At 46.5% G+C, this 122,864-nt stretch overlaps 3 protein-coding genes across 9 annotated transcripts; 2 read left to right on the top strand and 1 right to left on the bottom strand.

Annotated features, from left to right (window-relative positions):
* Positions 1–3,552: 3,552 nt before the first annotated feature.
* NSUN5 (NOP2/Sun RNA methyltransferase 5) lies at positions 3,553–15,132 on the bottom strand. The gene is made up of 10 exons (XM_083172099.1): positions 14,735–15,132; positions 12,860–12,982; positions 10,297–10,468; positions 10,116–10,224; positions 9,470–9,617; positions 9,274–9,389; positions 7,652–7,830; positions 5,953–6,163; positions 5,721–5,867; positions 3,553–3,813 (listed from the first exon to the last, which is right to left on the bottom strand). The coding sequence occupies exons 1-10, from the start codon at positions 14,825–14,827 to the stop codon at positions 3,654–3,656; spliced, it is 1,458 nt and encodes a 485-aa protein (XP_083028225.1). The 5' UTR covers positions 14,828–15,132; the 3' UTR covers positions 3,553–3,653.
* On the top strand, positions 14,946–42,276 carry TRIM50 (tripartite motif containing 50). 5 transcript variants are annotated; one of them, XM_083172093.1, is made up of 8 exons: positions 14,950–15,061; positions 16,354–16,479; positions 19,877–20,297; positions 25,449–25,544; positions 30,225–30,455; positions 35,089–35,111; positions 35,196–35,320; positions 38,114–42,276. In XM_083172093.1, exons 2-8 carry the CDS (start codon positions 16,436–16,438, stop codon positions 38,674–38,676), a joined length of 1,503 nt encoding a protein of 500 aa, XP_083028219.1. In that variant the 5' UTR covers positions 14,950–15,061; positions 16,354–16,435; the 3' UTR covers positions 38,677–42,276. The 5 variants fall into 5 exon arrangements, with proteins under 5 accessions (XP_083028221.1, XP_083028219.1, XP_083028223.1 ...); XM_083172094.1 differs by having other exon boundaries at positions 14,966–15,021; XM_083172095.1 differs by having other exon boundaries at positions 14,946–16,484.
* Positions 42,277–48,146: 5,870 nt separating this feature from the next.
* On the top strand, positions 48,147–101,166 carry FKBP6 (FKBP prolyl isomerase family member 6 (inactive)). 3 transcript variants are annotated; one of them, XM_083172091.1, is made up of 8 exons: positions 48,147–48,364; positions 52,061–52,178; positions 53,456–53,545; positions 53,647–53,849; positions 53,931–54,050; positions 55,285–55,479; positions 55,665–55,774; positions 101,100–101,166. In XM_083172091.1, the coding sequence occupies exons 1-8, from the start codon at positions 48,176–48,178 to the stop codon at positions 101,149–101,151; spliced, it is 1,077 nt and encodes a 358-aa protein (XP_083028217.1). In that variant the 5' UTR covers positions 48,147–48,175; the 3' UTR covers positions 101,152–101,166. The 3 variants fall into 3 exon arrangements, with proteins under 3 accessions (XP_083028217.1, XP_083028218.1, XP_083028216.1); XM_083172090.1 differs by lacking the exon at positions 101,100–101,166 and adding an exon at positions 75,813–77,719 and having other exon boundaries at positions 48,150–48,364; XM_083172092.1 differs by lacking the exons at positions 55,665–55,774; positions 101,100–101,166 and adding an exon at positions 75,813–77,719 and having other exon boundaries at positions 48,148–48,364.
* The last annotated feature ends 21,698 nt before the right edge of the window (positions 101,167–122,864 follow it).

Here is a 122,864-nt window from a genome sequence, read left to right as displayed (position 1 = left end):
CAGAAAACGGACAATCGAAAAGAAGAGTGGTAGGGTTCTGGAGAAGATGGCGCTGAATGAAGAATATGTCTATACTTATCTTTTCATGGAGATCCTTCTAGTTGATGGTACTTTTTACTTGAGGTTTCGTCACCGAAAAGGTGGGTATATGAAAAGATAAGATTTGGAAAATAGATCGATATAATGGTCTATTTTTTCACTGAAGGGTTAATCAAAAGAACATCCAGTGTCAGCAAGGGGGCGTACCTTACTTACAATGGAATGTTGTAAATGACACATATAATGGTATCTTTTAGATGATGGGTGCGTACCCGTACTCACGGCGTATTAGATGATAACACTGCTCAAAAGGTTTCTTTCAGATATCCTCATTCAAAGAAAGAATGTGTGCAATTCTTTTATATTAAAAAATTAATTTTTATAAAAAACACACCAAAATTAAAAATATTTAAAAATGTGTCTTTCACTACTGTGGTGTAATGAGGGAGGTAAGGAGATGGGGTCCTGATCCACGGTGTAGTACCGGTATACACCCAGATGTCAAATAGTGGGATCTTACCTTCTCCCCAACCATCACCTCAAACACTTTCAGATAGAAAGGCACCTTCCTCCTGCCAACGCGTTTCGAGCTGTTGCTCTTTATCAAGGCAAGGACAATGTTGGTAAATGGGGGTTATTCCGACCTGATCGCTGAGCTGCCAATTTGCAGCCCGGACGGTTACTGATCATCTGCACATGTGTATGGCTCGCAGTACACATGCAGAAGGCCAGCCTGCGATAAAATCCAGCAACGTTTTTTATAATCACAAGTTTGACCGGAAGCTGGAGTTTAGAGGTGGGAACCGGATGTTTTGAAAAATGCTGGCATTCCCAGGCTATTTTAAGGAAGCCGTTTGACGTCAGTTCCGACCCAATCAGCCTGTTTCTATCACACCTACCGAGTAGGTTCTGGGTTACGGACAGACCATACACACTGGAAAAATCATTCGATGGTAAGTGAGTTGCGAATGGATTTGCAGCTAGTTGCCAATCGGCAATATTTTTTTTCCCTCTGGCAGGGCAGCGGCTATCTGATCGCAGGGTTCTGCAAAATAGGTGAGAAGCGATCAGGTCTGAATAACCCTCACTGTCTTGAAAGTATTTTGGAGATGTAGGTTTTATTGAACAGGGCAGAGAATGAAAGCGATAGGGCGTGCAGGCTACTAAAACCACCTTCTGGATTTTCTCTGTTTCTGCTTGAGCGGTTTCATTGACAACTACTGTGTATAAATAGATTTTCAGGGCTACCTCTATGAAGGATGTCATACCTCATGGCTAACAAGCACTCTCCTTAATACGAGCATTTTTCATTGACTGACAGACGCATTCATATTTCTGGCATACAGCCTTAAACAACACATTTATGTGTCTGCAGAAATAAATGACTGGTACTATGGGCCTTATTCTAGTTCACTTTTTCTGACAAAATCCTTCTTAGATGGACAAAACCATGTGCACTGCAGGGGGGCAGATGTAAAATGTGCAGAGAGAATTAGATTTGGGTGAGTTATTTTGTTTCTGTACAGGGTAATAAGGTGCGTACACACGGGGCAATATGATCGCTGGCAATATATTGCTCAGCAATCATATTGCTCAGTGTCCCGTTTTCATCTGCAACCAAAGATGGCCACGGATGAAAATGTCACACTCCTGGGAGAAGCGGCAGGGGAAGTCGCGACCAGCGACCATTCAGGGGCTGAAAACAGGAGCGTGCACCAGGCGATTTATCGCTGGTGCACACTCTAATCGCTGGCAATATGGTCACTCAGCGACCATATTGCCAGCAATAAGTGTACCGTGTGTACACAGCTTAAGAAGGATTTTGTCAGAAAGAGTGAACTAGAATAAGGCCCTATGTGCCCCAGTTCTGCCTGCCTGTTGTAAGAGGAAACACGTGTATTTGTCTGCAAACAAAACTATTATCAATTTCTTTCCCTTATATCCTGGGGCCTAATTATGGGCCTATTTCAGAACTGTTCACTTGCAGCAGTCTAGCAAACAGGTCATTACCCCCCGCCAATGCTGCCCGCATCCCCTCGCTGGCATGTGAGGCAATGTCAGAGTACTCATCCCCTCCCATGCGGCCAAAGGGAGAGTAGTCATTCAATGGTCTCCAAGGGGCGGCGTTTCTGCTTGGCGGCTGGAATGGCGCCAAATTTGAAACACCACTCCATCCACTGCCGCTTACATTCCAGCTACAGGAAACAAAAGGCTGATCTTGGTACTGGACACTCGCCACCACATTGCCAGTGCTAGGATCGGACCTTTGATCTAGCACTGCCTGGGGATCCAGCTCTGATGCTGGCGATGCTGCTCCGGTGCTGGGAGCAGGGGAGCTGTCCCAGCACTGGGGCTCCCTCTCTACACTAGTATCACACCTATCTGAGCATTTAAACATAATTATCTCAATTGAAACTCAATATTATCTCAATATTTAGTGTGGTGAGTGCAGCGAGCCACCGAGCCCGAAGCGTGGCAAGCGCAGTGAGCCCCGCGGAATACGAGCCCGAAGCGTGGCGAGCGCAGCGAGGGGACGCGGAATACATGTTAAGTAATCTGCGGGCTCCTATTCCGCATGCGCTCACCACACTTCGGGCTCGGTGGCTCGCTGCTCTTGCCACACTAAATAAAATCAACTCCACGCCAACATGGATAGTGGGGGTATGAAAAAGGTCGCTGCGCTCGCCACGCTTCGGGTTGGCGTTGATCGTGGGGTGGTGTTAACAATGGGGGGGGGAGGCATTTGACCTAATTATTAACCATCATGGTGGGTATACAATGAAAAATCGGGTCTGGGGGGCATTTAACATTGGATCCAATGTAAAATCGGGTCTGAGGTACAATTTAACATTGGGTCCAATGGCAAAATTGGGTCGGTCGCATTATAATGGCATGCAACAGATTTTTTAATTGTAGAGGAACGTCTTAAAAACCCCGAAAATCGGGTCCCATCGCATGCCTTAAGGGATGCGATTAAAAAAATCGGGCGCCCAGATATTACACAAGTACCTTTTTCTTTCACACATGCATAAACATAGAGGCAATCACAAGGTGGTGCCAGACGGGGTCCTGACAGGCATTCACTAGACGTCGGGATCCGACTGTCAAAAACACAGACAGCCGGGTTCCCGACGGCCGTCGGCTATTTTCCCTCATGGGGGTCCACGACCCCCATAGAGGGAGAATAGAATAGGTGGCTTGCGTTGCGAGCCACCATGCCCGCAGCATGGTGAGTCACCGTGCCCGCAAGGGTCTATGCTGCGCTCGCCATGCTGTCTGGGTCCGGCCAGTCAGGATCCCGACGTTGGGATAATGACTGTCGGACCCCTATACCACACCCATCACAAGGTAGCAGACTAGCTTTTGAAGCATTTGCTTCGAGCGGGTTTACTAGTATGTAGATATACTTTAACACGTTACCTTGCCACGATGTGCAGTGGTCACAGGGAAATATATATGTGTGAATCTCTCACAATCTCTGGAAAGTGCGGCTTACACACAAAACATCAGTAGTAGTTTTTCTATGTTTTATAAAATTACCCTTTTTTTTTTTTTTTTACAACAAAATCTCAAAAATGTACAGAGATAATATGCGCAGAGTTACATGTATTACATTAGGACTGCTCTGTCTTGCGTTTCTTCTTTTTCTTACGGGACTTTTTCTTTATGTCGCTCATGCCATCATGAATGAGAGCGTCCACTTTCCTTTTGGGTTTTGTTTGGTCATTTTCTTTTTTTTCATTTGTGGCACTCTGTTCTTCCGACGTCATGCAACTGTGGGCAGAAATACTCTGTGAGGCAGTGGTTCTCAACTTCGGTCCTCGGGATCCCTACACAGTGCACGTTTTCTACCAGTTCTCCACACAGAATCACAGGTGAAACAATTAGCTCCACCTGTGATCTATTAAAATGTGTCAGTAAGTAATGAGTGCACCTGCCGAGTGACCGGGAAAAGGTGCACTGTGTGGGGGTCCTGAGGGCCGCGGTTGAGAACCATTGCTGTAAGGCAAGTGAGGCTACGCAGAAAATCCCTCAATATCAATGGGTTCCAATGTATGGCCAGTAAATAGGTTGACCCCATATTGTCAACAGGTTCAAAAGTTCTAAACGCATATGGTCACACTTTTTTTTTTATACCACATCCAGATCAATAGCATTCAAAAGCCTAAACATGGGGTGGTTCTACCCTTGGAAATCCCCTTACCTATTGTGAGCTTGAATCCCTGGGAAAGGGAGTCTATGAGCGCTACTGCCTGTGGCCATAATGCAAGAACTGCCTCACTTGTCAGTTAATTAATACTTTACTTTCCATAAAGTGCAATATAAACATCCATTCTGTCCTTCACATTCAGCATACCCAGGATGTTCTTTGTGTGTGGCAGCTAATATAGCAAGACCGGTGGGCAACCACATCAGCTGCCACAGGCAGCAGTACACACACACTGACCCTGCAATGCCACACTGATCCGGGACCTCTCTTATCAGCAGGATACCTGCAGGGAACTCCCCTCTTTACTCCCAAAACTTATACCCCTAAAAGACACAGGTCACATGACCACCACTTGTAAAACACTTTATTTTACATTGGAGTTGTATGAAAGAAAAGTCATACAGGAGACAACAGGAATTCTGTTATTTTACGTTACATCTCTTTTTTTTTTGCACATATTTCTGCAGTCTGTGCACTGGGATGGAACAAAAGACATATTGTAACAGCAGGCCTGCCCGGAATCTGAGCAGAAAGCCATGCAGCGCTGCAAATAATTTATACATGCTCTCATGTAAGTAGGAAAATAAAAACTAGAAGATGCCCATACACATTACAATTATTGTATACAATAATCGCATCTCGGTTTTGCGATGAGAGGTGATGTTTTTGCTGCACATGGCGGTAACATACATGGCTGGTGCAGGTGAATGGAGTTCTCCCTAGGTGCCCAGCCACAAATAAAATTGCAGCCGTGCATATGGGTGGGGCGGCGTTTAACTGATTGCTGGGCACCGAATAGACGCAGTCCAGCAATCTGTGCGGAATCGGGCCCAAAGATCAGAAATGCACTGAATATAATGGTCCCTGCTCCCACCCTTGGAATTCAAACCCCGCCCATTATGTAATTAGCCTTTTATATGAAAGATTTTCAGCAAAGTCTTTCATCTCCTGAAAATCTCTTGCTCTTTGGGAAAAATAGCTGTGTGTACGCACTACTTTGGTGAAACATGATCAGAGATTTGGGCAACGGCTTTTGAAATGAAAAACCCTCCTGTGTATGGGCCTTAACACTAAAGATATAAGCCGGGCGACTGAGCTGAAAGCAGCCCAGTGTGTACGGGGCAGCGATGAGCAGTGATGCGCGCTCCCGCATCATCACTGGCCCAGCTGCTAGTATTACCAGCAGATGAGCGAGGGAATGGACGGCTTTCCATAGCATCCCACTACGGAAAGCCATTCACCCTGGGGATGGGGAGAAGAAGGGGAAAAAAAAAAACCCCGCTGAAATGGCCGGGGAATCATGCATAGTGGCAATTAGGATAGCACAATCATCACTGGTGCCTAGTATCTCTATAATATGTAAGGGAGAACTGGCGATGCTGGCAAATGCAGTGTTCCATTCCAGAATGGCACACTTCGGCATATTTGAGCAATTGAATACCCCCAGTGTTTTCCTTTAAGTTAAACCTACCTTTCATCCTCCTTGGTCTTGCGCTGAAAGAGTGCAACAAAAAACCCATTTGTTAAAGTTTCTGAAAAAGAAGCCCGGAGACAACATTCTGATCCAGGGAACGTGTTCAGCCCTCGAATTGGCCACGAAGGAAGAACGTTCACCAATCTGTAACGGACACAGGCAAGAAGATTGCAAACCTCCATATCACAGGATTATTATTGTACCATGAGTAGGTGCCAAGGCCATATACCTGAAGGCAGGGTGTTCATCCAGAATGCTCTTCACCACATCCTCATTTTCCTGCTGGTGTACAGAGCAGGTGGAGTAGACCACATACTGGACAGAGGGGAAGCGGAGGGCGTGGGATACAGCGCGTCTTTGAAAAGCTGACAAGGCCTGCATGCGCTCTCCCTGCTCAGGCTCCACCTTGTCCACGAGGACTTTCATCCGGTCTGGCATGCCTGAGGAGTGCAAGTCAATTGAAATAGACTCTTCACACTGAAATCCCTACATGATATGCACCAATCACACCCTACATCCTCTAGGAGGCAGCCATGTGGTGGGCTGAAAGCAAACCAAGCGCCTCAGCGCAGTGACTAGTTCTTAATGAGAGACTGTGATAACATGACTATTGCCTCAGCCTAAATATGGCAGATTTGTGCCTGAAAACTCTGATTATTAGTAAATAAGGTGCAGATGTACTGAGCCATGGAGAGTAATAAAGTACCAGCCTATCTGCTCCTAACAGCCATTACAGGCTGTGCTGGGGGGAAAAAAAGAAGAAGAGAGAGGCAGGAGCTGATTGGTTACACACTATACACTAAAGGCCCCCATACATTAGGCCGACTTGTCCTTAGGACAAGTCGGACCCAATTTTCCCGTGATCCGACCGGCAGCTCCCCGGGAGGCTCACATACATTTTGCACTTGATAAGCCAATTCTACATGTGATAAATCGCTTGCGATTTATCACATGTATGGGGAGCTGCAGTGGGCGGTGAGGAGCAGGGAGCGGGCGATGATCCTCATCAGGGGGACGCCGGAGCGGGCAGCGGGTCCTGACGCTTTAACTAGCTGACCTGACCAGTCAAATGACTGGTCGTTCTCTGATTGGCTGCGAGCTCTCATCCAAATCAGAGAACGGCCAGTCATTTGACAGGTATTTTAAAAATCTAATACCCGCCAGTCCACCACTGCACTGCTCGTCCCGCAGCGCTGCTGATCACACCGCCCGGCCAGGTCAGCACTCACCAGCTAGTTAAAGAGTCAGGACCGGCTGACCCCACTGCTCCCCCGGTCAGTCTGTATGCATATGCATACAAGGAGGTCGGACGTGATCTTATGTGCTGACCATCCGACCTCCCTGATCCGATGCGCATGGGACCGCGAATCGGATCAGATGTCACACCTGCGATTTTGGGCCGATTTCACCCGGTTATCGGCCCAAAGTACCGAAATCGGATTAAATCGTCCCAAAATCGCATAGTGTATGGGAGCCTTTAGAGTATGATTCTATAAGTGCCCACCCCCAGAACACTGCATCACAGCTGCATTTGCATGGGAACACCCATGAAACGTGGGGCACTCCCATGTCCCAGCGCCTTGCATTTTAGACAGACAATCACCATCCATTTATACTGCATCCCAAGGTGAAGAGAAAGGGCGCAATGTAATGCCACCAGAGTTCGCCGCCAGTTTATGATGCCGGCCAAACTTAAACTTTCTTTTAAAAAGGGCAATCATTTCCAAGGCCACACCATGCCTAGAACTTTATGTGAGGTGTTTCAGCAGCACTCGGTCATATAAGACTCCTGGTGCCTTGGACATTCTCGTATTTAAAACTATGCTTTGTTTCGCCACAATTCATACTTGCACCGGACTGCTTAGATTTGAATATGTATTGGCTGTAGAAAGTCAGTGTTTGCTTAGAAGTCTGAGAACTCTACTCACCAGATCCGCTGCATGATGGGTCCACTAAGATGTGACTGACTTTCTGGTATTTTGGGTCATTTGGGTTGACTGTAAGGAAGTCCTGGTTGGCAAGTTCTTGGCAGGTGACTCCAGCCCGTAGCAGCAGGGTACTCATAGTAGCCAAACGTTTGGTGTCCAGGTCAAAAGCGAATACTTTTCTAGAAATGACAATTAATAAAGTTCCATTTGTGTCCACAGTGTGGAAGAGTGATAGCAGTCTCCATTGCACAACATAACTATAATTGAACGATGTGTGTGCGCACCCATTTATATATAAAAAAAAAAAAAAAAAAAAAAAAAAAAAAAAGGTCTACATTGAATGTTAACCCCTTGAGTGGTGGGTTTTGCTGGGGCAGGACAAACCTACCAGGGCAGGTTTATCCTGCCCCAGCAAAACCCACCACAGAAACCTGGAAGGCGTCCCTCCCTCCTCTCCGGCGTTAGTACGCCGGAGCTTCCCTGCTGTGGCTCTCATTCCTCAGCCGCCCGTCAAATTGAGCAGTGACGTCGGCGGCAGGCTGGGGGATGTTCACGGCTCGGAAGGACTTGGGTGCCTGGGAGCTCCCGAGTCCCCCCGAGCCGCTCCGATACCCGAGCCTGCCGCCGACGTCATGAGTGATGGACGGGCTGGCTGGCAGGCAGGACAGGGGACCTCCGGCGCACCGATCACCGGAGGAAAGGTGTGTGTGTGTGTGTGTGTGTGTGTGTGTGTGTGTGTGTGTGTGTGTGTGTGTGTGTGTGTGTGTGTGTGTGTGTGTGTGTGTGTGTGTGTGGGGGGGGGGGGGGGGGGGGGGGGGGGGGGTGTTGCTCCAGAGGTGCTGCGCCAGTGGTGCACACCTGGACACCACTGGCACACAGAGATTTTCTGGGACAGCCCGCTGCGGCAGCTGAGCCCGGAAAATCTCTGGAAAAAAAGCTATGCAAAACCATCCACAAAGCCGCTCATCTGCTGGTATTACCAGCAGATAAACGGATTTCCCGGCGAGGTTGAGGGAGCGCGCAGCAGCGCTCATCGCTGGGGCATACACACTGGGCGGCTTTGAACTGAAAGCCACTCAAACAGGCTGCTTTGAGCGGCTTTCAGCTCAAAGTTGCCCAGTGTGTATGGACCTTTAATTCGAAGAGGGGTTTAAATCGGACGACCCCTTAAGGGTGCTGTCATAAGGGTCCATGCTATTTCTGTTTTCATGCATAGGTCGTTGGAAAGCTTATGAATTTCTGATTACAAACAGGCCACACACCTGAAAATTTTTTTTTTGTCAAGCCATCTCTCACCCGCTCAGCACATGGCACTGAGCAGCATGTTCTGAGCAGGGGAGAGACGCTGTGCTGCTGCAGCAGCCTCTGCTCTACTCCCACTGCCTGCTCCCTTGGGGCTGCTGCTGACAGCTTCGACTGCTTGCGGCCGCTTGGGGGTCAAGCGCTCAGGAGTTTGGGCGCTCAGCTGTTGAGCCCACTCCCGAGAAATTTCCGACCATACCAGCAAAGGGGTTAAAGGCCTATAAATAAGGGTCCATTAAATGAAAAACATTTTCACATTACAAAAACTTTTTCCCGTCCGCCAGCAGTTCAATCCCATACACATCCTCTGTCATACTCACCCCTTATTCTGTAGTATGGCAGCCAGCTGGCTTGTTTTGTTTCCTGGGGCAGCACAAGCATCAATCACACATGAACCAACAGGAGGATCCAACAGTAACGCAGGGAGACAACTTGCCTGTGGACAGCAAGTATATGAAATGTTTCTGGGGGAAGGTGAGAAAGACAACAGAGGCACATGGCAGAGGTCATGCTTACCTTGTCCTGCAGTATGAGATGACCAGTTGTGTATAAAGAGTCCTTGTGGAAGTCTGTATTGGGAGGAAAAACCAGCAGGTTGGGGACGTGAAGATCTTGTAGAAACCTCTTCCCCGTTTTTTGTCCAAAATCGACCAGCTCTTGAATACTACAGTATGTGAGAAGAGGATTACCAGTCTACTTAAAACACTTTTTTTGTTTTGTTACCCCGGATGTATCGCCAGCTGTGGCGGCTGGCACGCACCGGCATCGTTATCTCTGGGTGTGCGCTGTACTTGGGCAATCCCGCTCCATAGCGCTTCAGCTGCAGTATGATGCACTGGAACAGCGCCCTGTCCGACCACCCGCCTGCCGCGGATGCTGCCGCAGAAGTAGATGGGCATATCTAAACTTTTCTTCAGGGGGGCCAATCGCCCTGTTCATCACCCCCCCCCCCTCCCCCCTGTATCTGTCCCTGGTCACCTAAGATTATGTACTGCTACACAATTCAGTTCTAGAACACTTTTTCAGATACTCTTCTTTAATAACCATTGTTGAATCCACATATTCAAAATGTCCCCAGTGTTTTCCTTGATCCTGGCTGTAAATGGTCACAAATCAAAAGTCCCTGTAATATTATCAACACATCTGCACCACGGTCACTTACCTACGCGCTTTCCCCAGGTAGGTATAACCTTGACGTTTAAAACAAGTCATGACATCAGCCATGGAGGTCTTTAGTGTGTTCACACGCACATAACGTGGCACAACAGGGTCTAGGATCAGAGACACGATCAGTGGGGAGACCATGAAAGGAAAATACATTGCCCAAAGACTCTATGTCATACCATCAGCTACGCCTCCCATAGATGTCACCAGGTCTTTGTTGCTGCTGACCTTCTTCTTAACTTTTAGTTTTGCAAGCTCAGCTTGCAGCCTCGCCCGGTGAGCTAGGACAGTTGCCTTCCATCGGCCCCCACACTGCAGCCCTTTTCCAAACAGCAAGTCATACACCAACACCTGTGGAAGACAGACATACCAGGCTAAGAATTTTATTTGCGACATTACCTTACAATACCTGTAACTACGTATCTGTAGTAGAAGCTGTTGTATATTATTACATTGCAATAGTGTAGCAGATAGAATCACAGCACTAACATTCAATTAAAACCAAAGCCCTATCTGTGTAGAATTTTTATGTGTGCCCCATCTGCTCAGGTTTCCTCCCAAAATCATACTTGTAGACTAATTAAATTCTACATTTTTTATTATTATAAAACATATTGTACACTCCACTGGGGCAGGGAATGTCTAAAATTGCTGTAACTCCCTTATTAATCACTGTTAATGTGCAATTTAAAAGTCAAGAAACAATTCGTGTTCATTCTTGCACCCTGCACCTATGAAAATCCATGCAGTTCCTCTTTCCTGCCTGTGGTGTCTGTCTAATGTGTTGCTTCCAGTACAGTTTGGTCTGTATTTAGATACAGCCACAATGTCATAAAGACACCACAGCAGACAGCGACACCCCAGGCAGGGAGGAGGAACTGCACAGGTTTTGAAAGGTGCAGGGTGCTAAAATGAGCACTATTTATAATCTGGCAGGGAAACGCCACTAGAACCAGTACCGCTGCAGTTGATAATGGATTAAGCATTCAATTTCCAGGTTACTTCAACCTAGATAAATTAACGTTATATCCAATGCTTGCTAATGGGCTAGAAAATTTGGACACACAGATGGTCTGCAGTCATTAGGTCAACATGTAGAATAATCGACAGATAATGTTGACAGTCGATGCCAGGTTAAGGGTTAGAGTTAGCGCTTAAATACTCTGTTGAGTTAACTCAGCCATTTTCTCATCAAGGAAAATAATACCCCTTTACACCAGTGTAAATGCTCCCATACTAAATGTCCCGAGTCGTGAGACCCGGCATTTCCACCCGGTTAGCGAGCAGGGTTTAAACCCGGGTCAATGTGACCCGGGACCAGTGTTCCCTCTAAGCTGTGCGCGTGTGCGCGCGCACACAACTCGACAAACGTGCGCACAGACATTACAACAGAGCGCACAAAGCAGCAGTGGTCCCTTTTTGCAGTTGTAGACTCAATTAATGTGTGTTTCACCCATTAACTACATTGTGTGCTGTGTTTTGAATGTTTAATATAATTTTGAAGTAAAGTTAACACAAATGCTGACCGTAATTTTCCAGTTATATATAAGTGACACACAAAAATTTAAATTTTCTTCCAAAGTTGCACAGCCAAAATCTTTTGCCGCACACAGCCTTCGTAACATTAGAGGGAACATTGCCCGGGACCCGTTCACTGCAATCGAAAAGCCGGCACTGGGAGAGTCATCTCCCAGTGCCGGTTCAGGACCCGCCTCCAGTGGCATCACCCGGGTCGGGATGCTGTTATGAAAGGGGTCACAAGCCATGTCATGGTGTGGCCCAGCTTGTAGGTATCAAAAGGGATATAAAACAAAACAAGCCTTCTTCACACCATACTGTGGGATAAATGTATGAAGCTTGGAGAAGTGGTAACTATCCCCATAAATAACGTTATGTGCAAGGTGATAATGCATTAGACCATCATCTCCTAACATTCAATTTACATATTGGAGCATTATCACATTGCACACAACTCTCTTTATGGGGCTAGATACCACTTCTCCAAGCTTCATACATTTACCCCTGATTTCCAACAGGATTACAGAGTATGGAGTCAGTGCTGGTGGAGTAGCAGGAGTTTGCAGGACCTGCTGGGACAGGGGAAAGTGGAGAGAGAGACAGAGACAGACCCTTGCACAGTATGGAGCATACTGATTGGGGATAGTTAGATAAGGGAGAGCAGGTGACTTTTTTTAGGGCCAATTCTTGCTGTGTGAAGGGGCAAGTGGCCTTTTTTAGACACCACGAAAGATTTGGTGCCTAAAATGGAAGAGATGGTCAAGTAACCTCACAATAAGTGCTACATATAATAAACTCCTCTAAATGTCCAATCAGCAGTAAGTTAAAGTAGGAACCAAACAGAGCAGCACTATAGAAAGAAACGGATTTCGGATAAACAAAGGCAGGTTTCCAAACGTAGTAGAAGGCTTAACAATTATGCAAAGGTTACATTTTTGCAGTGTGTTCCTTTATAGATGTACCCCATTCTCTACACACCGTGGTGCACTTCCAGATTGCAGATGTATCAGGTGACGTGCACTTGGTGCACCACCAAGAAACATGTGCGTCGTGTGGTGCACGGACTGTGTTCTAGAAGGAAGATCCTGTTTACCCAGTTTGAAATTAAAAGCAAATAATTTTTTTCCCCAGTATTTTATTATTGTTCAAACTGAATGGTGGCTATGGGTCACTGGACTGTTTCATTTTCCTTTATTAAATGTTAAAGGAGGCATTATTACTAACCTTAGCCAAGTTTGGAGGCAGCTTTTTCGGTCCTCGAAGCAATTGGGATTTGTTGATGATCTCTTTAAGCAGTAAGGAATAGCGCAGGGTCTCGCATAGGAGAGCATACAGCTGACGTACATTCTAAGAGTAAGAGAAATAAGAATTATGCATCATGTGTAAAACATGCTCAATCAGAGACAATTCTGAAGATGCTTAAATACAAGGGTTACAATACCGTATTGTTGCAGATATAGTTAATAACACACTGGTCAATCTGGCAGGTGCCAGGATCTGTGTTGGATTAGGAGATACACATATATGGATGGAGAGAGCTGCAATCAGATAGTTGCCGTACACTCAGAGTAGTGTTCATTCTAGCACTCTGTATTTTTCATAATCTGTGCAGTTCCTCTTTCCTGCCTGGGGTGACGCGGTCTGCTATGGTATTTTTAGCAGAGTCTTGTCTGATATCACGGAGATCCTTGCAGCCGCCGAGTGACTCCTGGGGTACACAGTGGCTGCGAGTGCATGGGAGAGAAAGAAAGATCATTTGATGGTAAGTAACCATAAAATGATCTACTCTAACTCTCTCTACACATGATATTTGTTAGTGTACATTCTAGCACCCGCTATCTTTGAAAAACCATGCAATTCCTGTTCCCTGCCTGGGGTGTCGCTGTCTGCTGTGGTGTTTCTAACACAGGTCTGGTTTGCATATCAGTGCTGATATACAGACCACACTGTGCTATAAGCACTACAGCAGAAAGCGACACCCCAGGCAGGGAAGAGGAACTGCATGGGTTTTCAAAGATAGCGGGTGCTAGAATGAACACGATTTGTACCGCCTGGAGTGCACATGGTTTTGTCCATTAGAGAAAAAATGTGCCCACATATCGGCATGACAACGCTCACAGCACCTGTCATTTTCCTAACACCAGCTCTGTTATACATGGGGAGCAGCGGAATCAGTTATAAATTTCCAACCAATTAGTTTCTCTCTTTCCAAGGCTGATGAGTATATTAGGAAAGACAAATGGGTTTTTATAACTAACTTTCTGCACATGAAGGGGAGCCGCTATATCCCTACCATGGGTTACCTCCCTTGTGGCAAGTACAAGAAAAATGGGAAATGGTATTAAGCACTCTCTTGTAGGATATAATAGAACTAACTTATGCATCAATATTGGGGATAGATTCTCTCTTGATAGCTCTCAACAGTAGAGACATCAAGAAAGAATCTATCCCCACTATTGATGCATAAGTAAGTTCTATTATATCCTGCAAGAGAGCGCTTAATACCGGGTATGGGTGAAAATCGGACCAGGACAAAACCCCCGGACCGGACATCAAACTGTAGCCTCCGGTCCGGGGGGTGTCCTGTCCGGGGGGGCTGCCTGTCACACCTGTCACCAGGTAGAGGAGGAGAGGGTAGAATAAAGCCTCCCTGTATGGTCCGGGCATGTAGCAAAAATCGGACGGTCCGGACCACATGGGGAGGCTGTAATCACCCTTTCCCCATGTCCCTGGTGATAGCTATCACAGGGACCCCCCGAACAGGACACCTCCCGGACCGGACCCTACAAGCTCCAGACTGCAGATTTAGATGTCCTGTCCGGCGGTCCGGAGTGTAGTCCGGGTCCGGTTTTTACATAGTCCCCTTAATACCATTTCATTTTTTTGGAGGAGTATATTATGATCTGCGGGTGCCCAAGGGGGTGCTGAAAGGAGTATGTATAACCCATAACATAAGCATTGCGGTATGTTGTTTGTCCGATCAGTCCATAAAGGTATCAGGCAATGACTACCACATATCCCCTTTGATAACAATACTGAAGAGATCCTCACCACCAAAGTTGTCAATACGACCGAGAATGCACATTATATACCGATTACCTTAAAGCCACTGTCATATACCAGCGTCTTTACAGCCCCCTCTTTCTTCTCAAGCTTATCCAGGATCCCGGCTGCTGTCTGGTACAGGGACATGATGAGGAGTCCCGGTTCTGCTCACTTTAACACACGTGTCCCCCTTCCCGTACTACGCGGCCATGTTGCTCAGCTGCTGCTGTTCTGTGCACGCTTTACGACGCCAGCTGCAGCAGCTTTCTTTACGGCCGGCATCCACTCCAGTCACTACTGCACGCCCTTTTCCCTCCTGCCCACAGCTGGATTCCTGAAAGGTGGTACAATCCTCCTCCCGGCGCTGCTGTAATCCCCGCTGTGCACCCATGTGGGGTGTGGTGTCTCTGGGGTCACTCTCTGTCCCTATTCCAGCGGTCTATCTATGGTTATTAGGTTACCACCTTTATGTTTTGAGATTCCCGGACAGTGGCCCGCCCATTATCCCAGCCCCGCCCCTTATCACAGCCCCGCCCCTTATCACGGTTTTTTTATTCAATTTTATTTCTGATTTTGCACACTGTAATACCACTTACACGTTACCTGACACACACCGTAATGCCTATTACACATTATGCTACACACTGTGATGCTCATTACACATTATGCCTCACACCGTGATGCCCATTACACATGATGCTACACTGTGATGCCCATTACATGAGGGTTGCCTACCGTCCCGGAATGGGCAGTAGGGTATAGGAAATCGGGTCCCCCTCCCGGCCCCCCCCGGAATGGGGGGCAACACTCCCACAGGGCCCTCGGTATGGGGGGGTCCGTGGGTCAAATTACGTGATTGCGAGTATAATTGCAAGAACGGGCAGCATATCAATCGAAGGTGCTTACACACTGCACTTTTGTTCTGATATGGACCCGTCTGGTCGGATGAATATTAAACAGCACTGGACCTTCGACTGACCAAGTATGGACGGACAAATCCGTTTTGGCCGTTTATCGATCATACAGCAGGAATCGGGACAGCATACACACCTATACAATCGAACAGCCTTTTGTCCCAGATCGAAAGAACGGCCCGACGATTGTATAGATGTTTACCCAGCTTTAGCCCCGCAGTTCAATGCTTGAAATACCGGCATTGCACTGGGGGAGGGGCATGACTAAAATTACACAATGACTCTAGCCAAGCCCCAAACAGGTCAGCCCATCCGTAGCTCCAACCCGTATCACCCCTTTTCTCTCCTGGCGACGGCCCCTTCCCCCTGCCTCACTGATCTGGCTGCAGCCAGAAAGTTGGCAAGTATGCATTACATGGTATACCACACACCATAATGGCTGGTAACTCTAATGCTGTCCCTGTCTGTGTCCATGCTGTCCATGTCCCTGCTGTCCTTCTCCATTACTGTCCCTATGTCTCTTCTGTCCCTGCTGTCACTCTCCCAGTCTCTGTGCCCCTGCTGTCAAACTCAGTCCCTGTTGTCTGTCTGTCCCTCTACATGTCCCTGCTGTCCCTCTCTCTGTCCTTGCTGCCCCTCTCTCTGACCCTGCTGTCCCTCTCCCTGTCCCTATGTCCCCGCTGTCACTTTCTCTGTCCCTGCTGTCACTTTACCTGTCCCTGATACCACTCTATCTGACCCTGCTGTCACTCACCACAGCCTCCTCCGCACCACAGAAAAAGCCAACCACAGCCTTCTCCATACCACCGCCAACCACAGCCTTCTCCTCCATACTGCCACCATGGAACCCAGCCCCCTCCACTTCAAGAGACCCGCTGATCACAGGTAAGGTAAGCTTACCCCGCTGCCTGTATTTCCCTCATCACTCTCTTTATCCCTGCTGTCGCTCTCTGTACCTGCTGTCCCTCTGTCCTTGCTGTCACTCCCTCTGTCCCTGTTGTCACTCTCCCTCTGTCCTTGCTGTCACTCTACCTGTCCCTGCTGTCACTCTCTGTCCTTGTCACCACTCTTTCTGCCCCTGCCATACCTCTCTCTTTGTCCCTGCCATCCCCCTCTCTCTGTCCCTGCCATCCTCCTCTCTGTCCCTGCTGTCACTCTCCCCTTCCCTATGGCCCTGCTGTCACTATTTGTCCCTGCTGTCATTGTCCCTATGTCCCTTCTGTGCCTCTTTTAGTCCCTGCTATAGCTCTCCCTGTCTTTCTTCCCTCCTGTCACTTTCCCTGTCTCTCTGTCCCTGCCATCCATATCTCTGTCCCTGCCCTCCCTATCTCTGTCCCTACTGTCACTCTACCTGTCCCTATGTCCCTGCTGTCCCTCTCCATCCCTGCCAGCACAGTCCTTATGTCCCTTCTGTCCCACTTTCTGTCCCTGCTGTCACTCTCCCTGTCCCTGCTGTCCCTCTCTCTGTCCTTGCCAGCCCTCTCTCCTGTCCCTGCTGTCCTTCTCTATCCCTGCCATCACAGTCCTTATGTCCCTTTTGTCCCTCTTTCTGTCCCTGCTGTCACCCTCCCTGTCCCTGCTGTCCCTCTCTCTGTCCCTGCCGTCCCTCTCTCTGTCCTTGCCGGCCCTCTCTCCTGTCCCTGCTGTCCTTCTCCATCCTTTCTGTCCCTCTCTCTGTCCATGCTGTCACACTCCCTGCTGTCACTCTCCCTGTCTCTTTGTCCCTGCTGTCCCTCTCCCTGCCATCCCTCTCCCTTGTGTCCCTGCCATCCCTTTCCCTGCTGTCCCCGCAAATCCTGTGCCTGCTGTCCCTGCCATCCCTCTCTCTGCTGTCCCTGCCATTGCTCTCTCTGTTCCTGCCATCCCTCACTCTGTCCCTACTGTCACTTTTTTCCATCCATGCTGTCCCTCTCGGTCTCTGCCATCACTGTCCCTATGTCCCTTCTGTCCCTCTCTCTGTCCCTGCTGCAGCTCTACCTGTCTCTCTGTCCCTGCTGTCCCTCTCTGTGTCCCTGCTGTCCCTCTTTCTGCCCCCTATGTCCTTTCTGTCACTCTCTCTCTGTCCCTGCTGTCAGGCTGTCCCTGTCCCTCTTCTGTCCATATGTCCCTGCTGTCACTCTCTGTCCCTGCTGTCTTTCTCCCTGTTGTCCCTCTCCATGTCCATGCTTTATCTCTCCCTGCTGTTCCACTCTCTGCCCCTGCTTTCACTCTCCCTGTCTCTCTGTCCCTGCTGTCCCTCTGTGTTCCTGCTGTCCCTCTCCTTGCTGTCCCTTGCCCTGCTGTCCCGCTCTCTGTCAGTGCTGTCCCCATTCCTGTTCCTGCTGTCCCACTCACTGCTGTCCTGCTCTCTGTCCCTGCTTTCACTGTCCCTGTCTCTCTGTACCTGTTGTCCCTCCCACTGTGTCCCTGCTGTCCCTCTCTGTGCCCCCATGTCCCTGATTTCACGCTGTCCCTCTGTGTCCCTGCTGCCCCTCTTGCTGTCCCTATGTCCCTTCTCTCCCTCTCCCTGCTGTTCCTCTCTCTCCCTCTCCATGTGCCTGCTTTCCCCTTTCCCTGCTGTCCCTCTTCCTATGTCCATCTTCCTTTCCCGTTCTCTGCTGTCCCTCTTTCTGTCGTTATGTCCCTCTCTCTGTCCCTGCTGTGACTATCTCTGTCCCTGCTATCCTTCTCTATATCCCTGCTGTCCCTCTCTCACTCCTTGCTCTCTGTGGCCTTCTCAGTTTCCCTGCTGTCCCTCTCTGTCTCTGTCCCTGCTGTCCCTCTCTCTGTCTCTGCTGTCTCTCTCTCTGTTCCTGCTGTCACTCACTGACACTGGTTGTAGAGATTTCTCATTGGCTGCACTACTGAAACAGGCCACTAGTAATGCGGGTACCAGTTACAGAAAATGTGTTTGACTTCTTGTGCTGTGGTACTGTTAATGTTTGGTTGGTGTTGTCCAATCTAATTGCTTCTTACAGTACCTCCTCACCACTTCTAGTTACACGTACAAACACATCCACTACACCCTCCTCACATGACTAGCAGATAAGGAGGCAGCACACACAGGTATGCTATACATATTTCCACACACCGTGCTGGCTGCTCCTTGATAAAGCTGCAGGTATGTCATATGGTTCTTAAGAATAAGAGTTTTCATTGTACAGAATATGTACAACTATGTGGAAACCTATCCTATATTTCCCGTTATGTTGGGAATATAATTGTGCTTTGGTACAATTCACTTTAGAATTCAATCTTTGCAGAAGTCCGAAATTGACATTATCCAAATGCCATTATCACACAGCTGTTTCTATATACATAATTGCAGTGCTCAGATTACAAGAAAATACCAAAGGGAGAGGGAGAATTTATAACCTACAGGGGCTATGAATGAAAAAGAGTGTAAAACTGGGCATAGAATATATGCAATTATCTGGCTGATCTGAAAAACATTGGTGAAGAATTGTACAGTGTATATGTGCGACTTGTTGGAAAGTATTCTTTAATTGTACATATGAATCATCCAACATGTCCATTTGATGGAATATATTGTAACAAGTCGGACATTTTCCCTACTGGTGAGGAATGGGGAAATGTCTTATGGCCACACATTGAGATATCTCACAGTATATGCCCATGATACCTGCTGTGAATTCGCAAAGGCAAATTCCTTCTCAAATGGACAAAACCAGGTGCACTGCAGGTGGGGCAGATGTAACCTGTGCAGAGAGAATTAGATTTGGGTGGGGTTTTACTTCAAAGTGAGATCAATATTGCAGCATAAAATGTAGTGAGAAGCTGAGTGGGTGAAGCCTTTGACGTGAGTTATGTTTGAATATTTGAGTGAGAATGGGAACCGAGGAAGGACCTGGGAGAGGGAGGCTGCGGAGAAATGAGCCTGAAAATGAAGGTGGAAGAGGGGTAGGCCATAGAGGTATAGAATTGTGTAGCTGTCTAAGTGCCCTTTAAATGACCAAACACATATTTTCATATTTGTAGTAATCTGAGTACAATGTTTTGACATAGTATTGTTTCAGAATTATATATACTGATGTTCTCTGCCGCAGGAAAGGGCATTGCTGTATTGTACACAGTGTGCTGGTGTAAGAACATTCCGTAATGCGCAGATAAGATTCTCAGCCATATGAGTGCTTCCCTAACTTATTGCTGTCATATTATATAAATTTTGGGTCTGGAATCAAAGCCCCTCATACTATATTTGTTTTCCATCAAGTTTTTTTATGGTCATTTTTTCCTTAGCAGTCAGAAAATAACACAGTCTACTTGTGGTGTTCTATTGCAGGTCCGTTTTGAGAGGGATGGCTTTTAATATAAGGTTCCCCATGTTGGAGAACCAGCTGACATGTCCAATCTGTCTAGAGATGTTTAAAGATCCTGCCATGCTGCAGTGTGGACACTCCTACTGTAGGGACTGCTTATGGGGGCTTATGAAAGAATCGGAGATGCAGCTATTGTGCCCTGTGTGCAGGCAGGAAGTGGACTACAGTTCATCACCCCCCAATGTCACACTGAAGCGCCTTATTGAGACCCTACAGATGCTGAGTGAGGAGCAAGCTGGAACCGAGACCTGTCCTAACCACAATAACCCACTGAGCCTGTACTGCGAGCAAGACCAGGAGATTATCTGTGGCCTCTGTGGCACTATCGGGGAACACCGACATCACCAAATCAGGCCACTTACCAGTGTATATAGCAAAATGAAGGTATGTATACATTGCCTGGGCTCATAAAGAAACTTGATATACTGTTGGATGATTAGGAACAGAAAGTAACCATGGTATAACTTACCGACATACGTGATTCCGATGTTCGATTCTCCAACATCAGCAGCCCGACAAGGGGGCGATTGTGTTCAAGCCCCTTGCAGGCTCGCTGCACTCACCACGTTGCGGGCTCGTGGCGAGCTGCACTTGCCACCTATTCTATTCTCTCTCTATGGGTGTCATGGACCCTCCTAAGGGAAAATAGCCTGTGTAAGTTGGGATTCTGACTGTCAGGCTCCTGACAGTTGGGATTCCGATGTCGGAGAAATTACTTTCAGAATCGCGACTGTCGTTGAGTCATCCTGCACCCACTGCACTGCCGGTGGGGCAGATGTAATGTGCAGAGAGATTTACATTTTAAAGGGTTGTATCCAACTGAAATCTAAATTTGCTCCAAACTCATAAAAAAATCATATCCATTGGGTGATATCCAATTATCAGTGTCAGATGGGATCGCATTTTACAATGCGATCCTGGGTGGTAACAATCCGACCAGATTGTGTTGTAAATGTGATCCATGATAAATGGGCCTTTAAGTCAGAAAATTTGCCTCTTTAACTTTTTGATATATTTGAATGATGCAAATGATACATCATGATATGCTTAATTTAAAGTACAGTAAAAACATAGAAATGGGTTCTTTACATTGACAATATATGATACAATATTCAGTGTATAGTTTGCAGGGGCATTCAAATATGAGTGGATTTCAAATAAATTTTCCACGTTCTAACATTTATGAATTCCTATAGCATGAGAGAGAGCTTCTGTAATTCAATTGACAATGCTCCAAGTGGTTAGCACCTCAAAAGTGATATTTCCAAATATTATATTTCCACCAGAAAAGAGTATTACGGCCCCCATACACCTGAAAGACATTGCACCCAATCATACAATCTCAATGGATTGTATGCAGATTGTGTGCACAATCCTACAACGCCGTCCCCGGGAGATTGAAGGATTGGCCCTCTGATCTGAGGTGCTGCACGTCAGATCAGTTGGGATTGGGAGCAGATTGCATGTGCTTTTAAGCACATGCAATTTGTCTTTAGATGGCTCATACAACCAGAGTCATGTGACAATAGTAGCCTATGGCTGCGGGATCGAACTGCCGAGCGGGGCAGTAGTCAGAGGGGTCGGCGGGGGTCAGCGCATAACCACGCATGCCCAGACCCCCCTGGCTTCCGCGTGAGGGCTTCGCAGGGACGGGCTCCTTTCAGCGGTATTGTACAATACCGCAATGCGATGTCCGGCGATGTCACCGCGCCGGCATCGCTCTATGATGATAAATGCGCCCCTAACAGAGAAGAGAGGTGCAGCTTCTGGGCGGCCCGTGGAGGTGAAGATGCTGAGAGCCACAGTAGTTTCCAAGCGGCAGACAGGTGGGCGGCTGAAGAGAGCGGCGGACGTCCTTTTGCACAATTCTGTCACTGCTCTGAAAACAGTTTTCAGTGGATTACTGCATTAGGGCTATTTAATAATGGCATAACACAACGGAAATGAGCAGATTGGTAGTTGCTGGCTACCTTTAAATTAAAAAAAAAAAATACAAAAATGGATGTTTGGTACTCGTATCCTTTTGTTCCTAGTAGGCCAGCCATCTATTTAAATGAAGCTGCAATCATACAATCACGCAGCAGATGGATTGTATGATGGATTGTATGACGGATTGTGAGTACATTGTATGTCCAAAAACAACAAAGGACTTCCGGGGAGTTGAAGGGAAATGGGACACAATCATGATTGTAAGACCGGTCTTTCTGATGTATGGCCACCGTTAGCCGATATCTCTATCTGTGTTGATAACTTAATAATCAACTCCACCCAGTGTTGGACTTGGGCATGAAGGGCCCACCAGGGGAATCAAGTGGTAGGGCCCATGTTTAGGTGTGTGGCAAGTCTCAGTCTCTAGAGGGGGTGTGACCAGCCAATACATTGGATTGGCTAATCATTACAGGGAATGGTCTGGGCTGTGGGCCGTTGTAGGCTTCTCAGCACCATAGACAAAACTTTAACCTATGGCCCCCCAACTTCCCACTGCAAACGATACCCACTTTCCAGCCCTTGAAGTAGAAGTTTCACAGCTGCCACCTGCATTAAGTACAACAAGGGGTACTTGTGTATTATCAGGGCGCCCAATTATCATACGAACGGCACCGTAGGAAAATCGCATCGCATGCGATCGCACCGCACACAAAATCGCATGCGATTTTATAGGGTGTGATGCCATTTCATTTACTTTACAATTCTATGAGATGCAAAGAGATTTAGGCACCCCACCACTATCCATGCCACCCTGAAGCGTGGGGAGCGGCGGCAGAACGCGTCCTCCCGACCTTTTCATACCCCCCACTATCCACGTTGGCGTGGAGTCGATTGTATATAGTGTGGCGAGCGGAGCGAGCCACCGAGCCTGAAGCGTGGCGAGCGGACGCGGATCATATTAAATGTATTCCGCGTCCCCTTGCAGGGCTCGCTGCGCTCGCCACACTTCGGGCTCGGTGGCTCGCTGCGCTCGCCACACTATGTATAGTCAACTCCACGCTGACATGGATAGTGGGGGTATGAAAAGGTCGGGAGGATGCGTTCCGCCGCCGCTCGCCACGCTTCCGGGTGGCATGGATAGTGGGGGTGGGGGGCCTAAATCTCATTGCATCTCATAGAAGTGTATAGTAATTTAAATGGCATCGCACCCTATAAAATGGCATGCGATTGCATGGGATTTTGCGTGCTGTGCGATCGCATGCGATGCGATCGCATCGCACTGGCCGCGGGCAGAGAGCAGTGAATAAATTACATAGGAAAATACCATTGCATCGCACGCAAAAAACGCATGTGATGCGATTTTCTTACGCAGAATCGCCCACTAAGCAATTTGCTTAGTGGGCGCCCTGCTAATACACAAGTACCCAACAAGGATGTCTTCCTCATAGACATCCTTAATTTTGTGATAGGCACCTCCTCAGACCCCAGCGCCCTGTGCAGCTGCCTAATGGTAGAGCTGGCCCTGTCTGGGCCTCCAATAAATATGTACTATAGTCCATGCGAGATAATGTAGCATATTGCACTGTAGAAAATACACCATAGTCCTTTGCAGTATAATGTAACATATGTATAATTAAAGTGTGCAGTCTGGATCCTGATCTTTAGAGCAGGGGTGGGGAACCTTTATTGTGCCAAGGGCCGTTTGTATGGAGAAAAAATCCTTTGGGGGCCATATGTAAAAATGTCTCTTACAAATTATCCTGCTGCAGCCGTCCCAGGCTCCGGTGGCTGTCACTGAATAGGACTGACAGTCTCTGACTGCTGTTAATTAAGAGGAATCTCACGAGACCTACGACTTCTCACGAGAACTCCCCTGTACTTGACTCCCGGCAAAGCCGCTGGGCGGGCCACTCAAACCACCTACGGGGGCCGCATACGGCCGCAGGGCCTGAGGTTCCCCACCCCTGCTTTAGAGGAAGGGGTGGACATCAGACAGTGGGGCACAGCGAGAGTTTCCGCTGTGGGATACTTCCAACCCCGACCCTATTCTACCAGCTCACTGCCTGGGTGTCATCCTTGACTCTGAACTGTACTTTGTTCCCCACATTCATGTTTATGCTTTCATTATTTCTTATTATTGTCTATTGAGTATTTCAACATAAAGTTCATAGAAATGATATTCCCAATGGGAGTATGGATTCTTCTTGTATGGGGTAGTGATTTTACTTCTTGTGGGTTCACCCTTGGTGTTAACAGCAAATGGAGATGCTTACAGCAGGCTTACATTCATAATTATGGTATTAAACATATCAAGGTATCTTTTATGTGCTCACTTGTATGCTTACATCAGTCTCGCAGTATGTCCTCCTATAATGGTTTCTTTTGGCGAAATGATGGTTAAAAATATCGATATTTATTAAGATATGTATTAAACATATAGGTACAGCCTCCTTACAAATACAAAAAAAACACTACACTGAATTTTTTGTTTATTGCTTTTTACGTATGAACTGTCTGCAAGAAACCTGATGTGATATACCCTACAATTGGTTCCATATAGCACAGTATACGTAAATATTATTATCATTTTATTATTACTATTAGGATTGCACAAAAAGTTTTTTCTTGTATTAACTCGTGATGAGGGCTCTCTATTACTACAATTTCTATTTCCGACCATCCCTGCTAACAGCGTCAGCAAGGAACACCCTCTACGCGTTTCGTCACAATAGGACTTCGTCAGGAGGCAAAACACGTAGAGGGTGTTCCTTGCTGACTTGATGCTGTTGTGACGCTGAAGCCGTCTTCCGTCCATCTGTTCCAGCTGCCCCGGGCTTGCTGTTTGCACGCTGCCAATGTGTTTTTCGTTTGGCGTTTACAACGTTGCCATCCGGGTGATAACAGTATATAGACCTGCTGGTTATTTGCTGGTGCCTGCTGTTTTAAACTTCTGTGTACGTGAGCTTGATTATTTATAGTAAATTACTTTTTACATTGTGCTCATTGTGCGCTTCTCCTGTTTGTTTTCTACACATGCATCTCTTCTATGTGCACAGGTGAGTCCTAATCTGGAGTGAAGCTGCACTACACAAATTCCCTGATCTATTGGAATGGATCGTTTTAAGTACAATTGGGACTTTGCGCATATTATTTGGACTGTCTTGTGTGTGTGTGTATATATATATATATATATATATATATATATATATATATATATATATATATGTACATACACCCACACAAATTGTATTTTTATTTAGGAGAGGCCACACAAACATGAACTCCCAGGTATATTTAGTGACAACATAGCGACTACAAATCATTTTTCACTAAAGGTACTATACATATTAGAACATTATAAGAGCGCATTAGCTATTTTTGTTTCTGTATCCATATCTCACGTAACTGACATAATCAGCTGATATGACGTACTCAGGGGAACAAAGCTGTTCTTAGCTTGTACCACGTGTGACATGTTTTTCAAGTGTTGGTTCAAAACAATTCTGGCAGTGTTCATGGCCTTATGTTCTGGTTATTAGAATTCTTTTTGGTTGTAGCTTTTTTGTTTTATGAAGATTTTCTTTTCTTTCCCATACTGCTTCACAGGAAGATGTGTCCGCACTGATGACTGAACTGCAGAGAGAGAGAAGAGTTCTGGAGGAGCAGATAAACAAACTCACCAATAACAAGAACCGTATCATAGTGAGTGGGGCAGTAACTTATGATGCACAATATTCTAGCATGCTTGGATTGATTCTCTCATTTCTGAACAAGTACATTGTAGTGGTGAAATTCATCCTATAAAATGAGTTGGATACAATATCCAATTGGCCAGGATCCCGACAGTGAGAAGTCCGGCAGTCACAGTGCTGATGAATTGCGGTGTTTTAACCGTAGCCTACCCACCCCACCCCCTTTATACGGTCCGACCCTATGTGCGGACCCTACAGATTGAACCTGCTGCATTCTATTGATTCGTAGGTGTGTGCCAGCCGTGAAGCACTGCTGGCATACACCTTTGTGCAGGGACGGGTGCCACGGGGAGGACAGCAGTGGAGCGGGTGCCAGGTAGCGGCTGGGTGGGTGACGGGCAGTGATAATTTGCGGGGGAGTGCTGGGCAGCTGGCAGCGGTGGTGCCAGAAGTGGCAGCCAAATTGAAAAAAAATTTTGTTCAAAAGAAAAAAAAAAAATTTTAAGTTCGGCAGCTGCTTCCCCCCGCTGCCAGCAGCCCGGCACTCGCCCTGCAAATCACCGCTGCCCAGTTCTCCTGCTCCCTGCCACTGCTGCAGCTCCCTAGGAGTTTACATTCGATAAATCGCATGCAATTTATCACATGTAAACATTTTTAGCGCATGTAAAAGTGCCAAATCGTAAATGAGCCTCCTGGGGAGCTGCCGGGGAGCTCTGGGGGAATTTGGTCTGACTTGTCCTTAGGACAAGTTGGACTAGTGTATGGGGGCCTTTACCCTGACCACCCCATCCCACAGCCTAACCTTAAAACTAACCCTTATACTCACAGGCCCCTATTCTGGTTCACTCAAAGTGAGATCTATATTGCAGTGTAAAAATAAAGCAGCCAGTATTTGCCCTGCACAGAAACAAAATAACTCACCCAAATCTAATTCTCTCTGCACAAGTAACATCTGCCCCTCCTGCAGTGCACATGGTTTTGTCCATTTGAGAAGGAATTTGCCTTTGCGAGTGAACCAGAATAAGGACCACTGTCCGCATCTGTCAGAATTGTAACCATCGGCATCCCGCTACTGCAATCGGACTGTCAGGGTGCTGACCTCTGCATTCCCTGGGTACAGTCCCTATGAAACGCATACAGTATATACCTCATACATAGTGTAATATTCGCTATTACATCTGCAGCAAGAAAATAAGCTGTTTTACTTGCGTTTGTATGTAATTACATTTCATTGGCCATAATTAAACATTCCCAGATCAGAGCCATCTGTAGCGTGATCAAATTGTCACCAAATTTGGTAGAGACTAATTAGGGCATTCTGAGAAAATCCATTCAAGCTACTGTATAAATTGCAATTTTGTCTTTTTGATCAGATTTGAATATATACTGTATACACTACACGGGTTGAAAGAGAAATTTTACAGAGAAATTTGAATTTGGCGCCAAGAAAAATAAGTAAATAATAAATCAATAAATAAATAAATCAGGTATTTTCATTCTTTGCACATAATTTGTATTCCTTGTTCCTCAGTGTATATATTTGATATCTATGTGAACATATCAGAGCAGGCAGGTTGATTGGGAAACTTGTTTTTACCAACATTATCAGTTGCTAACAATAGGCTGCACAGTGCCGATGCCAATGGGCACGGGTTTCACCTGAAATGGAACATTTCACAATTTCCTGTTGTGTACAGAAATGCCGGGTGTTTGTGAGCAGAGTGTGAGCTCATTGTGTACTGAACGACAATGGCATTCCCACACAGAGTGATTAGGCACAGTCACACTGAGGCTGGCGTCCTTGAGGCTTGTCCTTCAAAATGTTGCCGATAAGCCAGCTCTGGCACAGGGACAATGGTCCTACACACCCCCTGGTCACACCTTTAGAGGCATACATAGTCACAGAAACACACACTCACACTCACGCAAACATACTAAGGGTGCCCATACACTAGTGGGATATGGGCACTATTCAGCCAACTACGACTCATTAAATCGCATGTGCTTTTAGCTCAGGGTTGCCTACTTTTGAAAAATAATTTCAGGGAGAAAAGTAAAAGCCAAGGGGCGGGCCTTGCGTCACCAGGGGGCAGGCCTTGCGTCGACAGGGGGAGGGCCTAGCATCACCAGGGGGCGGGCCTACAGTACGTTTGATAAGCATGCAGACAGATTTGGGAATGAAATATAGTTGTGTATTAATTTGGTCCGCAACCAATCAGAAAAATATATTTGTTGATCGCCTGCACTGTAGTCCTCAAAGGGTCACATGGTTCTGTGATGTGCCCTATGCCCCTATATGAATGGCATAACATATGAGTGACAAAACATATGAATGACAAAACATGTAACATACTTTCTGGAGGAGGGAGGAGAACAGACCCGAGGGAGAGGATATTAATGCAGCAACTTTGCTGCTTGCCGGGCACTGTTTTCTTTAAGGCAAGGGTTAAGGGGATATCTGCTGTCCTGGCTAGTGAACTGTGATACACAGAAGCCAGAGCAGGGAACTCACACTAGAAACCTAGATGAAAGTGTCCAATTACCTTACTTCTGCAGTCTCCGTGTGCTGCCTGAAAGCACGGAGCCGCCTGTCACTGTGTGCTGCTGCTGCTGTAAAAGGCATCACTACTAGTAGCTGTACACTGCCTGAAAGACGGAAGTGGAAGCCGCTGTCACCCGTTGCTGATAGGGAGGGACGGCTTCACTTGCACACTGTACTGTGTGCCCGGCCGTACGTGGAGATCAGGGAGGTCTCCACTCTCCTAACTAAAGCAGCAGCTGCGGGAGAAAGGGTCCGTCTTCCGGGAGTCCGTGAGATATCCCATGATTCCGGGAGTCTCACGGACATTCCGGGAGAGTCGGCAGCCCTGTTTTAGCTTGGATCTGGCAGCCTTGGCTGGGATAGCATACAATGCATTGTATGCAAAAGGTCTGCATATGGTGTACTGCAGTGGTGTCAAACTCATGCCCTCCAGCTGTTGTGGAACTACACGTCCCAGCATGCCCTGTCACAGTTTTACCAATCCATTATATAAAATGTGTGGCAGGGCATGCTGGGACGTGCAATTCCACAACAGCTGGAGGGCCATGAGTTTGACACCACTGGTGTATTGTATGCGATCCTGCCGATAAGTTCAAGGGAGATCGTATGTCAATTCTGCCCTTGGAGAAGTCGCATAAGTGTATGGGGCCTTTACTCACAAAATCTCTTTTTCTCTTCCCCACTCTCTCCGAAGTAGACAAAATAGGTGATAGGCAACAGAGAAGGAAGCAGATCAATGACTGGGGTAGTAAGCCAGCTGATATTTACAAGCCATTGTAAGTAATAAGAGAATATTTTAACCCAGCAACACAGAACCCTCATCAGCAATGGCCGCCATGTATACGAGGTCAGCGGAACTGTGCATAAAAATCAGATAGTTGTATCTGATTTTCTTATAATGGAAGACAGAATGTTAAAGCCCCCATACACATGTGCGAGGGGTGAAAGTCACATGCAATCCCCCTTGAACCGCCCCAAACCTGTCCTATACCATATGCGTTCCTTTTGCATACAATGTGCTGTATGTGACCCCAGCAAGTGCTGCAGGATCCTCCTGGATCTGATAAATGTTAACATGCAGCACGTGCGACAAAGGGAATGCCGGCACTCCTCCGCTACTCTGACATGCTGTAGTGGCACCCGGTACCTTCCCAAGCAAGTTCGTGTATGTAGAAGGGGGCAGGCGGATGACTTGAAATGAAGTAGATCAGACTGGTTCACATCAATGTTTCGAGATTTATTCTCGTCATCAAATATCGAAACATTGCATACACAGGATGAAGGGGGGGCATACACTGGGTGACAGAGGAAGAGACAGTAAGAGAGAGGGACAGTGGCACACATACACTGGGACTCGGTGACAGAGGGGCATACACATGGGGCGACACAAGGGCATACAGATGGGGCGACAGCTACTTACACAGAGTGACAGAGCATGGGACAGTAAGAGAGAGGGACAGTGACACGTATGCACTCGGTGACAGAGGGACATACACACAGGCACACTGAGTGGTTTTCGCCCGTCTAAGTGATTTTCCCGGGGGTGGTAGACGACTTTCCATAGCAGGAAGCTATGGAAAGCCGTCCACCTCGTTGCTCAACGGGTGGTAATACCAGAGAAACACAGAGCTGTGAGTTCTATAGAAATCTGTTTCATATCTTTATAGGCTTAATAATAAGCCTATAAATAATCAATTATTTTTGATTCTTCTCTCGCATGAAACCAAACCACATATAGATGGAGCGCTCATAGTCTTTGCAGGGGCCTGCGGTGGATTCGCCAGCCCCCGCCAGCCGCCGGAAGGGGATGCGCGCGCACGAGACGCACACGCATACCCTTCAACCGGAGCTTCCCTCAGGTCCCCGCCGCCTAGTTGCCGTCCCCCACCCCTGCCCGTCGATGGGAAACTGGGAAGCGTGTGCGTGTGGGTATGCTCGCGTGTCCCAGTCAGATGTAGCGTCCGCTCGCCAGTGAGGGTGGTCTGGTGAGCCCCGGTGCTGGATGAACGGCGCTACCACTGTATTAAGGGAATCAAAACAGCATCAAACTGAAAAATATTTGTAAACTCTGATAATCAGGAAAGAATAATTAGCTGCAATATGTCCACATATGTCAATGAATTCACTGTCATCTCCGCTGCTTTGCAGAATGAATCAGATGTGTTTCAACGTTTAATCTGCAAGGAGTTCCGCGAGCTCCAGAGATACATTGCAGAAGAGGAGTCTCGCTTCCTGAAGTTAGTGTCCAGGAAAGCTGCTGAGCTCATCAACTCTATTGAGATCCAGCTGGAGCAGAAAAACGAGATCCTGAGCACCGTGCAGGAAAAAGAGCTGCAGCTCGAGATCCTAGGAAATGAGAATCATCTGCTCTTCATCCGGGTGAGACTTCTCTCTTCACTTAAGGGTTTAAGAGGCCTATTTATCATTTAATATTTGCGGCTTATTCCCTTATAACACAAAGGGGGATAGCCACAAATTTTCAAGTATCGCCCAAATGTAACTAGAAGGGACCAAAGCAGGAATCTCCTATACCTGCTGCGATCCCTCCAGTCCCACACGTAACGGCATCCCCTATAGGTCTTTATGAGGGATGCGATTGTACTTTGTATTCCAGATATCGGGTCCCACAGTTACCGCCAATCTGAGATGGCAGTAGCCCATTGTAGCCAATGGGCTACATACTGCAGCACCGGCCGGGCAGTGTCGTCAGCAGGATCAGCCAAGAGTCAGCTCTGGTGGTCCATATGCAGCCTCCTCCCTGCAGAACAGATCGTAGGGATGGGCTCCTTTTACATACCACCGATAGGATGGCATATTGCCATGTGATCCTGGGCGGTAAGATTGCTGCAGTCCTGTGAGACTATTTTAGCATTAGGCAGGGGCAGATTGGGCATAGCCCTTAGTGGGAAGATTCTTGGTAGGCCGGTGCACCTCGGAGGCCATTTGTCTGCCAGTGACTTTAAAAAAAAAAAGAAAGAAAGATGTAGACCTTCCCAGAGCAGTGTCCCCGTCCCTTTCCTGTTTCCCACACAAACAACCTTTGTTGGATCACAGATCAGAGTACCCAATGTTTTATCCATTGTAACATCTGTTAAATGGACAAGAGTGGGCGCTATCTGTGGGTGGGGAGACAATATTTGGGGTGTTTCTGGGCGCCACTGGTGGAGGGGTGGGGATATTTGTAAGATACAAACAGGAGGGTCCTGACTCTAGATTTCAGTTCGACCCTGCAATGCTATCATCCCCAGCATCCTCTGTCCCCTAAATTACTCAGTCTGGGGGTCCCGGAAGCAATCTGTTCTTGGATTGTGGACAGATAGGAAACAGGTGGTGAAAGCGGGGGAATTCACCTCATATGTGTGGTCCATCAGCACTGATGCCCTTCAGGGCTGTGACCTCTCTCTCCCCTGCTTTTCTCCCTATACACCAACTATTGTACCTCAGAGGCGCAATCAGTAAGAATCATAACATTTGTAGACGACACCACTGTCATCGGCCTCATCAAGAGTAGGGATAAGTCAGCATACAGACAGGAAGTGGACCAGTTGGCCCAATGGTGCAGCTGTAACAACCTGCAGCTCAATCCACTCAAAACTGTTGTGATGGTAGTGGACTTCAGGAAGAAGTCAGCTGGTGTTTCTCCACTAATGATTACCGACTGGTGTCGCAAGTGGACTCTTTCACAAGTTCCTGGGGACCACAAGTACCCGGGACCTTAAATGGGGGCCCAACACCGATGCCATCTTTGGGAAGGCACAGCAGAGGTTGTTCTTCTTAAGGCAACTTAGGAAGTTCAACGTTCCACAGCAGCTTCTGCTCCTCTTGTACTCAGCGATTGTTGAGTCTGTACAGTGCTCCTCGATACTTTATAAAAGTGTCCCCTGACTGTGGCATTACCTTACTGACTGATGGAGCCCGATGCTGGTTGCAAAAATATGGGGGTTCCCAATATTTTCTGTCCCTTGTATTTTTGGAACCAGGATTGGTCTAAGAGCCCGGTGCTGTTTTTTTTTTTTCAATTTTATTTTTATTATGTTTTCACCTTACATCAAATATGCAAAATGCATAATTACATAAAGATTAAAACATTGTCAAGCATCAAATTACAGATTAGAATTGTGCATACATTTGTCATGACATGTTAACATGTACACATGGCAGTGTTAATAAATTATATCCATGACAATTGCGTCACAGAAATCGGTGTCTTGTAACAACAGGTTTGCTATCGTAATTAAACAATTAGAAAATAAAGTACTGGAAATAAATAATTATTGTTTGTGAAGGGAGCACAGCTCCAGGGACCCACCAATATATTCCAATATTTCTGTCCCCTACTTTAAGTTTCTAGTAGAATTGGGAACTCCTAAAACTAAACTTGTCTCAAAATATTCTGTGTTTTGGAAGTTTTTTTAAATTCTGAGCCGGTGCTGTTTTAAAAATACGAAATACAGGGAACCCCTACATGACTTTATCCGCACATATTTGGAAGCACCGGTTTAAAGAGTCCAGAGCTGGTTATGCTTAGGAGGGGGGACCCCCACCCTGATTTGTTTGTTTCATAACCGTGTTTCCCCGATAATAAGACACTGTCTTATTGTTTTTTTTCAGTCCAAAAAATACCTTATTTTCGGGGTAGGGCTTATTTTAGCCCCTCAGTCCTGCTTTTATCCACATCATGCCCCTTAATCACCTTATACTTTAATCACAACTGCCGCTTTCCTTCTGCGTTTTTCAGCCACTCAGCCTTTCCGCCGCCGTCGCTCAGTCACTCCGCTCCCGCCTGTGTACAGACACCGCTCAGTCCTTGAGGTGCGCAGTGACGTCACATGTGCAATGCATCCCTGGGACCGCTAATGCCAGCAGGGGCTTCAGTGGTACCAGAACTGCTACCATAGCAGGCAGAGAAAAGTTTTGGTTAAGTCCTGCGCCGTGAGTGGGTTGACTTCACTAATCCGTTAATAATAACAAAAATTTATCAAGATCAAAGTCCCCGTTATTGCCGCTGTTCTATAAGGGGTAGCTCAGTTCCCCCAAATTGGTACCAGAAGAAACAAAAAGAATGGAACTGCGCAATAAAGGGGAATACATGCAATTTATTTATGCACTAATAAAAAATACACAATTTCAAAATACAATTATAAGAATTAGTAAAACAGGGGGGGGGGGGTTATATAAAATTGTTAGCACAACCGGTCGTGTCTGATTAGTATGTATTTAAAACCAAATACAGTTTGCTTCCCTTGAATTAGTCACAGTCAGATTAGTGTATTAGTTGGTTAGAATGCTGGTTTTTTTAAACAGTCTTGTTTCATGGATTAGTGGAATAACTGTCCAGGTTTTTATGTCTGGCCAGACAATTTTTGTATTTGGGGTACCTTACAGCTGCCACCTGTAGTTCCTCCGGTCTCCCAGTGGATGGTGCTGAATCACCTTTCTTGTTCCCACTTTATCTGGAGTCACCTTCGTGCTGTTGGTCTGATGATAGGCTTGTATGGTTCTCCCCTTTGGTGCAAAGAAAAAGAATTATGGATAACCCAACGCGTTTCCCCGCCTCCGGTGACGGTCTCAGCGGCTTTTTCAAGGGAAATATAAGGAAAATAGCAAGTAACTGTTTATGTGTCTCACCCCATATTTATACCTCAGGATGGTCTGAGCGGCGTGGCTTAGCGCTGTCTGGCCGTTTCCGGCTATGCAGCGACTTCCCTTCGTTTGTAGCTTTGTTTCCGGTCCCCTGACGTCCCAGGCCACTCCCCCGCCCGTCCAGCCAGCCTGCCCGGCGTCCATCCTCCCAGCAAGTGAGGCAAGTGAGAGGGATTGCCGCTTGGGCAGCGGCAAACCAGGCGGGCCGGATAAAAGTCCTCAGCGGGCCGCATCTGGCCCGCGGGCCGTAGTTTGAGGACCCCTGCACTAATCTTATAATTGTATTTTGAAATTGTGTATTTTTTATTAGTGCATAAATAAATTGCATGTATTCCCCTTTATTGCGCAGTTCCATTCTTTTTGTTTCTTCTGCTACCATAGCAGCAGCATCCATTTCCTGCGGGGGGGGGGGGTCCTGGAAGTTCAGCACAGGGACTGGGCAAAATGGGGATTTAGCTAGGGCTTATTTTCAGGGTAGGGCTTATTTTGGACCGTTGTCCAGAAATAAGGGTAGGGCTTATTATCGGGGAAACAGGGTATAAACCTTTTCTTAATTTTCGCATATAGAAGAATCACACAGATCTCACTGATCCATTATTTATTTATTATTATTTATTAACAGTTTCGTGTATAGTGCACACATATTCCGCAGTGCTTTACAGAGTACAGTTTTAACATTCACATCAGTCCCTGCCCCAGTGGAGCTTACAATCTATGTTCCCTACCACATGTACATACGCACACGGACATTCTAGGATTAATTTGTTAGGAGCCATTTAGCCTACCAGTATATTTTTGGATTGTGGGAGGAAACCTGAGTACCCGGAGGAAACCCACGCAAGTACGGGGAGAATATACAAACTCTGCACAGTTAGAGTCATGGTGGGAATCATACCCATGACCTCAGTGCTGTGAGGCAGTAATGCTAACCATTACACCATCCGTACTGCCCCACTGCATGCTTATGTAAATGCAAATCATAAAAGGTGGTCTATTTGCCAATAATATGTTTAGCTGAAGTAATGGCTAACTTTGCCTACAAATGATTGTAAATTCTCCAATATACTGTGCCTATGGTAAAGTCCTGCTGAGTTTGGCCAATGGTCTATTGTTTCGTATTTCAGCTGTTATTTTTCATTTGTAAATGAACAAAATTGGCCAAATTTTGACTTTTGTAAATTTATGGATGTGCGTTTCCTGGTCGGAAATGGCTACAAATGGGACACTCGTACCCATTCCATCTTAGTAAGTTTCCCTATGAAAGTCAGCAGGAGCCATGTACAGCACTCTTTAAATGAAAATGAACAATGGTTTTCTTTATTTTAAAATGTTTTTTAAACATTGCTCAATTTTTTTTTTCTGTTGACAGAACTACACTGATATAACTTCCAGGTAAGGGCCACACATTGGTAATATGTACATCCTGATGTCATTAGTAGGTGATTATTTACAATACTGCAACCTTTTCTCCTGCAGCTGTCAGCCACCACTACCACGCTCTGCGGACACATCTTACAGCGCCGTCTTCTTTAAGCCTGGATTCCGGCAGGATGACATCAAGCTCACAGTCTGGAAAAGGCTGCAGCGGAGGATTCTGCCCAGTGAGAAACCTGCTATGTTACACATCTACAAAACTGTCACATTTGGGCAATTACATTTTGCAGTATGCTGAACACATTGGTTCTGATTCTGATTCGCTGCAATGTGGCTGTGTGCGTAATGCTGCGGAATATAGATTTACTACAGTACCCATAGGTGTGCGCAGCCCATTTTATTAGGGGGTGCATCATTGGAGGGGTGTGTCTCATCATCTACTGGGTGTGCCTGTCACCGCCTACTTGGCATCAATGCAACCTTAATATAGGGAATTATATTAAATAGAGTGTACAGTGTTGGCTGGCACTCATGCAGATGATTGGTAATGGCAAAAGCTGTAAGCCTGGGCGCTCACTAACCCCTGGAAGCTGCCCTCAAATCAGCATATACTGTAGATTGGATTTCCTGTTTAGTGAATAGCTGAGAGCATTATGCCAGCCTACTTCACCCAACCCCCAGCATGGCACATACCCAGCCTCCTTCCACAAGCCCCATAATGGCACATTATACCACCAGCCTCCTTTCACCCCCCAGGATTGCACAAAACCAGCCTCAGCCTGGCACATACCCCCATCCCCCTAGCAAGGCAAATATCCAGCCTCCTTCATACCCCTGCATTGCATATAGAGCAGGCATACATGCCCATCAGACAACAGTTACAGTAACCAGTGAGCTACATGCGGGAAGCCACTGACCTGCCCAGACAGCGCTATCTCTTTAAAGCCGGTCAGACAGCTCTCCTCCACCAGCACAGGTAGTGCAGAACAGAGGGCTTGGGGGAGAGAGAGAGAGCGGGCGGTGTAATGATGTATACTCAGCATGATGTCACTGCATCACCCCGCAAGCACAAGGTCCCGCACTTCTAAGTAGGCGGGGGCTGACATGGAGTCGAGGCAGCGCATGTCCGTCCACCACAGCAGCAACTCCCGGGCGCTGCGCTACGGGTTGGAGATCGTCGTGCGGGCAGGATACTGGCAGTGGCAGTTAAGTAATGCAGCCTGACTGCCGCTGGCCACCGAGTGCTGCTGATACGGGTCAGGAATTATTTTTGCGTGCAATCGTGTGGGGGGTGCTGGCAGTCATTAGGAGGTGCCTGTGCACCCCCGGCACCCCCTGTGCGCACGCCTGTGACAGTACCTTATGCTAAAGATGGTTTACATAGAGCTGATGCTAGGATCTTTGCCACTTCAAGCAAAAAGTCTGTCTGCCCACTGTGGGCACCTCTGCACCAACAAAAGACAAAAAAACTGCGACTTGCTAAAGTCGACCAGGTTCCCATCGATGCTTACCATCCGTCAATCTCCCGTCACTGTCTATCTAAACGCAGACAACCAAGTATAGGCGTCTAACTAGAGGCCTCTAGTGGTCGACCATGGTATTGTTGATCTAAACCTGCGGTATACATTAGATCAGGCATGTCCAAACTATGGCCCTCCAGCTGTTGTGAAACTACACACCCCAGCATGCCTTGCCATAGTTTTAGCATTCCCTAATAGCAAAACTGTGGCAAGGAATGATGGGACTTGTAGTTTCACAACAGCTGGAGGGCCATAGTTTGGACATGCCTGCATTAGATGGTCATCTCATGATTATTTTCTATGACTGCTGCACACATAAAAATCTGCATGCAAAGCCCTACATTTTTGGTAGCATTCCAGAAGGGGTATGGGTCATTAGGTCAACAGTCAAAAGGTCAACACATGAAAAAGGTTGGCATGCATTAGGCCAACAAGGTCAAAAGGTCGACACAAGTTAAAAGTTGACATGGGTTTGTCAAGTTTTTTTGTGTCTATAGGCCCCCATACATTAGGACAAGTCGGACCCAATTCGCCTGTGAGCCGCCCGGCAGCTACCCGGGAGGCTCACATGCAATTTGGCACTTGATGAGCCAATTCAGATGTGATAAATCACTTGCGATTTATCACATGTACGAGGAGCTGCAGCGGGCGGTGATCCTCATCAGGGGGACGCCAGAGCGGGCAGCAGGTCCTGACGCTTTAACTAGCTGGCGGCGGCGAGAGCTCTCAGCCAATCAGAGAACGGTCAGTCATTTCAGAGGTGTTTTAAAAATCTAATACCCACCAGTCCGCCACTGCACTGCCCGTCCCCGCTGCTGATGTCTGTTAACACACACCGCCCGGCCAGGTCAGCACTCACCGCCACTGGCGCCGCCAGCTAGTTAAAGCATCAGGACCCGCTGCCCGCTCTGGCATCCCCCTTATGAGCGCTGCTGCTCCCCCGGTCAGTCTGGAGGTCGGACGTGATCTTATGTGCTGAGCGTCCGTGATCTGATCCGATGCGCACGGGACCGCGCATCGGGTCAGATGTCACACATCTGCGATTTTGGGGCGATTTCACCCGGTTATCGGCCCAAAGTGCCGAAATCGGATCAAATCATCCCAAAATCGCATAGTGTATGGGAGCCTTATGTCTACATACTGTAGGTCGACATTGAAACCGATTAAGTGTACCACGTCCCCTTGCATGGCATGCGCTTGGCACACTATTATATTCTTCCTCTATGCCCACTGAGATGTTAAAATAGGAACAAATCAGTTTAAAAAAAAATCATGAAAAACTTACCAATCGTGTCACCGATAGCGGTCGACCTTTTGACTGTCTACCTAGACACTGTCTAATGACCTCATACCTTCCAGAAGAGGGATTCTTCATAGTATTGCAGAATCATAGTCCAACCAATGTTGTTTTATGATAGCCCAATGTTGTTTTCTGGTATACCTATTAGATCATTCTGCTTTTTAATACTTTCATTTACCATTTTCTTTTCATTTCTTTAGAACCAGAGATTTTGAAACTAGACCCCCTCACTGCACATCCTCTGCTGGAGTTGTCCAAGGGAGATACCATGGTGCAGTGCCGGTCACCTGCAAACCGTCGTGGCAGCAATCCAGAAGGCTTTGAAAATAGCAGTTGTGTACTGGCCACACGTGGATTTTCCACAGGCAAACATTACTGGGAAGTGGTTGTCGGTACCAAACAAAAGTGGAGAATCGGTGTGGTCAAGGGCACAGTAAGTCGCAAGGGCAAGATGGTCCGGGCACCTGAGGCAGGAGCATGGCTCATTGGGCTTAAAGAAGGACGTTTCTATGAAGCTTTCACATCTCCAAGTGTCTCCCTGCCCATCCATTCCCGCCCACAGCGTATTGGTATCTTCCTTAATTATGAGAAAGGAGAACTGACATTCTATAATGCAGACAGCTCTGATGAGCTGGTACCTTTGTATACATTCTATGCTGAGTTCCAAGGAAAGCTTTACCCAGTTCTAGACGTATGCTGGCAAGAAAGGGGAACCAATCCCCAACCTCTTATATTGCCCATTACGGCAGCCAATGACAAGTGATTGTTTTGCCAAATGATTCAAAACAATTCCCCTTACTTATTTTCACATTTGTAATTTACAAAGCAGGCAGCACTTTATTTATCCTGTAGAGTTCAACTGTTATCCATGTGTTAAAATGGGCATATACTAATTATATGTTTTTTTTTTACCTAACAACTGTATCCAGCTGGTGTAACCATCCACAAATGAAGCTGCTCTGATTCAGGTAGCCTGTCCTACGGGTCTGATACGGGTGTATTCCACTTTGTGGAATACTAAAGCCCCATACACACTAGAGCAGGGATGGGGAACCTTCGCCTTCCAGCTATTGTTGAACTACACATCCCAGCATGCCCTTCAACAGTTTTAGCATGGACAAATAGCAAAACTGTAGCAGGGCATGCTGGGATGTGTAGTTCAACAACAGCTGGAGGGCCCAAGGTTCCCCATCCCTGCACTAGAGGATATAGTAAAACATAGCACTCAGAAAGGGCTTTTCTGAGTGATATCTGTCACTATATCTTCGTGTGTGTACACTTAATATCATTAATGATACATGCTTCAGCGCATCCTTATTGACCCCTGACATCTTCTGAACATGCAGGTCAATATGACTATGTAGGCAACTACCTGCTTGTTCAGTGGGTCTCGGTGACGCCTTGGGGGGCCATACCGATGGGGGAAATAGCGGCGGGGCCCTATTCAATGCTGTCTTCCCCGACAGCATTGAACAGGAAACGATTTCACAAGCAGTCGGGCTCGTTCTGCCGAGAACGGCCGGGAATTGTCGAGCCGCAGCTCCCAGACTTCCGTCCACTTCTAGCGCCGTGCCCCCTTCACGGCGCCTGGCAGTAGAGACATTGATACCCACCTGCAAAATCTCAGTGGAGCTGGCCGAGAATGCCTACATTGAGTACCCCCCCTAGTGTGTATGGGGCTTTAAGCTGGATAGGCACATTACTAGCCGATAGTTTGTTATAGACTTGCAAGGAACTGATGACTGTGTGGTCAATAATAGATCCTGTACAATTATATATAGACTACAGAGGCAGAACTCTGGGAGGCAATGGAGTCATCTGCCTCCGGGCTCCTGCTCCCAAGGGGGCACCTCTCTTCCCCCTGGAAGTTTAAATCAGTTATTTAAAAGCCAACGATATTGCTTCTGTGGCTGAGTTCTGAAATATATATGTTTTCTCTATGTCTCTATCTATCTATCTAAACAGAAATATATATTTTATATAAGGTTATATAGGGTTGTAAGTGTGTGTGTGTGTGGGGGGCACCAATATGTATCTTGCCTCCGGGCAACTGGAACGAACTTACGCCACTGATAGACTATACAATTGATTGATAATGCAACTGGATAAGAAAAAGTTGGTTGCACTGGTGCACTGGTGTACTGGTGTGTAGTTATAACATCAATGCAATAATCATCTTTCTGCTCTCCAATGTGACACAATCACCGTCTCTCCTTTTTAACTTACATTATGATTGTTTCTGATCAGATTTTAAAAAAATCTAATTACAAAGTTGTGCTTAAATTGTATATTAGAATAATGCAACAGTTCCTTTGGAAACGTGGCTGTTCATGTGTGGCAAGCTTTGCAGCATTGTATTTCCTATATGTCTAGTTACAAATGCAAGCTCCTGGCTGCTCCTGGCTCCTCTGCTGGTTTCTGGTATTTGCTTTGGTCCTGTTCCCCCTTTCTGTTCTCAAGTTTGTACATGCATACAGGCCACTGGAATTCAGATCCCCATGGTCTTAGCGGATTCTCTTAACTCCTCCCTCTAACTTTTTGTAAATAATCTTTCCCTATTAGCCTGTGTATGTATTGCCCAAACCTTGATGGCTTCTGATCTTCCTCTTCTTTGCTCATGAATGGCTTTACTCAATTATTGTCAGAAGCGAAAATGTTCCCCTAACATTGACAAAGACTAAGACCTTTGGTAATCACCTCACCAACTTTAGTTCTCTTAGGTTGTGCATATATATATATATATATATATATATATATATATATATATATATATATATATATCTATCCTGTTGTAACATGGTTTGTGTTTTTACTCTTAGCATTGTTTTCCAATAGCACTCTCTTACTCATGATATGGATAACTCGGATAGCTCCATGTGTACAGATAATGGGCATGATTTAGACTTGACCACAAGTTCCGTGGCTGCATGCATAGTCCCAGTTCTTGGGAATTTGCAACTGCAAAAGGTCCATTATGTGCATGCTCTGGGGAGGCCAGAGTTCCTAGAAACAAGGGCTTGTCATCTTATGGGGAGGACATGCAGACTTACCGGCCTTGCAGCCCCCGCTCCTGTGGGTCGGCTTAGTAAGCTCGAGCTTACTTGGCTGGTGTTATGTGACCAATGCATGCAATGGCCCGTATTCAATGCGGCCGGCGAGTGGGTTAAACGGCGGGGATCAACGAAAACAATCGATCCTCGATGTTTAACCCCTGTGGCGGCCGCTCCGCCTATATTACATTCCAGGGGAATCCTCACTGTCACAAGACAGTGAGGATTCCCCGAAACAGCGAGACTCGTGTCTAATGCTGGGATCCCGCTGCATTTAACCGCGAGTCTCGCTGTTTCCCCCTTGCTCCAAAAAACAGAGCGAGGGGGAATCGGTGTATGCAGGGGGTCAGTTGAATACTGACCCTGCCAGCTGTGACAGCTCACCCGCAGCATTGAATACACCTCAATGTTGTGACCAATGCATGCAATGTTGGATCCCAGCTTGCAACAAAAGTTGCAGTGCTGGGATTGCAGTTACACACAGGAGGTGTCTCTTCTACTTAGACATGTCCTCCATGTCCCTCTTTCAGATTGGATAGAAATACAATGCTGCTCCCGTCCATCTCTAATGGTGTGTACACACGGTAGATGTGCCTTAAGATCCTATCCACGATCTGACCAGATAGGATCGTGGATAGGATCTTAAGGCACATCCGATTTGCATCCTATCTTGACTATATAGTGCAGATCTGCACTATATAGACAAGTCAGCCAATACTTTCTGGCTTCCGATACGTGAACGCGCATCGGGATCAGATCGGGATCGCAAGGGTTAAAACCCTTGCGATCTGCATCCGATGTTGATCCGATGCCGATCCGATGTTGACTATATCGTCAACAACGGAAAGGAAATCGGACCGTGTGTACACAGCATTACTCATCCATCATGTTCTTTTTTCTTATGGTACTAATGAATGCATCTGCTATACTTTGTGTACTGTACTCCATCTCGGACTGGATAATAAAGGCCGGCTCAGGGAAATGCAGTGGTAGAGGACCATGCTTAGGGACATGGCCAGGCTCCAGAGGGGTCGTGGCTAGCCGAAACTAAGGCTTATCTATGATTGCATGTATGGTCTGGGCCCCTTTATAAATATATTTCATGATAAGTTACTAGATGAATGCACTGTAGCAAATACACCATAGTCCTCTGCTGTATAATGTAACATATGTGTAATGTATAATTCAAGAGCACAATATGGAAGCCTATCCCTAGAAGAGGGGATAGGCCCTCAGGCAGTGGGGCCAACCGGCACTGATTGTACTTCTGTGTATTGGTGTTTTGTTTCTGCTAAAACTTCAATAAAAACACTTGCCTCTACATTCTGAAGCTTCACTGGACAGGTCACCTATCAATATGGAGGAGGTGTCTACACTGACTGAGCATCGCGTAAAACTCAGAATGATGACATTAGAACAAATAGTAGGTTTTGTTTCTCGTCTACATTTCTTGTATAAAAGGATAAACACTTTCGGGGGTTAATGGGGGTAACATACTGGATAAGATGGCCAACTCTGGTCTGAATGTCCTGAAGCAAGAGCTGGGAATGCCCATCCCAGCGAATTAATTCTGGACCTCATTCAGCAAGACTTGTATGTCACCAATTATCTATTTTCCGAATGGAAACTGAAAAAAGTTGAGAGAGACCAAGCTGTCCAGTTGGTACCTCAACTTTTCGAACATAGCCTGTAAAATGACAGTTAGGAGCTGATTGGCTGGTACTTTATCTCTCTCTACTATATCGCCAATGCTTAGTACATATGCCCCCTGTTATATATTTTAGCCTTCACTATTACAATAGGAATATCCTGATGTAACTCATGTCACTGACTTTAGGTTGGTACCGGGATCCCACAAAACACAGAATAAAAAAAAAAAAAAAAAAAAGATGTATACATGACCGATATTTATATGATGCTCTTGGAGTGAACACGCTGCATATTATATTATATATTATAGATGGTGCACATGGGACCTCTCCTCTTGAAATGACTATGATGTATGCCCTATTCTCACGAATCCAAACCGCTCCGACAGTGGTTCGGCCAGGGCTCGGCCAGTCAAACTTAAATCCCCGTCATGAGCTGAACGCCATCTCCCCAGCCTCGGATACTCAGGAGACTTGGAACTAGGGTGACCAACTCATCCCTTTAATCTGGGACACATATTAATTACACAGGTTCTGTGGCTGGCTTTCACCTGGTTTTAAACTGCCACAGAACCTGTGTAATTAATATGTGTCCCGGATTAAAGGGATGAGTTAGTCACCCTACTTGGAACCCATATAAGACGCCGAGGCCACGGCTCTGCACAATTACATTGGATCCACCAGTCTGAGAGCACGCTCCGCTGCATAAAAGTGATTTTGTTATTATAGATACTGCTGTGCCTGTGACTGCTAAAAGAAAACCCCACTGTGCCTGATGCACACTGCTGACTGGCCATTTAACCCCACTCACATTGCTGACTGGCCATTTAACCACACTCACACTGCTGGCTGGCCATTTAACCCCACTCACACTGCTGGCTGGCCATTTAACCCCACTTACACTGCTGGCTGGCCATTTTACCACACTCACACTGCTGGCTGGCCATGTAACCACACTGCATACTGTACATTGTCACTGTTGGCTGGCTATTTACATACCCTCCAACATGACCCATTGCATTCGGTACACAATGCTCTGTTCCTGGACTTCCCTCTTAATGTATGAGTGCCGTCACCTGAGTTGAAACACCCTTCTTGTCAATTACCTAGTTCCACACAGGTGATGGCAATCATACATTAAGAGGGAAGTCCAGGAGCAGAGCATTGTGTACCGAATGCAATGGGTCATGTTGGAGGGTATGCATTTAACCACACTGCGCACACTGTACTGTCACTGCTGTCTGTTCCCCCAACTGTGTAAACCGTATTGTGACTGCCGGACGTACCCCAGCTTTGTATATGGTATTGTGAATGCCGGCCGTATCCCAACTGTGTATATGGTATTGTGACTGCCAGCCATATCCCAACTGTGTATATGGTATTGTGACTGCTGGCCATATCCCAACTGTGTATATGGTATTGTGACTGCCGTCCGTATCCCAACTGTGTATACGGTATTGGGACTGCCTTCTGTATCCCAACTGTGTATACGGTATTATGACTGCCGGCCAGATCCCAACTGTGTATATGGTATTGGGACTGCCTTCTGTATCCCAACTGTGTATACGGTATTATGACTGCCGGCCAGATCCCAACTGTGTATATGGTATTGTGACTGCTGGCCGTATCCCAACTGTGTATATGGTATTGTGACTGCCGGCCAGATTCCAACTGTGTATATGGTATTGTGACTGCCGGCCGTATCCCAACTGTGTATATGGTATTGTGACTGCCGGCCGTATCCCAACTGTGTATATGGTATTGTGACTGCCGGCTGTATCCCAACTGTGTATATGGTATTGTGACTGCCGTCTGTATCCCAACTGTGTATATGGTATTGTGACTGCCGGCCAGATCCCAACTGTGTATATGGTATTGTGACTGCCGGCCGTATCCCAACTGTGTATATGGTATTGTGACTGCCGACCATATCCCAACTGTGTATATGGTATTGTGACTGCTGGCCGTATCCCAACTGTGTATATGGTATTGTGAATGCCGTCTGTATCTCTACTGTGTATACGCTATTATGACTGCCGGCTGTACCCAAACTGCATATGGTAATGTAACTGATAACTGTACACCATCGGGTTTTTTTTCAATAAAAAATAAAAAAAAAATTCTGTCTGTACCCCGACTGTGTATACTGAAGGGTTACTGTGACTGCTGTCTGTACCCCCACTGTGTACACTTTACTGTGACTGCTGTCTGTACCCCCGCTGTTTACACAGTACTGTGACTGCCAGCTGTACCCCAAATGTTAATACTGTACTGTGACTGCTGTCTGTACCCCCCACTGTGTATATGTTACTGTGACTGCTGTCTGTACCCCATCGGTTACTAAATTCAAAAAGAAATGAAAGTTAGAAAAAAGCCTGATTCAGGTTTGCTCAGTAAGCACCTGAGACACCGCCCCGCCGCCGATTCCCCTCAAACACACAAACACACATCTGCTCGCATGCCTCCGCCGCAGGAGAAATCATTAGATGTTCCCCCTACCGTCTAATGATTTCTCCTTCCTTAGCAAATAGAAGTCAGTGAAAACTGACTTTTATTTGCATATGTCTGACCATAGACGTTTTCATTGGGACGCCGGGCGTTCCCATGGTCGAGCCCCATTCCCACCGCCATCAAAGGGTCACCTAAGCCATTCGCAAGGGGAAGCTGCACATGCACATAATAAACCACGCACATGCATGGTCCCTAAAACATCAGGGTGGGGCCGAACTCGCTGTATAGCGGATGAATCAGAATGACCCTGTGTATACGTTGCTGTGACTGCCGGAGATATAATTGCCAGCTTGTTTTGTGGGGGTCCAAACAAACCAATCATTTCAGCCACAAGAGTGGCAGTGTCTGTCGCTGAACTGACTGGTTTGTTTTACTGTGCATGTCCTGTTTATACAACATAAATGTGACAATTCCATCTTGCACCTCTTTTCTTTGCATAATGCACGGATTGGAGCATTGCTTCATAGTTTATTAGACTGCCACCCTGTGTATATCTAAACAATATTGCTGTGAGGTGGTCCAAATTGACTGAAAATTAGTGGAAATTAATGTAATCGAGGTAGATAATACCACAGGAACAAAAACAGTCCAATAAATCAGAGATTTTAGCTGTTTGTATGACTTTAAAAAAAAATACAGATCCAAAACCAGCAGAGATGCACATCTCTAGCACACACTCAATTTAGGTAACAGGCCGATATCCTATTATGTGCAATCAACGCTGCCCCTGACTGGCGAATATGAGCTCCTGCGGCGATTGCCGCAGGGAGCCTGAGGACGGTGCCAGGCAGAGAGATGGTAGTCTCTCTGCCTAGCCCAGACCTTTGTGGGGGGTTAGGTGGGCTTCCCGGGTGCCAGGCAGCACAGGCTGCCCCCCCCCCCCCCCCCGGGGGTGCCAGCAGGGGGGCGTTTATTCACTACACAAGATCGTAATGATCGTGCAGTGAATATATGAATATGTAATGAGCGGCTCGGCTCCGGCGCCCCCTGCTGGCTGCTGTGTAAAAAAAAAAAAAAAAATTATTTTTAAAATTAAATATATTTTCATGTGCTTACAGCACATGAATAAAAATAGCATGCCCCTCCTCAGAATAAAATTCCTGATTTTTTGACACCAAATGTAAAAAACAAAACACTTTATTTTAAAAGTTCACATTCCACTTCACCATAAAAAGATAGCGATTGCTACTCGGTGAATCATGGTGAAAAAAACCTTCAAATGTATTCGCCATCTGCTCATTGAATAGGGTGATTCACCGTTTTTGTCAAAAATTCGCCAAACAGCACAAATTCGCCATAAAAACCTGGCGAATCAGGCTCATTGAATACCGCCCCAAGTCTTAAGGCATACCTCCCAACATGACCCTCTCCAGGAGGGACACCATGCTCTGTTTATGGCCTTCACTCTTGCCATCACCTGTTTTATACAAGTTTATGATGCAAGAAAGGTATTTCAACACAGGTGTTTGCAATCATAAATTAAGAGGGAAGTCCAGAAACAGAGCAGGAGAGGGTCATGTTGGGAGGTATGTTAAGGCTCCGTGGGTGCACCATCACCCACACCCATTGCCTGTGCTTCTGGCTTACAATGTGCATGGAAAGCCACCCTACAGCCAGTAGATGTGGCAGTAGTGCCCCTGCAACGTCCACCTCATAGTTGTCTACCCTCCTGAGACTCCCTGACATAGCAGCAATCTCCCTCTCTCCCTCATTAGTCTAGCAATCTCCCTCATGTCACCTAGCCCACATTACACTGTTACATTTTTTGGGAAAAAAGGAATGAGAGAGATACATTTACATTGAATCATCTGCACCTTTTCCCAGCACTTTAGCAAGTATAGTAGCTCTTACGGTACTTATGTAGTATCTGGACGCCCGATTTTTTGATTCTATGCCTTAACTTAAAGCATACAATCAGATGCGAGGCGATGCGATGGACCCGATTTTCCATAGGATTCATTGTAAAAATGGTCTTGTTCATTTACCTACTATCCAAGTGGGCATGGAGTTGGATATAAACCTGTGGCGAGCGAAGCGAGCCACCGAGCCCGAAGCGTGGCGAGCGGACGTGGATTATTTTGGTGACATGGAATACATTTTAAATAATCTGCGTCCGCTCGCCACAGGTTTATATCCAACTCCATGCCAACTTGGATAGTAGGGAAATGAACAAGACCATTTTTACAATGAATCCTATGGAAAATCGGGTCCATCGCATCGCATCTGATTGTATGCCTTAAGTTAAGGCATACAATCAAAAAATCGGGCGTCCAGATACTACATAAGTACCGCTCTTACTAACTGCTCTGGGGCTCATCTACATTTGGCTATAAGTCATTTTAAAAGATTCCTCTCAGATGTAGCAGTACACACCCACGATTCTAGGCGCAACGTGTGGCACGCGCACTCTCTCCATATATGGAACTAGACACGCCCTTTGGGTGGAGCATGACACGCCCCCTCAATGGTGCGCTGTGCAAAAGTCTACTACCAACTATAATCTCCCTGAAACTAGTTTTCAAAAGTAGGCAAGTATGGTCCACCTATTGTCTAGTACAGCAGCCCAGGCCTCAGACTCCAGAGACTGATGTAGTATCAGGGTGCTGGCAACCTGTCCGGGTCAGGCATCACATGTTAAGTAGACAGGGCAGCAGCCAGCACTGGGACTGGGAGCACTCATTACAGTTGTGTGTACTTAGCATGGGTCCTGTGCCTGAGGCACCCACACCATGATTGATTAGCCCCAATAGCGAATCCATTAGCTTGCAGTAATATATAGCTACTGGAAATTATTTCAGCATTCTTGCTAAATCACAGTATACTTTTTACTGTGAATAACTTTGCCAGGTCACATATTTATTAATTAGCTATGTCTGTGAGGATAAGAACGTGCAGTGGGACTGGACACCATAACCATAATTCCAAAATCGGGGGGGACGACGACACACGCGCCGCGGCCACAGAGACCGTGATAATAATGCAAATTAAACCTTTCTCATGCCATGCATAGCATACGTCTCGCCTCGCGCCAACGCCTAGCCTCAGTCACGTGATGCCAATCTCTTCCACTCAGGGGCCGGGCTCAACCTCCGCTCAACCCCAAGCGAGTAGTACTGTGCACATTAATCACCGGCGGTCAGGTGACGGAGACAACAAGAGCCCCGGTCGAATCCTGTGTGACAGCCGGCGTCCTGCAAACACAGCGCCGCTTACAATGGACCGCCTCCGCTGCGATGTCGGGGTAAGCGCAGGTGCCAGCCGGCAGCCGCCCACACAGCCGGTGCCATGCAGCCGCACGTACTGTCAGGGCTTTGTTTGTACAGTTATTTGGGTTGGTGCAGCTGTCCCAGATCTGCCACCTACCATGTGGGTGGCTATAGTAATATATGAATGATCATATTCGATTAATCTATATTAGGCCTGTCCAACCTGTGGTTATCTGGCAATTGTGAAACTACATATGCCAGCATGCCCTGCCACACTTTTAATGGTCTCTCATAACAATACTGTGACAGGGCATGCTGGGACTTGTGGTTTCGCAGCAGCTGGTGAGCCACAGGTTGGCAGGCCCCATGCTCTCTGTATCATGAACAGTGGAACCCATGGCTTTCCCAAACTTGTATCTGCTAAACTGTAGCCTAGTTCCCTGGGCTAGGTGCTGCAGCTGCCTGTTTTTGTCTGTTATCCCTATCTGTTTACCTGCTCTGTATGGCTGCATTTCAGGCTTCTCTCTGGTTATTGCCTGGCTAGTGAAGTAACCTTTTATTTTCCTAAAGGCTACTAGATCAGTGGTCAGGGAACTCGGTCCTCATTACCCCACACAGTGCATGTTTTGCTGGTAACCCAGCAGGTGCACAGGTGTACTAATTACTCAGACACATTTTATAAGGTCCGCAGGTGGAGTTAATTATTTCGCTTGTGATTCTGGCCCTTATTCTGATCGGTGCGGCCGGAGCCGATTATGCGGCCAGGACCGTGCGTGCGAAACCCCGCCTTCCATACGGATCGCCAACTCCGTCCGTATGCGGTAAAAAGCTGTCCGAACGGACCGCACGTGTATTTTTCACGGAATACGCCTCCTCCATCTAAGGGAACCTCCCCCATCATTCGATGGTCGCAGACCATCGAATGCAGGACCGAGTGCTCCACCAGCACCCGCAACAGCAGACCACACGGACATTTTTCCGTGCAAAAGCAGGGATCTGGGTGGGCAGCTGACATCTGGTGATGTCATATATCCGCCCCCTACACGTGCGTCACGGCCGCATTACCATACGTACGCCCAGCGTTTTCATGGGAACGCCCATGAAACGCGGGGCGTATGCATATGGTAATGAGCCCAAATAGCCCTTCACGCCCCTCTCCACCCCCTGTTCGGAGTGTTCACATATCATGCGGGATTTGGCCGTACACCCCGCTCGCACATGCGCAGAGACGCCACTGCACATGCGCAGACACCAAACATCGGGGGGGCCGAACGCACGCGGATATATCCGCACCGATCAGAATAAGGGCCTCTGTGAGGAGACCTGCAAAACATGCACTGCGTGGGGTAATGAGGACCGAGTTCCCTGACCACTGTACTAGACGGTGCAACAAGTGTGTAGACCTGTTACTGAGGGTTGCATCATATTGGGTGTGGTTTAGCAGGTCAGGTTGGGATCATTTGGTCTACAGCATTATGGTCGACAGTCATTAGGTTGACACCATTAGGTCGACATGGGTTTAGGTCGACATTGGAAAAGGTCAACATGGTTCTAGGTCATTAGTTCGACATTGTCTAGGTCGACAGTGAAAAGGTCGACGTGGGGTTTTTCACTGTTTTTTTTACCTGAATGTCAACACAGTCGACATGGACACAGTTTAAAGTGCGCTCGCGATGCATCCGGCACGGTGCCTCGCTACGCCCTGCACACTACTTTATTCTCCCACCACGCCCTAGTGCAGGGGTGGGGAACCTTCTGAGGTCCGAGGGCCATTTTCAATGAGGCATAATGCCTCGGGGGCCATTTATAAAAAAAACAACAACTTACAAATCATCCTGCGGCAGCCGACCCATGCTTCATACAGGCGAAATCTCGCGAGAGGTCGGTAGCTCTCACGAGATTTCGCCTGTATAAGACTCCTTATACAGCCATCAGGAGGGTGGGTGAGCCCTCGGAGGTTCCCCACCACTGCCCTAGTGCAGTGGTTCCCAACCCTGGTCCTCAAGTACCCCCAACAGTGCAGGTTTTCCAGGTCACCCGGCAGGTGCACTCATTATTCAGGCACATTTGAAAAGATCCACAGGTGGAGCTAATTATAGCACTTGTGATTCTGTGTGGAGACCTGCAAAACATGCACTGTTGGGGGTACTTGAGGACCAGGGTTGGGAACCACTGCCCTAGTAGATGGTAGGGCATGAAATACTGCCTCTCGGCACATGTTGGCTCAAAAAACAGTGAAAAACCCCCATGTCGACTTTTTGAGTGTCGAACTAATGACCTTTCGACCTTTTCCCACGTCGACCTAATGACTGTCGACCATAATGCTGTAGACCAAATGGCCGCATCCCAGCAGGTCGACGGGGTCTAGACATGGGGGTAGACACAAGAAAAGGTTGACATGAGCTTTTCATCTTTTTGGGGGGGTCTACACCTGAGCACTTCACCTTTCCCAATCAGAGTCCATGTGGATGGTATGTAAAAACAATAAATTGAAATAAGTTGTGGAAAATTCATGTTGACCATTCAGTCATCCGGATACCCATAAAAATCCTGCGAATATATGTTGCTTTGAGGACTTATTGTAAAGGTCCATACACACTGGGCGACTAGAAAGCAGAAAAAATTGGGGTGTCAGTTACCGAGGCAACTGTAGGGGCACCTGTATGAGTGGCTTCTGCTAGCGGCTGTCAGAAAAAGGGGGTGTCAATCCCTATGGAAAATATACGGAGAAAAGGTGGTAGACTGCGCTCATTGATGACAGACTGAGGTTTTTTCAAAAATATATATAATATTTAATTAAACGAATAGCATGCTGTAATAAACATATAAAATTACAAGGTACAAGGTACACAATATAAAAGAAGGGGAAGGGGGAGGGCAAGAATAATTGAAAATAGCTGCGTCCACTGTTAGAGTGATATCACCTTAGTTAGAGTCCACAGTCCAGTGGGTAACCGTTGAAATGAGGAGCGGATAGATGTATCAAAAGACTGGCCGCGGCGGTACTCGAATGTGGTTTTCTTCCGATTGCAGTAGGGGGTAGCGATCCTCCCAACTTGGATAAGAAATATTGGTTGAGTATCCGCTGTGACCCTGGGTGGGTATTAGACAGGCGGCTTGCCTTCAAGAGGTAAGTGCCTCACTCCAGGTCGATAGGGCCAGTGATGGTAAGCAGATGAAAATCTCCAAACGGTTCTCAGTGGAAATGGGTGACAGTGACAGGCAGCGTTTTGAGGTGGGCAGTTAGGAGCCTGGCCCAACGCGTTTCACTGCACAAAGCAGCTTTTTCAAGGTCCTACGATAGTTGTAAACTATTTGATGGTTAACCATCGATAGTTTTTAGCTATCGATGGTCATCCATTATATTTGACTGAATTGCCCGTGGGCCAATCAGAACATGGGGGTGGGATTTCCGGGTGTCGGGAGCGGGGCTATGCTACGTGTCTAGGCACCTTGAAGAAAAAAGGAACATCGGTTCTCCTTTGTCATTAATGTAGGGAAACCATCTGGTTCTCCCACATCGATGGCAAAAGTATTTGACATCGGCCATAAACCATTGATGATTTCAAATCATCGATGGTCATCCCTACTTAAAACCCAGTGTCTTAGGGAAATGCTAAAGATTAAAAATACACTTAACCCTTATAAATATAGTACACTACAGTAATATATAGCAAGCCGTGTTCATTACTGTGTATGTGGTGTTAGTGTTTTATTTGGTATTCTTTCAGTCTGTGTTCGAGAAACTTGGGCAAACCATGCAGGATGTTTCAGGAGATAGAGGAGTTTTGAAGGAAGTTATCAGGCCCGGAAGTGGAGAAAAGGTCCCACCTGATGCTACAGTAATTGGTAAAAGCTACTGTAGACATTATGTAGAATGGATGGTTTCTATTGTAGTGGTGAAGTACATGACCAAAGATGGGAAAACCTGCCAATCATAGCCCTTTCTCATAACAAATGCCGGGTCTCATCGGGGATTTGGACACACGCCTGTGTCATCAGGGGAGCAGGGGAGGAGGCAGTACTTGGAGCTAATGCTGATTCCTCCCTATAGTGTAAACAGGACCCGGGTCACTCGACCGGGGTTACCAATTTACACTGCCCAGCAACCTGGGTCCGACCTGGGTAAAACCTTTCTTTTAACCCGGGTCGGAATGCCGTGTTGCTTGACCCGGGTTTTTCCTTTTGGTGCCTTCACACAGCACAGAGACTGGACCCGTGTTATTTGTGCGGTATGAAAGGGCTATCAGCTACGGGTGCCGGACGGGGTCCCGACAGGCATTTACTCGACAGCCGGGTTCCCAACGGCCACCTGCTATTTTCCCTCGTGGGGGTTCACGACCCCTATAGAGGGAGAATAGAATAGGTGGCGAGCGTAGTAAGCCACCGTGCCCGCAGCGTGGCGAGCCCGCAAGGGGCTTAGTTGCGCTCACCATACTGTCTGAGTCAGGCCAGTCGGGCTACTGACTGTCAGGATCCCGACTGTCGGACCCCTGTACTGTATTTCTAAAAACGTTTCACTGAACGTAGGTGATGGGTGTGCATCTAGATGATGGGTGTGCATCACCTACATTCAGTGAAACGTTTATAAAAATACAGATGTAGTGACTCTCATTCAGCACTGGGGATCGCCAGAATGCCCCCACTGGTGAATGTCGGCAGAGAGGCGCTCAATCCCAGTTTTTCGGGGACAGAAAACCCTGCCCATCTCCACTTCAGGGAGACGGGCAGGGTTAGGGGGGCTGCTGGCACCGACGGGAGAAAGGTAGGCGGCGGTGGGCTCTGTCGGGAGGGGACATGTGAGCGCACATCCCCTTCCGGGGTCAGGCGGTTGGCAATCCGACTGCTGTGGTGTTTTATAGCACAAGTCTGGTTTGCATATGAGTACTGATATACACACCACACTGTGCTAGAAGCTTTACAGCAGACAGCGACACCCCAGGCAGGGAAGAGGAACGGCATGGGTTTTTAAAGATAGCGGGTGCTAGAATGAACACTAGGCACAAGTGGGTATTTGTTTTTCCTGAGCTACATTTTTGAATGTTGCTAGTTTCACATACGATGATGCAGTCACACTTAAGTCTTGTGAAGCAGAGTTTTTATTTTCAATCCCTGTGTCTCTGCAGTGAAATACTCTGGATATATGGAACATTCCGACAAAGCATTTGACACAAATTACTTTCAACGTAAACCTCGGCTCATGAAGCTCGGTGAAGGTAAGGTCAGGTTTTCTTTGGTAGTTTACAGTGTATTTTAAATGTTTACTTAAGCCAGGCTTAAAGTTTAAGCATATTGTATGTATTTGTGTTCCATACAGATATCACCCTTCTAGGCATGGAGATTAGCTTGCTTACAATGCAACGTGGAGAGCTATCGCGATTCCTCTTTTCTCCAAACTATGCATATGGTGCGCTGGGTTGTCCACCACTCATTCCTCCCTCTGCTACTGTACTTTTTGAAATAGAATTGCTGGATTTTCTAGATACAGCTGAGTCGGATAACTTCTGCAATCTTCCTCGGGTAGGTGGCATAGTGTGAAATTTATTTTTATTTTATGTTCTCTGGAAGAACAGTTGTAATAAGTTCAAATCTTTGTTGCAGTACCACCAGTCAACCTTCCCAGTAGAAAAGGCTTGTAACGTTGCTGCTACAGAGCGACAGTTTGGGAATTACCTCTTCAAACGAAATCTATTTCATGACGCCAAAGATAGATATAAACGGGTAAGTTGCAGTTAAGGGGTAATAATTAGTGTTCATTCTAGCACCCTGCATCTGTCACAACCCTTGCAGTTCCTCTTTGCTTTAGTGCATCTAGCACACTGTGGTCTGTATTTTTGTGCTAGTAGTACAAGTGCACGGTGCCAGAATGATCATCAGCATCTTCAGCGGTGCTGGGCTTCCCTGAACGCACCAGCAGGGACATGCAGGCAGTTCTAGTAGGGCACTGCTAAAACAGCCTAGTGCAAACACTACCATAGCAAAATGGAAATGCTGTGCTTTACACTGCAACTTAAGGGTAGCTCCCTAACTGCAAAAGCAGGCGCCGGGCCAACATGCTTTGGGTCACAGTAGCTGCGTGCCACAACCGCCTCCTGCCCCGGAAATGCCCTGGGCATGCCTGCAATGTCCGGTCCATCCCCTGCAAATGACGCATCAATAGCCCATAGACTGCGCTTTCATTTTCTGGAATGCAACTGCAGTTTCAGGGCTCACGAATGCACTGATAAGCAAACATCGCCTAATAATGATTTTTTATATCAGCGATTACTGCTGAATTAGCCCGTTTCTCATAGATGGCCCCTTTTCCCTCACTTAATCATACTTTCCTTACTTATAGCCCTTTCAGACATGCAAAAAATCCCAGGATTTTTCACGTGCAGGTGCATCATCCCGGGACTAGTGTATGTCTGAAAGGCTATTCCCGGGATTTTAGTTGACTAATATCCCGTGTCCAGCGCACCTGCAATTGACCTGGGATTTAAAAAAAAAAAAAACAGGGATTATATCGGGTGGTATGTCTGAAAGGGGTATTATGCAGTGGCTTCTCTGTCTTTCTTACAGTGTCTCTGAACCCGCTTGCTATGCTATGAAACAAGGGTACAGGTTGAACCAGGGTTCATTTAGTGCTTATGGTGACCTGTATATGTATAAATGTTTATTAATCACCTGCCTGGCATGGTCACATCAGTTGCAACCACACCGGCAATTGCATTATCGGATGATCATGGTGCAGTGTGTACCCAGTAATAGTCTGTGTCCAGCTATAGCATCATTGAGGGACTTAAAAATGTGCGAAAGATTCCCCCTTTCTCCGAGTTTCCACGTTCCACCATTTCCTTTTTCTTCATTTTTACTCTTTCATATTTATGTACATTATTGGCTTTCATCGCTTGCCTATTTGGGCTGAATATCTAAAAATTAATTTTCAGTTGTGCACTTTGCCCCCTACAAATAGGCTTCCACCTGTCTGACCCGTGAAGCTGCATCAGAGGAAGAGAACAGACAGCTTGAGGCTGCTCGCTTGCTTGTATACGTGAATTTAGGGCTCACATACCTAAAGCTGGAAAGTCCTTCCCGGGCTATAATCTGGTGTGAGAAAGCTTTGGCAATAGACAGCGAGAATGTTAAAGCCCTTTTTCGCTGTGGACAGGTAAACCTTTCTTTTTAATTGCTGTGATTTCTGCAAAATAATGGGGAATATGTTTTTTTATTTTATTTTTTGCAAAAATGTGGTAAATAATAAAGCCTGTTTCCGATACAATCTGGTGCCCCAGAATTGTTATTGCGCACTTTGATGGAAAAAAATTGGTTTGGTTTTCTCTGTCACTGCCTCAGGCTTGTCTGGAGATGAAAGAGTATGAAAAAGCACAAAACTTCTTGTTGAGGGCTCAGAAGTTGCAGCCATTCAACGTGGATATTAACAATGCACTGAAGAGATTGTCCAGGTATTTCCATTCTATTATTCTATTCACTATTGCTTTACAGAGCACATGTGTACAAATATGATAGGAGCCTACACATAAGATGTACAGGTTTGTATGAAAGGACTGTATCTGACATAATGGGCCGATAGAAAGCCAACTGATTAATGCCATGTAATACAGTAGGAGTAGTATTCCAACATCTGCCAGAGGTGGTGCTGTTGTCCATATGGCTTAACCAGCTTCCCTCCTTGTACACACTACTGACCCAGAATAACAGGGGCAGGAGGACCACAGCACTGTGGTGGGGTGGCTGGATGTTGAGCAGACTAGAGTTGTGGCTTCCCAATACTGAGGCCTACATGAGATCTATATACAGCAGCATGTAGCAACTAGTGGCAATAACACCATGGAAATATAGAGATTAAAAATTCCCATAATAAGAGTTGTGATTTGAATTTATTTTTTGGTCAGGAATAAAAAGTGTCTGGCAAGTCACAGGCCTGTAGCCGTCCTGTTCAACTTTTTTTTTTTTTTTTTTTTTATTATATATATTTTTTATTATTATTAGTCCCTGGAGTCTGACATACCTGCTAAGAATTGACGATTAGGCGAGTAGTATGCTCGGTGAATAATGTTGAGGAACATTTCTTGGTAACGTGCTGCTGGTATGCATTTGCAGTAGGTGATGTAAGATTTCAGTAGTGTGTCTCATGTAATTGTTGGAAAGTTAGGTAGCCATTGTGACATGCCAGATTTGAGTTTGGAGTGGTCTATCTGGGAATTAAAGATTCTATAGTGAATAGAAATGGCTTTTTTGGTAGGTGGAGAGGCTCGCAACACTCCATCTAAAACATTTGGCTAAATCGGAGTCTGACAAATGTTTTAGTTTTAATACTTCACTTACATAGTGTTGCATTTGGAGAAATGCTATTGGGAAGTTCCTGAGGACGGTAAAGGATTGGCATGCTGTTGAAAATGTCATAGGTTTGCCAGTTGCATAATCTATGAGATTATTAATATTTTTAATTCCCTCTTTATCTTCTTTCCATGAGCATCCCAGAGGCTAGTCATGCACAGAACAAATTATTCATGCATATAGTTCTTGCGACTAGAACCTGTATTGCTAGTCATTGGAGATCTGCAGAACTGCCAACTTTAGCTGAGATAATTAGTAAAATATGGTATGTTCACTCAATGGTGTATATAACTAGCATTTTAAATGGTTCTTCTGCAAAATTCATTAGAGTCTGGAACCCATGGAGTTCATATTTCAATAATCCTCAAGCTTTTCATAAATTATTAAAAAAAAAATTTTTTATTCTCCTCTTCTCATAATCAACAGCCGGGTTGGTTTCCTTTCCATTCCTTTTCTTTTCTTAGATTATTTTTAGTTAAAAACTCAATGAGTTGTCTATCTGAAATGATAGAAGACAGTATGTATTTAAAGAATAAGCCAGTGGTTCCCAAACTTTTTTGCATCACGGCACACTAGATTATCAGAATATTTGTCACGGCACCCCTAAATGCAAAGTTTGCTTCCGAGAATTTCATAAAACAATATTAAATTAAATAAGTTGTGCTTATATTTCATCCTTAGATCCAGTTATGTGGTGAGGGACAGAATTCACTTCTGTTTATCCACATATTTAAAAACTGGAAGCCACAAGCTCTGGTTTTGCCTATTACATTGACCATAAATAATTTGAATCGGTTCTGGACCTCCAAACCGAGGAACCCCTGCAAGTGCTCTGAGGCACCCCAGGGAGCCTAGGCGCACAGTTTGGGAACCACTGGAATAAGCTTTTAACTTCCGAAATGCTCTACATATATCTTGATGTAATATTTATCAGAGTGTTCTTAAAATGTTTCTATTGAATATAAGCTTATAAGAAAATTGTAATGCATACTTTATATGTATTCTATGATTTCTCATTAATAAAATTTATATAACCGATAAATAATGTAAAGGGATAATCCGCCTCCCCATGCTGGAAACCTTGGTTGCCCCAAAAGGTCAAAAGCAAACTTCTATGGGGGTGTAGTGAATATTCTCGTCAAAGAATATGCCACAGGCGGTAGATTGTAAAATGTATTGAAAAGTTCCAGCAGTGACAGGACCAGGTCTGTTTTCAACATTTTATAATAGGTTCTCTGAACCCATCTGGTCCCGGGGCTTTATTAGAATGTAATCCAGAGATCACATCTCTAATTTCCTCCTCGGTAATATCTCCCTCCAAGAGATCCCGTTGAGTTTGCGTTCGTTTTGGACTGTAGAGGTCAGAGTATGTGTGTAGAATATCTGATGTCGAAGTCAATGTTTCAGTGTTAGAGTCGTTGTGTAATACATTTATATAAGATCTACATTTCCAGGGTTTCGACATAGTGGCTAGTAGTTTACCTTTTTTGTTTCCCCAACGATAGTATTTGTGTGTTGTGTAGGCCAGGTGTCTTTGAGCTTGGGCTGTTAACCCCTTCCTGACAGAGCCAGTTTTTGCGTTCCTGACAGAGCCCTTTTTTTCAAATCTGACATGTATCACTTAAGTGGGGATAACTTTTTTTTGCTTTTACTTATCCCAGTGATTTTGAGATTGTTTTCTCGTGACACATTGTACTTCAAGTTAGTGGTAAATTTTCGTCGATACAGTCTGTTTTTTGTGTGAAAAATACCAAAATGTCGTAAAAAAATGGAAAATTTAGCAATTTGCAAAATGTTAAATTTTCTGCTTGTGAGACAAATAATCATACCACTCAAAATAGTTAATAACTAACATAGACCATATGTCTACTTTACGTTTCCATCATTATTTCAACTTCCTTTTAATTTTTTTGGACACTAGGAGGCTTACAATATGAATAGCAAATTCTCAAATTTTCAAGAAAATTTCAAACACTGATTTTTTTAGGGACCAGTTCAGTTCTGATGTGACTTTGAGGGACTTGTATGTGAGACACCCCCATAAATGATACCATTTCAAAAACTGCACCCCTCACAGTATTCAAAACAGCATTTTGGAAGTTTGTTAACCCTTTAGGTGTTTCACAGGAATTAAAACAAAGTGTAGGTGAAATTTCAAAATTTCATTTTTTTTGCAGATTTGCAATTTTAATACATTTTTTTAAGGAACACAGTACATTTTACTAGAGAAATGTGACTAAAAATTGATTCCCCCAATTCTTTTGTTTTCATAAATATCCTATATGTGGCCCTAGTGTGCACGTTGACCAAACCACAGGCTTCATAATAGAAGGAGCACCTACTTGATTTTGGAGCCTCCTTTTTATGAGATTATTTTTTAGGCACCATGTAGGTTTCTAGGCACCATAAGATGCTAAAAGTTAGGAACCCCCCCACAAGTGACCCCATTTTGCAAACTACACCCCTCAGGGAATTCATCTAGGGGTATAGTGTACATTTCAAACCCCCAGGGGTTTCACCAATTGTGGTACAACTGGGCAGTGAAAATGAAAAATTAATTAATTTTTTTACACAAAAATGCAGTTCTGGCTCCAAATTTGTCATTTTCACAAGGAATGAAGGAGAAAAAGCACCCCAAAATCTGTGCCCCAATTTCTCCCGAGTACGGCAATGCCTCACATGTGACCAAAAAATATCAATAGTGTGCATGGCAGGACTCAGAAGGAAAGGAGTGATTTTTGGATTTTGCAGCTCAGATTCTGGTGGAATTTTGGTGGGTGCTATGTCGCATTACCAAGACCCCCCAAGCACCAATACAGTGGAACCCCCCCACAAGTGACCCCATTTTGCAAACTACACCCCTCAGGGAATTCATCTAGGGGTATAGTGTACATTTCAAACCCCCAGGGGTTTCACCAATTTTGATACAACTGGGCAGTGAAAATGAAAAATTACATTTTTTTTTTACACAAAAATGCAGTTCTGGCTCAAAATTTTTCATTTTCAGAAGGTATGAAGGAGAAAAAGCACCCCAAAATCTGTGCCCCAATTTCTCCCGAGTACGGCAATGCCTCATGTGTGACCAAAAAGTGGCAGGACTCAGAAGGGAAGGAGTGATATTTGGATTTTGCAGCACAAATTCTGGTGGAATGTTGGTGGGTGCTATGTCGCATTAGCAAGACCCCCAAAGCACCAATACAGTGGAACCACCCCACAAGTGACCCCATTTTGCAAACTACACCCCTCAGGGAATTCATCTAGGGGTATAGTGTACATTTCAAACCCCCAGGGGTTTCACCAATTTTGATACAACTGGGCAGTGAAAATGAAAAATTACATTTTTTCACACAAAAATGCAGTTCTGGCTCAATTTTTCATTTTCATAAGGTATGAAGGAGAAAAAGCACCCCAAAATCTGTGCCCCAATTTCTCCCGAGTATGGCAATGCCTCATATGTGACCAAAAAATACCAGTTGGGTGCATGGCAGGACTCAGAAGGGAAGGAGTGATTTTTGGATTTTGCGGCTCAGATTCTGGTGGAATGAATGGTGGGTGCTATGTGGCATTAGCAAGACCCCCGAAGCACGGTGAAATTATGAACCTAATAATCCATAGATGTGTGGTATAATTTAAAACACTCCTTTATACATAGGCCGGGTTTGTCGGGGCAAGTGTCACACTGGAAAATAGTTTGCTTTCTTATTCCCTTTTTATAGCAAACTTTGCACCTTTTTTGTGTCCTGCCCTTTTTTCCAGTGGAGGGGATTTCATCAGGAAAATGCTGCCCTGGTACAATACGGGGGCCAGTACTAGAAGTACTGGGGCCCTCTGCCTGCTGGTTCCCAAATATTAGGCCCTTTATGACTTCCTCTTGAAAGTGCATAAATGTCCCCCTCTGGCCGGTAGAACGGAATAGCACGTAAGCGTTATACAGTGCCATCTGGATGATATACACGGCCAGCTTCTTGTACCAGATTTTTGTTTTCCGCAGGGCACTGTACGGCTTCAGTACCTGATCTGAAAGATCCACTCCGCCCATGTACCTATTGTAATCCAGGATACAATTAGGTTTTGAGGTGTGGGTACTGGTACCTCGTACAGGGACGGAGGTGGTACTGTCTCCGTGAATTGTTGTCAGTATAAGGACATCCCTCTTGTCCTTATATTTGACCAACAACATATTTTCGGTGCATATTCCCCTGCTTTCACCCCTTCTCATTACTTGGGCAATGTGCGTTTTTGGGAGGCCTCATTGGTTCTTGCGCACAGTACCGCAAGCTGCTGTACCTCTTGAACCAAGGGCCTTAAACAGGGGGATGCTAGTGTAAAAGTTATCCACATAGAGGTGATAAACTTTATCCAGGAAGGGGTGCACTAAATCCCAGACAATTTTTCCACTAACACCTACGAGGGAGGGGGGGCATTCTGGCGGTTCAATTCTTGAATCCTTCCCTTCATATACCCTAAACCTGTGGGTGTACCCTGAGGTGCTTTCACACAGCTTATACATTTTTATGCCATACCTTGCCCTCTTACTGGGAAGGTACTGGCGGAATTTAACCCTTCCTTTAAAATGTATAAGGGACTCGTCTATGCAAATGAATTTATCTGGGATGTACATCTCTTCAAATTTGGCACTGAAATGATCAATGACCGGCCTGACTTTGAATAGCCGGTCAAAGGTGGGATCATCTCTGGGTGGGCACTGTGCATTATCGTTGTAATGCAAAAATTTAAGGATCGTCTCAAATCAAGCCCGGGGCATGGCCATACGGTAAAATGGGGTGCTGTACAGAACATGTGTACTCCAATATTGCCTAATTTCTGGCTTTTTTACTATGCCCATATGAAACACCAGACCCCAAAACGTCATCATCTCTACTGCATCTACAGGGGTCCACCTAGCAAATGATGACGTGGGGTTTTGAGCAATGAACTGCTGGGCATATAAATTAGTTTGGTCCACCATTAAATTTATAAAATCATCAGAGAAAAATAATTTGAAAGTCAATTTCTCTGAGACCTGTGGAATCAAATTGGATTCCTGGCATGGCCAAAAACTCAGGAACCTGGGGCTCAAAATTGTCTGGTGGTGGGGACCATACGAGATCAATTATTGGGGGGGGTCTCAGCTGCTCTACGGGGGCGTCTTTGAGGGGGTCCCTCATCACCAGAGGAGGAAGAGGAGCTTAAGGCGAATCCTTCAAATTCCCCGCTTGCATCACTGGCTGTGTCAGAGTCAGAAGCAAGCATGGCATATGCCTCCTCCGCTGAATACATTCTTTGGGATGACATTTGGGATGACATTTGGGATGCCATTTTTATTTTTGTGTTACTGGTAGTGAAATGTTTCAACACGTGTATAGTGTAGGGGGGGGTACAAACTTTATTTCAACCCGGGGGGTATGTAGTGTGTAGTGTGTATGTAGTGCAGAAAAAAAAAATACTTTATACAAAAAAAAAAAATTGAAGGGGTAAAAAAAAAAAAAAAGGTCCTGCGCCAAAAATTGAGCACAGATGTTGGTCAGTAACGTCCGTCACTGAACAGCGCTCAAAGGCAACAGGAATTTGATCAAAAAAAAAAAAAAAAATAGATCAACCCTGTGCCGAAAAAGCTGATCAGTGATGTACGTCACTGATCAGCGCACAGTGGCCACAGGACACCCAAAAAATCACAGTGTGTGTAAAAAAAAAAAATTAAAAAAAGACCCCACAGCACCCACAAAAAAAAAAAAAGGTGATCAGTGATGCGACACTGATTACCAGTGAGGGGCAGCAGGTGCACAACCTTTGGTGCAACTGACAGTGCAACTGACAGGTATATATATAAAAAAAAAAACCTCTGCACCCCCAAAAAGTTGCTGATCACCTCAGATATAGTGATCAGCACAAAAGGCGGGGGCAGCAGACACAAAATTTAGCACTCTCTATCACTCTCTGTCACTATCTCTCTCTATCTCTCTATCTCTCACTATCTATCACTCTATGACACTGCAGCAGCAGCACTGCCAGTTATGTATATGAAAAATAACCCCTGCACCCTCAAAAAGTTGCTGGGGGTGCACAAAAGGGGGGCAGCAGACACAAAATATAGCAGTCTCTATCACTCTCTGTCACTATCTCTCTATCTCTCACTATCTATCACTCTATGACACTGCAGCAGGTATATATATATATATATATATATATATATATATATATATATATATATATATATATATATATATAACCTGCGCCCCCAAAAAGTTGCTGATCAGTTAATTTATACTGATCAGCACAAAAGGGGGGGCAGCAGTCAGTTATATAAAAAATATATAGCACAATCTGTCACTATCTCTCTCTCTCTCTATCTCTCTCTATCTCTCTCTATAACTATATCACACTGCAGCAGCACAAAATATAGCACTCTCTGACACTATCTCTCTCTATCTCTCTCTATCTCTCTCTATCCTAACGCTATTACACTGCAGCAGCACAAGTTCACAACACAGGAAGTCACAAGTAGTAACAGGATCCAGGAAGCATCCAGCACACTACAAGCAGTGATGAAGCAGTGATCAGGTAAGTATTTTGCTCGGTTCAGGTCAGTAAATGGCGGCAGCTGGGCACGGTGACCGCACTGCACGCTATTCCAGACCGGAATGGCGTCTGCAGTGCAGTCACCGTTAGTTTAAATCCCCCTCCTTGGCTGTGATTGGTCCGTCGGTCCGACGAACCAATCACGGCCTTTGGGGGCGGGCGGGGTGAGGTGGGGTGACACCAGTGTCACCCTTACACCCCGCGGTGATTGGTGCTGTACTTTACAGCACCAATCACCTCCGATCGCGTGTCACCGACGAACGTTATTCGCCGGTGACACAGAAAACGCTGTGAATGGCTGTTCAGTGCAGCCAATCACAGCGATCGCCGACGGGGGGGCGGCATCGCAGCCCCCCCCTGGGCATGCAGGGACATGTCTGCTGTCAGGGACAGCAGACATGTTGAAACTGTCACCGCGTCTATAGACGCGGTGACAGTTACAAGTACTTCCCGACCATGACGTAAATGTACGTCAAATGTCGGGAAGGGGTTAAAGTGTCTAATAAACTTTTATCTTGTATGTAAGTAGTCAAGTTAGTCTCCAGTGGAGTTGTAAAGCGTCCCGCTGTTTGCCATTGCCTCCCTGAGTTTGTTGTATTCGGCTGTAGCAAGCTTGCGCATACGGGAGATGTAGCTTATTGCATGTCCCCTCATGTCCAACTTTTGAAGCCTCCTAGAAGAGTATTGGATTGTCCCAGTGAGTTATGTTGTCATCAACATAATTTGCCCATAACTGAGTCATGAATTGTTTAAAATCTTCTGAGGTTGAGAGAAAATCTGGAAAATGCCAAAAGCGGCCCTGCGGTCTGTCAGTATCCCTATGTAATGTCACCCACATCGGCGCGTAGTCAGATATGACAATATCTCCCAAATCTGTGCTTCGTAACTTATCCAGTAGCGAGTGTGAGAGGAGTATATAATCAATTCTGGACATAGAGCCTTCAACCCCCCCCCCAGCACTAAGGGATAATGTGTGCAACTAGGCAAAATTTGGGAGAGGTGAGTGATTTGGGAGAGGTGAGTGAAGAATGGGCGAGTGTGTATTTAGAACCATCTATGTCAACATCCAGTGGGTCTCCTGCAAAAAGGTTACCACTGGGCATTTCCTACGGATGTGGGTAAGTATTTTTTTTTTCCTTTTTAATAGGTGTATTCAGTCCACCCACATTCCATGACAATATGGAGAGGGAATTAAGGGGTGTGGGGTCATTTTGGTTGGTGTTAATTCTTGCCATTTGTTAATCGTAGAAGAGTGGGTTTGTGTCTTTGAGTATGAGGGAAGGAAAGAGAAATTATAGCGCATATCAGGGCCTCTCTAATTATTATGTCTACATGCCATGTCATGCATCCATGTGTCAATATTCGGTTGTGTACTTTAACAATTACAAATAGAAATCTAATGAAGCAAAGTGATATAATTTTTTTTAGTTAACAAATAAAGAAAGTGTGGGATCTTACAAAATCCCACAGGAAACGACTTAGGGTCCACTCTTTGTAAAGAGGGGACGCTCCGTCTGTTGAACCAAAAAACAACAAATAACCACAAAATATGCATGTGCAAAATAAACATATACAGAATAGAGGTATGATGTGATTTAATGTGGTCCCATTAAGGGAATACACGCTTATCATTGTATATAAGGCATATTTAAATCCTTGTGTTGACCCGGCACCAAATTCAATAATTAACATTAATCCTTACCATTCAGCCACTGTGCGATATATCTAACTATCTGCTGGTAACCAACATCCCCAGAGGGAGAGATAGCAGGTCACCAGCGGACATGGATTATGGTTACTCTGCATCCCATAGCTATAGAACAGCCATTGGAGCCATTGGAGTAACACATTCATCTCTAGTCTCTTGAATTCGAGCTAATTAAACCTCCAAAGAATTAGAAGAACTATAGGTAGTGGCTTAGATCAGGTGCGGGCCAGAAACCAAATCGGAAAGCACAACTTTAAGCATTTTAATCCCTGGAATTTACATTGGAGTGACTAGGTGAAGGCGGGTTGCTTCTAATGAAATGTTATTTAGCCGCCTGAGGATCTGTGTAAAAGGTGGATCTACCATTTTCAATTACCCGAAGCTTAGCCGGGTAAAGTAGTGCAAATTTAATGTTCCTGCCGATAAGGAATCTGCAGACCTCCGAAAAAGCTTTTCATTTTTGTGAGACCAGGACTGAGAAATCCTGAAATATCATTATGCGTTGTCCCTCAATTTTCAGTTCAGGGATGGCCCCGTAAGCTTTCAACACCATCTCCTTATCTCTATAATCTAGGAACTTCACTATTGCTGGTCTAGGACGGTTATCTCTATCCCTGCGTGTGATTCCTGGTCTGTGGGCCCTTTCTATGGGTAGGCAAGTGTCATCTTCCAGTATTCCCAGAGCCTTGGGAATAAGAACCCCAATTTAGCGTTGCAGTTGGGTATCGGAAAATGATTCAGGGATTCCAATGCAACAGAGATTACTCCTTCTATTTCTATTTTCTAGATCATCCAATTTATCGGTCATAGTTTGTAAGGTTTGGGATTTGGCCAATAATTCTTGTTGTAATGCATGAATAGCATCTTCAGAATCACTTGATCACTGCTCTAGGGTATTAATTCTAGACTTATTAGAATAAATTTTCGCTAGCGATGTGTCAAGTCTAGCATGGAGATCTTCAAAATTTTTGTCAATGAGAGGCATTAGCATATTTATGACCTCTAGCATTTTCCGCAGGGGAGGGGAAGACAATGTTATGTGTAAATTCAAGAGCAGTGTCACCTTCCTTATTGGAAGAGGTGCAAGGTGGGGATGGTGGGTTAGCCATACCCTGTTTTTGTTATTAGATTTTGTGTTAGTTGAAGGCATAGTCGTACAGTTAGAGGTAGGCCTTTCTAAAAATTTGTTCATACCAAAAAAAGCTTGGTATGGAGTGGCAGACACAAGCGAGTCTGTTATGATCTAGATTAAAAATGAGTGGAGCAACACAGTTATGCGAAACACATCCAAAACCTCTAATTATAAGGACATGGTTACATTGTTAGTTTACAAAATAAATAAAAACCCACAAAATACATGTAAGAGTGTTGATTAATACCCTTGCGACTGCAATAAAGCAATAAGAATGCACAGTATAATCTAAAGAAGGGTAGATCAGTGAAGTTAGCGGATCTTTAGAACTACAAGTAGCAAGGGGTGCTATATAAGTGTTTTATCTTGGTATGAGTATCTATGGCATATGTATAAGGCCCGTTAGATTATCAAAAACACCTCTACAACATAATTCCAGCAACTAGAGTGATCTGTGGGAAAATCAATACGCAGTTGTTTTTTATATCGGATTTCTAAAAGATGAAGTCAGGTGTAGCACCCTAAGTAATTTAGGACCGGCTACACAAACTGCCCACTGCAGTAATGGTTATATGGTAATATAATATAAGTGTGCTAAAAATAGTGGTTTTGAGTAGCCTGTGCACTGAAGAGTATCTTAACTACCCCAACTTTATGTATTAAAGCCACAAGCAAAAGCGAGAATACAAATAAGAAATATGTGGTATACCATACCATAGAGTGAAAATCAATTAACACCTTGGTTGGGGGGGCATACCTGCTGCTCCAGCGAGGGGTGGGGGGTGGGCATAGCCGCTGCTCCAGCGAGGGAGGTGTGTGTGTGGGCATAGCCACTGCTCCAGCGAAGTGGGGGGGGGGTGTGGGAATAGCCGCTGCTCCAGCGAGGGGAGTGGGTACGGGCAGACCCATCACTCTGGGGGGGGGGGCATACCCACTGCTCCAGGGGGGTGGTGCAGGCATACCCGCAGATCGGGGGGGGGGGGTGTGTGAGTGAGTGCAGACACGCTGATCTGGTGGGGGGGGGGGTGGGTTTGCGTGGGTGCAGGACTGCTGTTGGGGCGGGCAGATCCTCTCATGGGGAGGAGGGGTTGTGTGGGCAGATCCTTTCGGGGGGGAAGGGGATGCGGGCAGACCCTCTCGTGCGGGGGGGGGGGGCGGCTTGCGGGCAGATCCTCTTGCGGGGTGGGTGTGGCTTTGGGGGTGCGGGAAGACCCACCGCTCATCTACACCAGTTGGCTCTGGTGAATAATGGTGGGCGTGTGCTGTAGCCCTGGCTGTGGGCGGGGTTTTCAAAGGGGGTGGTGTGTATAACGCTGGTCTATCCCTAGGGGGGCGGGTTTGTGTGTAACGCTGGGTGGGGGTGTCCTAAGGCAGAAACATTGTGTGTATAACGCTGTCAATCACTCTTGTAACCCCACCCAGCATTATACACACAGGGGATGAGACCGCAGCACAAGCACAGCTGTGCCCAAGCCCTCAGCATGACGGGCTCCGCCCACCCCGAGTATTGCTCGCGGTGGGGGCTTGGCTGAAGTTTTTCAGCCACATCATCCACCCTCGACCCTTGGGTCAGGGATATTGTTTCACACGGTTACAAGCTGGAGTTCCAAAGTCCGCCTCCTTACAGGTACTTCAGGTCAGGATTACCGGCAGCTGCGGAAGATCGATCGCAGGCTTCTCAGACAAGCTGTGGAAAAATTGGTCCTGTCTCAGGTAATTGTACCAGTCCCGCCTCTAGAAAGAGAACAGGAAAACTTTTCCAACCTGTTTGTAGTACCGAAGCCAGATGGCTTGGTCAGACCGATCCTCAAGATGCTGAACCCTTATTTTCGGGTGTTCAAATTCCGGACGGAATCCTTGAGAGCGGTTATTGCAGGGTTGCAGGAAAACTAGTACCTGACATCCATCGATGTGAAGGATGCCTATCTCCACATACCGGTGTGGGGACCACACCAGGCTTACCTACGGTTTGCTATTCTGGACGAACAGTTCCAGGCCTTACCATTTGCCCTGTCTAATGCCCCGTGAGCCTTCACCAAGGTTATGACGTAGATGATGTTCCTTCTACGGATGCAGGGCATAAACATAATCCCATACCTGGACAACCTGCTCATAAAGGCAGAGTTGGTACAAAAAATTGCTGGAAGCAATTGCTACCACCAGGAAGGTGTTGACAGAACACGGATGGATTTTAAACATGCCCAAATCCTCCCTGGTCCTGTCTCAGTAGCTCCAATTCCTGGGGATGATTCTGGATACGGTGGAAAGGAGGGTATTTCTCCCAGAGGACAAGATGCTGGCTCTGCAACAATTATTGGTGGAAGTAATTACTCCAGTACAGGTGTCAGTACACCAATGTGTCCGTCTGATGGGCAAGATGGTGGCCTCTTTCGAGGCACTCCCGTTTGGGAGGTTCCACTCGAGTGTTCCAGCTGGACCTACTGAGAAAGTGGTCCGGTCACTCCTTCATATGCACAGGTTCATACATCTGTCTGCTCAGACAAAGCAGTCTTTACAGTGGTGGCTCCATCCTCCAAATCTCCTTGCGGGTTGGAGGTTCAGGATCCAGGATTGGACCATATTGATGACCGATGCCAGTCTACAGGGCTGGGGCGTAGTGACTCGGGGTGAGATTTAATAGGATGAAAGAATCAGAAAGTGAGAGATTTGGTAAGAAATATCCAGCTTTTTTAAAAGCGGCAACCATCTACACTGCAAAACCATTTTTATTTTGCTGTGCAAATGTTTGCCGCTTTAAAAAAACTGGAGATTTTTTACCAAATCTCTCACTTTCTGAATCTCTCATCCTATTAAATCTCACCCAGGGTGTCCAATTCCAAGGGAAGTGGACATTCTTGGAGACTTCGCTGCACATCAACGTCTTGGAGCTTCGAGTGGTGTACAACGCATTACTACAGGCTCAGTTCCTCCTGAAGGATCGGGCTATTCAGGTCCAATCGGACAATGCAACTACGGTTGCACATATCAACTGGCAGGGAGGAACCAAGAGCAGGACTTGCATGAGAGAAGTAACCAAGATTCTCTCCTGGGCAGAGCTACATGCAGTAGTGATAAATGCTATCTTCATTCCCGGGGTGGACAACTGGGAAGCGGACTTCCTCAGTCTGAACAAGCTTCACCCCGGGGAATAGGGACTGCATCCCCCCAAGTCTTTGCTGGACATTGTAGATCTCTGGGGGCGACCACAGATAGACCTAATGGCCTCCAGGGTCAACAAGAAGTTAACCAGATATTGCTCAAGGACAAGATATCCTCAAGCCGAAGCAGTGGACGCCTTGACCACAGGTTGGTCATACGATCTGGTATACCTATTCCCGCCACTTCCATTGTTAGGAAGAGTCTTAAATAGGATTCAAAGTCAAAGAGTGGAGGCAATCCTGATAGCTCCGGATTGGCCTCGAAGGGCGTGGTACGCAAGTCTGCTAAGCATGTTAGTAGAAGATCCAAGGCATCTACCTCTCAGAAGTGATCTTCTGGTTCAAGGCCCATTCGTCTACCAGGACTTAGGGCGGCTTCGTTTAATTGCCTGGAAGTTGAGCGGCAGTACCTAGCTCATAAGGGGTTTATCACTTCGGTCATTAATACCATGACCCAGGCCAAGAAGGCGGTGACTGCGTCTAACTCTCATATGATTTGGAGGAAATATGTAGCGTGGTGTGAAAAGCTGGATTTTCCACCTGCAGATTTCAAGCTGGACCATTTCCTGCAGTCCGGGCTTGGACGTAGGCCTTCGTTTGGGGTCCCTCAAAGTGTAGATCTCATCCGTTTCCATCCTCTGTATTGCCAGAGGTCCAGAACTTTTTACAATGTTTTTTTGCATATTCAGCCGCCATTTGTGTCGCCGATGGCTCCATGGGACTTGGAGGTGGTCCTGACCTTTCTTCAATATTCATGGTTTGAACCGATTGACACAACGGAATTAAAATTCCTCACTTGGAATACCGTAATGTTGCTGGCCCTGGCCTCGGCTAGAAGGGTTTCAGAGCTGAGTGCTCTTTCCTGCAAAAGTCCTTTCCTGATTTTTCATCAGGATAGGGCGGAACTCAGGACAAATCAGCGATTTTTACCTAAGGTGCTGTCAGCGTTCCATGTGAACCAACCCATTGTGGTGCCTTCCAGTTTGGGACATCAGGAGATTCCTGAATCCCCGGATGTGGTCAGGTCTCTTAAGGCTTATGTTAAGAGGACTGCTCGGGTCTGTAAGACCGAGTGTCTGTTTGTCCTTTTATGATGCTCAAATGAAGGGCTGCCCGGCTTCGAAGCAATCCATCGCCAGGTGGATCAAATCCACCATACAACAGGCCTAGGGGGCAGCGCATTTGGAATTACCAGCACCTGTGAGAGCTCATATCACAAGAGCGGTGAGCGTATCCTGGGCGGCTGCTCGGGGTTTTTCAGCTTTGCAGCTCTGTAGAGCTGCCACTTTGTCAAATTTTATAAACTTGACGCTTTGGCCAAGGAGGATACCCAGTTTGGGCAGGCGGTGTTGCAACAGTCTACATGTATTGAGACCTCAGTATCCCATATGAATGTTAGTGAAAATAGGATTTTAATACCTACCGGTAAATCCTTGTGTTTTGTTACAAATACAATGACAAGTTAACTTATATTAGTTACGAATGTTGCTGTGATTGTTGTGGTGTGCTGGTGTGAATCTCACCACTTTACTTAATATGCGTAATCCTACCTCACATACGTTCATCCTTCCTTCGGGCACCGTTTCTTACCTGACTAGACTAGAATATTTATGTGCCTGTCTCCTGTCGGATGACCTCTATTCCCCAATGTATTGAGACCTCAGTATCTCATATGAACTACGTGAAAAGGATTTAACGGTAATATTTTTTATTAACGGCATACAGGACGCTGTTTGAAGCTAGCGTTTGGGTGTGGTAACTGGCTGTTGTCTGGGAGTGTCATGGGAAAGCTCACTACACTTTATGCCGCACCCCGTGATGCCCATTACAGATTCGCACCCCCTGATGCCACTTAAACATAATTTCCTTACACCTTGCCCAAATTAGTGTTTCTTACAGAATTCCCATATTAGTACAGGAGAGAAGAGGGTAGCCATCAGAAATTGTGGGACCCTGGAAAGGCAAATAGGCAGGCCCCACCCAAGTGCTCCACACAGACACACACACCCATATATTGATTCATGTTGGAGGTGGGGGGGGGAGGTAGGAAATGGTGTGTGTGTGTGAGAGAGAATAAAGATATGGATTAGAAGGAAACGGTAGAGCAATACAAGGAATAGTTGAGAGAGAAAGCAGTAATAGGGGGAGATCAGAAAGTAAAAGTTGGCATAGCAGGATATGGGTGATCGAGAGGATGAATAGGGCGAGAAATGGGAGAGAGAAAGATAGAGAATGAATAAGGAGAAATGTGCCCCCTGCAAACTATAAAATTGCTCTCTCCCATACTTTACAAAGAGACAACAGGTGCCCAAGATGTACGCTGAAAAATGGATGAATAATGCCCGTAGCAATAGTCCTTTTTTTTAAAAAACACATTATGTGCCCAGTAGCTGCAGTGTCATAATATGACCTTTTGGTGCCCTGTACCAGAAAAATTAATTGGTGCCCACACATACACACAGACTCTAAAAACAAGGCCAAGGTGGGGTAAAAGGGGTAGGATGCTACCATTTTCAACGCAGAAGAGCCATGCAAAAAGAAGCCACAGGTGGCGTGTGTTTCTATGCCACAAGTTTCCAAGTTATAATTTATTTTTTGTTCCAAAGCGAGAGCTGTTGCTTTATTGCATGGCCACATACAATGGTTACTACCTGTGATGGGAGGCTTACTGATCCCTTTTTGAGAAGGATCCCCGATGTCAGGTAACAGGACCTGTCCAATACTATCCTAAGCTGATGTTATGTCCTTCTGTCCACCCTCTGCTTTAAAAATCACGACTTGGAGGAAATGTGATGCGTACAGTATCCCAGCGGTGGGGTTGCTTATGTTCACAATACCGCCACTGGCATTCCAACATCAATAAGGAACCTAAGACCTTCATTTCGACTGGCGAGATGCCGAATGTAAGTGTGCGGGCTGATTAAGTCCCGGGGGGGGGGTATGGTTAGGAGGGAGGCCAGGGAGAGGGTAAGTATATTTACATAAGGAGTTACGGTACTCTTTACTTAGAAGGGCGCCCATCTCGGGCATTGAATGCACTAAAAAATCAGGTGCGATGCGACCGACGAGATGCCCGAGATTTCCCATAGGGAACAATGTTAAATGTCTCAATTGACCCGATTTTCCTGTTCAATGCCTCAATTGACCCAATTTTTCCATAGGAAACAATGTTAAATGGGCCACAGAGGCCAAATAGGCACCCTGAAGTGAATAATGGCCACCCGAATTGTTAACGCCACCCCACGATCAACGTCAACCCGAAGCGTGGCGAGCGCAGCGGTACGCGTCCTACGACCTTTTCATACCCCCACTATCCACGTCGGCGTGGAGTTGAGAATAGAAAGTGTGGCGAGCGCAGCGAGCCACCGAGCCCGAAGCGTGGCGAGGGGACGCGGATACCTTCACAGGTATCCGCGTCCCCTCGTGGGCTTCACAGCTGTCCGCGGGGCTCGCTGCGCTCGCCACGCTTCGGGCTCGGTGGCTCGCTGCGCTCGCCACACTTTCTATTCTCAACTCCACGCCGACGTGGATAGTGGGGGTATGAAAAGGTCGTAGGACGCGTACCGCCGCCCCTCGCGGGCTCGCTGCGCTCGCCACGCATCGGGTTGACGTTGATCGTGGGGTGGCGTTAACAATTCGGGTGGCCATTATACACTTCAGGGTGCCTATTTGGCCTCTGTGGCCCATTTAACATTGTTTCCTATGGAAAAATCGGGTCAATTGAGGCATTGAACAGGAAAATTGGGTCAATTGAGACATTTAACATTGTTCCCTATGGGAAATCTCGGGCATCTCGTCGGTTGATCGCACCCGATTTTTTAGTGCATTCAATGCCCGAGATGCCCGAGATTTTTTACTAACGATGCCCACGATCAAAATCGTGGGCGCCCTTCTAAGTAAAGAGTACCGGAGTTACTTTTTACAGTTATTTAATCCTTTCATTTGTGTTGCACTAAAGAACAGGATGCTTTTACCTGCTTTTTTTGTAGGTCTTTTTATTTCATAAAGTCTTTCTTCTTTTTTTTTCTTTTTTTTTTTTTAACCCTTTGAGTGCCGACATCTCTGTGAGATGTTCAAAATATCCAGTAAACATGCCAGCGTCACTCACTTTTAAATTCAAATAAAAATTGTTGCGTAAAAATGATCATATTTCCTATACAAGATAAACGTTTTACAGGGACTTGTGATGAATTTAAATGTTTGCGTGGTAATTTTCACACCTAGTTTGATAACTTCACTTGGAACTCAAAGGGTTAATTAAAAGACTTTTGTGTTTCTGTCTGTGTTTTACCTCCCTTTTTTTTTTTTTGTGTGTGACCGATTTGGTTTCATTTAAACACTTGGGGGGGGTATGCAATCTGCCACCGCTATTTCCGACATGGAAAATAGTGGCGGCTCCCTATTCAATGCTGTCTTTAGCGACCACATTGAAGCAGGATCACGGCAGAACGGGCCCGTTCTGCCGGTAACGCCCGTGGATTGTCCCAATCCCGGCCGCAGATCGCCAATCCACGGCCACCCCCTTTGCGCCGAGTGGCAGGCGGGAATCCCGCCTGTCGTCCTGCGGTCGATCAAACTGGCCAGGATCACGGCTGTCGCGGGGATCGACAGCCGTGATCCCGAATTGCATACCCCCCTGGATGTACTGGCTCCAAACAAGCCTGCGGTTTCAGAGCAGTCATTCATTTGTGCTTTTTAAGTACTAAAATGTTATCCGTCTACCCGGGTGTAATGGCCACACTGAAGAAATAGCAATTTAACGTCAAAAGAGAATCCTGTTCAGTTGGCAAGGGAAATCTTTTTCCTTACGTGTAAAATTATTTTGAGCACAAAACAAAGAAAATCCACACAGACCAGATAGAGTTGGATATATGGGGTAAATTTACAAAGTGAGAATTCTATTAAAGAAGGGATGTTGCCCTTAGTAACCAATCAGATTATTTATTTAGCACCTTCTAGAAGAAATTCGAATTTGGTTGCTAAATTTAGAATACTTGTTGCTATAGTAAATATCCCATCTTCAATAGAACTACCATCTTATGCAGCCCACACACGCATCGATTTTAGAATGCGTTTTGTACTTTTAAAGTACAAAACGCATCGTGCGTACAATTATCGGGGTGTTTTAGTGCGGCGTGTGCGACGCGATGCTGTGCTATGCGCGTTCCCGGGGGCCGATTTTAGATGTCCAAAAAAGTATGTGCAGCAGGTACTTTTTGGACATTATCGCATAGCATCGGGCTCAGCATTATACAGGCATACGAGCCGATGCTATACGACGGGTTTTTTTTTTTGGGAAATAATTACATACAAATTGTTATCAACAACTTTATTGCAGGTTTAAAACATGTGAACTCGAACAAAATAAAGGTCAGAAAAAGCCAGTGAAAAAATGTGCTTAAATCGCACAGCATCGTATCGCAGACAGCAAAATAACCATCACATCGGGTCATGCTTAATTCTGGCAGTAAAATTGTAAAGAACCATTGTACAGCCAAAAACGCATAGCACTGAAATCGGTGCGTGTGTGGGCACCATTAGTCATTTTACCTCCATGTATTTAAATAGTTAGAACCAAATATTTGACCTATATATTATGCATTAAGTTGATTGAATGGCTCAGTTGGTGGTGCACCCAAGAGTTATATGTTAAGACTTATATAAAAAGGAGAGAAACAAAATACACATATATGGTCTATTTTATACACTGTGGGCCCGATTCTGGTTGATTCTGTAAGCTGCAAAACTCGCAGTCCTGAACTGCCTGCCCTACTAAAAAAAACACCCCCCACCACATCCCCTCGCAACCATGTGAGGGTATGTGTTCTGAAAACACATCCCCTCACATGTCTTGCAGCAGGATAAATCATTCAAGATGGTTGGATGAAGGCAAAGCGTTTGCATACTACACACCATTAAAGTCATTCTCTTGGTCAATGTGGAGAACACTGCACCTCCTTGATCAAGTTTGTTGACTTGTTTGCTATAGCTAAACTGGCTCCAGTTTTCAAATGAATTAAAACAATTTTTTATAAAATTCAATTAATTTTGCCATTTGAAGTACCTTACTAGTCTAGGCCACTTTACTTAACAGAATCAACTTCGTTTTGTTTTTTAACAACTTCCTTATTTCAACAATAACAAGAATTTTTTATAGCGTAGCTGGTAGTCACGTTTGAGACTAATGCTAATGCTTACTAATGCTGGGATGAGACTTATGCATATCTAGAGACAATTGAAAAAATAAGCATGGCCTATTCATGATCAGGAGCACAAAATTAATTGCGATCTACTCTTAAATCCCTGGCAACAGATTGACTGTTTCCCAGTGTTACTTTTGTTGGGTGTTTTACATGGCAAGAACTGGAAAGACTGGGGTTTGGGGAAAAAAGCAGTCATCCAGTGCCCAGTTCCTGTGCCCAGTAATCCAGTGCCCAGAACATGTCTACCATGAGTTGACATGTTCCCCAAGATGGACTCTTGAGAATTGAATTTTGTTCTGCAAATTGGCTTTATGACTCAGTTGTAATTTATCCTTTCTTACTTTTTATCTTTGCTTCCCGCAGTTGTTACAAAGACTACGTGGATAAGCAGAAGGAGATGTGTCTTCGTATGTTTGCCCCACGGTCATCCACAGCCACACAGCAGTGATGCCTATGTCCATTAAGTCACTCTTGATATCAAGAGGCAAAACTCCTAAATGTTCTGATCCTTTTGTGGGTTATGTTGAATCAAGTATTTGCTTACAGTTGAGATACGGTTACAATAGCTATAAAAGTTTGGCCTCCTAGACAATACTTTGTCTAAAAGCCTAAGGAATACTAGTGAGCAAAACTGGTTACATCCTTGGCAAAAAAAAATAAAGTAAAAAATGAGCATGTAATGCTGCTGTATATGCTTTATAAGCATAATAGTGTATGTTAAGAAGTTTGAGACTAAAGATTGCAGTGTGCTTTATGTTTTTGTAATATTGTGGTGAGAAGCCGTTTAATAATAGAGAGCAAGCAAGCTAAGAAGCTTCCAAAGTTTTAAGGCATGTTTGGGTTGGTTCAATATACATGTCAATGTTTTTGCAACGTAGGGCATGCGGGTCATATACTGTAGGAGGACAATATAGACCACGTTGACTAACCTTTGAAGTGCAGGGTTGGTAAATCCTGTCTCAGGCTTCTGTTAAGCTTGCGTTAGACTGGACCACATACAGAAATGTTTGTGGTAAACCCTATTCAGATGTGTTCTTCATTCATTTTGTGTTGATTGCATGTTGACAACCATGTGAATGTAGTTCTATTGTCTTCATTAGATGGTTATAGAGCCAAATGGGCCAGATCCGCAATCCATTTTTTTTTATTTTCTTTTTTAAAGTCTAACATGCAGTAGAGTAATAATTCATAGTTCCCAAATCCAGGACTAACTCCCAGCAGTTTATGTAAGGATTTCTGCCTGTTAAACTGGGTAGAATAACGAATGACCGTGCCATTTAGACGTTCATTTGCATGATTACAGAAATCCTGAAAACATGGGCTGAGTGTGTAGTCTTGTAAACACTGTTTTACAACCATTTAATACTTGCATTTCCTGCCCTGAAAGAAATTAAGAATGGTCTATCAGGCTATATATTATTTTCTTCTTGGAGAGAGACGCAGCTCATATTTGCTGAATTGTTAATAAAAAAAATAAATGATTTGGAGGCGTGCACCCATCAATGATCATATCCATAAAAAAAATAACCAAACTATTTCAAATAATGAAAATGGAGACCATTCATTTGACTGCGTGTCGGTGCCAGAATGCAGACGCCAGTGTGTTTAAAATTTTAGCCGTATAGATATTATAACTGTAAACATTCCGGTATAATATTTAAAGTAGCTTGTTGATAAGTTGAGGACCTGCATTCTGGCATCCACACAGGCCCTGTAGAACAGGGATGGGGAACCTTCGGCCCTCCAGCTGTTGAACTACACATCCCAGAATGCCCTGCAACAGTTTTAGCATGGCCAAATAGCAAAACTGTAGCAGGGCATGCTGGGATGTGTAGTTCAACAACAGCTGGAGGGCTAAAGGTTCCCCATCCCTGCTGTATAAGGAAGGTATCAATCTCATAGAATATGTCAGGGGAAGTTTTTACCCTGAATGGAGTATGGTCCATAATTAAAAATGAGTATTTCTGATGCTGATTGATCGTTATGGATCTCTGAACATTTTTACCGCTAGGCTATGTTTAACTCTTACGCCTTTAAATAAATAGCGCTCATACTCTGCTATGCCCTCAACCTTTTGAATCCGTTTTATGTTTCTTAGAAGATATTCAGTGTTTTTTTTTTCCAGGTAACACAGTGGCTGAAGATCTGAGTACTCACAGGTTGTGTTTTAGTCCACTCTGGCTGTTTTGCATTAATAGCAGTTCTGAGACTTGTTTGTTATACAGTCGTGCTGTATCGTGTTTAATAAACGGTATTAGCTGTGTTCAAAACATTGTGTGATTTTGTTTTCGTGCTCTGCTCTTCTTTTGACTATATCATAGTTTTAAATGCTTTTTTTTTTTTCCTGTCAGATACTTTTTTTTTTTTTAAGAAGGGTTGGTGGGGGATTCACATGCAACCCCTAACCCCCCCCCTCAAAAAAAAAAATTGTATTTTTCCTTAATTTAGTTTACAGAGATGAATATTGGGATGGATGATTTTATAGGCCAGATGTACTAAGCTTGAAAAGTGATAAAATGGAGTGTGATAAACCACCATCCAATCAGCTTCTACCTTCCATGTCACAGGGTGTGTTTAAAAAATGACAGGTAGCGAAGTCGCTTACCTTCTCATAGATAAAAACAACATGCGATCTAAAGATACAAATACAAGTGTGGATGGGCTGATTTAACTCCGTTACGCAAGTCGACTGCCTCTGGGAACATATCTGATCGTTATTTATTTTAAGTGTGCCATTTTAAATGTACAATACTTTGATCCTATTGGATGCACAGGGCAGGTTCAAATTACTGGGAAAGCTTAGAAGTCTCCATCACAGCAGAACCCTGTGCACTCATAGAGGAAAGAGTGACCAGGCTCCATGCTGCTACCTGACACCAACAGCTGGAAAACACCTGCTTACGGTGAGTTTCTGAGCTGGAGGCAGTGCTCATAGTGAGCCAGTAGGCAGTTGTATTTCCATTGAACTGATCCGGAAGCAGGGGCCTATCGAGGGTGGAGCCTGAGCTCCAGGTGCTGGTGGGGACAGAAGGCGCTATCTGTAACAGGCTGGGAGTTGGGACTCAGGGTAGGAGGAGAGGACTTGAAGAGATAGAAGGGGTCACTGCCTGCTTGTTCCATGTCACTGACCTGCAGTGCAGAAAATCCGGTATGCGTGTGAGGGAGCGAGGAGAGGTTTGAAGACTTGTCAGAAGAATCTTCCTAGCTGCCAGGTATCTGCATTCAGTGTATCCTCAGTCCTTTCCTGCTACCCATAGAGACCCAGCCTGTCAATCACATAGAAGCTCCGCCCCTCCAAACAAGTATGAGGAGCTGCTTCCCTCTTGGTGAGAATTGGTTTGTGTGTACTGTATGTGGGATGCGGTAAGAAGCCCATATGCTTCTATGGGGTCCGGCGCTACCCACCGCAGCAGAAACCCAGCATGCAGGTTTTCCTGCATACCAAAATGCAGTAAACACCCCAATAATGGGGTTTTTCCTTATTTTTCCTTTAGTGCATCCTGCCCTAAGTCAATAATAAAGGAATGTTATAAATCTGCTGCTACTGAATATGTTTTATGCAAAAATGTTGGTATAAGGCAAGAGACTAGGGGCCCAGGGGATTTTAGGGAAGTGGGTGTGACGCCAGTTACAGCCTGGATCAGCCTGTCTGTTGCAGACTTGTGGAAGGGTTAAACATAGAAACATAGAATTTGACGGCAGATAAGAACCATTTGGCCCATCTAGTCTGCCCCTTTTTTTACCCTTCAGGTAAACTCAACCCTTTTTAATCCTTATTTCTTTGTAAGGATATTCATATGCCTATCCCAAGCATGTTTAAATTGTTCTACTGTCTTAGCCTCTACCACCTCTGATGGGAGGCTATTCCACTTATCCACTACCCTTTATTTGAAGTAATTCTTTCTAACATTTCCCATGAACCTACCTCCCTCCAGTTTCAGTGCATGTCCTCGTGTTCTATTACTTCTTTTCCTTTGAAGAAAATTTCCCTCCTGTACGACGTTAAATCCCTTGATATATTTGAAGATTTCTATCATGTCCCCCCTTTCCCTTCTCTGCTCCAAACTATACATGTTAAGATCTTTTAGTCTATCCAGGTAAGTTTTGTGATGTAGGCCATGCACCATTTTAGTTGCCCTTCTTTGTACACTCTCCAATGTATTTATATCCTTCTGCAGATATGGTCTCCAGAACTGGACACAGTATTCCAGATGAGGTTGTACCAATGACCTATACAGTGGCATTATTACGTCTTTTTTTCTGCTAGTGATTCCTCTCCCTATGCAACCAAGCATCTGACTAGCCTTCCTCATTGCTTTGTTACATTGCCTCCCTGCCTTTTAAGTCACTTGAAATAGTGACTCCTAGATCTTTCCTCCTCAGTAGTTTCCATTATAGTACCCTTGATACTATATTGAGCCTTTGGGTTTTTGAGTCCCAAGTGCATAATTTAGCATTTTTTAGCATTAAACTGTAGTTGCCATTCTCTTGACCAATTCTCAAGTTTACTTAGATCATCAGTCATTTGATTTACCCCTCCTGGTGTGTCTACTCTGTTGCATATCTTTGTGTCATCTGCAAAAAGGCATACTTTCCCCTCAATACCATTTGCAATGTCACTAACAAAGATATTAAAGAGCTTTGGTCCAAGTACAGATCCCTGGGGTACTCCACTGGTAACATCTCCCTCCATAGAATGCGCTCCATTTACTACAACTGTCTGTTTCCTATCCTGCAACCAGGTTCTTATCCATTTAATTGTTTTATAATCCAATCCCACACTTTCAAGTTTATTTAGCAGCCTGCGATGTGGGACAGTGTCAAATGCGTTACTAAAGTCTAGATATGCCACATCTACAGCCCCCCCTTCATCTAGTATTTTGGTCACGGAGTCAAAAAAGTCAATGAGACTTATTTGGCATGATCTCCCTGCAGTAAAACCATGCTGTTTTGGATCCTGTAAATTGTGTAATTTAAGATATTCCACTATTCTTTCTTTTAATAGAGTTTCCATTAATTTCCCTACTACTGATGTAAGGCTCACTGGTCTGTAATTACTTGCTTCTTCTTTGCTTCCGCTTTTGTGCAGTGGAACTATATTTGCTTTTCTCCAGTCCTCTGGAACTGCACCTGTATCTAGTGACTGGTTGAATAAATCTGTTAATGGCGCTACCAACACATCTTTTAGTTCTTTTAGTATCCTTGGATGCACTCCGTCTGGCCCCATTGATTTATCCACTTTCAGTCTTGAAAGTTCTGTTAGGACTTTCTCCCTAGTAAATGTACTTCCATCTACCTTATTTTTATGAATGTCCTTGAAACTTAACTGTGGTCCCTTCCCTTCTCCTTCTATAGTGAATACGGAGAAAAAGTAATTATTTAGATCTGCAATTTCCTTGTCTCCCTCCACCAAATTCTCAGTGTCTGTCCGCAGTCTTATTATTCCTCCATTTGATTTTCTCCTTTCACTTATATACTTAAAAAAAGTTTTGTTTCCTTTATCTACCGACTGAGCCATTTTCTCCTCAGCTTGTGCCTTGGCACGCCTGATCACTTTCTTAGCCTCTTTGCGTCTGGCAAGATACACTTCTTTGTCATTATTATTTTGAGTCTGCTTGTATGTCCTAAAGGCCATCTTTTTTGCTTTTACACTACAGACATTCCTCACTTAACGACCAGGTTCCGTTCCCACGACCCGGTTGTTAAGCGAATTGGTTGTTAAACGAGCCTATATAAAACCCCTTAAGACTTCTGAGACGCGGGTCGCTAAACAGGCAGGGCAGGTCGTAACTGCGAGAGGGTAGGCGGGCAGGTCGTAAATCAGAGCAGGCGGGGTCGTAAGTCCGAGGAGTCACAGCACGGACGCTAAACGAAGGCCCGGGTCGTAAGTCCGGGTGGTCGGTAAACAGGTAGGTCGTTAAGTGAGGAATGTCTGTAGTTGATACCTCTTTAGTAAACCACACTGGCTTCCTTTTCCTGTTACTTTTCTTAACCCTTTTGATACAAAGGTCCATTGCCTTTAGTATTGCACTTTTTAATTTTTTCCACCTCTCCTGCACTCCTTTCAAGTTCCTCCAATCGGCTAATGAGTCGCTTAAACATCTCCCCATTTTTGCAAAGTCAGCCTTCGTAAAATCCAACACCTTAGTTTTTGTGTGACTGGAGTTGGACCCTGCCTTAATACTAAACCAGGGCTCGACAAAACCCGGGGGCCAGGTTGCCATGGCGACCAGGTTCTGCTTCCTGGCGACCAGATTTGCCAGGAAGCAGAACCCCTGGGCAGAGTGGGGGCTTGAATTATTGACGGCAGCGGGCCCCGCCGTGGGTTATCCAGTTAGAATTAACAGCCAGTGCAGCGTCAGCAGCCGGCACAGTGGTGCACATACGGCAGCCGCTGTATCAGAGCAGGACAGCGGTGCGCCTTTTTCAAACTACAGCAGGAAGAGAGCTGACTGACAGCAGCAATCCTTACACTGAGCACATGTACCGGGCAATCAGACGCCACACAGCAGCAGCCTGCACCACCCGGTGAGACGCCCGCCGCTGATGACACCCGCAGCCAGCGCCACGCTACGTACATGAGTGTCCTGTTCATGAGCCTAGAGCCCCGCTGCGCGTCTCCGTATGCTGCCGCCTGGTACCTAGAACCCACCATCTTCTACGAGCAGAGACACAGCGGCTCCCTGGCACCCTGGCCTGCAAGCCCCCCCCCCCCCCCCGCGACATATCCTCCTTGTCCTGTCAGATCACCACCTGCGCCCAGACCAGCATGGGGATGGGGGATACGCGATGTGGCCGCCGCGTTACTCGGGGAGGGAGGGGGGGTACGGCTGCTGTGATGCGCTCCAGCACTTACCTTCTCCACGGGAGGAGGGAGTATGTGCGTTGCTCCGAGGGGCGATACGGCCGCTGCTGGGGGGGGATAGGAAGGAGGTGTGATGTGGCTGGCACGCTGCTCCAGGGTGGAGGGGATGGTGCGATGCGGCCACTGTATCGCTCCTCATTTGCCTGGTGATGCCAACAAGTCACTGGCTGCTTACCTCCATCCGGGGGTCCCTGCTCACAACTACCGCCCTCCAGTGGCCGGCGCCCTAGGCAAATGCCTAAAGCTGCCTAGTGGCGGCACCGGCCCTGAACCTAGTACTCCATTAGACTAGGCAGAAGAGACTATCCCTGGTCAAGCACATCTCTGGAGCTTTATCGTGCCAAATCTGCAATGGAATCATCGGTTTCTATCCTCTGTCTGGCAATAACAGGACTTTCTGACATGCATAGATCCTTCACAATACAGGCTATTTACATTTAATGGCTTCTTGTGTTTCTACTTTATGGTAATTCAGTTTTGGCTTGAGCACTGCCTGACATGAAATACATTTGATTTCATATACTGATTTGCTTAATGTTTTATTTAACAAAGCATAATTTGTCTATCCAAGCTCTTGATGTGTCATTTATGACTGTAGCAGTTGTCTGAAGCCGTTCTTCACGTTGGCCACTAGGGAGCAGTGTTCACCTTACAGAATGTGAAGAAAATGCATTTGGTGGAGGGGGGAAAATGAAGTCCAGTTTGCTAGTAATGAAAGCCGTCCGGATAAATGCTACCTGATGGATATGGGCCGTAGGGTCTGCAAAATGAAGGTCAACATACATTGGGTCGAGAGGGCTTAGGTTAACATGGTTAACGTTGACAGGGTTGGAAGATCGACACAAGCATTAGGTTGTCAATGGAAAGGAAAGGTCGACAGTCAAAAGGTCAACATGAGTTTTTCACAGACGGTAGCCATGCCAATTTTGGCAGGGTTATATTCTAATCTCACACCCTGCCATAGTGGATGGTAGGCAGAGGCGTAACTACTTTTTTTGCGCCCCCCAGCCGGACATTTCGGGCGCCCCCCCCCCCCCCCCCCCGAAATATTAACCCCCTTCTTACCCGTCCCCATTGCCGCCGGCGCTTCTGCCTCTAACCCGACACGCAGCATTATGGGGGCAGCCATTTTCCGAGTGTCTGTTATTATATTAGCACTGCAGCCGGAGCCGGGGACCGCCCGTCACCCGACACAGATCTGCGTGTCGGGTTAGAGGCAGCGGCGCCGGCGGCAATGGGGTAAGGAGGGGGAGGGCAGGAGTCGGGAGCCGGGACCAGGTGGTAACTATAGTCCCGCAGACCCCCCAGGCGCCCACACCTGCCTAGCGCCTCCCCGCCACCGAGGGGGCTGCGGGACTATAGTTACGCCACTGATGGTAGGGTATGAAATACCGCCTGCCGGCACATATCAGCTCAAAAAACTGTGAAAAACTCATGTTTTCCTTTTGACTGCCGATCTTCTCATTGTCAACCTAATGATTGTGTTGACCTGCCGACCCTGTAAACCTTTGCCATGTCGACCTATATCAGGTGTCGGCCTAAGCCCTGTTACCCTTCAGTGGTCAACCCAATGCATGACGACCCTCGTTGAGTCGACGTAGTAACCATATACCACTGCCTGTAGAAACTGTGTAAATGGAATAAGCCAGGTGAGCTGTTATGACCGGGGCTCTGTCACTGTCCCTGAGCAATGTGGAATCAACGTTTGAAAGTGAAAATATTTACAACTTTCAATTTAACCACAAATGATTTATTTTAAAGGAGGCATTTATAGGACCATGTGTCTGTACATTTAGGGTTAAATGTGCCAAGAATGTTGCCTATAGCAACCAATCAGATGCTACTTCTTATCTATTTAGTACCATCTAGAACAGTGGTCTCCAACCTTTTTTGGGCCGTGAGCTGCGCAAGACAAAATAAACCGCCCGAAGAGCTACTAAAAGCTATTAACATTTTTTTTGCATAATAATCGAAAAATGCCCGACACATTATGCCACAAACCGCATTGCCCCAGATATAATATGCCACACATCGCAATGTCCAATACATGCCTCCCAACACTGGAGACAGAGAAGAAGGAACATGCCGAAGGCATGTGGCCAAAATTAGGGGGCGTGACCTTTTGTCATGGCACTCCTGCGAGGCCACATCCCCCAATTTTTCTGCTATGGGGGCATGGCCAGCAATCTGAGAGCTGCTGGCCATGCCCCCACACTGAATAGATGCTGTGCCAGTTACACAATGCCCCCAATACCCACAGTGATGCCATAAACACAATGCCCCCCCCAGCACTGCCGGATATACAATGGCTGCCTGATTGTGGTGCCATTCTAAATAAATACTCTAGCGGTACTGTGTGCATGAGCCAAAAAAAACATGTAGCCACATGCCATGTGGGGTGCAGCCAATGAAAATGGGGGTGTAATACACACATGCCGAAATAGTGCGAGATATACATATGCTCCCACGGTGCCAGGTATGTCCCCAGAGTGCCGACTATGCTTACACAGTGCCAGAAACAGGTATGCCCCCACTGTGCCAGAAACAGGTATGCCCCCACAGTGCCAGAAACAGGTATACCCCAGAGTGCCAGTTTCCCAGCAGCACAACTCAGCAGAACAACCATTGTTGTTGCTGCTACCAGGGAGAGGAAAGTCCGCTGTCCCCGTGCTGTGCTGTCGCTGTCTGTGTGTGGGAGCTACCCCGCGGTCCAGTGATGAGAACTCCTATGGCTGGTGAGGCCAAGTGAACACCCCTATTACATAGGCGGCGTAGCAGGAGGTCACTTTCTTGTGGCATTGACCTCCCGCCGCCAAGTGAGCACCGCTATTATGTCGGCAGAGCTGCAGGAGGTCAGTTTCTTGCCGCGCCGTCAAGCGAGCTACTGATATTAACCTGGCGAGCTACCCGAGCGGGTTGATGAACGCTGATCTAGAAGATAATAGATAGAATCCGAATGGTTGCTATGGGCAACATCCTATCTTCAATGGAACGTCAATCTTAGTAAATTTATCCCTAAAGCTGTGTACACACAGAGCAATATGATCGCTGCCAATATATTGCTCAGCATTTATATTGCTCAGTGTCCCGTTTTCATCAGCGACCAGAGATGGTCGCTGATGAAAATGTCGCACTGCCGGGAGAAGAGGCAGGGGAAGTCGGTGGTCGGAGGAGCATGCTCCTCCGACCAGCGACCATTAGGGGGCTGAAAACGGGAGAGCACACCCGGCGATTTATCCCCGGTGCACAATCCAATCGCTGGCAATATGGTCGTTCAGGCTTTATTTTATTGATCTTAGGATATATACTGTATTTCAGAAGGCTTTGTATACATTTAAGTGTACACTAGGATGTACACATTTGATTTCACCTCTGAAATCTGCTTTCAAATTATACAAGTTGTATAATGCAGCATACATACCGAAATATTAGAATCTGGTTGCTATGGACAACAATATTCATCTATTTTAGAAGCTTTATTAAAATACTGTAAAAACCGTATGCATCGCTTTGAACAAGCTAGTTATTCAAACAGAGGGGCAGATTTATTAAGCTCGGTGAAGTGATAAAGTGTCTGGTTTTTATCACCGGCCAATCAGCTCCTAACTGTGAAGTTACAGGCTTGGTTTGAAAAATGACAGGTAGGAGCTGATTGGCTGGTGATAAAAACCAGACACATTGGGGCAGATGTATTACGCCTGGCGAAGAGATAAACTGGAGATAAAGTGGAAGGAGATAACGCACCAGCCAATCAGCTGTGTTTGAAATATGACAGTTGAGAGTTGATTGGCTGGTGTGTTTTCTACTTCCCCTTTTTCTCCACTTTATCTCCAGTTTATCTCTTCGCCAAGCTTAATACATCTGCCCCTTTATCACTTCACCGAGCTTAATAAATCTACCCCTCAGTTTCTTCTAGACACCTAAAGAACACAACATGGAACCAATATGGGGGGGAGTAGTAGCTTGGACCATGCCACCTTATCTGTATTCACATGCTGTCAGATTTTGTTGAGCATAACGTGGCTGTACAGTGGTTAGTGCATGGTGGCGGTGTCATAAGTTCTATTATGGCCGGGGCACCATCAAAGCTTCTGCGGGACGAGGGCCTATGCAAATGATTCAAACTAAATTCTTCTAAACAGCTGTGTAATATGAATGGTGCTTTATAAATAACAGTTTATAATAATAGCAGTGTCTGTGATGAGAACAATTATGCTCTGTTTTCACTCGTGTGAAAAGATGACGGACGTTCTGAGTTATGTTTCGCAAACCAACAATCTTCAAACTAAATCTGCTGCAGCGTCTGTCTGTACAGTTTGCAAATAACTGTGGTATCAATCACCATCTAATAATAAATGATCTGTTACTTTGGATGAGCCACAAGGGCCCATAAGCCAATCACAGACATCTAATAAAAGTGTGATGCTTTACTGTAAGCTGTCACTTATGAGAAAATATCCTAAAGAGAGTTAAATGTTCTTAGAAGTAATCCAGTTCAGTCAGTCAGGTCATGTCAGCGTCCCACCGGGGTCTGACTACATCAGCTTACAGTATATGTTACTGCATTGGCCAGTATTCAATGCTCTGGATTCACCGTTTTGTTTTTCAGCGAATCGGGCTGTTTTCATGCTCTGCGGTGAATCTTTTCACTGAAAATCTGATTCACCCTATTCAATGATCACTGTTCGCCGAAAGTGAACAGTGAATGCCGGCCAGTTCTCCGTTTCATGCTCGCTGCAATTCGCTGGGGTATTTCAATGGGGTTTTGACTCAGAGTTGCCGAGAGTGTATTCAATGCTAGGATGGAGAACCGCTTTCACTTTGATTTTTGCCGCCATTCACCGTTTTGCATTCAACATCTTTTTAAGGTGAACTGGAATGTGTTCTTTTAAAATAAATGATTTTTTTTTTGGTGTAAAGAAATCAGTAATTTTATTATGTGAACGGGGCATGCTATTTGGATTCATGTACTTGCAGCACATTAATATATATTACATTTTTTTAAAATTCTTTTACAGATGTCACAGGGGGGCGGGGAGCCGCTCATTAGATATTCACTGCACTGGGTCCCGCTCATTACATATGCACGAGCGGACCAGCGCAGCGTTCCCTCCACCTCCCCGCCTGCCTTGTCTCCTGGGGTGGCAGCTTCTGCTGCCGGTGTCCCCGCCAGCCCTCCTTCTCCCCCACACAGTGTCCGGCGCAGGGAGGGAGGCTTCAATCTCCCTGCCTTCCCCCGCCTCCCTGTGGCATTCGCCGGGGGGGGGGGGGGGGTTAAAATTTGCCGTCGGGGACAGCGAGCCCCATACGCGTTGAATATGGGGAGAGGGAGGGCTGGCTGCGAATCCTCCAGCCCTCCGGATGCCGGCAAATGTGCTGCGAATCCTAAACAGGATTCGCTGCACATAGTGAAAGCCATCATTGAATACTGCCCATTGTATTGCCCATACATTTAACTCAGTGGGGGCAATTCAAGTGGCAGCATTAATTTCTGGTAAACCAATTACAGGGGTAAAAACACAAAGGAGGAAATTTAATAATGTTGGCCAGGTACGAACGAAATCGGCCATATACAGCCTGAAAATTTCTAATGGAGAATACAGCAAATTTACACTGGTGGCTTGTAATAAAAAAAAGGGCTCCCATGTATCGGTAGACCCAACATAGTTTCTCAATCTGTTTGTTGCTATTTCGGTCACTAGCCCGACATCGGGATCCCGACTGGCCGGACTCAGACAGCATGGCGAGTAAAACAAAGCCCCTTGTGGGCTCACTGCACTCGCCATGCTGCAGGCACAGTTCTATTGTCGTGGACCTCCACGAGGAAGAATAGCTGGTGGCCGTCGGGGGCCCGTCTGTCAGTGTTTTAACAGTCGGGATCCCGTCAGGGACCCACATTTGATTCTGTCTTTTCTCATTAAGTTTCTTAAAGAGCTGTGTTTTGTCCATGTAAACATTTTTAGTCACTTTCTATTTTGCATAAATTCAGAGAGTCTGAATTCTGTATAAACTTAAGGACTATTCAATTACAGTCGGAAACTGCCATTTGTTGGAAAACGCCAGTTTACGATTTTTTTCCATCTACCCCAACAATGTGCAACTCTATCCTTTCCCAGGTATGTCTGTCCCCCCCCCCCCCCCTTTTTTTTTTTCTATGTGACTGTGCCATCTGCCTGCTTGGGGTGGGCGCATGACGTAAGTGCCCATCCTGTTTTCACATCTATGCAAGCAGCCTCTGAGTGACTCCTTGGTCACACGGGGGGTGGTGAGAGGTGGCCAGAAGAGGAGTAGGTAACCATCAAAGGATTTCTCCTCTGTGCAGGCGCTAGCGATGGATGTGTACCCATACACATCCGTTGGCATCTCTGCACATGAGTTTGTATGGTTGGGGGGGGCATCTGTTCAGCGGGACAGCGTTAACCTGCACACGAAGCCTAGGGAGCAGGTCTGAGCTGTGTGCATGTCCCCTCCTGTGTGTGTGTTCATCTCCCCTCAATTGTCCATTTTATGGGTGTTTTCCTGCTTCTTTCATGTCCCCTCAGGTGTTAATCTATATGTGTGTGTGTGTTACAGTGTCCACTTCACCTCTGTGCGTGTTCCTTCCTGTGTCCATGTCCCCTTCTGTATTTTTGTCCCATTCAAGTGTTCCTCTGCCCATAAACATGTGCCTCAGTCCCTACCCAAGTGTTTATCTGCCCATAACCATGTGTGCCTCTGTCCCTACCCAAGCGTTCCTCTGCAAATACCAATGTGTTCCTCAGCCTGTACCCATGTGTGTCTCTGTCCCTACCCATATGTGCCTTAGTCCCTACCCATAGGTTCCTCTGCCTGTACCCATGTGTGCCTTTGCCCATACCATGTGTTCCTCAGCATGTACCCATGTATGCCACTGTCCCTTACCAAGTGTTCCTCTGCTCTTAACATGCAGGACTTTCATACGATGTCTCATAAGTGCGCATCTTATGACACATTGTGGGTACACATTATACAATATTGTACTGAACTGAACCAAATTGTTTAAATCATGTACAATATTGATTAATGGGGGTCATATGCGGATTTGCATCCTTGCGAATCAGCCTAACCCCCCCTTGCGAATGGTGGTACGCCGGGCCACCATTCGCAAGGCACGTACTTTGCACTGGCTGCAAATGGATGTTTTACATAAACATCCATTCGCAGCCTGCGGGGTAACACCAACATCATTCGATGGTTGCGACTATCGAATGATGTGGAATGTGCACACATATGTAAGGTTGCTCTGAGTAACCTGCATGTTCAGAAGGAAGTGGGCGGGCAGCTGCCATCCGTTGATATCAGCTTCCCGCCCCCCGCACCTGCATCATCGGGTCATTAGCATGAGAATGCACATGAAATGCTGGGCGTTCCCATATGCTAAGCGGCTCCACCGCCTGCCCAGCGGCCGCCAGGTTGGGTGCGTGCACCCGGTGAACGTTTTATCCTGTTGTGGCCGCACGCACCAAGCACATGCACAATTACAACACATAAGATCTAACTATGGTCCCTTGTGTTCTTCTTGTGGAGCAGTGTGACTCAGGCAAAAGCCTGGTCAGTAATGCTGCTTTCAGACCGCAAAACTGGCTTTGACCCTGTATTTGGAAACGTTTCCAAAAACGGGTCTGCCAGGTAAAACCCCTTTCACACCGCATCTCTTAAACGGTATATTACCGTTTAAGTGCATTTTTTTTGACACTGGCAGACCCGTTTTTGGAAACTTTCCAAAAACAGGGTCAAAGCCAGTCTTTAGCGCGCGCCGCCCCCGCCCCCCCTCCCCCGGGGGTTAACACCCCCAAATCCCCCCCACCCCAGGGCTAACACCCCCCCCCCCCCCCCCCCCCCCCCTGTGCAGCCGGTACCTCCGTTGCGTGATCCGGCACTGCAGTTGGTCGGGGAAGCACTTATGAAAAAAAGCGTCTTTCAGAAAATGGCTGCCCCATAGGAAAACCTGTTTTAAAAAACTGTCTTTCGTATGGGGGCAGCCATTTTCCGAAAGTCACTTTTCTTATAAAAGTGACTTTCGGAAAATGGCTGCCCCCATACGAAAGACAGTTTTTTAAAACAGGTTTTCCTATGGGGCAGCCATTTTCTGAAAGACGCTTTTTTTGCCATAAGTGCTTCCCCGACCATACTTCACTGCCGGGATCCACAACGAAGGTACAGGCTGCACGGCGGGTGTCTACACACACGCCGCGTGGGGGGGTGTCGACACATGCGCGGGGGGGGGGGGGCGGGGGGCGGCTCCAGTGCTGCAAATATTTAATGAGCGCTCATTAAATATTCGCTGCTCTGAATTTAGGACCCAGCTCATTGGCTGGGTCCTAAATACCGTTTCAGACCCGATTTTGATCCCAAAATACCGGGTCTGAAACGGGTAGGACCCTGCATTTTAACCGGTTTGAAAAAAACGGTATTTTCAAACCGGTTAATTGGATCTGCACCTTTCAGACTGCACAGATTACCGTTTTAAAACGGTAAAAAAACGGCAATATACCGTTTACAAAGTGCGGTCTGAAAGGGGCATTAGTAGAGCGATGGTGGGGGAAATTTACTAAGAGCGAATGGGTATGAATGTATTCATTCGTACCCATTCGATCTAAGATACGGCGAGGACCAAGCGACCGCCTGATTTGCAATTAGCTGAATGCGGCTGATCTGCCGTAATTATATATGACCGAGTCAGCCGTATTCGGCTGTTACAAATGGCTATGCCATTCGTATGCGGCCATAGTGTTCTATCTGATCAGCAGATTTACATTTATTCATACTGGTGAATTCGGATATGATTTCACCAGTAAATACGAATGTCAAATAGACCATTGTTTTTTGGTCGTATTTGACTGAAGCCTGCATGGATCAGTCAGATCAAGCCTGCATGGATCAGTCAGATCCGTGCAGGCTTCTCAGTGTAAAATAAAATAAATCATTTTTAAAAAAACTGCGTGGGGTCCCCTGCCAGGCTATAACCAGCCCCATGCTCATTGAGCAGGTCCTTCTTGCAGAAATACAGGGCCGCAAAAAAACTGGGTCCCCGTATTTCTATTACCAGCACCGGTCCCGGTTCCCAAAACACTGGGGACAAACAGAATAGGGGTCCCCCGTATTTTGAAAACCAGCACCGGGTCCAAACAGCCAGCGGGCTAATGCCATGGCAAAAAGAATGAAACCCCTGGCAAGAATCATGTAACCCCTGGCAATGAGCAACATACCTCTGACAATGAGCATGTAGGTAAGCAGCAGTTATATAATATGTAATAGGCATTATTATGTGTAATTGACATTACAGTGTTGGCATTATATGTAATGGGCATTATGGTGTGTGGCATGTTTAATGGGCATTATGGTGTGGCATTATGTGTAATGGGCATTACGGTGTTGGTATTATGTGTACTGGGCAATACAGTGTGGCATTATGTTTATTTGGCATTACGGTGTGTGGCATTATGTTTAATGGGCATTACGGTGTGTAACATTATGTGTAATGGGCATTACAGTGCAAATTTTTGCAAAGTGCCTTTGGCGCGCACTGTCCCCATTTCTGGTGTATGTGTGTGTGTGGGGGGGGGGGGCGATTGTTTAATTCTTGCTGCATACTAGAGGGGAGAGGGTAGGGTGGTGAAACGATGGTGATGGTGGTGGGCCACTTGCTTGTGTTGCCCCCAGGCTGAAAGTTGCCAGCCAGCCCCATATACATACTTACCTATAGGGTCCACCAAAGGTCTGTCCTTTATTAGTTCTTTATTGGGTGGGGGGTCCCCACTCCCCCAGGATCCGGGCCCAGGCTGACCAGCCAGGGGTTAATGCTTTGGCCATGAGAGCTTATATACTGTAAAAAGTCTCCCCCGGCTGTGGCATTAGCCTGCTGGCTGGCTGTTTGGGTACGGTGCTGGTTATTTAAATACAGGGGACTCCTACTCAATATGTCCCCCTGTATTTTGGGAACCAGGATCAGCCCATGTGCTGGTTATAGATATTTACACCCCCCCCCCCCCCCCCCCCCCTATTTCTGCAAAAAAAACCTAGGCTGCTTACAGCTGGGCGGGGAGATTCTCATCTTTTTACACCGGCCAGCATTGCACAGATCTGGCAGATCCGTAAGATGCTGGTGGCTTGTACATATTTGGCACAAAGGAAAATATTTCACAAAAGTGCCTAACTGTAATTGGGGTACTTATATAATATCTGGGCTCCCGTTTTTCTTATGAGACCGCGCCACGCTTCAGGCACGGTGGCTCGCTGCGCTCGCCACACTATATAAAATCAACTCCATGCATAGTTGGATAGTAGGGGTATGAAAAAATGGGGTGCATTTAGCATAGGAGCCCAGATAATACATAAGTACCGTAATTGGTAACCTGTTGACTCCTCCATTTCCATTTTTACTGCAGCCTTGTTTGAAAACTGGAAGGGTGGGGTTAGAAGGAGAACCAATCACATGCCAAATGAAGAGGGTGCAGGTTGTTCTTGCTCTCACCCCCGTGGCTAAGGAGAGAAGCAGTTTAGTAGACTATTGCCTTAGATCAGGCATGTCCACACTGTGGCCCTCCAGCTGTTGTGAAACTACACATCCCAGCATGCCTTACCATAGTTTTAGCATTCCCTAATAGCAAAACTGTGGCAATGCATGGTGGGACTTGTAGTTTCACAACAGCTGGAGGGCCATAGTTTGGACATGCCTTCTTTAGATGGTGGCACAGGTTGCTGCAGGGAGCCGGTCCGGAGTCCAGACCAATAAAGCTGTCACCCAATCCCAGTGGTTTGCAGCATTAAGGTAGATCCATAGTATTCCCTCAAAGAAGGCAAATTTGTACATAGTGGGCCTGATTCAGACCAGCTCGTTAGGGTCCGAATTCGTCCCCGTCCCCGATCTTTGTGCATGCGCAAACCCCAGGAACGAATGGCTTCGGCAAGTTTTACACTCGCAGTCGCCGGGCCGTTCACTCAAGGAGGGGAGGGAAGGGGACCACCCAGTGTTTTATGGTTGGGATGGGCGGCTGATGTCACATGATCTGTGGGCATATTAAAAGTCAGGGTACTGCTTTCCTAGCACGGCGCCCATCGCATTAATCGTGTACATTTTTATATGGCATACAATCTGTGCGATACGTGCGATTTCGGTTTTTAAATCGCATGGATCGTATGAAAAACAGTAGTATAGTAAGGTACGATGTGTGCGATTGGATGACTGCGATGTATGCATTTAAATTGCATGCATCGCACTCATCGTTTACTTTATTCATGTGCGATGTACGCGATGCGTGCGATGATTGTATGTCGTCAATTGTATGGATTGTATGTAGTTTTATATGTACAATGAATGTGATGGGTGCGATGGGTGCGATGCTAAAGTGCATGTACTATGATGTATGTATGCAAAAGTGCATAGCAACATAGCAACCCGAAGCGTGGCGAGGGGCGGCGGTACGCGTCCTCCGACCTTTTCATACCCCCACTATCCTCGTCGGCGTGGAGTTGATTTTATAAAGCGTGGCCAGTGCAGCGAGCCACCGAGCCCGAAGTGTGGCGAGCGCACGCGGATACCTGTGAAGCCCGCGAGGGGACGCGAATACCTGTGAAGGTATCCGCGTCTGCTCACGGGGCTCGCTGCGCTCGCCATGCTTCGGGCTCGGTGGCTCGCTGCGCTCGCCACACTTTAAAAAATTAACTCCATGCCGACGTGGATAGTGGGGGTATGAAAAGGTCGGAGGACGCGTACCGCCGCCCCTCGCCACGCTTTGGATTGCCGTTGATAGTTTGGGGAGGCATTAACTGATTGAAGTGGAGTTGACATTATAAGCACCCAATTTGATGCATAAATCGCGTCCATCGCATACATTGTATGTATGTTTAAGAGTATACAATGCATGCGATTTACAATGCGCATACAATCGTATGCATCGCATGCATCTTATGACATTAAAACAGTACGACCGATGCGATACATGTGATAAAAATGGATACGATGAAAAATCACTGTAGTCGCATGAAACACATAAGATGCATGCGATGCTTGCGATTAAGGACCGATACATACGATGCTTATCGTGGGCGCTGTGCTAGGAAAGCAGTACCAAAGTCCGTCTAGACTGAATTTTATTAGCAAACGGGTGAAAAATCATGCGATGTGAGCGACCACCGAATGCTTTTTCACCCGTGCGGCTGCATGCGAGGGGGTGTGTTAGCATACAAATCCCTTGCATACTAAGGAGAGAATACGAGGGGGGCATTCGGCCAGGCGGCGTTTACCTGTTCGCTAAGCTGCGAACATACGCAGCCTAGTGAACAGGCCTGAATCGGTCCCCTTGTTTGATACCTGCTAAAAATGACTAGCAACTTCATGTACAGCAAATCCCCTTTATGGATAGGGTGTATCTTTATGTCAGTCTCGTTCTATTCACACTTACTGTAGATTCCAGGGATTATGTTCCAGAGCAATTTGATGTTTTGTATGAAAGAACGTCTATGTCTGCTTCAGGCACATAAAGTGTTCCAGCTCCCACTGTCTATGTAACAAAAGATTGGGTTAAGCGCGACAAAGGTTCACTTTGGTGTTGGTAGCTGTCCCCATTGATGTGTCAGCTCGGAACAGACTTCATATACTCTATTTTTTCCCTGCCAGCAGCTACATTTTTGTTCAGCCTGGTATTTGAAGCTTCGTGTGTGGATTGCCTCTCTTGTCTTCTGTATCCCTATGAGTTTTGCCAGCCACAGCTTACAAGCCCAGGTTGTAACTTCAACACCCCCTCCTTTATCTTCCCAGGCAGATTGTTGGTGCTGCTGATTCCTGGCGCCTGTGGGAAGAGAGAGCTGTGAAATCCTAGCACCTCCAGCCCCCTTACTTCCTTCCATCACCCCCCCTGGTTTGTTTTGGCAGGTAACTTCAGGACTATGATTTTACTGGCTCCAGGATTGTGGCCGGTGCGATGAAAAGCTGTTCTGTCCCTGCCTTTGCAGTAAGCCACATGCTGCCCTGTGAACACAGACTGCTCTTCTTGTGCATCCTAAATGGAACCGTTCAGAGAGAAGGGGGGATTTACACCCCCTGATAATGCACTGCCTATTAGGAGAGGGCACAAGGGCATAACTGTAAAATAAACACTGGTGCCTGTATAATGCTGGGTTTGAATTCAGGGCATTGATAGAAAATGGATGGCTTTGGGTAAAGTTTAGCCTATTTTTTTATTTTCTTTAAACCATTTATTTTTCTTTGTAAGAACCGTTCTCTTGTTAAGTTATGAAGATGGAAGCTTAGAGTTGGTTTCTTGCTCAATTACCTTATTGTAGCAATGTTTCAGTCGACGGGACACAATAATAACACATTTACAGTATATTACTACACTGGAAGGATGTGTGTTATGGGAACACAGATTTAGCATTATATATCACCCGGAGTAGCCTGAGAAGAACATGGAAAAAAACATAACCCTAATCCATACTTGCCTACTTTTGAAAACTAGTTTCGGGGAGATTATAGTTGGTAGTAGAATTTTTGGTACTTGTGGAGTATCACGGCTCCCACGATGGCCATCGTATGCCAAAAAATCGCATCGCATTGCATCGCATGCGATCGCATACGATTTTGCACTGAAAAGCATCCAAATGCATTGGAATTAGTATTAAACATGTTCAATGGCCACCAACTGGCATTTTTGAGGCTGAACCACCCCCACTATCAACGCGAACCCGAAGCGTGGCGAGCGCAGCCAACCCTGCGAGGGGCGGCGGTACGCGTCCTATGACTTTTTCATACCCCCACTATCCACGTCGGCGTGGAGTTGAGAATAGAAAGTGTGGCGAGCGCAGCGAGCCACCAAGCCCGAAGCGTGGCTCACGGCCGCGGATACCTTCACAGGTATACGCGTCCCCTCACGGGCTTCACAGGTGTCCGCGGGGCTCGCTGCGCTCGCCACGCTTCGGGCTCGGTGGCTCGCTGCGCTCGCCACACTTTCTATTCTCAACTCCACGCCGACGTGGATAGTGGGGGTATGAAAAAGTCGTAGGACGCGTACCGCCGCCCCTCGCAGGGTTGGCTGCGCTCGCCACGCTTCGGGTTCGCGTTGATAGTGGGGGTGTTCAGCCTCAAAAATGCCATTTGGGGGCCATTGAACATGTTTAATACTAATTCCAATGCATTTGGATGCTTTTCAGTGCAAAATCGTATGCGATCGCATGCGATCGCATACGATTTTGTAAAAAAACGGCCAAAATCGGTCAAAATCGCATCGCATGCCACTATATATGGCATGCGATGGGAGCCGTGATACTCCACAAGTACCGAATTTTTCAAAGTGCCCCATTGAGGGGGCGTGTCATGCTCCACCCAAAGGGTGTGTCTAGTTCCCTATATGGAGAGATTGTGAAAAGAGATTGTGAACATGGTACCTAGAGGCGTGGGTGCGTACTGCTATATCTGACTTCTATCCAAATGTAGCTGAGCCCCAAAGCAGTTAGTAAGAGCTACTATACTTGGTAAAGTGCTGGGAAATGGTGCTGATGATTCAATGTAAATGTATCTGTCTCTCATTCCTTTTTCCCCAAAAAATGTAACAGTGTAATGTGGGCTAGGTGACATGAGGGAGATTGCTAGACTAATGAGGGAGAAAGGAAGATTGCTGCTATTTCAGGGAGTCTCCTGCAGGAGTGTAGGCAGCTATGCCCTAATCCCAATAACACTAAACTGCTGTTCCCAGTTCTATCCTCCGCACTAAGCGCAGGATTTGGTAACATGGACGTGTATTTTTGTTTTGTTTCACTGGGTTTTGTTTCTCCAACTGAACACAAAGGAGCAGTTTTATATTCCATCTCCTCAGCTGGCTCCCAACACATGACACCCGCGCATACCCAGCTGACCCACACCTGCTGCCATCGTGGGTCAAGTGGACCTTTGGCAGCCCATAGAGAGGAGGCTATTTTAGTGTTGTCACCTCTGTAGCACTCAGGTTCTGCTATCCTGCTTACTACAAATGATCTGCAGAAGACAGTATGCACCACACTATGCAGCAGAGGAGAGCTGCAGAGGTAAAGGAATTTTTTAAATGGTAATGCCAGAGGGAGCATGACGTTGGAGATGCACATGTGGCATACGGGACAGTACTTGTCTTCTTCAGGCAGTAGGTTGAAATAGCAACAGATCTTATGTGCGGCACATAATATCTATCGAATTGCAGGAGTGCTCGCATGTGGCTTTTAACCACATGCGATCACTCAAATGCAATCCGTGGGTGGGGGCGGAGGGAACGATTTCGGCGGCGTGGGGTTTGGGGAGAGGGACCGCTGGCGGCATAGGAGAGGACGGGCCGAGGAGTAGCAAAGAGCCAGCAGGCTGCTGGGGTCAGCAGTAGTGGCAGAATTGTTTAAAACACTGGGCAGCCTACTTCTGTCCTCATCCCAGCACCCACACACCTGTGTGTCCTGTCCCCCTCCCAGCACTCACACACCTGTGTTCTCTACCTGGATCCCACACACTGTAGTGCTAGTGGGAGGTCGGGGAGAGCGGTGGCAGCAGAATTGTTTAAAACATTGGGAAGCCCTCTGATTGGCTAAGCTCTCTTCTAGCGCTACGCAACTCCGCTGCCCTCTGCTTGCCCACTTCCAGCAACCGATGGGCCATCTCAAGATGGCATGCAACATCCGGTGCTGAAAGGGGGCAAGTTTTGCACCTTAAGATGCGATCGGATTCGATGGACATCGCACTTCAATGTCCCATCGAAGCTGATTGCATAAGTGTATGGGCAGCATTAGGACACTGTTAACAGCTTGCCCATACAGCAGTGCTGAACAGTGTGGGTAAAAGGACCTACACAGAACAGGGATATGCAAGGTCCATAAAATAAATGCAGACATAGTAAAGACATGTTCTCCCAACTCAAGAGAAGTGTCATGCACCACCTAGCACTACTTATATCATCATTTCCCCTTCTTATCATCATATTCCCCCAATCTGACCCTATATCATGCCAGTGGCGTAACTATAGTCCCGCAGCCCCCGCAGTGGCGGGGAGGTGCTAGGCAGGTGTGGGCGCCTGGGGGGTCTGCGGGACTATAGTTACCACCTGGTCCCAGCTCCCGACTCCTGCCCTCCCCCTCCTTACCCCATTGCCGCCGGCGCCGCTGCCTCTAATCCGACACGCAGATCTGTGTCGGGTGACGGGCGGTCCCTGGCTCCGGCTGCAGTGCTAATATAATAAGAGACACTCGGAAAATGGCAGCCCCCATAATGCTGTATGTGTCTGTTATTATATTAGCACTGCAGCCGGAGCCGGGGACCGCCCGTCACCCGACATAGATCTGCGTGTCGGGTTAGAGGCAGAAGCGCCGGCGGCAATGGGGACGGGTAAGGAGGGGGTTAATATTTCGGGGGGGGGGGGGGGCGCCCAAAATGTCCGGCGGGGGGGGCGCAAAAAAAGTAGTTACGCCTCTGTATCATGCTCCTCCCAATCTCCAAATCTGGATATCCTAATATGTTGTTAACCCATATTAAAGGTATAGTACTATACGGCATAAGATAGCTCTGTCGTTATATGGTTATGGTATAAATCATAGATTGACGCTAGGTCGACAGTCATTAGGTTGACCACTAATGGTCGACAGTCGGTAGGTTGACACCTTTAAATGGTCAACATACTCAAGGTCGACACAAGCAAATGGTTAGCATAGACATGGTCGACACTGAAAAGGTCGACACTAGTTTTGGGGGGGGGGCTTTGGTGCATATGTCGACAAGTGTCAACATAGACACCGTATAAGTGTACTGCTTTGGGCACTGTGCCTTGCTGTGCTCGCCACACTATTCTATTCTCCCTCCATGCCCTAATGGATGGTAAAGAATGAACCAAGTCGGTCTAAACAAGTCAAACATGAAAAACTTGTGTCAACCATTTCTATGTCAATCTTTTGCTTGTGTCGACTTTCTGTCAATGTCAACCTTGAGTATGATGGCCATTTAAAGGTGTTGACCTACCCACTGTGGACCCATTCGTGCTTGACCTAATGACTGACGACCTAGAGTCAATCTATCATGAGTCCGGATACCCATTATATATACTGTACAGTGTGGTAGGAAATTCCATAATTGTCCTAAGTGGAACAGTATAAGGGGCCCATTTACCAATGATTGCATGTGCAATGTGATCTGGGCGTGATAGTGCTGAATGCAGTCATTTCACCCACAGTACTGAATTCACCTCCTATGCTTCTTCAGAAGCGTCATCTTTTTTTTGATAAATGCAGAAAGAATGCCCAGAAAAGAGCAAAGACTACAACACATTGCTGCCGCTTTTGGAAGTTCCTATGCAATGCCATCTTTCTCAATATATCACCAAAAGATGGCGCAGAAGCATAAGGAGCCAATGTGCCGCATAGGAGGCACTGTGGTTGTCATGGGTGCAGGGAGGCACTGTGGTTGTGGTTGTCATGGGTGCAGAGACAGCGGCACTGTGGTTGTGTTTGTCATGTGTACAGGGAGGCACTGTGGTTGTGGTTGTCATGGGTGCAGAGACAGCGGCACTGTGGTTGTGGTTGTCATGGGTGCAGAGAGGCACTGTGATTGTGGTTGTCATGGGTGCAGGGAGGCACTGTGGTTGTCATGTGTACAGGGAGGCACTGTGGTTGTGGTTGTCATGGGTGCAGGGAGGCACTGTGGTTGTGGTTGTCATGTGCGCAGAGAGCGGCACTGTGGTTGTGGTTGTCATGGGTGCAGAGAGGCACTGTGATTGTGGTTGTCATGGGTGCAGGGAGGCACTGTGGTTGTCATGGGTGCACAGGGGCACCATGTTGTGTTTACCATGGGTGCAAGGGGTACAGCGCTTCTAATCAGGTGCTGGCTATCATTTTCTAGAATATACTTGATTAGATAGAATCTGATGGATTGGTTGCTATGGCAACACCTCCACTTGTCCTCTTTAGAAGGGTAAATGATGATTTGAGTGGTTACAGGTTATTCTAGCAAAGCCTGCATTAAACCAGTATACACACAGATATGCTGAGGAAGTGAACATTGACTACAACAGGAGCTCTAGGAGAATGCTGGGTACACACTGGGTACACACTGGTCAATATGTTGTCTAATCTGGCAGATCGATCTGGCATATCGCTCACATAGGGCAGTGTGCATGAGTCGCCGACCATCGAAAGATGTGGGAGGGTCCCAGTGGCATGTGAATGGATGTTTATATAAAACATCCATTCGCAGCCAGTGCAAATGTACGCCCCTTGCAAATGGTGGGCCGGCGTACCACCATTCGCAACGTGGGATCTGGGTTACTCGCAAGGATGCGAATTCGCATCCGAGCTAATTAACTAGAATACCCCCCTTTATGTAAAGGCCACTCGTTTATTAGATGTAGCCTAACTGCATACGTTTTTGTCCCTGAGTAGTACCTTGGCCACAACATTGTCTATGAACATACTAATTTTTCTTTTTTTCCATTGAAATGAATACTGCAATGTTGCTTCTGTTCGTGTACTGTTGTTTCCACTGAAGACTTGTACTGAATGTTGTACTGTATTCATCTCATTTCTAACTGTTATAAATAACACTACTTTAAAAAGAAATAGGACAAACTCCTTCAGAAGAACGGCTCTGTTTTGCTTCAGTTTCTGGGTTGTGTTACGACTCTCAATTATTACTGTTTTTCCGTAGAAGATGATTCATTGCCCCAGCGCTATTTGGTTACAGATTCCTAATGATCACTTGGAGCTAGGGGTCATGAAAGCTGTTTGCTGTGTATTCATTGGCCGTTGTACAGACTTCCTTTTACTCTTTTCAGATTAACATTCGCATTTGAAGGCATTCCTTTCATAGAAGTAATTGGAAGGTGATGTTTTGGGATTTCTGTGGAGACTGGGAATCCGGTAAGTGACCAGACCATTGGCTTATCCATTACAGATTAATAATTGAAGTACAGCCAAAACACATGCATATGTATTTTGATTTAAGTTTGCATAGAGTAGACTTGGCAGGGCGGGCAGTGGTACACAGTGGAATGTTTCCTGAGCAAACACTAATTATTAGGGTGTATGATTAATATAATCAATTTGTTTGTTTACCTTTTATTTCAGCAGAAAACAAACTCTAAACAACCCTTAAACTTTTGGTTTTTCTTCACACTCCGGTTTAGTTTACAGTTGATCCTGGTAATGTTCATCTACATTTCATATATTTGATATAATATAAAGGCCTGTCATATGCCAGGATAACTATCTGCAGGTTTTCAATGAGTATCTATTAATTCCATGTACAACAGGATTTTTCTGTGAATTCTACAACCCATGCAAAGTATTTCCTTCAAGCAGAGTGTAACACACCACAACCAGTGCCAGACTGTGGCATCAATAGTCCACCAGGGTATTTCAGGGGTTGGGGCCTATTTTTATGGGTGTGGCCATTCTGCAGAGGAGGTGTGGCCAGCCACCATATTGGTTTGCCTTGACTGAGTGCATGGGATTGGCCCCTTGGTACATGAAAATCCTGGGTATTGCAGACAATAAATATTTGGACACCTACCAACCAGCAAAATTTCTGTCTCTCACAGACCTGTTACTTCTTCTTTAAGAAGCTCTTCTATTCTCCACTTGTTACCTGTATTAATGGCACCTGTTTGAGTTGGTTATCTGTATAAAATACACCTGTCCACACCCTTAAACAGTCAGACTGCAACCTCTCCACCATGGCCAAAACCAGAGAGCTGTCTAAGGACAGCAGGGACAAAAATGTAATATGCAAGCAGCTTGGTGAGAAGAGATCAACTGTTGGCGCAATTATAAAAAAAATGGAAGAAATACAAGATCACTGACAATCTCCCTTGACATGGGGCTCCATGCAAGATCTCACCTCGTGGGGTATCAATGATCTTGGGGACGGTGAGGAATCAGTCTAGAACTACATGGGGGGGGGACATGGTCAATGAGAGCTGGGACCACAGTCACAAAGGTTACCATTAGTAACATACTACGTCATCATGTATTCAAAACCTGCAGCACCCAAAAGGTCCCCCTGTTTAAGCCAGCACATGTCCAGGCCCGTCTAGGGATAGACATCCCATTGCGATGTGTTTTAATGTTTTTTAATTGACGTTAGCGTTTTTTAACATTTGATGGCGGCAGTAAACATTCGATGGTGTTGTGATGGTTATACTGGGTCCCACCAGAAGGTGACCAAGTTCAGAGGTTTTGCGAATGTGCAAAATACTGCTATTTTGCTATGCACAAATCAAATAAATAGTTTTTTTTTATAAAATTATTTTGATGCGATGGTCAGTTACCATCACATTGAAAGATTCGATGATGGAAGCCCAGCCATCATTTGATGGGAGGCTTCTGATGTCCATCCCAAGGCCTGTCTTAAGTTTGCCAGTGGCCATCTGGATGATCTAGAGGAGGATTGGGAGAATGTCATGTGGTCAGATGAGAGCAAAATAGATCTTTCTGGTATAATCTCCACTCGCCGTATTTGGAGGGAGAAGAATGAGGAGTGTCATCCCAAAAACACCTGTGAAGCATGGGGGTGGAAACATCATGCTTTGGGGCTGCTTTTCTGCAAAGAAGACAGGATGACTGATCCGTATTAAGGAGAGGATGACTGGGGCCATGTATCGTGAGATTTTGGCCAAAAACCTCCTTCCCTCAGTAAGAGCATTGAAGATGGAACATGGCTGGGTCTTCCAGCATGATAATTACAAAGTATTGAGTTAAACTTTTTATTGTCTAAATTTTTATTTTCCGCAAGAATATACAAATAAATTGTTTATAAATTACACAATGTGATTTCCGGGTTTTTTCTACTGATAAAAACAAATTTTGGTACTTGTGAGTTATCTGGGCGCCCGATTTCTAAATCGGGTCGGATTGGGCACATCGCATCGCATCGCATGCGACCATCGGATGTGATGCGATGCGATGACCCGATTTTTCCATAGGAATCAATGTTAAAATGGACTGAGTCCATTTTAACATGGAATTCAATGGGAAAAAGGGGTCCTTTTCATACCCCTACTATCCAAGTGGGCATGGAGTTGGATATAAACCTGTGGCGAGCGTAGCGAGCCACCGAGCCCGAAGCGTGGCGAGCGGACACAGAAAGTAAGGTTTCTTAGAGCTACCTTACATATGCGTGCACCTTCCACATCTTTCGATGGTCGCCGACCTTCGATAGATGTGGGAGGCTCCCAGTGGCATGCGAATGGATGTTTATGTAGATTTTTCCACTAATAGGGTTAGAATTTGCTTTTGCAACCAGAATCCCATAGGCCCATAATCTCTTCCCAGTCACCATATCTCTATGTCCTTCACCTCGATGGAAATGTGTCTCTCCATTGTATACTCTCAACTTTTTATAACCTTCTGCTCACAGCAAACCAGTCAGCCATCTTGAACCATTACAATAAACAAGAGACTGCCTTGGCGAGTCCACCAGATGAGAACACCTGGTCTACAGTAAGAGAAAGGGTCTCAAAATATTTCATATTATCTAGTGAAGGAGGCCTATGAGATTTATCATATATGGCACCTGGTCCTTGCGGGATTAAACAAGATATATGGCACTGCCTTTTACCAGTGTAAGAGGGGCTGTGAAGATGGTGGTAATGTTTTAGACCTCATGGGTCACTAAGCAAGGTACCGGTTTGGGGTCCCCCTTTGCTCCAACATTCCACAGCACTGTATTTTTGCTGTTGATTTTAGGCGGCATCTATAGAGTACATTGACCTTAGTACAGTACCTTCTGTATAAATGCTTAGGAGCATGAACCTCAGCATTGCGTACAAATTCGGCTCTAGGTCTTCTGGAAGTAGACTTCATACCTGTGTCACATGTAAAGTAAATTGACTGCCACATTCATTGGATGAAACATCAAAGGGACTTTGGGCAGCTCTATGTGATGTCATGTGGTAGTCGAACAAGGCTTCCCAGGGAACATTTTAGAGGGCCCGGGTGTCTTTATGGTGCCCCTTGGGATCTGCAGGGTGCTAGGTAGGTGCCCAGGTTGCCTTGTAGAAAATCCACCTCTGGGTGTAGATTCTCACCTTATTAGTATACCCAATGGCAGCAGCATCTATAGATGCTGTTGCCTATAGAAGCCTATGGACTGTCCGCAGAGATAAAATGGGGTCTGTTTCTAGTATGCCCAATGGAAATGCCTTTAATTGTGATGCAATGTGTATCCCAGGTACATTAAAACCTTTTAGACAGCAGAGGAAGTTGTACCCCAATCCTCAAGGAAATGTCCCTGGAGTAATATGCTGGCCAGGTAAGCTGGATGACGAGTTCCTGGGGGGACAGTTGCAGTCCCTCACGCTGGCAAGATGCAGGGCTGGTCCGGTTCCAATGAATTCAATAATGAGAGAGAGAGAGAGACCCTGTGCTGTGCTCCGTGCCATGTGCTCCGTGCTGTGTTCCGTGACCTGCCCTGTGCCCTCACTGCCCTGTGCTCCGTGCACTGTGTTGTAGACTTGTATTGAGTCAGTGACTGTTTATAGGCCTGAGCCCTGTAGTGTGATTTAACTAACTAGGTGCTGCAGTGCTCACACGCAGGGGCTGCTGTGTCCACTGTCCAGGGGCTGTCCTGTGGCCCGTGCCCTGTTGTGATTTATTTAGCCCTAAGCCCTGTGTTGTGATTTATTTAGCCCTGAGCCCTGTGTTGTGTGATTTAACTAACTCAGTGCTGCAGTGCTCACACGCAGGGGCTGCAGTGCTGCTGAGTAGTACACTGTGTACAGGGGCTGCAGTAATACAAGGGGCTGTGTCCAGTGTGACGGCCTATATCCATTGTCCAGTGTCACGAGTCACGACATATATCCTGTGTCCACTGTGACAACATATATCCTGTGTCCAGTGTGACGACATATATCCAGTGTCCAGTGTGACAGATATATCCTGTGTCCAGTGTGACATGTAACCATTGTGTGACGGCATATATCCTGTGTCCAGCGTGACATACATCCATTGTCCAGTGTGTGACAACCTATATCCAGTGTCCAGTGTGTGACGACCTATATCCAGTGTCCAGTGTGACTACATATATCCAGTGTCCAGTGTGACAGGGGCTGTGTCCAGTGTACAGGGGCTGTGTCCAGTGTACAGGGGCTGTGTCCAGTGTACAGGGGCTGTGTCCAGTGTACAGGGGCTGTGTCCAGGGTACAGGGGCTGTGTCCAGGGTACAGGGGTTGTGTCCAGTGTACAGGAGCTGTGTCCAGTGTGACGGCTGTGTCCAGTGTACAGGAGCTGTGTCCTGGGGCGGTGTCCGGAGGCTGTGTCCATTGTCCAGGGTAACGGGCTGTGTCCATTGTCCAGGGGCTGTGTCCAGGGTGATGGGCTGTGTCCAGTGTCCAGGGGCTGTGTCCAGTGTGAAGGCTGTGTCCAGTGTACAGGAGCTGTGTCCAGAGGCTGTGTCCAGTGTGACGGCTGTGTCCAGAGGCTGTGTCCATTGTCCAGGGGCTGTGTCCAGGGTGACGGGCTGTGTCCAGTGTCCAGGGGCTGTGTCTAGGGGCAGTGTCCAGTGTCCAAGGGGCTGTGTCCAGTGTGACAGTCTGTGTCCAGTGTAAAGTAAGAAAAATAAATAAAAGTAATCTCTTATATATTTGGCTACATCTGTCAATCATCTGCGGCTGTAACGCTGGGCGGGGTCACACACCACCCAGCCTGCAGAATCAATCGTAGCCAAATATGTAAGAGAACAGAACCCTGCACTTCACACACCTCTCCCCACCTAACCCCCGCAATAACGCACACCTTAATGCACAAGCACGGTCCCGGTCCCTGTCCCTGTGCCCCGGCTCCTGCGCTCAGGGCAGTCAGTGTCCAACTCTCGCGGGAACACGCTCCGCCCTGCCACCTCCCCGCACTTGGTCCCAGAAGCCTGGCTCGCACAGGACCGCAGCAGCCCTGCCAGGCGCCCACCACCCGCACATGGCAGCAGCAGCTCGCCCACCTCCCGGCCCGCAAGCAGCAGACGCAGACCCGACAACCCCCGCACATGGCCCTAGCATCAACTCGCTCCCCCCCCCGCCCTGCACACAGCAGCAACCCGGCCACACCCCCCCGCACATGAACCGGCAGCTGCCACCACTTACCTCCAGTCGCTGTCGGAGCAGGGGGACTTCCTTCCCCTGGTGACTAGAAGCCGCTGGAGTAACTACAGCCTACCGCAGCCCTGCCCCGGGAACCGCAAAGCTGGGGGCTCCTACAGTTGAAGTGAGTGATAGTGCCGCACATACCTGCAGCTAGATCTGTGCCATGCTCAAGGGGGGGTCCTGCTTACTGTCTGATGCTACAGGTGATATGGGCCAGGTACACAGGTGTACTGTCGCTCACTGACACATTTCCCACGTCACCCGGCAGGTACACAGGTGTACTCACTAACACACTTCCCAGGTACACAGGTGTACTCCCTGACACATTTCCCAGGTCACTGGGCAGCCGCACAGGTGTACTCATTACTCACTGACACTTCCCAGGTCACTGGGCAGCCGCACAGGTGTACTCATTACTCACTGACACACTTCCCAGGTCTCCGGCCAGACACACAGGTGTACTCATTACTCCCTGACACATTTCCCAGGTCACTGGGCAGCCGCACAGGTGTACTCATTACTCACTGACACACTTCCCAGGTCTCCGGCCAGACACACAGGTGTACTCATTACTCACTGACACACGTCCCAGGTCTCCGGCCAGACACACAGGTGTACTCATTACTCACTGACACACTTCCCAGGTCACCGGACAGACACAGGTGTACTCATTACTCACTGACACACTTCCCAGGTCACCGGACAGACACAGGTGTACTCATTACTCACTGACACACTTCCCAGGTCACCGGACAGGCACACAGGTGTACTCATTACTCACTGACACACTTCCCAGGTCACCCGCCAGGTACATAGGTGGACACACTTCACAGGTACACAGGCGTACTCAACGACACTTCCCAGATCACACACACAGGTGTACTCATTATTCACTGACACACTTCCCAGGTCAACGCACACACACACCGGTGTACTCATTACTCACTGACACACTTCCCAGGTCACCGGGCAGACACACAGGTGTACTCATTACTCACTGACACTTCCAAGGTCAACGCACACACAGGTGTACTCATTACTCCCAGACACACTTCCCAGGACACCGCACACACACAGGTATACTCATTACTCCCTGACACATTTCAGAGGTCGGCACAGACACACAGGTGTACTCATTACTCACTGACACACTTACCAGGTCACTGCGCAGACAAACAGGTGTACTCATTACTCACTGACACACTTTCCACGGCACCGCGCAGACACACAGGTGTACTTATTACTCACTGACACACTTCCCAGGTCACCGCACAAACACAGATGTACTCATTACTCACTGACGCTTCCCAGATCACCTCACAGACACACAGGTGTACTCATTACTCACGGACACACTTCCCAGGTCACCGCACACACACAGGTGTACTCATTACTCACTGACACACTTCCCAGGTCACCGCACACACACAGGTGTACTCAAAACTCAGTGACACACTTCCCAGGTCACCGCGCAGACACACAGGTGTACTCATTACTCACTGACACACTTCCCAGGTCACCGCGCACACACAGGTGTACTCATTACTCACTGACACACTTCCCAGGTCACTGCGCAGACACACAGGTGTACTCTTTACTCACTGACACACTTCCCAGGTCACAGCGCAGACACACAGATGTACTCATTACTCACTGACACACTTCCCAGGTCACCGCACACACACAGGTGTACTCATTACTCACTGACACACTTCCCAGATCACCGCACAGACACACAGGTGTACTCATTACTCACTGACACACTTCCCAGGTCACCGCACACACACAGGTGTACTCATTACTCACTGACACACTTCCCAGGTCACCGCACACACACAGGCGTACTCATTACTCACTGACACACTTCCCAGGTCACCGCGCAGACACACAAGTGTACTCTTTACTCACTGACACACTTCCCAGGTCACAGCGCAGCCTGCCCAGCTGCACACTACCCAGCGTAACACCTATATTGTCATCAACCGCCACCCACATATTACAAACCAGCAGCATCACCCTGTCCGGGACCTGCGATCAGAGAAGTCACGCAGGAAACACAGGGCAAATGCAGGAAACTCACAGTCTCGCGGGAACTGCCGCAAGAGCACATTCCGCACAGTGCTGCAGAGTGCGCACGATGCCTGCTGCAGCCACAACCGCCAAGCTCCCACTCCCCTCACAGCCGCTAAGCCGCTTACTACCTCCGCGCTGCCAAAAGTGCCGCTACCATTCCCTCCAGCCGCGACCGCCAAGCTACCACTCCACTCACAGCTGCAAAGCCACCCACTACCACTGTGCTTCCGCTACCCTGACCACTGCATTCAACTCTCCGCCGCCTGCTACCTCAGCACCGGCAAGGACTCCTGGTACCCTCACACCAGCCACTAGCCGGAAACCTGCTGCCTGCGCACCTGACAGGATCTCTTACTATACCACCAATGGATAACAGGTACCATTTTTAAAACAATACACTATTCCACCAATGCCTACACTGTATTCACCATAGCCAGCATCACCCCACTGAAATATCCAATCCAACACACCCCTTCCTGGTACCACCTCCCCCACCCCAAAACAATAACACACACACTCTCTTTGCACCACTATACCACCAACACCTGCACTCTTCACTTAGCCAAAGTATCATACACCACCCCACCAGAATCCCTAACCCAACACACCCCTTCCCGCAAACACCATCCCCCCACCCCATAATTAAACACATTCATCCACAAATAACAAACATAATTCACATTATAATATATTTCTAACTTTAATGGGGCGTAGCCCCTTACGACGGTGTGAAGAGCGCCCGTAGGGCGCGATGAAACACCTAGTAAATAAAATAAAAACACATTTTTGGAGGATGATGGAGGAGTAATAGTGGGAGATCAGCAACCTGATAGAAGTGCTGAAGCTGCTACCACCAGTCATGACAAGGCCGATACCTCTTTGTATTTGCTCTTTGGAGCATTTTTTTTTTTTGGGATAGTTTATTAAACTGCCACCCTGTCTGCCCCTGCAGTGCCGCTCTGCCAGGTTGGAAGTGTAAGGTCCACATGTATGTGATGCCGACTGCTGTCGCTTAGCTTAGTCATCCAGCTACCTCGGTATACCCTTTTGGCCCAACTACAGTAATTGAAAACAATTTTGTAAGCAATGAAGTGATCAAAATTGACTAGAAATGAGTGGAAACTAATGTTATTGAGGTTAATAATACTTTAGGGGCAAAAACAGGCCCAAATTCTGTTATTTTAGCCATTTTTAGCATTTTTTCATAAAAATCCAGATCCAAAACCAAAACCCACAAGGGTGGTTTTGCCAAAACCAATCCAGATCCAAAACACGAAGGGAGATCCAGATCCAAAACCAAAACCCGAAAAAGTGGCCACCGCACATCTCTAATTGATATAGCTCTTATGACATAGAAGGATAAACACCACCAGGCCCTCAGAGAGGACCAGCACTCCCAGCAAGCCTCCCTTTATTGACATGAGTACCCCCTATTGCAACTACTGAGTTCTATCCCAGACTGTTATACTGTATGAGTGTGTAGTTTCACTCGCTGCCAACAGATGGCAGTGTTTCGGATACAAACGGAAACTAGACATATATATATAGATGATATAAATAATCAGATCTCAGTCTCTCACTCCTGTTCCCTGAGCTCTCTGCCTCTCCTATAAATGAATCTTTTTATGTATTAGTTTGTATTTCATGACTGAGTTTTATTTTCCTTGATGTTTCTGTGGAAGAACTTTTCGGGCTCCATCTCCAGACGAAGAAGAGAACACAGTGTACTCTGCACAACATGCACAATGCTTCCTCTTTAGGCGAACTGCAACACAAAGGATTAAGCAATAGGAAATACACTATTAAAACTGTACAGCACTCGTTTTGTCAAACCTGTCTCTGACAAGCAAAGCATAAGAGAGGCATTATGTTTTCCAGGGGAAAAAAATATTCTTACACTTTTCTGTGCCTATACTCAGAAACTACTAATCCACACAGTTGTCAAAGTGCAGCTCTCATGCAAACTACACACAATTCAGACCAATCTCATTTGTGAAGAAGAGCAGAGGCGTAACTCTGGGAGGCAATGGAGTCATCTGCCGCCGGGCTCCTGCTCCCAAGGGGGAACCTCTCCTCCACAGCAAGTTTGAATCCGTTAATTAAAGGCCATTAATATTGTTTCTGTGGCTGACTCCCTCTCCTAATATTTTTGCAAGTGTCACACCCTGTATTAGAACCCATAACCTGTCTTAGGGGAGACAATCCCCTTACGGACTATGCTATTTGGGGGGCATCAATATATATCTTGCCTCCGGGCAACTGGGGCGAACTTACGCCACTGGAACTTAGGACTCATACACTACATGGCTACTCTTCGGGAATGGACCGGAAAATAGGTTGGTGCTCTTGGATCCCACGGACAGTGGGCAAGTCTCTTGGATCATTCCTACCCCCCTGTATATAGTGTATTGTTATATCCCTAGTAACGAAAAAAATCCAGTTAAATTACATCTGTTAGTTGGTTGGAAGAAAAATGATAACTAACAAAGGGTGATAGAAGTGGAGACGATATATATGTTTGAGGTCACACTGAATCCAAAGGAGTTTATTCGAATCTCAAGAGTTGTGATGGAGAAGAGTTGACTGAGACTTGTGATACTCCAACTGGAGTGTATGCAGAGATATACAACTTAAGGTTGAAAACCTGGTTAAAGAAGTGTTCTGAACGCCAAGGTGAATGCGATATTACTATAAGGAGCCAATGGGTAAGTGATAATTGTAGTAGAGAGCTCATAGATAATTATATAGGAGTACTGACCTTCTAGATTAGGATTAATGAAATCATTGAGCACATTATTTTAATCTCTGTAGCGTACTGGGGTGGGGAGGGGGGTTAAAAGAGAATGAAAAGTGCTGAACAGGTTGGGGGGCATATGTTCTATGTCAAGTTACGTAAGTATGTATGCTATGTGTAATACAATTATACTAATCATGTATGTGTGTTTTATTTGAGTATTGGTTCTGTTGTGGGACTACAAGTCCCAGCTGGCCCAAAGATGCTGGGACTTGTGGTTCTCCAGGTCCCTGCTTGTGGGGGAGGCTTGCTGGGTCATGTAGTTCTACTACAAAACCCAATAATTATGTGTAATATTTTTTTTGACCCTTTATTTTTACACAGCCCACCGCCCAGTGGTGCCTAGGATAGGCCACAGAGGTAATGCTTTTGCCGCGGGACTTTAATAAGCATTCCCCAGCTGTGGCATTACCCTGATGGCTGGTTGAGCCCAGTGCTGGTTGCCGAAATATCTGGGGCCCTAATTCTTTTTGTGTGTGCCCCGAATCCTCCCGCCTCAGTATTTTGGGAACCAGGACCGGGCCAAGAGCACGGCGCTGGTTATAGAAATACAGGTGGACCTTATTTTTTATTGCAAGATATGCCTACACTCACCTCACACACTTTCTTAACTCCTACAACTTATTGGACCCACTTCAGTCAGGCTTTCACTCTCAACACTCCACAGGGATAGCTCTGACTAAAGTAGTAAATATTCTGGCCACTGCTAAATCTAAATGCCATTTCTCACTTCTTATTCTTCTAGATATCTCTGCTGCCTACGACATGGTTGACCACTCTCTTCTCATACAAACACTACAATCTCTAGGTCTTCAGAATACAGCCCTTTCCTGGTTGTCATCTTACCTGTCTAATCGCTCTTTCAGTGTTCGCTTCTCTGACTCCCCCTCCTTTTCACTACCTCTGTCAGTTCCGCAAGGCTCAGTCTTAGGTCCTCTGCTTTTTTCAATCTATTCCTCCTCCCTTGGTAAACTAATTGACTCTTTCAGATTTCTGTACGCTGATGATACTAAAATCTATCTATCCTCACTGGATTGTCACCATCAGTATTGCTCCGTGTCTCTGAATGTTTTTCTGCCATTTCATCTTGCATGTCATCTCGCCACCTCAAACTTAACATTTCCAGAACAGAATTAATTATATTCCCACCAGCCAAGAGTAGTTACCAACCTGATATCTCTATCACTGTTGAGAACATAACAATTAATCCTACTCCACAAGCTCGCTGCCTAGGAGTCATCCTCGGTTCTGAACTGTCCTTCATTCCCCACATTCAATCTGTCTTTAAATTGTGTTACATGCATTTAAAAAACATATACAAAATTTGACACTGTAAAAACTCTAATCCATGCACTCATTATCTCACGCATTGATTATTGTAATAGCCTCCTTACCGGTCTTCCTAAGAAAAGACTCTCACCACTACAATCCATTTTGAATACAGCTGCGAAGCTGATCTTCCTGGCTAGACGTTCAACGTCTGCTGATCGGCTCTGTCAGTCCCTCCATTGGTTGCCTCTATTTTACTGTATTCAATATAAAATACTTCTATTCACATACAAGGCTATTAACCTGACTACACTGACATATCTCTTCACTTATCTCAATTACTATCTACGAGCTGGGTCCTCTTCCCTCTATGTCAGTTTGTTACTACCCAGTTTGTTTAATCACTGTTGTTTCCAATTGTAAAGTGCAACCGAATATGCTGCGCTATATAAGAAATGGTAAATAAATAAGATATAAAAGGGTTCACTTTGTGCTGAGTGATTGAAGATATTATAAATAAGAACTGAAGATTGAAAAAGAAGCTCATGATAGAGGGGAGTGGATAGTGAATGAACAATATGGAAGTGTTGTAATTCTAAGTATAATGTCACAGAAAGTAACTTTTATTTTGTTAACAGTGTGGAATTTAATTGAGGGTTGAGAATGAATGACATTGAATCAAGGCAAATAAACAAAAGGAAGTTGTGAGATATTTCTGTGTTTGTTATTTCCCTCTGCAGCTCCATTACAGAACGGCATTCACGTGAGGGGCTTTAGGGCTGTGCAGTGGGGGTCATATACAAAGCATAACGCAAAATACCTTTGTTTTCGTAGCCCGCACAGCACAGATCCAGGTTTGTTGCACAGAACCTAATGTAACATTGAAGTCCAACGTCCTACCCTTTAGCAACACCAATTTTAATTTAATAAAATTTAAACTTTTGCTTCTAAAATACTACTTAGGTTAGCCTTATGATTTAGCTTTTTTTATAGCTTACATACATCATTAGAGTGGCAGAACATATGTTATTACATCCCTAACATATAAACCACCTTATAAGTGGTCCTGATAGAGGAGAAAATCGAAATTTAGCCATCAACTTTGGTTGCTGTAACATCTCCATATTTAACAAGGACGCCAACAAGCCAGTTATGATGGTTTTGCCTTTCTTCTTCCAGAGAATGATGTAACAATGCATTACCTGTTTTCTCTTCATAAAAAGGACAGCATAATGGAAAAGGAACTTACATGTATTTTAACGAACAAAAGTGACTGCATTGTAGGAGGGAATTCAACGATACTCGGAAATATCGGGCAGCTCCTATTCAATCCCGGCTATTTTTCGGCAGGACTCGCAGCTGCAGATTCGGCTCTTTGAAATTTGGTGAAATGCACTGAGCATTTTTCAGCCCAGCAATTTTCCCCATCATCATAAGCCATACACGCTGGGCTAAAACGCCAAGTGGGTATGGACCTTAAGCCTCAGCCTCAACTTTATTTATTTTTTTGCAAAAAAACCCTAAAAACGTGAATATTGTCATATAGAGTTTTTCAAGAAAATTTTGAGCAAACCGAAAAAAATTCTCTGAAAGCTGTGTGAATAACTTCCATGGAACATAAAATTACATGGGACTATGTTTGCCTTACCGTGGGGTCAACTAAATTGAGAAGTTGAAAATGATCGACTTTTTCTCAATATGGATAATTCTGATAACCCTTAGGTAAGGCCAGACTATTTGTTTTGATTATTTTGCCAAGTAAGTAGAACAGTGCGGGGTGTTCTATTCTATAAAGTCCGTCAACAGTTAGTTTATAAATGCCAAAGACATTTGTAGGGCCTGTGATATCCCTTATTTGCATATAACTTCACAGTGTGAACACCTCGGTGAATTAGATACTCGCCGAAGGCGTTCACATAAGGGTTTTGCATATGGGTATATTCGCGCATGCACAGACCCCTCACCATCAAAAACGCGGCCAAATATGGACCAGAACTAAAGGGTCTGAATCGGCCCTACAGTTCCCATACCACTGTATTACACTTTCAAAGAAAGATACACTTTTTTTTATATATATATATAGGTTAGGTGTGTTTATGGCTGCCATAATCAGAGTCCAATATAGGTAGTTATAAGGTCCATACACACTGGGCGATTTTGCCCAGCATTTATGGACAGCGATGATCGCTGTCCTTGCTGGGGGGAAAGCCACTCAGTGCATACACACTGAGTGGCCTTCCCCCCCGCCCGGGGCTGTCGGCGGACGGCCTCGCATAGTCCAGCGCTATGTAAAGCCATCCACAAAGCTGTTCATCTGCTGGTAATACCAGCAGATGAACGGCTTACTCGGCAATGATGCGGGAATGAAGAGCGCATCACTGCTCATCACCGGGCCATACACACTGGGTTTGAGCGACTTTCAGCTCAAAATTGCCCAGTGTGTATGGGCCTTTAGGAGGCAGTTGCTTCGGTCAGAATGTTGACATGGACAGGAGGTGTATTTGTTGATCCATTTTCAGTTTTGACAGTTGATGATTCAAACTTTAAATGAAGAGTTGCGAGTATTCTATATATAAGGATGAACATATTACTTGAAAATAAAAGGCTTGCCACGTACAAGTCGCCTGGAGTGGATATCAGAGAAATGGATCTGGGATTGAATAAATGTGAGGTAGAGTATTTAGCTTCACCCAACATTCATAATAGTTTAATTCACCGCTGATTTTCCCCTTTGGCAAAAAGTTGGGTCTGTGCAATGTGTCTATACCTCACAATGTGTTTGTAATTAATGTTGGCAACTGCTGGCGTGAAGCTGATTATTTTTACAGGGATGGCAAATTGAATTAGCGGAAGGGTAGGACTGAGGCTTGATTATACAAAACGTCAAATTACAGACTACAGCTACGAGTTCTGCGCAGCCTTTGTCTGACCCCTGTGATACAAGCGCAATGCCAGTGATTGGTTAACCAATTATTTTTTTATGGTTTTCAGTAAGTATACCCCAATTACATATCATACACTTAATAAAAAATGCAATCACACCTAGTCAACATTTTTTGGTCTCCAGATGCTTAAACTTATTTAGTCTGTTGAAATATAACCGTGATATGACAGTAATGGCAGCTTCATATTCGTTTAATAACTGAATACTGTTGAAATGAGATACTGAGTCAAACTCATTCTGGTTATGATATGTTCACAATATCTATGAATTCTTGTATCCTCTAACGAGCAGGGCCCTCTTGTCTCATGTGCGTAAATTTGTCCCAATTGCCTGGGTGCCCCCATGAGAGTAGGAGCCCGGTGGCAGATAACTCCATTGCCTCCCAGAGTTCTGACTGGTGGTGGGTTTTTCGGGGACAGGACAAACCTCCCAGGGCTGGTTTGTTCTGCCCAGAAATACTCACCATTTCAGGGGCTGCCGCTTCCCCCTGTGGCTGCCGATGTTACCCTGTGGCTGCTGCTGCTCCCCTGGGCCTCCACTGCTAAGGAATGCCCTTAGCAGCTCAGCCCAGTAAATTGTATGTAACTCTAACTTTATTGTGTACTACATTTTCCCTTTGACAGTATCATATCCCTTGGTTCTCTGCCACCCTGATACTTTCTAATTGCAGCAATGTTTACATACAGTACCTTGTACTTGTCCTATTTTCTCTTGTACTGTAAAGGGCCCTACATACGCAGAGATGTGTGCCAGAGATACATAACGGGAGATTCAGCACAAGAGATTTCACTCTTGTGGCTCATTTCAGACAATGAGCCACATACAGAGAGATTTGTGTCAGAGATTCAAATTGGGAGATTCAGCACGGGAGATTTCAAATCTGTCACAGAAAGTGAAGTAAAACACTGCACTTCATCACAAAAATGTTATTATTACTGAACACATCTAGCACATAACTAATGTCTTCTTTAATAAGTATTCTTTCACCTCCCCCTAAAATTCCCCCCCCCCCCCAAAAAAAAAAAAGTTAATCATTGGTGGTGGCTAGTGGACCCCCCCCCCCCAAAAAAAATGTAAGCGTTGGTGGTGGCTAGTGGACCCCCCCCCCCCCCCCCAAAAAAAAAAATGTAAGCATGGTGGCTAGTGGTTCCCCCCCCCCCCCCCCCCCCCCATATGCAAACTTTTAAACGTTGGTGGTACAGTGGGAACGCACATAAAAAAAATGCTTACCAAGTCCGGGGTCCGGGGTGTAAAATAAAAAAATGGCATGGGGTCCCCCCCCCCAGGCATGACCAGCCCCGGGCTTTTTGAGTGGTCCTGGTTCCCAAAATCCAGAGGACAAAGTGCGTGGGGTCCCCCGGATTTTGGGGACCAGCACCAGGCTCTTGAGCTGGCCCTGGTTTCCAAAATATGGAGGACAAAATGAATAGGGGTCCCCCGTATTTTGGAGACCAGCACCAGGCTCCACTAGCAGGGGGTGTAATGCCATAGCCAGGGGACACGCTTGATGGTGTCCCGTGGCCAAAGCATTACCCACCCTAACTAGTCAGCCCAGGCCGGGAGTTTTTGGGGAGGTGGGGACCCCCCAAATAAGGGGGTCCCCCTCTCCAGGGCACCCCAGGCCTGGGCTGCAGCCCGGGGCTATCCCCTGCACCCCTGGGTGGTGGGTGCAGGGATGATAGCTTGTTTAACAGTAATATTGTCTTTTACAGTAGGACTACAGGTCCCAGCAAGCCTGCCCCACATGCTGGCACTTGGGAGAACCACAGGTATCAGCATGTGGGGCATTAAAGGCCCGTCGGTACCTATAGCCCCCCTGTAAAGGAAATATTAAAATAAAACACAAACACAGATGTTTTAGTATTTTATTAACTGCATCTGGTCTTCACCCAGGGGGGCTCCTGCCCCCCCCCCCAGGGCTTCTGCAGTGGCCCCCTAAGCTCTTTTGCATGGCCGCCACCTTCCAGGGCTTCTGCCTCTTCATCTGTGTTCTTCACCTGGGGGCGGCGGCCTTTTAAGCTCTTTTGCATTGGCCGCGCCTTCCAGGACTTCAGGAGCTCTTCTCTCCTCCTCCGCCGTCGGACTGACTGCCCCTACCCTGTCTCGAGCTGGCTAATATAACCAGCTCTAGGGGGCGGGGCAATGACGCAGCGAGCCGTGATTGGCTGGCCGCTGCCATTTTTAAATCTGAAAATGGCCGCCGCCCCGCTGCCGCATAGAGGAGAGGTGAGGTGGGGGTGGCGATGGGTGCTACTGCTGGTGGGGGAGGGGGATCAGGGGTGGCGGCGGCGGCGGGTTCTGCGGCACGGTCTGCGGCGTCTGCAGTTGCTCGCCCTGCTCATCTGTCCGCAGCCACACATGCGGGAGATGAGCAGGAGCTTTCTGAGCGATTTCTCTGAATTGTACAGCCCGTCCGTTCTGAATCTTGGACAGATTCAGAACGGCGGGGGCGCGCATGTAAATCGCTGTGTGGGCTATATAGACAGCGATTTACATGCATTTTCAGGCATTTTCTGAGCGATTTGTTAGAATCGCTCAGAAAATGCCTGAATATCGAGCTGTGTGAGGGGCCCATAAGTCACTGTTTTCTTTTTTTGCTTATTTGTTTATGTACTCTGTACATAACACTTGTTATTTAGAACATCCATTGGACACACTTGAAATGTTTTTTTTTTTTTTTTATCTTTAAAATATAGAAATGGTATACTTGCATATACTAGGAATTTGTTTTCGGTTTGCTGTGCAGCAGCCAGGTGGGTAACAAGTAAACAGCATAAAGTATAAACAATATAAACAGGTGGGGGAACATGTACAGTCATATAGAAAGTTATTCCGAGGGGACACTGTATTAGATTATGTGCAAAGGGTTATGGCACTACTAGACAGTGAGGTGTTCATGAGTGTCAACAGGTGAACCACTTGAGGTAAGAAACATTTTAGACTTGTGGTGGAAACAGCCCTGTAGTGTCTGCCTGATGGCAGCAGGTTAAACAAGCCATGCAGTTGTTGCCCGCTTTTTTGCTCTGGACAGGTACAGGTCCTGGACAGAGGGAAGGTCTGTCCCGATGATCTTCTCCGCAGTTCTGACTACCTTTTGGAGTCTGCATTTGTCTCTCTCGCTGGCGGAGCCGTACCAGACCAGTATCAAGGAGCACAGTACAGACTCCACAATTGCGGAGTAGAAGAGCAGCAGAAGCTTCTGTGGGATGTTGAACTTCCACAGTTGCCTAAGGAAGAATAGCATCTGCTGTGCTTTTCCAACAATAGTATCAGTGTTGGGCCCCCATTTAAGGTTCCCGGGAGATTGTGGTTTCTAGGAACTTGAAGTCCACTAGCGACACCACACTGTCGGCAATTGTTAGCAGAGGAACACCAACAGCCTTCTTCCTAAAGTCCACTACCATCTCAAAGGTTTTGAGTGGGTTGAGCTCTAGATGGTCGCTGCTGCACCATCAGTCCACTTCTTTTCTGTAGGCTGATTCGTCCCCGTCCATAAGGCCAATGATGTTAGTGTCATTAGCTAATTTGATTATTATTATTACTGATTGCGCCTCTGAGGTGCAGTCGTTGGTGTACAGGAAGAAGAGCAGGAGTGACAGTACATAGCCCTGGGGGGATCCTGTGCTGATGGATCACACTTGGGAGGTGAATTTCCCCGCTTTCATAACTTGTTTTCTATCAGTCAGAAAGTCCACAAACCAAGAACACGTATCTTCAGGGACTCAGGGACAGGACACTTGCATAGGTACCAGGCATATCCAGGTGCTGCAGAATGTAGTCCAGGCCCAGGTTGACTGCATCCTCAACGCATCGATTAGATCGGTAGGTGAACTGGAGGGGGTCTAGCTGGTGGCCAGTCACAGTTTTCCGGTGGTTCAGTACCAGGTGCCCAAATGTTTTCAAGATCTTGTAATAGTGGATTTCTTGGGGATCGGAACAATAGTGGAGCTTTTGAGGCAGGAGGGAACCTTGCGTAGCTCCAGTGATTTGTTGAAGATACTGGTGAATGTGAGGGCAAGTTGACCCGCACATACTCTCAGAGCAGATGGTGACACCACATCAGGACCTGGTGCTTTCCTTGGTTTGGCCCTCTTGAACATCTCCTCCACCTCAACTTGGATGACCTGGAGTGACTGGAGTTGGCTGTCGACATTTGGGGGAGCACAGAGGGAATGATTTGGTTCACAGTGGACTACTTTTTCAAACCTGCAATAAAAGTTGTTCAGCTCAACAGCTAGGTCTTGGTACATGGTGGTGGGTTTGGGTGTTTTCTTGTAGCTGGTTATAGATTGCATTCCTTTCCATACAGATACAGGGTCATTAGTGGACAGGTCATTTGTCAGCTTGTCAGAAAACCGCTTTTTTGCTAGCCTGATGTCTTTTGTTAGGGAGTTCCTGGCTCGGTTGTATTGTGCTCTGTCACCGCTGCTGTAGGCCTCCTCTTTCGCTCGGCGGAGTTGTCTGAGCTTGGTTTTGAACTTGTTGTTGAAGATGCGGTAGGTCTTGGTGGGTATACACATGTCCATACAGCTTAGTGTCCTCATAGCTTATGTAGGATGTGATGGTGTCAGTCATGCTCTATGTACCATGATGGTATGGTCCTTTACATATCTGTGCCAGAGACACCGTCTGTCATACTGGTCCATGCCTATTAGGAAAGGAAAAAATGTGTTACACTTGGTTATAGGTCTTCAGAAAGAGGAGACTCTTGTTCTCCCTCTGGTAATGCCATATACAGTTGGCTGCATTAAAAAAGGTGCAAAATAGAACAAACTATGTAAACATTTTGTATCATCCAGTTTTAACTTTCCCAATAGGTATGGTGAGGTGTGACAGAGGGTGCTTCGGACACAGATATTCAAAGGCTCAGGCACGCATGGTGCAAGGTGCAAATGCAATGGGCCCGGTGTGTAATGCAAGGGTCGCTTGATGGCCTAGAGTCTCCAATAACAGAGGTCCGGGGTCGGAGGTGGGTCTGTGTCGGCACTGCGTTGCTGTAAAAAAAAAATTACTAATCATATTTATTTACTTTTTGATTTCATTTCCTTACCAGCGTTAAAGAGTGGTAAGCCATCGCAGAGGAGTTTGACCAACATTGGAACTTCCCGAATTGTGAAGGAGCCATTGACCGAAAACATGTCTGCATAACCCAGCCTGTCAACAGCCTGTCAACAGTGGTTCCTTCTACTACTATTATAAGGGCTATTTTAGTGTTGTACTGATAGAATAGAATAGAATAGAATCAACTTTATTGGCCATGTGTGCTTGCGCACAGTAGGAATTTTTTGCGGATTACAGTGCAGCATCAGCAGGGATGAAGGGGGGGGGGGGCATTACATACGTTACATTGGCACATACCCGCCGAGCTGCGCAGCACCTAGGCAGCCATCAGCGACGCCACTGGTCGTTGCAGAAGCCAGGTGAGTAACATATAAGCAGGGACAGTACAGTTATCACACGGGAACACATACCCGCCGATTTGCTCAGCGCCCAGGCAGCCATCAGCGGCGCCACTGGTCGCCGCAGCAGCCAGGCAGGTGACAATATAAGCAGGGACAGTACAGTTATCACACTTGGAACACATACCGGGGACACATACCCACCGAGTCGCACAGCGCCTAGGCAGCCATCCGCGGCGCCACTGGTCGTTGCAGCAGCCGGTGGGTAACAATATAAGCAGGGACAGTACAGTTATCACACAGGGGACACATACCCGCCAAGCTGCACAGCGCCTAGGCAGCCATCAGCGGCGCCAGTGGTCGTTGCAGCAGCCAGGTGGGTAACATTATGAGCACAGTATGAGGTAACAGTGTGGGCAAGACAGCACAGTTGTAGCAGAGACAGTACAGTTATCACATAGGGACAAGGGATACATATGGCTGAGTGCACAGTTCCTAGGCAGCCATTGTGGCGCCCTCTTGAATCTTCCTGTAGGGAGAGCCGCGGGCAGCGTGGGTGGTGGCGGCGAGGGGGTTGGAGAGAGAGTCACTGAGGCCTGGGCAGAGTCAGTGAGGCCTGGGGCTGGAGTTGGTGGGGGAGAGAGAGTCACTGGGGGCCAGGGCAGAGTCAAGTCGAGTGGGGCCTGGGGCTGGACCTGCAGGAAAGGGGAGCCACCGCTGGTCTCCTGAGGGCAGAGGCTCCCTCTCCTGTGGTCTCTGTCCTGGGGATGAAACTGCAAGCTGGGGGGGGGGGGGAGCTACCGCTGGTGTCCTCACGCAGCTTCCCCTCACCTCACCCTCCGATGGTCGCCGGGAGCCTGGTGGACGGGGGTCCTCATCAGCCATTGCGCTTGTGGCCTCCTCCATACATCCAGGTGGGGCCTCCGCTAGGCCTGGGGGATCCCTCTCTCCGAGTCCTGCTGACCTTCTCAGCTTCAAACGGGCGCGATTTAATTCCAGCAGTGGGGGGGCCGGGGAATGGGAGCTCCGTGGATGGAGCGGGAGCTCCACAGTGTGCGTCCCCAACTGGGGGAAGTCGCCCGCCCGCAGGCCGATGGTGCTGCGCCTGCCGTCCCGCCGGGGGTGTCGTTTGCAGCGCTTGCCGCCGGGTGTGCACATCGCTTGCCGCCGGGGGTGCACAGCGCTGCCTCCCCTCTCCGCCGTCACGCTGTCCGCCACTCCGGAGGCCGGGGATGGTGGAGCTCTGTGGATGGGGGACCGGAGCTCCACGTGCATGCGACCATCCCCAGCCCCCACCGGTGGTGGTGGTTAATGCGAACTACACGTTCATCTTCCTGGATGTTGGCAGGAATGGGCATGCTTCGGATGGTGGCACTTTAAAGCATACAAAATTGTATGAGAGACTCACCTCCAACACCCTTAACTTGCTGTATTTCAAGGAAACAAAACATGGGCTAAATTTTGTGTTCCTGGTGGACAAGGCATTCGCCCTGCATAGGCACATACTGAAACTATATACACAAAGGGGCCTGACCGATGACAAAAGAATCTATCCAGGGCACACCGTATTGTGGAAAATGCATTTGGAATCCTGGCTAACTGGTTTCGTATATTCCATGCATCAACCTGAGAGTCGATAAAATAGACTGGGTTGTCACGGTGTGCTGTGTCCTGCACAACTTACTCTGCCGCCAAGCCACACAGCAAAGGGCTACAGGCACCGCACTACAAAAAGACTCAGATCTGCCAGAGGAGGTAGTGCAGATATCACTTGTAAACCCCTACATAACAGTATAGGGGGATTAACAAGTGAATGGTGTAGACACCAAGGCGCTCCCCTGGTTTGATCAAATGGTCTTAGAATATATTTTTAAAAGGTTACTTCCCTTATTATCTATGTGGTCTCCTGTGATATTTTCCTGTGGTTTCTCCTCCTGTTTTGCTGTTCTCGAAGGTCAGAAAAATAAAGATAATACCCGGGCGCCCAA

This window comes from Crinia signifera, chromosome 2 (genome assembly GCF_055691185.1).
Source record: "Crinia signifera chromosome 2, ASM5569118v1, whole genome shotgun sequence".
Lineage (NCBI taxonomy): Eukaryota > Metazoa > Chordata > Amphibia > Anura > Myobatrachidae > Crinia > Crinia signifera.
Note: the sequence above shows the minus strand (reverse complement) of the source record. Positions and strands in the feature narration are given on the sequence as shown.

Excerpts from the sequence above, each read along its gene's own strand:
- NSUN5 (XM_083172099.1), bottom strand. The coding sequence starts at position 14,827 with ATGTCCCTGTACCAGACAGCAGCCGGGATCCTGGATAAGCTTGAGAAG. Across the intron at positions 7,831-9,273 it reads GCCATACTACAGAATAAGGG|AAAAGTATTCGCTTTTGACC; the intron begins GTGAGTATGACA and ends TGTCATTTCTAG. Across the intron at positions 5,868-5,952 it reads GATGAACACCCTGCCTTCAG|ATTGGTGAACGTTCTTCCTT; the intron begins GTATATGGCCTT and ends TGTCCGTTACAG.
- TRIM50 (XM_083172093.1), top strand. The coding sequence starts at position 16,436 with ATGGAACCCAGCCCCCTCCACTTCAAGAGACCCGCTGATCACAG. Across the intron at positions 20,298-25,448 it reads GTGTATATAGCAAAATGAAG|GAAGATGTGTCCGCACTGAT; the intron begins GTATGTATACAT and ends ACTGCTTCACAG. Across the intron at positions 35,321-38,113 it reads GCAGCGGAGGATTCTGCCCA|AACCAGAGATTTTGAAACTA; the intron begins GTGAGAAACCTG and ends TCATTTCTTTAG.
- FKBP6 (XM_083172090.1), top strand. The coding sequence starts at position 48,176 with ATGCCAATCTCTTCCACTCAGGGGCCGGGCTCAACCTCCGCTCAACCC. Across the intron at positions 48,365-52,060 it reads GCCTCCGCTGCGATGTCGGG|TCTGTGTTCGAGAAACTTGG; the intron begins GTAAGCGCAGGT and ends GTATTCTTTCAG. Across the intron at positions 52,179-53,455 it reads ACCTGATGCTACAGTAATTG|TGAAATACTCTGGATATATG; the intron begins GTAAAAGCTACT and ends GTGTCTCTGCAG.